At 39.7% G+C, this 144,179-nt stretch overlaps 2 protein-coding genes and 2 long non-coding RNA genes across 11 annotated transcripts; 3 read left to right on the top strand and 1 right to left on the bottom strand.

Moving 5' to 3' along the window:
• Positions 1 to 29,982: 29,982 nt before the first annotated feature.
• On the top strand, positions 29,983 to 32,032 carry LOC117417446 (uncharacterized). Its single transcript, XR_009330733.1, has 2 exons — positions 29,983 to 30,360; positions 31,330 to 32,032. It is a non-coding gene; the product is annotated as an uncharacterized LOC117417446 (long non-coding RNA).
• A 6,020-nt stretch (positions 32,033 to 38,052) lies between these two features.
• On the top strand, positions 38,053 to 94,743 carry LOC117417322 (cAMP-dependent protein kinase catalytic subunit beta). 2 transcript variants are annotated; one of them, XM_034029383.3, is made up of 10 exons: positions 38,053 to 38,633; positions 79,694 to 79,755; positions 80,720 to 80,848; positions 85,939 to 86,037; positions 86,798 to 86,880; positions 87,220 to 87,346; positions 89,095 to 89,190; positions 89,767 to 89,889; positions 91,749 to 91,913; positions 92,659 to 94,743. In XM_034029383.3, the coding sequence occupies exons 1-10, from the start codon at positions 38,588 to 38,590 to the stop codon at positions 92,782 to 92,784; spliced, it is 1,056 nt and encodes a 351-aa protein (XP_033885274.1). In that variant the 5' UTR covers positions 38,053 to 38,587; the 3' UTR covers positions 92,785 to 94,743. The 2 variants fall into 2 exon arrangements, with proteins under 2 accessions (XP_033885274.1, XP_033885272.1); XM_034029381.3 differs by lacking the exon at positions 38,053 to 38,633 and adding an exon at positions 74,614 to 74,809.
• An 11,205-nt stretch (positions 94,744 to 105,948) lies between these two features.
• On the top strand, positions 105,949 to 126,566 carry LOC117417411 (sterile alpha motif domain-containing protein 13-like). 4 transcript variants are annotated; one of them, XM_059034692.1, is made up of 5 exons: positions 105,949 to 106,064; positions 109,685 to 109,824; positions 114,642 to 114,684; positions 117,270 to 117,381; positions 122,281 to 126,566. In XM_059034692.1, the coding sequence occupies exons 3-5, from the start codon at positions 114,647 to 114,649 to the stop codon at positions 122,422 to 122,424; spliced, it is 294 nt and encodes a 97-aa protein (XP_058890675.1). In that variant the 5' UTR covers positions 105,949 to 106,064; positions 109,685 to 109,824; positions 114,642 to 114,646; the 3' UTR covers positions 122,425 to 126,566. The 4 variants fall into 4 exon arrangements, with proteins under 4 accessions (XP_058890675.1, XP_033885443.1, XP_033885445.1 ...); XM_034029552.3 differs by lacking the exon at positions 105,949 to 106,064 and adding an exon at positions 106,831 to 106,959; XM_034029554.2 differs by lacking the exon at positions 105,949 to 106,064 and adding an exon at positions 106,831 to 106,959 and having other exon boundaries at positions 109,660 to 109,824.
• A 1,845-nt stretch (positions 126,567 to 128,411) lies between these two features.
• LOC117417410 (uncharacterized) lies at positions 128,412 to 138,647 on the bottom strand. 4 transcript variants are annotated; one of them, XR_009330730.1, is made up of 5 exons: positions 138,275 to 138,647; positions 135,748 to 137,211; positions 133,270 to 133,365; positions 132,673 to 132,793; positions 128,412 to 129,220 (listed from the first exon to the last, which is right to left on the bottom strand). It is a non-coding gene; the product is annotated as an uncharacterized LOC117417410 (long non-coding RNA). The 4 variants fall into 4 exon arrangements; XR_009330729.1 differs by having other exon boundaries at positions 132,673 to 133,365; XR_009330731.1 differs by having other exon boundaries at positions 132,673 to 133,365; positions 135,912 to 137,211.
• Between the last annotated feature and the right edge of the window lie 5,532 nt (positions 138,648 to 144,179).

Genomic DNA, 144,179 nt, shown 5'->3' with positions numbered 1-144,179 from the left:
AATTAATTAGTAATTGAATCCCGGCACAACAGTATATATAGATGCACGTTTCTTTCACTGGGTTGTGTGTTCGGTGAGTGGAGAACGGGTGTGGAGAAGAGGTAAAAACGATTGCTAAAATAAGAATTGCTAAAACGTGCTGGCTTATAAATCAGCATGATACTTGTTATTGTTTATCGTTTTGTTTTGTTTTGTTTGTTTACCATTCGTTTTATTTAAACCTTTTATTTTGTTCACTATTAAACTGTGCAATTCACATTTCACCTCGCAATACTGTGTGTTTCTTCCGGGTCTGATGTCACCACTACAGCCTGCTTGTCACAATAAGTAAGACTCATTTTAAAATAAATGTGTTTATATACTAAAACGCACATATACCAGCAGACTGCATAAAATACATAAATAAAGAAAAACAACTTTTGAACAGAAATGGGTCTATATACAGGTATATTATGATTAAATAAAACTGTACAAACAAAATAAGTGACAGGACATTGAAAATAAATGTGTTTATGTAGTCTATAGACATAAAAAGCATGTAAAAGCTTACTATGCAAACGAAAAAAAAGACATAACTGTGTTCATACAGACATAACTGAAACACAGCAATATAAATAAATGAAGGAAATTGGGTTTGCAATCACAACAGCACATAATATCAAGGAAGGAAGTGTTCTCCTAAATCACATACCTGCATACAGTGCACTTCTTTTTCTCCACACGATTTGGGCACAGCTAAACCACTGCATGTGTCGGCTGGCACTGGGGTCGATGCCTTCTGCACACCTGCTTTTACTTCTGTATAAATAATTCTGTACCTTCACAGCGTAACCGATTTTACACTTTTCTGTACAAAATGATTCTTTGTCTAGCTACAATAGATTATACAGTAGGCTATGTACAGTATTATTATTATTATTATTATTATTATTATTATTATTATTATTTATTTCTTAGCAGACGCCCTTATCCAGGGCGACTTACAATCGTAAGCAAATACATTTCAAGTGTTACAATACAAGTAATACAATAAGAGCAAGAAATATAATAATTTTTGTTCAAGTGTGACAAACCACAATTCAATAATACAGCAGATAATAGTGATAGTTACATCAGGATATGATTAAATAGTGATAGTTACATCAGGATATGATTAAATACAAAATACTACAGGTTAAACACTTGGCAGATTACAGTAGTCTGAAGTACAGGATTAAATGCAGTAAAATAAGGGGCAGATAAGAGCAAAATAAAGCACATTTATTTATTCGGGCAGAGTTTAGTGAGTTGGTGACGGACAGGAGGGCGGTTTCAGTGGAGTGAGCAGAGCGGAAGCCAGATTGGAGAGGGTCAAGCAGAGAGTGGTTGGACAGGAAAGCAGAGAGCTGGCGGTGTACAGTCCGCTCGAGGGTTTTGGAGAGGAAGGGTAGGAGGGAGACAGCACGGTAGCTCTGGAGGGAGGTGGGGTCGAGGGTAGGATTTTTGAGGAGAGGAGTGATAGAGGCTTTTTTGAAGGCAGAGGGATAGATACCAGAAAGTAGAGAGGTGTTGAGGAGGGAGGAGATGAAGGGGAGTAGAGCAGGAGCAGCAGCTTGAAAGAGGTGAGTGGGGAGGGGGTCCAAGGCACACGTGGTGGGTTTGTGACCCTGGAGCAGGGAGGAGAGGTCAGAGTCTGAGAGGGGCAAGAAGGTGGAAAAGGAGGGCAAGTTAGTAGGGGATGTAGTGGGTGTAGGGGTTGGAGCAGGAGGGGGGTTTGCACAGGTAATAATAACTAGGAGTATAGTTACTCCTAGTTATTATTACCTGTGCATTTCTTGCAATTGGTGTCTGTGAGATCCACGTTGTAAAACACGTGAACAGCATTTCAATGTACAGAAATGCGTTGATCGCTGAAATGTGCCACCTGGTCTAAATGCCAGCTCCATACAGTTTCATTAATGTAGCCTGAGGGCTGCAGACTGATCTAATCAGTGATTGATTTTTAAAAATAAATGACGGTGTGTGGCGGAGTGTCCCGCCCCTATTTATTATTATTTGTATTTTTGTTTGCGGCGCGGGTAAAAGCGCCGCGTCTTTTATTATTATTTAAAAACCCCGTGAGGATGCATGGCTGATCAGCTACTGATTATTTAAATAGCTGACAGTCATGCATCCTTACCAAACGCGTGCAGACTCTGGCCGGGGGATAATAAGATAATTACCAACTAGTTCACTCGGCCAGAGTATATAAACCAGCAGCTCTCTGCACTCGGGGGTTGGGGTGTTGGAGTAGAGAGTACGGGGAGCGGAGAGAAGGAATAACATTTAAAAAACAATTACTTGTTTGTTTATTTATTCGTTTGGCCCTCGTGCCCTTTTGTTTGTATTTTGTTTAAATCTTTTGTTTGTTTATTATTAAATACGCTGAGTGCTTTTGCACTCGGTTTCACCCGCCCATCCACTGTTTTGGAGTCAGTTATTTCCTGGTCCGTGACGTCATCCACCACACCACTGCGAGCCAGACTGCTATATATGGTGTCCTGCGTGGGACAAAACAAACGCCTCCAATAGCCGGACCAGGAAAGAAAAGCTCGTTTTTTTGTTCGTTTTTTTTTTTCAAAGTGGTTTTTGTGTGTTTTTTTGGGGGGGGGGGGGGGGGGGGGGGGGAATATGGGAAGAAGCGGACGGAGGAAGCAGCAGCTACAGCAGCGTGGGGCCGGTCGCAGGTCCCACTGTAGCTCAACCATGCTGGACGTCTGCCCCACCTGCTTGAAAGGTGAGGAGTGGTGCTTCGCTGTTGGGGAGGTGGGTCACATAGCACCCGACCAACCCCCTCCATGGCAGGAGAAAGAGGAGCCAGAGCGTCCAGTGAGGGAGGACCTGCATCCTCCAAAGAGGACGAATGCACTCTCCTCTGAGGGAGTCTGGGACTGGCTGGTGGAGCCGGGGAGGGATTATGAGGAAGCCCTCCCTGCAGTGATCAACCTCCTGTGGGCAAGAGATGGGGAGCGCTGGGAGGCCTGGGAACAGCAACACCACCCAGCATCCCTCCCAGACATCGCAGCCATGGTGCTCAACTACCTGGCTGCGGATATGGGAGAGACCCTGCTGCTGCCATCTCCAGCATCAGAGGGAGAGGAGCCATCGCTACCGTCTCCAGCATCAGAGGGAGAGGAGCCATCGCTACCGTCTCCACCAGCAGAGGGAGAGGAGCCATCGCTACCGTCTCCAGCATCAGAGGGAGAGGAGCCATCGCTACCGTCTCCACCAGCAGAGGGAGAATGCCTGCTGGTTTCGTCTCCACCAGCAGAGGGAGAGGAGCCATCGCTACCGTCTCCACCAGCAGAGGGAGAGGAGCCATCGCTACCGTCTCCAGCATCAGAGGGAGAGGAGCCATCGCTACCGTCTCCACCAGCAGAGGGAGAATGCCTGCTGGTTTCGCCTCCACAGCCTGAGGAGGAGGAGCCCGAACGTCCTACGCCCGAGTGGGAGGAGCCCGAACGTCCTACGCCCGAGTGGGAGGAGCCCGAACGTCCTACGCCCGAGTGGGAGGAGCCCGAACGTCCTACGCCCGAGTGGGAGGAGCCCGAACGTCCTACGCCCGAGTGGGGGGAGCCCGAACGTCCTACGCCCGAGTGGGGGGAGCCCGAACGTCCTACGCCCGAGGGGGGGGAGCCCGAACGTCCTACGCCCAAGAGGGGGGAGTCGGTGCGTCCACAGCCCAAGAGGGAGGAGTCGGTGCGTCCACAGCCCAAGAGGGAGGAGTCGGTGCGTCCACAGCCCAAAGAGGGGGGAGTCGGTGCGTCCATAGCCCAAGAGGTGGAAGTCTGCGCTTCCACAGCCTTAGGACCCAAGCTGCAGTCCCAAGAGCCAGAAGGGGAGGAGTTACAGGCTCAACCCCCTGAATTTTTCTGGGGGGGAGAAGGGCAGGATGCTGGTGTTCCCCAGCAGCCTCTATTTATGCTGCTGAAGGGAGCACGGCACACACCAGCCCAGCCGCCACAGCAGAGGGAGCCAGCACCGCCACAGCCTCCCTCTGAGTGGCCAGCATCCGCCCCATCGCCTCTGCCTCCACCATCACCAGGAGCAGAGCAGCAGGAGCTGCTTCTGTCTCCACCATCACCAGGAGCAGAGCAGCAAGAGCTGCCTCTGCCTCCGCCACCTCCACCAGCAGAGGGTGAATGCCTGCTGGTTCCACATCCACCGTCGTGGGAGGACTGCTTGCCCCTCCCACCTCCACCAGCAGAGGGTGAATGCCTGCTGGTTCCGCTTCCACCGTCGTGGGAGGACTGCTTGCCCCTCCCACCTCCACCAGCAGAGGGTGAATGCCTGCTGGTTCTGCCTCAACCGTCGTGGGAGGACTGCTTGCCCCTCCCACCTCCACCAGCAGAGGGTGAATACCTGCTGGTTCCGCCTCAGCCGCCGTGGGAGGACTGCTTGCCACTCCCAGCTCCACCAGCAGAGGGTGAATACCTGCTGGTTCCGTCTCAGCCGCTGTGGGAGGACTGCTTTCCCCTCCCACCATCGCCATTGCCTGGGGATGGCTGTTCTGCATCGCCTGGGGCTGCCTTTTGTTCTCTACAGGACACAGGGTACGAGGGAGAAGTGGAGCTCCCGCTGCCGCCTCCATGGCCAGGGGCTCCCCTCCCGAGTTCGACTCCCGAGGGTCCACTGCGGCTGCCATCGCCTTCCGAGGGTCCGCTGCGGCTGCCGTCGCCTTCCGAGGGTCCGCTGCTGCTGCCGTTGCCTTCCGAGGGTCCGCTGCTGCTGCCGTTGCCTTCCGAGGGTCCGCTGCTGCTGCCGTCGCCTTCCGAGGGTCCGCTGCTGCTGCCGTCGCCTGGGGTCGCCAGGGATCCTGCTTCGCCTGGGGTCGTCGAGGGTCCGGCTTCGCCTAGGGTCGCCGGGGATCCTGCTTCGCCTGGGGTCTCCAGGGATCCTGCTTCGCCTGGGGTCGTCGAGGGTCCGGCTTCTCCTGGGGTCGCCAGGGATCCTGCTTCGCCTGGGGTCGCTACACGATGGCCGGAGCTCCATGAAAGGGAGCTGCCAGAAATGAAGAAAGGGGGGGAGGTCAGGAGACCAGCTCCCCCAGCCGCACTTTCGCGGCTGGAGATCATGTGGTCGGAGCCCCACGGAGGGGAACTGCCGGCCATGAAGAAGGGGGGAGAGGTCAGGAGACCAGCTCCCCCAGCCGCACTTTCGCGGCAGGATAGAGTGTGGCGGGAGCCCCGGAAGAGGGAGCTGCCGGCCACGAAGAATGGGGGGGTGCCAGAGATTCCACCATGGCCACCCCCCAGAAGTAACTTGCTTCCCCCTCTTCCGGGACTTTAAGACTGAGGGGGGAGGTGGCCGTTGGGGCCATGTGTGCTGCGCACAAGGGGGGGCATGTGTGGCGGAGTGTCCCGCCCCTATTTATTATTATTTGTATTTTTGTTTGTGGCGCGGGTAAAAGCGCCGCGTCTTTTATTATTATTTAAAAACCCCGTGAGGATGCATGGCTGATCAGCTACTGATTATTTAAATAGCTGACAGTCATGCATCCTTACCAAACGCGTGCAGACTCTGGCCGGGGGATAATAAGATAATTACCAACTAGTTAAATCCCTCGGCCAGAGTATATAAACCAGCAGCTCTCTGCACTCGGGGGTTGGGGTGTTGGAGTAGAGAGTACGGGGAGCGGAGAGAAGGAATAACATTTAAAAAACAATTGCTAATACGTGCTGGATTATCCAGCACGGCACTTACTTGTTTGTTTATTTATTCGTTTGGCCCTCGTGCCCTTTTGTTTGTATTTTGTTTAAATCTTTTGTTTGTTTATTATTAAATACGCTGAGTGCTTTTGCACTCGGTTTCACCCGCCCATCCACTGTTTTGGAGTCAGTTATTTCCTGGTCCGTGACGTCATCCACCACACCACTGCGAGCCAGACTGCCACACGGTGTCTAGGTAGGATTATTTATAACTTTTTTTATTTATTTAGTTTTGCGATCCTGCTTTTCAAACGCTATTGTCGAGTATTTAATACATACTGTGCCGAGAAAAAGTTTGTGAACCCCTTAGGATTTTCACATATTTCACATATTTCAAACCTAAAATGTTATTAGATCTTAATCTACAGTGCCGTGAAAAAGTATTTGCCCCTGTTAGAGGGTAGTAGGTGTAGTCTTTGGGAGGACCAGAAATGACGTCACGCACACAGGAAGCTTGTGGGCAAACCTTAGTGCCACCTGGCAACTGAGTAGTGGTTTATTGATTAATAAAAAAAAACAACAGGGCCAAAGCCACAGTCAGCACCCAGGCAGAGTAGCAGGTATTACAAACACAAAAACCCCCGGTAGTACCAACTATGGTAGAACTGGGTTAAAATAAAAAGAGTAAACAAACAAGTCCCACACAATAATAATGTAGTACTCCAAAAGATAGTAGCTGTCATTCTTCAAATGGCCACGTTAGTGGTGGTGGCGCTGTGTCTGCAGTTGGCTCCTTCACACACTAGCTGCGGCATACTCCAGCACTCACTGCCCTGAGTGGAAATGAGACTTCCGGGTACTTCCAAAACACACACTCGAGAAGAGAAGAAGAACGTAGTCGGGACGCAGGCAGACGCCTGTTCAGGGGTCTGGAATAGGAGCAGAGAAAAGTAGCAACACACACACACAACAGCACAGCTTACTCCTGTTGCTAACCGAGGACGGAGAGCCTGAATGCAGAAACAGCGCAGCCTAAATACTCCCCAACCCCACCTCTGCAGTCAGCTAATGCCCCCGCCTCAGCCAACCGGCGGACACAGCACAGCTGACTGCAGAAAGCGAGCCCGGTGACCGTGCGGTTCCGCGTCAGGGCAAAACGACCAACCACACCAGAACTCCCAGTATGATCATTTTCAGGTCGTTCGCCCCGACTTCGGGCTGCCCTATGCAACGCCACAAGAGGTCGGGAGGGCGGATTACAGTGGGACCCTATTACACCCCCGTCACAGCCCCCTGTCTGATTTTCTGCATTTTCGCATATTTTTTACACTGAATGTTATCAGATCTTCAACCAAAACCTAATTAGATAAAAAAGGGACCCTGAGTGAACAAATAACACAAAAATTTGATACATATCTCATTTATTTATTAAAGAAAGTTATGCAACACCCAATGCCCCCGTATGAAAAACTAATCACCCCCTTAGACTCAATAACAGGTTACACCACCTTTAGCAGCAATAACTGCAACCAAACGCTTCCTGTAGTTATTGATTAGTCTCTCACAGCGCCATGGAGGAATTTTGGCCCACTCCTCCATGCAGAACTGCTTCAACTCAGTGACATGTGTGGGTTTTCGAGCATGAACTGCTGAAAAATCGCCCAGGAAGTCACAAAGAACCCTAGAACAACATCCAGGGATCTACTGGCCTCTCTCACCTCGGCTAAGGTCAGTTTCATGACTCCACCATCGTTTCAGGTCCTACCACAACATCTCAATTGGGTTTAGGTCTGGACTTTGACTAGGCCATTCCAAAACTTCTTGTTCTTCAACCATTCTGATGTAGACTTGCTTGTGTGTTTCGGATCATTGTCTTACTGCATGACCCAGCTGTGCTGCAGCTTCAGCTCATGGACGGATGGCCTGACATTCTCCTGTAGAATTCTCTGATACAGAGCAGAATTCATGGTTCCTTTAATGATGGCAAGGCGTCCAGGTCCTGATGCAGCAAAGCATCCCCAAACCATGACACTACCACCACCATGCTTGACCGTTGGTATGAGGTTCTTACTGTGGAGTGCAGTGTTTGGTTTTCACCAGACATAACAGGGCTCATGTCAGCCAAAAAGTTCCACTTTTGATTCATCTGTCCATAGAATATTGGTCCAGAACTCTTGAGGATCATCCAGGTGCTTTTTGGCAAACTTGAGACGAGCATTCATGTTCTTAGTGAGCAATGGTTTCCGCCTTGCTACTCTGCCATGAATCCCATTTTGCCTAGTGTTTTTCTGATGGTGGAGTCATGAAACTGACCTTAGCCGAGGTGAGAGAGGCCAGTAGATCCCTGGATGTTGTTCTAGGGTTCTTTGTGACTTCCTGGGCGATTTTTCTGCCTTGCTCTTGGAGAGATTTTGGCAGGATGGCCACTCCTGGGAAGATTCACTACTGTCCCAAACTTTCTCCATTTGGACAATATGGCTCTGACTGTGGTTCGGTGGAGCCCCAGAGCCTTAGAAATCGCTTTGTAGCCCTTTCCAGACTGATAGGCATCAACAACTTTTTTCCGGAGGTCTTCGAGAATTTCTTTTGTTCGTGACATGATGTGCCTCTAGTACCTGTGTGCTGACAACTTCACTCTGATGGTAAGGGCCAAAGTTAGTCAGATTTATATTGGGCAGGGCTGGCCCAAATCAGGCCTGGTTGTTAACCAAAGTACTCAAACAGCTGACCCTAATTATCCCTTTACTTGGGTTGAGTTAACTAGGGGGGGGGGGGCAATAACTTTTTCACGCCTGAAGATTGCATGTTTGATTACCTTGCACACCAAACAAATGATAGAAGCACCAAACTTTGGTGTCATTTTTTCTCTTAGACTCCCTCTATATACTACTACAACCCACAAAAAATTCTGACCAAATACAATGTGAAAAATGTGCAAAAATGCAGAAAATCAGACAGGGGGCAAATACTTTTTCATGGCACTGTAAGTCCTAATAACAGATAAAGATAACCTGATTAAAAAAATGACACAAAAACATTTATCCACAAATGATTCAACATTCAATATCCATGTGTGAAAAAGTATGTGAACCTTTAGATTCAGTAACTGGTGGCACCCCCTTGAGCAGCAATGACTTCAACTAAGCGTTTCCTGTAACTGTTGGTCAGTCTCTCACATCGGTTTTGAGGAACTTTGGCCCATTCCTCCTTACAGAACTGCTTCAGCTCGCTGACATTTGAGGGCTTCCTTCCATGGACAGCTCGCTTCAGGTCCTGCCACAACATTTCAATGGGGTTTAGGTCCGGACTTTGACTAGGCCATTCTAAAACGCGGTATTTCTTCTTCTGCAGCCATTCTTTTGTAGATCTGCTTGTATGTTTAGGATCATTGTCTTGCTGCATGACCCACTTTCGGTTCAGCTTCAGCTCACGGACGGATGACCTGACATTCTCTTCTACAATCTTCTGATACAATGCAGAATTCATGGTTGTGTCAATGATGGCAAGCCGTCCAGGTCCTGAGTCAGCAAAGCAGCCCCAAACCATCACACTCCCACCACCATGCTTGACGGTTGGGATGAGGTTCCTCTGTTCGAATGCAGTATTTGGTTTTCACCAAACATAACATTTCTCATTGAGGCCAAAAAGTTCTACCTTTGACTCGTCTGTCCAGAGAACATTGTTCCAGAAGTCTTGTGGATCATCTATGTGCTCTTTGGCGAACTTCAGACGGGCAGCAATGTTCTTTTTTAGAGAGCAGTGGTTTCCTCCTGACTATCCTTCCATGAACACCGTTCTTGTTCAGTCTTTTTCTGATAGTTGAGTCATGAACACTAACATTAGCCAAGGCGAGAGTGGCCTGAAGATCCTTGGATGTTACTTGAATGTGACTTCCTTGATGATTTTCCGGTTTGTTCTTGGAGAGATTTTTGTAGGACGACCGCTCCGGGGTAGAGTGACTGTGGTCTTGAACTTTCTCCATTTGTAGACTGTCTGACAGTGGATGGATTGGTGGAGCCCCAAATCCTTAGAAATTGTTTTGTAGCCCTTTCTAGACTGATGAGCATCAATAACTGTTTTTCTGAGGTCCTCAGATTTCTTTTGATTGTGGCACGATGTGTTTCCACACACCCGTATGGTGAAAACCAAACTCGCCAAGTTTCTGATCTTTATATAGGATGGGGCCTCGCAAACTCACCCCTGAAGATCTACCTAATTATTTAAACACCTGATTATCCCCAAATTATCCCCCTTAATTGAGCTGATAAAACCAGGGGTTCACTTACTTTTTCACATACCCTGAATCTTAATTACTCATTGTTTGTCTAATTCATACATCATTTTGTTTCAAAAGACATGGAATTGGTTAATATAAAACCCTATTGGATATTTAAGAAAAGATTGGTTTTGATTCAAGAAGGCTATCATGGTAAAACTATGGAATTTCCATAATTATTGGGGTTCACAAACTTTTTCTCGGCACTGTATATTTAGTAAAAGTCAAGAACTGACAACTGCGTATCTTAATCTCTGCTCATTCCTTTATAGTCAGTGGCCCCTATGTTGTCATTTCGTTAAGACGCGCCTTATCTTCTGTGATAAGGCACGTCTTAATATGCTAATGATTTCCATAGCACGCATCTTAATAAGCACCATTCACGTTAGTAAATACCAACTTATTTATAGTTTTAAGACACGTGTTACAGGATTGTGTTAACATGCGTCTTATGGCTACTTTTAAGAACCTTTAGTAAATGAGGCCCTTTGTTTTGCAACCTTCTGAATTTCCATTAGCTCCTGCATCTGCCTTTTCTGTTCCCCTGCAGTCTTACAATTGAAGCACTACTGTTTTGTTTTTTCTCTCCAATATGATTTAAGTCTTATAGTACATATATCATTTTGTTTATAATGTGCTCTTGGTTAGACAGAAATATAACACAGAGGGGCTCCCAAGTTGCACATCCACTCTGCGTGGAGTACAGGATGCGCCCTATAACCTAGAGGTCGCTGGTTCGAGTCCTGGCTATTCCACTGCCAACCGTGGATCCCTTGGGGGGATTGCTCGGCCCATAAGAACTGTGCTTGGTTGTGCATTCGGGTGGTCGTGTTTGGGAATACACAGAGATGCTGGCTGAGAAGGCCAATGTAAACATAGGCCAGGCAAAAATGCCAGTGGTTGGAGCGAGCGACCAAAACAGGCAAGCACTGCTGAGGAAGCCAGCCTTATACAAACCATTTATTTAAAATATATGGTTACGTACCCGAGGGGACGTGTGTAGTGATAGGGGAACCTTGGCCACCCTAGTGTATAGTGCACAGTGAAGCATAGGATGGAGACCTGAGCTGACCGGCATAGCGGCAGTGGGGGCACTGGGTAAGCAGCACTTTTGTTTTGCAGTTTTATTACAGTGTTTTATTTTCCTTTTTAATTTCGCCTTTGGTTTTCATTATTATTTTTGAGCACCTGTGAGTTCGCCTGCATATATCTGTGTTGGTAACCTGCGGGCTAAAATAAATTAAGAAAATAAATAAAACTGGGCACCTGTGCTGTGTTTGCAAATACAATCTTCTGTCTCCTGTGTCAGTGAATAACCCCACCCTTCCACAGTTTTCCTTCAACACAGTGCTATTTGTTCATTATTCTTCTTTTAAATGCAGTTAAGAAAATATTCCTTAATGTAAGGCCGACCGAACAAACAATAAAAAGCTGAGCATTTCGAATGTTGCATGCGATGCTGCAGATTCACTTCGTTTAAAAGGAAAAAGTCAAATAATTACGCTGTAACTATCAGATTTTTTTTTACGAAAAAGAATACATACAAATATGTTGGTCAAAAAGTGCAATATGTGGGGAAATTACACCACAGCCACCACACTGGTATTGTACCTCTGAAACGGCCATCTCCTTTTTTCAGAATTGTTGAGAAAGTGTTTGCAGGAATGTTGAAATCTGCAGCTACATCTTTCGTTTTCTGTATGGATATGATACATGAGCACTATGGCAACTTGAAGTGCATCATAGGATCTGTAGTCCCAAAACAGCACTAAAATACATGACAGAGGCACTAATCTAGATGCAAGTTAATACAATTCCCAATATCCTCTACACACAGCTGTTTGAACTAGAGCGATTGTGTTTTATTCAAAATGTTCTTCCCTGGGAGGGCTCCAAAATAATTTGCACTAACAGGAAATTTGTGTTACGTGAATTTATGTCATAAGAAGTAATTCCAGCTCATTTGGATCAAATTCTGAGGAGGAATTTCCTGCCCTTTGTGGTTGATGGTACATAAACCACATGCGATGGAGAAAAGGGTACCAGGGTAGGTGACATGTGCAGGCAAAAGTGGCATAATTCCCCACATGGTGGGAAGGGCTTTGAAGGGGATGCAAATTCCCATTTTGATGACCAGTAAATTTGCAAGGTATTTTTGTAGTTTTCACATGCTTTTCCTATGGTTACAGCATGCCTTTATCCACTTGAGCTGGAATGACCCTGATGTGAAAACAGAATTAAATAATTTGTCCAAGTCCCTGTAATAACAAAATATGTTTACAAGCTAAGCAGTGATTTAGTACATACAGTATAATCAACCAAGCCTTTATAAGTCTAGAAACTGGAGTAATTACTTGCAGTAGTTGTCATTTTGCTAGCTTGTAAATTGTGATTAGTATATGCCTTATTTTTCCTGAACTTCTTTAGATAAAACATTTAAAAAAATTAATAAAAATCTATGCCAAACACAATTCTGGCAACAGATCTAAATCATGTAAACCTTTCCCAAATCTGAAACCTTCTTTCTTGTTTATTGAAGAACTAGTGGATTGCCAAACTTGGGGTCCTAGTTTTGAAGCAATTAAAAAATAGACTTGGCTACTACCTGATGATTTTAGCTGGAAGAGCACCTGCATATTTGGTTGCCAAGATTTGGTTGTACAGTACATGTTTGTCATAATATATGTACAGTGCCTTGCGAAAGTATTCGGCCCCCTTGAACTTTGCGACCTTTTGCCACATTTCAGGCTTCAAACATAAAGATATGAAACTGTAATTTTTTGTGAAGAATCAACAACAAGTGGGACACAATCATGAAGTGGAACGAAATTTATTGGATATTTCAAACTTTTTTAACAAATAAAAAACTGAAAAATTGGGCGTGCAAAATTATTCAGCCCCCTTAAGTTAATACTTTGTAGCGCCACCTTTTGCTGCGATTACAGCTGTAAGTCGCTTGGGGTATGTCTCTATCAGTTTTGCACATCGAGAGACTGAAATTTTTGCCCATTCCTCCTTGCAAAACAGCTCGAGCTCAGTGAGGTTGGATGGAGAGCATTTGTGAACAGCAGTTTTCAGTTCTTTCCACAGATTCTCGATTGGATTCAGGTCTGGACTTTGACTTGGCCATTCTAACACCTGGATATGTTTATTTGTGAACCATTCCATTGTAGATTTTGCTTTATGTTTTGGATCATTGTCTTGTTGGAAGACAAATCTCCATCCCAGTCTCAGGTCTTTTGCAGACTCCATCAGGTTTTCTTCCAGAATGGTCCTGTATTTGGCTCCATCCATCTTCCCATCAATTTTAACCATCTTCCCTGTCCCTGCTGAAGAAAAGCAGGCCCAAACCATGATGCTGCCACCACTATGTTTGACAGTGGGGATGGTGTGTTCAGGGTGATGAGCTGTGTTGCTTTTACGCCAAACATAAAGTTTTGCATTGTTGCCAAAAAGTTCGATTTTGGTTTCATCTGACCAGAGCACCTTCTTCCACATGTTTGGTGTGTCTCCCAGGTGGCTTGTGGCAAACTGTAAACGACACTTTTTATGGATATCTTTAAGAAATGGCTTTCTTCTTGCCACTCTTCCATAAAGGCCAGATTTGTGCAGTATACGACTGATTGTTGTCCTATGGACAGAGTCTCCCACCTCAGCTGTAGATCTCTGCAGTTCATCCAGAGTGATCATGGGCCTCTTGGCTGCATCTCTGATCAGTCTTCTCCTTGTATGAGCTGAAAGTTTAGAGGGACGGCCAGGCCAGGTCTTGGTAGATTTGCAGTGGTCTGATACTCCTTCCATTTCAATATTATCGCTTGCACAGTGCTCCTTGGGATGTTTAAAGCTTGGGAAATCTTTTTGTATCCAAATCCGGCTTTAAACTTCTCCACAACAGTATCTCGGACCTGCCTGGTGTGTTCCTTGTTCTTCATGATGCTCTCTGCGCTTTAAACGGACCTCTGAGACTATCACAGTGCAGGTGCATTTATACGGAGACTTGATTACACACAGGTGGATTCTATTTATCATCATTAGTCATTTAGGTCAACATTGGATCATTCAGAGATCCTCACTGAACTTCTGGAGAGAGTTTGCTGCACTGAAAGTAAAGGGGCTGAATAATTTTGCACGCCCAATTTTTCAGTTTTTTATTTGTTAAAAAAGTTTGAAATAAACCAATAAATTTCGTTCCACTTCATGATTGTGTCCCACTTGTTGTTGATTCTTCACAAAAAATTACAGTTTCATATCTTTATGTTTGAAGCCTGAAATGTGGCAAAAGGTCGCAAAGTTCAAGGGGGCCGAATACTTTCGCAAGGCACTGTATATATGTTTGTGACAGAGAGCAAATTAATTTCTAATCAACAATCTCCGTCCCGACCTGTGAGGGCGCGGTATAACAGGAACAGTGTGCCCTGTCGTACTGGGTGGTTTGGCAGTTCATTCCAGGGTCAGTCGGAAGCCAGCCATCCAGGAAGGGGACGGAGTCTCACAATGCCAGAAGTCATCATCCTAATGCAGTACGTGATTAGTGTCAGTCATAGATTGAACTAGCTATCGCAAAGGGCGTGACTAAAGGTATTTCAGGGGATATGACGATGCAATCTGTTCCTTTGTTATGGTTATCGTAAGGACTGGTAAAGGAAACGGAGTGGTGAAATGTATCCTAAGTGTTTAAGTGTTTTGTTTTTTTGTCAAAACTAACTGTCTGTGTTTGTCATTGTTAGACGGCTAACACAAACCGGGAGTGGTCACTACAGGCCAGCATCAAGCCTGGACTACACGGCACCACTGTCACTATTATTGTCTCGCACCACACCTGCACTCAGAGCACTCACTATCAGGTGAAGTGACCATGTCTGTGTTGTGTGTTATGGTTGTTGTATTATTTTGGGACTGAACCCAGTGGTTTATATCACTGTGTAGAGCCAGTACCATTATTTAACGGTTTCAAACCGTGAACAGCATTAAAATAACTGTTTGAACCGTGAACTTTGTGTCTGTCGTTGTTTGGAGCACTTGCATCACCTGTACACCTGCACACTGCAAACCACTCGTTCACAATGTTATACTGTGAAGTATTTAAAACTCAGAGCTAGTGTTTCATGCAAATCAATACTGTATTAAAAAAAAAAAAAAACATTCCTTTTTTAATTTCTATTTTGCTTCCTGAACAACATTAGAGATTGGAGGGGGTATTAAAACTACCTTTGGGGAATGAAAACAAACATGAGGTTAAAGTACACCAGGAAGAGTCATATTTTTGCATACAATTTAAAATGATTGTTACACACCGAAGCTTTAGTCATCTGTTTTATTATTACTCTTGTTGCCAGTAGAATCATTATTTTTCTTTTGTTTATTAAATAAATGATGTAAATGAAAAAACACTTTGTACATTGTTTATATAAATGACTGCAAACACATGCTTTAAAATGAACATGGTAAAATCTTTTAGATTTTCGCTTGTTATGTAAATTTAGGATATCCAGATATTTCAAATTGAACGCTATATATACAGTAAATGGCTGCATCCCTGTACCTTTGCAGTTGGTCACATGGTCTGATTAGAAAGAGTTCAGAGTAAGCTTGAACTGCAAAACAGGAAGGGATTAAGTACCAGGAAGAAGTGTGTCTTTTCATCTGCTGTGTTAAAATATCTGCATATTCCGAAACTTAAGTATAAAATTCAAACAGAAAACCAAAAGGTCTTGAGCAAATGAGAGGTCAGAAATGGATTTCAAATCCTTGGTTAGCACTCCTTTAATCCTTTGAGGCAAATTGTGAAACTCCTGACCTTTTTTGAAACAATTGAAAAGGCAAAACAATTCACCAAAACCAGTATCTAGGAATCATACTGCTTTATAAGAATTAAACCATCTCTTAAGGTTGGAGCTCAGTCTAGATGTAGCTTCCTGGCACCCCTTTTAACTTACAATGTTAGGTGATTGTGACCTACAGTGACTTATTATTTAGTCTCAATTGAATTTTACTTGAGACACACACAGCAATGTATAAACAGCATTATAGTGTCATGGACTATACAACGCTAGTTAAAACATTACAAGTTATACAATAATTACACACTTCCCCTCCTGTGGGGATTGAGTGATATTAGAATAACACCAGATTCTTCAAAGGAAAAGGAGTTTTTTCCCCTTGGGACTGAGGGAATCTGCAATATAAAAAATAAATGAGTGACACCTCCAGAGGCTGTCACACCACATGTATGGTTGTGATTTAGAGCAGCCACTTTCCAACCAACCAGAACAAAGCATCTAGCTGCAAAGACCAAGGTGATAGACCTTATAATATTATTATTTATTTCTTAGCCGACGCCCCTATCCAGGGCGACTTACAATTGTTACAAGATATCACACTATTTTTTACATACAATTACCCATTTACACAGTTGGATTTTTACAGGAGCAATCTAGGTAAAGTACTTTGCTCAACGGTACAGCAGCAGTGTCCCCCACCTGGGATTGAACCCACGACCCTCTGGTCAAGAGTCCAGAGCCCCCAACCACTACTCCACACTGCTGCCTAATAAGTGCTACCTGTATAAGGATCAATAGGCGTCTGTGAAATCTGTTCAAAAATAGTCATCCAACGCCTGCTATTAATTTAGTCCTCAGTATAATAAGTCCTAAAACTTGGACTTGCAAATACAGACATGCTCAAATTTGTTGGTACCCTTACAGCTCATTGAAATAATGCTTCATTCCTCCTGAAAAGTGATTAAATTAAAAGCTATTTTATCATGTATACTTGCATGCCTTTGGTATGTCATAGAATAAAGCAAAGAAGCTGTGAAAAGAGATGAATTATTGCTTATTCTACAAAGATATTCTAAAATGGCCTGGACACATTTGTTGGTAACCCTTAGAAAAGATAATAAATAATTGGATTATAGTGATATTTCAAACTAATTAGTTTCTTTAATTAGTATCACACATGTCTCCAATCTTGTAATCAGTCATTCAGCCTATTTAAATGGAGAAAAGTAGTCACTGTGCTGTTTGGTATCATTGTGTGCACCACACTGAACATGGACCAGAGAAAGCAAAAGAGAGAGTTGTCTGAGGAGATCAGAAAGAAAATAATAGACAAGCATGGTAAAGGTAAAGGCTACAAGACCATCTCCAAACAGCTTGATGTTCCTGTGACAACAGTTGCAAATATTATTAAGAAGTTTAAGGTCCATGGAACTGTAGCCAACCTCCCTGGGCGCGGCCGCAAGAGGAAAATCGACCCCAGAGTGAACAAAAGGATAGTGCGAATGGTAGAAAAAGAACCGAGGATAACAGCCAAAGAGATACAAGCTGAACTCCAAGGTGAAGGTACGTCAGTTTCTAATCGCACCATCCGTCGCTTTTTGAGCGAAAGTGGGCTCCATGGAAGAAGACCCAGAAGGACTCCACTTTTGACAGAAAAACATAAAAAAACCAGACTGGAATTTGCTAAAATGCATATTGACAAGCCACAATATTTCTGGGAGAATGTCCTTTGGACAGATGAGTCAAAACTGGAGCTTTTTGGCAAGTCACATCAGCTCTATGTTCACAGACGAAAAAATGAAGCTTTCAAAGAAAAGAACACCATACCTACAGTGAAACATGGAGGAGGCTCGGTTATGTTTTGGGGCTGCTTTGATGCGCCTGGCACAGGGTCCCTTGAATCTGTGCAGGGCACAATGAAATCTCAAGACTATCAAGGCATTCTGGAGCGAAACATACTGCCCAGTGTCAGAAATCTCTGTCTCAGTCACAGGTCATGGGTCCTCCAACAGGATAATGACCCAAAACACACAGCTAAAAGCACCCAAGAATGGATAAGAACAAAACATTGGACTATTCTGAAGTGGCCTTCTATGAGTCCTGATCTGAATCCTATCGAACATCTATGGAAAGAGCTGAAACTTGCAGTCTGGAGAAGGCACCCATCAAACCCGAGACAGCTGGAGCAGTTTGCTCAGGAAGAGTGGGCCAAACTACCTGTTAACAAGTGCAGAAGTCTTATTGAGAGCTACAGAAAACGTTTGATTGGAGTGATTGCCTCTAAAGGTTGTGCAACAAAATATTAGGTTAGCGGTCCCATCATTTTTGTCCATGCCATTTTCATTTGTTTTATTATTTACAACATTATGTTGAATAAAAAATCAAAAGCAAAGTCTGATTTCTATTAAATATGGAATAAACAATGGTGGATGCCAATTACTTTTGTCAGTTTCAAGTTATTTCAGAGAAAACTGTGCATTCTTCGTTTTTTGTGGAGGGGTACCAACAAATTTGAGCACGTCTGTAGTTCAGTGTGTGTGTGTTTTTTTTTTTGTTTTTTTTTTGCAATTGATTATTTCATGTTTAATCTGGATAGGTTCTTCTTTAAACGTTTCATTTTCAGTGCTGTGTCCATTATTAATACTGTTGTATTATAGTTTGAACATATTTTATTCACAGTGGAATTGGGATTCAATTGCTAATGCCTGTTTTCATATTGTGTTTACAGATCAGGAGTGGAAAATCATTTATGTCTGTTCTGCAGAAAGTGAAGAGTACGACCAGGTTTTAGACTCTGTTTGAGTTGGCCCTGTTCCTGCAGGGAGACACATGTTTGTGTTGCAGGTGAGGTAATAATACTGGCACACAAAATAACATTGGATTGGAAGTCAATTTATAATGATGACTACAAATTGTGGGTATCAAAAATGGATTTTGGCTTTATTAACCCTTTTATTATGGCACTCTCACATAATCAACAATATCCAGTTGTCACCAGGGGTCAAGATCCAGATATGGTACCTTTTTGTCTGACAGGCAAGAATTACACAGTTTTCAAATGATGAACAGTATAGAACAAAAAAGTTGCAAAATAAGAACTATATGTACATAACATGTACAATAAAAAAAACACTTCTGTTGCATTAATTGAATGACAAAAAGGTTCTGTAACACTATGTTTTAGGATGCGACATCTATGACTCATCAGAAAATTACAATTTTTTTTCACATCCCAAACGGCGTAATGTTAAAAAAAAATAGCGCTTGCCGCTGCAGTTCATCAGATTTGTTGGCCTGTCACTGGTGTTGTTCAAGCCTGATTATGGCAAGGCAAAGGTTGTCATGCAGCTACCGACACCAACAACAATAAGGCACGAAACCAACACGCAGATAAAGCCGTATCCACACTGGATACAAGCGACGCAACGAATAATTTAGAATTCACTGCAGTCAAATGGGAGTATCCACATCAGCATCAAGTGACACGAGTGACGTCGCTTTGAGAACATTCTGCGACGCTAAAATAGAACCTGTTTTTTCGTCACGCAACTGGAATGAAACTAACCAATCAGAAGCAAGGTTAACACCCTTGAAACACGTCAAACACACACCTGAAAACACGTCACGCCTTTAGTAGCACCGAGACATTTTCTTTCCGATAATGCAAGTTGAATAAAAATAGGTTTATTAATAAGCAAAAAGTAAACCAGATCATACATGCAGTCTACATAGCCAGCATTTAAATGAAAAATGTGCACTTTTGCTGGCTTTTAAAAATGACACTGTGGCAGGATGGTTTGCAGTGGTGAGGTGTGGTGACGTCACGGACCAGGAAGTAACAGAACCAAAACAGTGGATGGGCAGGTGAAGCTGAATGCTACTGCGCTCAGCGTATTTATTAAATCATAAAACAAAACAAAAGATTTAAACAAATAACAAAACACAAAACAAAAAGGCGCGTTGGCCAAACAAATAGAAACAAATAAACGTGCTGGTTTTAACCCAGCACGATACTTAGCAGTTGTTTTATTTTATTTTCCTCGCTCTCTCCGCTCCCCGTACTCTCCTCTGTACACTGACAGCTGCAGGTTCTTATACGCTGGCCGAGGGGTTAACTAGCTGTTAATTATCTTATTACCCCTCGGCCACAGTCTGCACGAGTTTAGTAAGGATGTGTGACTGTCAGCTAGTTAAATAATCAGTAGCTCATCAGCCACGCATCCTCACGAGGTTTTTAAAATATAAATAGCAAATAACAAAATCGACTTTCGTCGTAATAAACAAATCATAATAAATAAATAAACAAAGGGGTGGGACACTCCGTCACAGGCACAAAAAAGGTTCTGCACTTGAACATGTGACCTAATTTTAAAGTAAGCCTTTTTTTCGTTTGTTTGTTGTTTGCTTGTTTTTATGATAAATAATGTTTTGTTCACTAAATTATTCTGTGGCACAAATCAGTGACCAGAAGAAGGTCTTTACATATGCATAAAGTGACGTTTTGTGGAGATTCACCAAACAAACTAAAATATTAGAGGTCCTACTATTCTATATGTTGTACAACAAAGCACATTCCAACATTACCAAGCTCATACATAGTTTTGAAGATTATGAGCCATATTTATAAAGCATTTTCTGTCAAGTTCACCAGACTGTTTTAAAAGGAAAAACTAAATAAAAGTAAATAATAATAAGGTAAGAGGTGACCTGTGCATAATAACACAGATTATAATAATAATAATAATAATAATAATAATAATAATAATAATAATAATAATAATAATAATAATAATAATAAGATGGTGATTATGTAGTGCTGAACAACAACAATTATTATTTATGTATTATATACATGATGGCGAAAAGCCCTTATTGTTTGGCAGGACGATTTGAGGTGCCATCCTCCATTATTTGTTTTGGTTTTTAGAATACCTCGTGAGAATGCGTGACTGTCAGCTACTGATTATTTAACTAGCTGACAGTCACGCAGAATTAATAAACCTGTGCAAAATGTGACCGAGGGATAATAAGATAATAGCTAGTTAATCCCTCGGTCACCACTATAAAGACCTGCAGCTTTGAGTGGAGAACGGGAGTAGAAAGAGGAGACTTAAAAACAAAAATAACAATTAGAACATAAGAACATAAGAAAGTTTACAAACGAGAGGAGGCCATTCGGCCCATCTTGCTCGTTTGGTTGTTAGTAGCTTATTGATCCCAGAATCTCATCAAACAGCTTCTTGAAGGATCCCAGGGTGTCCACTTCAACATTACTGGGGAGTTGGTTCCAGACCCTCACAATTCTCTGTGTAAAAAAAGTGCCTCCTATTTTCTGTTCTGAATGCCTCTTTATCTAATCTTCATTTGTGACCCCTGGTCCTTGTTTCTTTTTTCAGGTCGAAAAAGTCCCCTGGGTCGACATTGTCAATACCTTTTAGAATTTTGAATGCTTGAATCAGATCACCGCGTATTCTTTCAAGACTGAATAGATTCAATTCTTTTAGCCTGTCTGCATACGACATGCCTTTTAAACCCGGGATAATTCTGGTTGCTCTTCTTTGCACTCCTTCTAGAGCAGCAATATCCTTTTTGTAACGAGGTGACCAGAACTGAACACAATATTCTAGATGAGGTCTTACTAATGCATTGTAAATTTTAACATTACTTCCCTTGATTTAAATTCAACACTTCTCACAATATATGCGAGCATCTTGTTGGCCTTTTTTATAGCTTCCCCACATTGTCTAGATGAAGACATTTCTGAGTCAACATAAACTCCTAGGTCTTTTTCATAGATTCCTTCTTCAATTTCAGTATCTCCCATATTATATTTGTAATGCACATTTTTATTGCCTGCGTGCAGTACCTTACACTTTTCTCTATTAAATGTCATTTGCCATGTGTCTGCCCAGTTCTGAATGCTGTCTAGATCATTTTGAATGACCTTTGCTGCTGCAACAGTGTTTGCCACTCCTCCTATTTTTGTGTCGTCTGCAAATTTAACACGTTTGCTTACTATACCAGAATCTAAATCATTAATTTACAGGTAACCGGGGTCTGAGGCAGATAGGTACGTTTCTACTTCAAGTAATTAAATTAACTACATTCAGTAACATTGTAAGGTGGTGTTTGAATTAGGTGAGGTAGTGTGTGATTAGTACCAGGTGAGTGTGGTTAAATTGAATAGAAGTTGATTTGCTATTTGATTTGGTTCCACACAGTTTAGTTTTCTTTCCACCCAGTTGTTATATTAATCAGGCAGGCTATTTCCGCGCTAGCACGAAGTGCCAGCAAACAGAAGAGCCTCAACAAAAGAGCCGGGAGTCTAGCTGTGGGAGTCCAGCGAGGGGAGGCCTGCGCCGAGACGCTGCTCGAATAGATCTGAGTCTAACAGCGCTCTGGAAGATGCCATCTACTAGTCAGGCCTGTACCCTCCACCCCACCGCTCCCACTGTACCTATTTGTCTCGCCTGTCCTGCTATGATTGTCTCTCACATCCCTGTTCTGTCCTCTCGCCCTCGTCCTCTGCCCTCTCTCCGCCGCTGCTCCTCCAACCCATCTAACCTCATCCATCTGCCTCTCCACCCCTCCCGCACACTCTCTGGTGCACTCTGGAACTGTCACTCTTCTGCTAACAAAGCTGATTTCATCTCTGCTTTTGCCTCCCACCTCTCTCTCGATTTCCTTGCTCTCACTGAAACCTGGCTGTCCCCTGATAACACTGTAACTCCTGCCGTCCTGTCCTCTCTCTACGTCCTGTCCCATACCCCACGTCTCACTGGACGGGGAGGTGGGACTGGTCTTCTCCTCTCTCCCTCCTTACTCTTTTCTGTCCCCTCCGACCTCTCCTCACTCTCTGTTAATACCTTTGAATTTCATGCCGTCCAACTAACCTCTCCCTGTCAACTCCTGCTAATTGTACTGTACTGTCCCCCTGGACCTCTCACTCACTTTCACAATGAACTTGACTATCTACTCTCCTCCCTCCCCTCTCTGTCTACCCCAACTGTCCTGTTAGGTGACTTCAATATCCATCTCTCCAACCCCAGCCACTCTGCCGGATTCCTCCCTCTCCTTCATTCCTTCGACCTTCTGTCTCTCTCCATCCCCTCCTACCTACAAAGCTGGCCGGCAACTGGACCTCACCTTCTCCAGGACCTGCTGCCCCTCCACCCTCTCTGTCACACCCCTGGACCTCTCTGATCACTATTTCATCTCTTTTTCTCTGTCTCTCCCCTCTCTCCCTGCTCCTCCTACCCCCACTGTCACATCTCGCCGTAACCTCTGCTCTCTCTCCCCCTCTGTCCTTGCCTCCACTGCTCTCTCTCAACTCCATCCTATCGACTCCTTCTCACAACTCTCTGTAGACTCTGCTACCTCCACCCTCTTCTCCTCCCTCACCTCCTCCCTCGACTCCCTCTGTCCCCTCACCTCCCGACCTGCTCGTCCCTCCCCTCCCCAACCCTGGCTCTCCTCTGCGCTCCTCTCAGCAAGAATCACACTGCGATCTGCTGAAAAGAAATGGAAGAGAACCAAACTCCCTGCTGCCCTAGACCTCTACCACACTCTCCTCTCCTCCTTCTCCTCTACTCTCTCCTCTGCTAAATGTACTTATTTCCAATCTATAATCCAAGCCTCCACTAACAACCCACGTAAACTATTCTCTACCTTCTCCTCCCTCCTAAACCCTCCCCCCTCCTCCTCCCTCCTCTATCTCCTCTGATGACTTTGCCTCTTCTCTTCTAAAATCTCATATATCCGCAAACTCTTTAACACCTCTCCCTCCCCCGCACCCCCTCCTGCTCCAACCCCTTCACCCACTGCATCCCCTACTAACTCACCCTCCTTCACCTTCTCTCCCCTCTCAGACTCTGACCTCTCCTCCCTGCTCCAGGGTCACAAACCCACCACATGTGCCCTGGACCCCCTCCCCACTCACCTCTTTCAAGCTGCTGCTCCTGCTCTACTTCCCTTCATCTCCTCCCTTCTCAACACCTCTCTCCTTTCTGGTCTCTTTCCCTCTGCCTTCAAACAAGCCTCTATCACTCCCCTCCTCAAAAAACCTACCCTCGACCCCACCTCCCTCCAGAGCTACCGTCCTGTCTCCCTCCTACCCTTCCTCTCCAAAACCCTTGAGCGGGCTGTACACCGCCAGCTCTCTGCTTTCCTGTCCAATCACTCTCTGCTCGACCCTCTCCAATCTGGCTTCCGTTCTGCTCACTCCACTGAAACCGCCCTCCTGTCTGTCACCAACTCACTAAACTCTGCCCGAGCTTCCTCTCTCTCCTCTGTCCTAATTCTCCTCGACCTCTCTGCTGCCTTTGACACTGTCGATCACTCTATTCTACTGTCCTCTCTCGCTGACCTAGGAATCTCTGGCACTGCTCTGGCCTGGTTCTCCTCCTACCTCTCCAACCGCACTTACCAGGTAACCTGGCGTGGAGCAACCTCCACTCCTCGCCCTCTCTCAACAAGAGTCCCCCAAGGGTCAGTCTTGGGTCCTCTCCTGTTCTCTCTCTACACCCGCTCCCTGGGCCCCCTCATCGCATCCTATGGTTTCTCATACCATTTCTTGCTGATGATGCTCAGATTGTCCTCTCCTTCCCCACCTCCGACTCCTCCATCCCCTCCCGTATCTCTACCTGTCTGTCTGCTATCTCCTCCTGGATGCACTCGCATCACCTCAAACTCAACCTCTGACCCCCTTTTCTTTCACTCCTCCTCCTCCCCCTCCTCTGATCTCTCTATCTCTGTTCCTCTGGAATCTACCACACTCTCTCCCTCTTCCTCAGCTATGAACCTCGGAGTCACCCTGGACCCCTGCCTCTCTTATTCCCAGCACATCTCCACTCTGGCACGCACTTGCCGATTCTTCCTGAGCAACATCCGAAGAATCTGACCCTTCCTCACCAACTATGCTACCCAGCTCCTGGTCCAGGCCCTGGTACTCTCCCGCCTAGACTACTGCAACTCCCTCCTGGCTGGCCTTCCTGCATCCGCCACCCGTCCGCTCCAGCTCATCCAGAACTCCACTGCTCGCCTGGTGTTCTCTCTGCCTCGCTTCTCCCACGCAACTCCACTGATCCGCTCACTCCACTGGCTCCCGATCACCGCTCGCATCCAGTTCAAGACTCTTGTACTAGCCTACAGATGCCTTGACCAGACTACACCCAGCTACCTCCAGATCCTCATCTCTCCCTATACCGCCACTTGACCTCTCCGCTCCTCCTGCTCTAGAAGACTGGCTCTACCTCCTTTATGCTCCCCTGCCTCCAGAGCCCGCTCCTTCTCCACCCTCGCCCCACAGTGGTGGAATGACCTTCCTACAGGTGTCAGGACTGCCCAGTCCCTGACCAACTTCCGGCGCCTCCTCAAGACTCACCTCTTCAGACAGCACCTGTAGAACTCCTCTTTTTTTCCCCCTGGACACTTATCACTCTTCCTTAAATGCGCTTTACTTGCTCTTATCTACCCACTATTTTTACTGCATTTAATCCTGTATAGAGTACTGTAATCTGTCAAGTGTTATTTAATATGTAGTATTTTGTATTTAATTATATCCTGATGTAACTGACAGTTATCTGCTCCGTTATTGAATCGTATGATGTCATACTGTACTTGCTAGAACCAAAGTCATTGTATTTATCTTGCTCTTTAATTGTATTATTACTTGTACTGTGATCCTTGAAATGTATTTTTGTTTACGACTGTAAGTCGCCCTGGATAAGGGCGTCTGCTAAGAAATAAAATAACAAATAAAGAAATAAAATAATAATTTAGATTCTGAATAGCAGAGGACCTAATACTGATCCCTGTGGTACACCACTGGTTACCTCGCTCAATTATTTTTTTTTATTTTAATTTAGTCGTTGCCAATTATTTTTTATTATTTTCTCCCAATTTAGAATGGCCAATTATTTTTCAGGCTCAGCTCACCGCTACCACCCCTGCGCTGACTCGGGAGGGGCGAAGACGAACACACGCTGTCCTCCGAAGCGTGTGCCATCAGCCAACCGCTTTTTTTCACACTGCGGACTCACCATGCAGCCACCCAAGAGCTACAGCGTCGGAGGACAACGCAGCTCTCGGGCAGCTTACAGTCAAGCCCACAAGCGCCCGGCCAGACTACAGGGGTCGTTGGTGCACGGTGAGTCGAGGACACCCTGGCTGACCTAACCCTCCCTCCCCCCGGGCGACGCCCCCACCCCCATCGGAGCTCCCATCCACAGTCAGCTGTGGAATAGCCTGGACTCGAACCAGTGACGTCCAGGCTATAGAGCGCATCCTGCACTCCACGCGGAGAGCCTTTACCGGATGTCCCACTCGGGAGCCCCACCTCGCTCCATTTTGAGGTTCCTCCTCTAATCAGTACTTTCTGTTTTCTACATGTTAACCACTCCCTAATCCATGTGCTTGCATTTTCTTGAATCCCTACTGCGTTCAGTTTGAGAATTAATCTTTTATGCTAGACTTTGTCAAAAGCTTTCTGGAAATCTAAATAAGCCATGTCGTATGCTTTGCAATTATCCATTGTCGATGTTGCATCCTCAAAAAAATCAAGCAGGTTAGTTAGACACGATCACCCTTTCCTAAAACCATGCCGACTGTCTCCCAGGATACTGTTACCATATAGGTAATTTCCATTTTGGATCTTATTATAGTTTCCATAAGTTTACATATAATAGAAGCCAGGCTTATTGGTCTGTAGTTACCTGGTTCGGTTTTGTCTCCCTTTTTGTGGATCTGTATTATGTTTGCAATTTTCCAGTCTGTCGGTACAACCCCTGTGTCAAGAGACTGTTGCATGTTCTTGGTTAGCGGTTTGTAAATAACTTCTTTCATTTTTTGAGTACTATTGGGAGGATCTCATCCGGCCCAGGGGATTTGTTTATTTTAAGGTTTGCCAATGGTTCTCTGACCTCTGTTTTAGTTATTCTGTCTTCGTTATTTGAAAAGACTAAATCAAGGCATGCCTCCCCTCTAGTCGGTGTCTTGACAAATTGCTTTAGGAAGCAGTCGTTTGTCATTTCCACCATTTCAATTTCGTCCATTGTGCTCCCCACTGGGTTTTCCCATTTTATATGGGGGAAGTTGACATCCTTCATTAGTACTTCTCCTTTGCTACACGCATTTCTAATGTCATTGTATAACAGATTAATTTGGTGGTCTATAGCATGCTCCTATTATTAAGCCCTTTGAATTTTTGTCCATTTATTCTGACCCATATTGATTCAGTGTTATTTTCTTCGTCCAGATTTAACACCTGGACTTCAAGACTATTGCTTATGTATAGCGCAACCTTGTTTTGATGTGGTCTCCCTTCTGTTTTTTAGTTTACTAGTTTAAATGCTTCTGAACCTCCTCAAGGATCCTTTCTCCAAGTAGATTGGTTTCCTTTTTGTTTAAGTGCAGTCCTTCCCATCTATATAGATAGTCCTTATTGTAGAATGTGCTCTAATGTTCAAGAAAGATGAAGCCTTCCTGTGTGCACCACGATTTCAGTCATGCATTTTGATTTTGTATTTCCAGCTGTTTGTATGGTCCTTTGCAAGGTGCTGGCAGTAACCCAGAAAATACCACAGTTTTGGGCTTGTCTTTTAATTTCCTTCCTAGCTCTCTGAATTTGTTTTGCAGGAATCTTGGCCAGTCTCTTCCAATATTGTTTGTACCGATGTGGAGAACTATTACCGGGTCATCTCCTGTTCGTTCTAGGAGCCTGTCCATGTTCTCAGTGATGTGCGTGACAGAGGCTCCTGGAAGGCAGCGCACTGTTGTAGTAAGGGGGTCCAAACTGCGAACTGAACCTGCTGTGTTTCTCAATATGTAGTCCCCAACAATCATGACCTCCCTTCTTTTTGCTGCCTGGCCAGCACTGTTTTTATAGGGTCCTGGATATTGTTCCTTTCGTTCTCTTGATGTTGATTTTGATCATCTAAATTTTGAAGTGGCTCAAATTTATTGGATGTTTTGATTTCTGGTGGTTGTGTTTGACGACGTTTCTTTTTTCCCCTGCTTCTGCCTACCTGAACCCAGCTGTTTTGACCCTCTTCCATCTCCCAGGTGGCTTTCAGTCTGCTAGGGGTGCTGACTTCCATGAATTGCATGAATTGTGGGTGTGCCAGCTCCTCAAGCTCCTGTTGCTGTCTCATTTCCTGCAGCTCCATTTCTAGCATACTTACTAGTTTAAGCAAGTCCTGGATCGTGCAGCACTTTACACACACTTGGTTGAGCTCTGCTGGGTTTTCTCAGATTTCCCACATCATGCAGGTGTCACAGATTACTGGCTTGAAGACCATGTTAATTTTTTTTTTTTTTGGAAGTTTAGTTTAGCTTCTGCAGCTGTCAACCTGCTTTCAAACTGCTTCTAACTGCTCTGTACTTCAAAACAAGCTGTCGCTGGAAGAACTGCCTCGCTTTGTGTTCTGTTGTGCTGTTGGCTCCGCCCCTCCCCCGTGTCTCAGAATGGCGGCGAATTTGAATCGGCTGCTCTGAGCTTCAGCTTGTTATCAGAAAAAGACACACAGCTATTAGACTTTAAGCTGCAGTGTTTTTTGATTAAAGCAATTAGATGTAATTTCTCTTTACTGCTTCTAACTGCTCTGTACTATTCCACGACTGTACTTCTCCCACGCTGTCGCTGGAAGAACTGCCTCGCTTTGCTACTTGTGCTGGAAGCACCAGCACGATACTTGTTGTTTCGTGTCTGTTCTGTTTGTCTCTTTATTTTGGTCAACACGCCGTTTTGTTTTGTGTTTTGTGAAAGTCTTTTGTTTGTTTAATAAAAAGCTGAGCGTCGTAGCGTCTCAGCTTCTCCCCGCAGTTGCCTTGTGTGTTTTGAATTAATTCCCTGGTCTGATGTCACCACCAGTCATCCTGGTCACAGATGCAAATTCCGATCTCTCCTGTATAATGAGCAATAATTTATGCTGTTCGTAAACTTACAGTGATATTTATGGTAGTTGTTCACGAAAGAGAGCTGTTTATTACATTGCACTCAAAAATTCTACGAAGGAAGGTTATGAACACTACAATAATATTAGTACATAGAGCCCATGGTCAGTAAATTAGGTCTAGGAAACAAAAGTGCTATCCTTCTTCCTCAATAAGATCTGGTACCTTTTTGTTTACAAATTAAACCCTGGTTGTCAAAAAACTTGATATGGGAACCTGACGGTAACAGAGTCACGGTGACCAACTTGAATTAGTTCTGGTCTCTGATGAGAACCGTTAGGAAACATTGCATGGACATTTAACTCTTTCAGTCCTGAATTTTTTGTCGAATTGAATAATAAACTCCTGTATTGAGTATACATGAGAACAGGACACATTTTTTTATTATTATTTTTTTTTTTTACATATATTTATACACTACCTCACCCTTGAGGTTCCAACGTGATTTTCGACGGCATATAACATACGGCACTAAGATAAGGAGGGTCCTGCCAGGACTGAAAGGGTCGGTTGTAGTTTTTGTCCTAATATTGCAACTTAAAAAACAAACCAGTGTGGCAAAAAGCAGAGAACTATGACAGAATTTATAAGTCGGGGTGATTTTTTGTCTATAACCTCTCCTGGATTACAGCATAGAAAATGCAATAACTTTCATTAGACCTTTCATTAGAAGTGAACAGATTAATATTTTGTCTTGTATCCCAACTTTGTCTTACCATTGTATTCCATGTGTAATTTCATTACTTAGCTAGCAGTCTGCATCCTGTTTCTCTGGCTCTCTCTGCTTCCCCCATTCATTTTCCAGTTTATTTTGTTATAAAACACATCAGTAAAATTCATGAGTAATCGTTTAAGAGAAAACGTTGTAGTTATTTAAATGTTCAGAACCTTTGAACTCTTTTTTCTCTGTCATTCTCTTTGGTTGATTCTGCTAAATTCATTATTGACCATAATTATTGGTGTGCTTGAAAAATAACCCCCAGGGGGTGCAGCTGCAATTTTAGTCTTCTCTGTAACTGGAATAAAATTACAGTTTCACGCCCCTAGTGGTCATTTCAAGTGCTGTTTTTGCAGCATTAATCCAGCAGCCTGCTTAATCTACATTTGTAATAGACTTCTGGTCCAAATGCTTGTCTGAATTGCTACTTTTTAGTATTACATGTGCTATATTTATATGTTATGTTTTAAAATGAGTTACGTTTTTGTTTTTTGGTTTTTTTTGTTTTTGTTTTTTTTTGGGGGGGGGGGGGCAGATATGAAACCTGGGGAGAGAGGTTTATTTGGCACAGTTAAAATTAATGTGATTTTTTTGTGTTTTTTTTGTGTCAGCCTACAATTCCAGTTAACCCAAAGAAAAAAGATGGATGATGGTTTAATATGATGTGTTAATGAAATGTTTTCACAGGCTAGCAAATAAAACAATATGAAAAAAAAGTATTTTGTTTATTCTATTTTTTTTTTCTGACTACTCTGTTAATATTAATTTACATTTCTGATGTAATTCTTCCAGGCAGATTTAGCACAACCAGGGCTCATTCCAGATTCAGATGCCGTGGGTGTGACTGTTGTGTTAATTACCTGCACGTACCGTGGTCAGGAATTCATTAGAGTGGGGTATTACGTTAACAATGAATACACAGATCCAGACCTCAGAGAAAACCCCACTGTGAAGCCAGATTTTGCCAGGGTATTTGTGTTTACATATTCCTTGTACAATACTCCATTGTCATTGGTGGGTTGTGTGTTTGATTCACCATAGATTATTTTGTTCTATGTGCCTTGCATTTAAAAAGAATAGTGTGAATATGTTTATTTTAATTTCCATAGCTTTTGTTCTGTTTTGATTGTACAATTCATGGGTGAACACAAGCAAACTCAAAAAAGTATATGTAGTAAAACATTATAGCAGCATATAAACATGCACTGGTACCCTGAAGGTGATGACAACTTTCAAGTTGATAATGTACCCATCCACCATGCCAGAATTGGGTGCATATGGTTTGACAGAGATTTTGGGCATCTTCCATGGCCGTTACAATCCCAGATCACGAGCCAGTTGAGCACATTTGGGATGAAATAGAACAAAGCATTCGTTATTACGATACACTGCCTACCTCTCTGCACCCATTGTCTGAAATAGTAATGACTGAATGGATTAAAATGATGTATTAGTATTATTTATTTCTTAGCAGACACCCTTATCCAGGGTGACTTACAATTGTTACAAGATATCACATTATTTTTACATACAATTACATTATTTTTAACAAATTATTTTTACATACAATTACCCATTTATACAGTTGGGTTTTTACTGGAGCAATCTAGGTAAAGTACCTTGCTCAAGGGTACAGCAGCAGTGTCCCCCACCTGGGATTGAACACACAACCCTCCGGTCAAGAGTCCAGAGCCCTAACCACTACTCCACACTTGTGTCATGGCTGTGGCCCTACCTGGTTTTACCTAAAGGGGCCTGGCATTGTCAATGACAATTAGTAATGGTAGTTGAGAGGTTCATAAGTTATAAGTGTAGCTTGCTACATAAATGGTTACCATAAACAATACAGTTGTAAACTGCAAATCTGATTTGCAGAATTTGCTGAACATACAAAAGTGATTTTTTTTTTTTTAATGAATGGCTATTTCTTTATTTCAGCTCCAGAGAAACATCCTGGCTTCAAATCCACGGGTTACAAGATTTCACATCAACTGGGATGATAGCACTAAGAAAATTGATGATTCAGAGAACACACATCCAAACATGCAGCCTGTTCTTGCTTCAAACAGTCTACCTTCAGCATCAAAAGGCCTAGCAGTCACTGGGAATTCATTCAGTCTTATGTCAGGCTCACTCATGAACTGCATGTGACTTCCCACATGAAAAGAAAACACAAATTAATTTGTGAACAAGTGTTGGTTACAGTGATAATTTGTCACCTTTCCAATATTTTCATACATGTTTATTGAGGCTTGTAAAAACTAAAGATAAAAATGTGTGGTTTTACAATTGTGGCTATTTGTTCCACTTTGAATGTTAAAACAGTGAAATATGCTTTTATCTTTAAATTGTAATCAGCAATGACTTTAGACAAAAAGGTGTACAAAAACATATGAAAATTAATCTGTTAACACTGGCTTCTCATAAAGATTCAGAGTAAGATTTTTAATGGTGTAAAGTAGTATTATAAAAATAAAAATGATAAATCAGGCCTGGGCAACGCTGGTGTGAATATGAGCCACTTGTGCCTTTTGCTTGATTATTTGTAGTTAAATATGTTTCCCTATTTTTATAATATTAAATTACAATATAACAAGGCATTCATTTTTTAAAAATAAAATATATTATTTATTTAACTGTTCCATGCAGTGCACTGAATTTTTTAGCCTTACAGCCTGTTGATTGTACATTTTTATATACCATAAATATTACAACTGATAGTGTGAAGGAGCTTGTTTGTCCAGGCCTGAAAAATACCTATCTGACATTTTAGAATATATATATATATATATATGTACAGTGGTTTGCAGAAGTATTCACCCCCTACCAATAATGTCACATTTTGTTGAATTACAAATAACGTATGCACAGTTTTTCAAACACACTTTTTTTATTCAAAGCTGTAGTGGTTAAACTGAACACTGTTATATGAGGAGGAGGTTAAATGTCAGCAAAACATGCAAAGAAAATGTACAAAATGAAATTTACTGGTTGCATAAGTATTCAGCCCCTTAAGTCAGTATTTGGTAGAAGCACCTTTTGCAGCAATTACTGCTATGAGTCTTTTTAGATAGGTCTTCACAGGAAAATTGCTCCAGTTCTGATAAGTTTGTTGCAATCTTCAGTCTCGCCATAAATTTCCGAATGGATTCAAGTCATGACTTTGACTGGGCCACTCAATAACATTAATTCTCTTTTTGTTCAACCACTCCAGTGTGGTTTTGGCTTTGTGCTTCAGGTCATTGTCCTGCTGAAATGTGAATTTCCTCCCCAGTTTCAGAGTCTTGGCTGACTCAAACAGGTTTTCCTCAAGGATTCGCCTCTACTTTGCACCATCCATTCTTCTCTCTATCCTGACAAGCTTCCCAGTCTCTGCTGAAGAGAAGCATCCCCATAACACGATGCTGCCACCACCATGCTTGACAGTTGGGGTAGTGTTGACTGGGTGATGTGCAGTGTTGGGCTTGCGCCAGACGTAACGCTTGGAATTTAGACCTAAAAGTTCAAATTTTTGTCTCGTCTGACATTTTCCACATGTCTGCAGTATCATCTACATGCTTTTTCGCAAACTACATACGTGCTTTAAGATGAGGCTTTTTGAGTAATGGCTTCTTTCTTGCCACCCATCCATACAGGCCAGCTTTGTGTAGGGACTGGCTTATTGTTGATGTGTGAATACTGACTCCCATCTCATACACAGAACTTTGCAGATCTCTCAAGGTCATTGTTGGCTTCAGAGTGACATCCCGAACCAGTTTCCTTCTTGCCCAGCTGCTCAGTTTGGGAGGGCGACCTGATCTGGGTAGTGTCTGGGTGGTATGATGTATTGTCCACTTTTTAATGATGGACTTCACTGTGCTGAGAGGGATAATCAGCACCTTTGAAATTTTCTTGTACTCTTCTCCTGCTCTGTGCCTCTCTACCACTTTATCCCTGACTTGTTTCGAAAGCTTCTTGGTCTTCATGGTTGCTGTGTTGGATCACTACGTGAATTGCAGCTTGAAAGTCTTTATATACCTGAGGGAAATTATCTACAAGTTAAACCACTTTGAGTACACACAGGCTGAAACCATTTCACTAATTTTGTGACCTTTCAAACAAATAATTTGCACCTGAGCTGATTTAGGGCTGCAGTAGCAAAGGGGTTGAATACTTATACGACTGAAATTAATCTGTTTTTCTCTGTAAATCTTACTTATTTATATTCTATATGCATTTTTTGACTTTATCAATGTGGAGTAGTTTGTGTAGAATCTACATGTAAAGTCTAATTTTAAAAGCGTTGTGGAGTACACTCAGGTGCCAACAAAATGTGAAAACTTTGCAGGGGGGTGAATACTTCTGCAATCTATCTATCTCTCTCTCTCTCTCTCTTTCTCTCTCTCTCTCTCTCTCTCTATATATATATATACAGTACTGTGCAAAAGTTTTAGGCAGGTGTGAAAAAATGCTGTAAAGTAAGAATGCTTTCAAAAATAGACATGTTAATAGATTATATTTATCAATTAACTAAATGCAAAGTGAGTGAACAGAAGAAAAATCTAAATCAAATCCATATTTGGTGTGACCACCCTTTGCCTTCAAAACAGCATCAATTCTTCTAGGGACACTTGCACAAAGTCAGGGATTTTGTAGGCATATAGTCAGGTGTATGATTAAACAATTATACCAAACAGGTGCTAATGATCATCAATTCAATATGTAGGTTGAAACACAATCATTAACTGAAACAGAAACAGCTGTGTAGGAGGAATAAAACTGGGTGAGGAACAGCCAAACTCAGCTAACAAGGTGAGATTGCTGAAGACAGTTTACTGTCAAAAGTCATACACCATGGCAAGACTGAGCACAGCAACAAGACACAAGGTAGTTATACTGCATCAGCAAGGTCTCTCCCAGGCAGAAATTTCAAGGCAGACAGGGGTTTCCAGATGTGCTGTCCAAGCTCTTTTGAAGAAGCACAAAGAAACGGGCAACGTTGAGGACCGTAGACGCAGTGGTCAGCCAAGGAAACTTACTGCAGCAGATGAAAGACACATCATGCTTACTTCCCTTCGCAATCGGAAGATGGCCAGCAGTGCCATCAGCTCAGAATTGGCAGAAAACAGTGGGACCCTGGTACACCCATTTACTGTCCGGAGAAGTCTGGTCAGAAGTGGCCTTCATGGAAGACTTGCGGTCAAAAAGCCATACCTCCGACGTGGAAAGAAGGCCAAGCGACTCAACTATGCACGAAAACACAGGAACTGGGGTGCAGAAAAATGGCAGCAGGTGCTCTGGACTGATGAGTCAAAATTTGAAATATTTGGCTGTATCAGAAGGCAGTTTGTTCGCCGAAGGGCTGGAGAGCGGTACACGAATGAGTGTCTGCAGGCAACAGTGAAGCATGGTGGAGGTTCCTTGCAAGTTTGGGGCTGCATTTCTGCAAATGGAGTTGGGGAGTTGGTCAGAATTAATGGTCTCCTCAATGCTGAGAAGTACAGGCAGATACTTATCCATCATGCAATACCATCAGGGAGGCATCTGATTGGCCCCAAATTTATTCTGCAGCATGACAACGACCCCAAACATACAGCGAAAGTCATTAAGAACTATCTTCAGCGTAAAGAAGAACAAGGATCCTGGAAGTGATGGTATGGCCCCCACAGAGCCCTGATCTCAACATCATCGAGTCTGTCTGGGATTACATGAAGAGAGAGAAGCAACTGAGGCTGCCTAAATCCACAGAAGAACTGTGGTTAGTTCTCCAAGATGTTTGGGCCAACCTACCTGCCGAGTTCCTTCAAAAACTGTGTGCAAGTGTACCTAGAAGAATTGATGCTGTTTTGAAGTTAAAGGGTGGTCACACCAAATATTGATTTGATGTAGATTTTTCTTCTGTTCACTCACTTTGCATTTTGTTAATTGATAAATATAAACTATTAACATGTCTATTTTTGAAAGCATTCTTACTTTACAGCATTTTTCCACACCTGCCTAAAACTTTTGCACAGTACTGTATATATATATATATATATATATATATATATATATATATATATATAGCTGGCTCTTTGAGCTAATATATATATATATATATATATATATATATATATATATATATATATGGCTCATGCATTTTGGGCACAGTAATAGTAATACTCTTATTATATTATACAAACTCCATGAACAAAGGCTCTTTGTTGAATGTGTTTATATTGTGTTATTGAACCAAGATTAAAACAAAGCTAATAGATTCCTTAAACTGTGCAGGACTAAATCAATGGAGTTCTGACAAAGATATGAAAATAGGACATTCTGAAAAGACATTCAATTGCAAAAGCTGATGCATGAATTTAAGAATCTCATAGTGTGAAGAGGCTACTTACCTGGTGACTCAAAACAACATACTAGAAAGTGGGTACTGTACCTGAAATGAAAAGGAGGGGAACCTAATTATGTTTACCGTAGTAAAAACAAATAACTTGAATGGATAATAAAATGGAAAACCAAGGACTTACTAATAAAGACTGTTTATTGTTAAAATGGTTGTTAAAAGGGTATCCAGAAAGTACTGTACATGGTTTGTATCATATTGTGATGGTAAACTGAAGGCATTGAGAAAAATCATGAGACGTTGATCTGGATCCAACAGGATATGGCTATATGGTGCTGAATATTCCTGACCTGAACACACTAGTAGTATAGTGCTAGTATAGTACAAGGTGTAATATCTACAGGGGTTACTATTGTGTAACTGGGCTGTCCTTCACATGGCTGATTACTGTACCTTGTTATGCAAATTAAACCTCTGATAAGAACAGAACTCACCTGCACATGTCTCCTGTAAAATGGTATATTTATAGTTTGTGCCATAAGTCACGTAAAATTAAAAAAAAAAACCATAATGTAAATAGTGTATTTGAAGATAGTTTTACTCCAGTTTTAAGAAACGTTTGCAGTACTGTGAAATGTAACAGTAAATGACTGCGCTGATACAGTGTAGAATATGCATTCCTATGTGGAATCAAGTTTTTCTGGACTGGAACAGATGTCTAACGGGTAAATTCATTGTGACACAGAATGACTGGTGTTAAAAGTGTTTGAAACGAAACACTGGATAAGAATACATGCAGGAGCATCTTATTGAATCGTTACATTGTCGCTGCAGTGGTCTTCAGTGGTATTCCCTTAACATATTTTTAACATAATACTGCATTTCCCTTGAAGTAGGTTTTATAATTTAAACAAAGGAGCATTTTCACCAGCTGCTTAATGGGGAATCTAACCGATTGTGGCAAGCAGGGTAGAGAGAAGCTTGTCCCTCTCCAGGTGAAAATCCCCCAAAACAAACTAGAGAACAAACAATCCTGTCAGCTTTGTGATTATAGGCCACCGCACACTAAACCAACACGATAAGACATTGACACGATTTTGTCATGTCGGTGTCGCGTCGGTTTTGTGTGCGGCTGAAACCGACACCGACGTGACATGATACCGATGGATTTTATCAGGTCGGTCTAGTGTGCGGTGGCCTTAACATGTACCTGGTCTGGATAAAACACAGGTGGATTTTATTAAAGGGTTTTACAGTACAAGGGAATGCTTCAGAGCTGTTTGTGGTTATCTTGGGAAAATATGTGATTGATGAAATACAGGGGAATTCTATGCCGTACAACAACTTGCAACTAACACAATTTTAAATCAGGATGTTATAATTGTCTGACATTGGTTCATCCATGAACTGACAGACATTTTCACATTATATCTACTTTTTTTATTTTTTATAATAAAATACCACTGGAAGTTAGCACATTATACTTCTTTTCCCGCAAGCGTTTCTGATTATGTTTTGTCTTCCAATTTAACGGTTAACAGCAGCGCTTGCTTGTCATTTGACTACGCAAACCTTGGTCTTGGCCTTAACTCGCAACGTGAAATCTTATCTAGTGAAACCGTTTACTTTGGCAAATGGACGGACCCACAGAAATATCTATTGTGGTAATCGCAGTTTAGATACCTCGTATTTTATGGTCGGTACACTGACTATATGTGGCTCATGACTCCTAATTGCATGTATTGTATTTCTATATTGCTGTCGAATGTGGAAATACATGATTATTATTTAGCATACTATTTTTTTTTTCTATGGAACTGTAAAGTATCTAGAAAAAGCAGTAGCATATCTTGCTTTTAAAATCTATATTGTGATTCAAAAAAATAAAAATTATACTAGGGCTCAGTAGGCATGCACGTGGTGTAAATTCGGTCTACTGCACTTTTTTAAGCACAGCAACTTGGCATTACAGCTCTACAAAATATTTTATTTAGGCTGTAATTTATCTCTACCGTGCTTAATAAAAACGTATTTTAGCGTTATTAGTAATTGTTCTACTGCCTGCTATTCCTGCCGACTGATTGTTGTAATACGTTTTGGCTTGATTAAGATATAATTTAAATACAAAAAAATAAAAAAAAGCCTTTATATACATATTGTACGTCTATTTCCTGATTCTACCAGAAGAAATATTTCCTCAGTTATGCGTGTATTGTTATTCTCGTTAACTAATATAACATGATACAACACAATACAAAATAAAATGTTTTAAGGGAGGATTCAGCAGTATCTTCTTCGATTGGTCAGTAACTGTCCTTTGTAATCACAGAAGGCCATGCTTTTGGTTTTGCACACCCGCAATGTGCTTCTATTGAAAGTATTCATCATGCTGTCATAGGAAGTCACAGGTAGAAAAAGCAGTGCAAGAAAAGATAAAACACAGGCCCACGAAACTTGTTTTCGGAGCGCTTTTATATTGCGTTTCAAAGTTTTGGTGGTTTACCCATCTCGAGCAAATTTCAAACCTTACCAAAAAACAAATTATGTTAACTCGCCACGGCGGCCAAGTGTCGCTGTAGTTCCTCTCATTGATCTCGCGTCACTTCCGGTGTGTAAGAGTATTTTTTTTTATGTGGCTGAGAATCAACACTGGAGATTGAGGGGAGAAAGAGTGTATGTCTGTGTTAGAAAGATAGAGACGAGAGATCCCCGACAATAACAACACAAGCAAGAAGATTAAGAAGAAGAAAGGGCGGACACATCAAGATTTTTTTTTTTTTAAATATAGAAAAGCGAGGGACAGGAAAGCGACGGGGAACCCTCCACCTCCAGCAGTATCGCCATCTCTGCACTCCGAGCCACTGCTGTGTCTTCCTTACGATGGGAAACGCTGCTACCGCCAAGAAAGGCAACGAGCTGGAGAGCGGTGAGTGAGAGCGGAGAGCATGGGCAGGGTAGTGGGGGGAGGGCTTGGCTCATTCATTACAGATGGAGTGAGTACCACACAGACCCCCAGTGTAGGGGCCATATGAAGGGCTGGGCGAGGGGGTGTGTATATCCAGAAACGGGGGTAAATAGTAGGAGCCCAGGTTGAAGCGGAGTGCTGGAGTCAGGGAAGGGGGTATGCAATATTATTGTAATAATAATGATAATTATAAATCATGCCTTGGTATGTTGTGTGTTGCTTTAAAAATTACCTCTGTGGTGTATTTTGAATGTTGTACACATACTACAGTTCCGCTGTCCTACAAGAGTACTAGGAAAAGCAAGGGGATTAAAGGGAGACCAGGGAGGCCTGTTTGTGTCTTCCCCCCCCCATATTGGTTTTCTAAAATGCGTCCAATCGTCTAAAAGATGCTTCAGTACTACACCACAACCACAACGACAATTTGTATCGTGTGTCATATTCATGTTCACGTTGAAAACCCGTTTGACCTTATTATTCTGTGATAATATATGTATATAGTTTAGCGAGTCTGATGAAAGGCCTGTTGTGACTTCACACACTCCTGGCTGTACTGTGCATAAGTGACTGTATATGCTGTGATGTACGACTAGTACTGGTAAAGCTGTTTGCAACTCGTTAGTGTAAAATGGTTTGGTGTTGTAAATGTCTGTACGATTTGTGTTTCGTTGGCTGTCATGTTTTTAGTTTTAATGAACAGTTAGTTATTTTCTTGGGATGATCCAACCCAAGAAGTGTGTGTTAATATTTTATTGTTAAGTAATATTTTCGACAAGGCAGCAGTTATTTCTTGTATACAATAGGTGAATTCATTATTTGACAGTATGTCTGATCTGTTTTGAAAGCTGTTCTGGCAGAACTTGATTAGTTAAGGATACCATTAACCTGCAACCTTAGCTTTTAGGGGTAAACAAAATTGTGTGCATGTAATTTCAAAGCAGTATTATAGTATTAGTATCACTATAAACCGGAAGCCAGAGCAATGTTTAGTGCAATGAATTAGACTTCCATTTAGCACGTGTGCAAATTTTAAAAGCTGCAGCCCTCAGTCTAACTAGCAACTCCTGGTGAACATGGTTTCAAATAAGGCATTGAATATTTTATCCCAGGTGGAATTTGTTAGTAAAAATGTTGTCCTTGCACATGAGAGAAAAACTGTTTATGGACATGGTATTTAAACGTATTACAAACAATTTAATTACAAATATATTTAATCCAATACTCAAAGGAATAATATGATCTCTTATAACAAATCAAAATTTGTGTATAGTATATAAAACGTAAAGTTTTATAAAACTTTTAACTTAGTAAATATCACATACATAAAGCAAAACTTTAAAATGTAGTCAAATATTGATTAATATTATTTAAATTTGAAGGCAGGCTTGTCAATTATCATTTTAAAAGACCTGAATAAACCAGAAAGTGCATTTGGCATCCCAATTAATATATTTTTTGGAAAATTCTTGGAGATTATTATTGTACATTATCTCTTCTGATAGCTGTGAGGTCTATTTTTAAGCATTTTTTTCTTGTAAATAAAAGCATTCAAATAACCAAGTACAGCAAAATACAGAATTATATTATTTTATAAGAAGTTTTGGTCTGTAACCCTTTTAATTTATATTGCTGAGAAATGACTAATGGACAAAGTCGTAAAAAATCTTTGGTTTTTAATGTTTGTAAATCAAGGCTGAGGTGGCAGTGAAATAATGTAAGTTTTTAAAGAGCTTTAAACAATTACAATAGATTATGACAAAAGTTCAATATAAAACTTTTTTAAATATTAGTTTGAATTTGCACAATTTACGACCATGTGGTCTCTATCTGGGAAACACAACAGAATGGTATCTGTATTAGAAATTTATCTCAGAAAGCTTTTATTTGTCTTATGAATTTAGACCCTCCTAATGTCAACATTGTCTAGGGTTAAAAAATATATATATTATTGAAGTTTGTTTATTCCAAGACTAGGCCAAAAAAAAGTCAGTGTTTGTCAAACGGCAGCAGTTTTTCCAAGAACAATAAAAAGTTTGAAAAATGTAGCTTTAATGACCACATGCTCCTTCTCATTGATATTCCAATATTATGGTGGGATGAATAGGCTTCACAAGAGTCTGACAAGTGGAAATAGTCAGTTGTTGCATTTGCTTTCTGTGTTGGTTTGGGCAGACCTTCACACTGACCTGCAGTCTTGTAATAGTCAGATGAGTACTGTATCTGGAACAAGCTGGTAAAAGGACACTTTGGACTGACTAGTAACAGTTAGCTTTCAGAAGATTGTTGGACACTCAGAATTTGGCACCCATACAGCTATGGCCCAAAGTTTTGCAATACCCAATAGAATTAACTAGGCTAATTTTGCTTCATTAAAGTCGAATAATATCTGCTGAATAATGTTACGTTAACATATTGAATTACATACCGCTTTGCAGTTTTCCATATACTGACAATGAAAAATGTAACATTTTGAAGTTGTTGTATAGGTCGCAATGGCATAAAAGTTGCTCCCCCCTTTTTGAGACTTCAATTTTAGGAAAACACCTTTTTGTGTTTAAAATACTTTTTTTAGAATTGATTTTTTTTCTACACGTTCACACCAATAAAGAAAGATACACATTTTGAAATAACCCTTGTTTGCAACATTTTATTCCATTAATAATTTTAGTATTTTATTGTTTTTGTTTTTAGTTAAACTGTTAGAAACTATTCTGTACTCCATTCAAACAAAATGTTTTCTCCATCGGGCCATAAACACTTTCCTCCGCTATCAGCTAGTTTTTCTTTAGCCATTTTAAGTTTGCTTTTGTTTCGTCTCCAGTCACGTACTGTTTTTTCAGCATTGTGACTACCATGTATTTCTGTAAATTCAACAACGAGCAATTTCAAACCTGTTGAGTAGAATTTTTTTTTTTTGTCTGACTGTCCTACTTTATCCAGTCTCAAAGTCACTTGCATTATTATAAGATTGCAGTTACAACAAATAGAAGACTTGATAGGTTTACTGGGCTTTCTAACCAAAAGCTGTTTGCTACGGATCCCAGGGGTGGTTTCAGTCTGTTCACAAATCAATGGCTTGGGAATAAGGAAATTCATAGAGAATGACAGCTATTGTGTTAACAGTGAAGTGGTGTAGCTGTGACCAGTGTTCCCTCTAAGGCTAAAATGCATGCATTTTTCTCAGTAACTGGCAACAACCTTCGCACTCAGTTTACTAACTTTCGCAAGTTATCATAAATATCAACCTCAATCTAGACTCCAGCCTCTTGAGGTAAACCTATTATTTTGAGACCATTGTTACAAAGCATTAACATAATCATATTTGTATCTGTCTTGCAGCTGATTCTCTGATTTCCCTCTGTAAAAATGCATGTCACATTAGTATAGAGCTTGCTCGGGCACCAGCGAACGTACTGGTACAAGGTGGGTAAAGCAGGCATTTGGCGATTCTGCCTATAGAGAGTGCTGCTCGGTGCTGCTCATGAACTTTACAGTTTTTAACTCGTGTGATGGAATACTAAAATCAGTGAAGCACAATCTTCCTGCATTATTTAGAAGTATAAATACTCCGGTAAACATAAATAAAAATCACAATACTCACACTTTGATGGTTTTTGTTGTTTTATTTCCCTTTTAGAAATAATCTCAAGTGTTTTGAAACTGGTAAAAATGTAATCAGCACATTAGTCAGAAATACACATTTAAGTGTAACGTTATTGAAGAGAGTGTATTGTTTTTTGTGAGTTTATTCATCATGTGACTTCACACCATGTCTCTGCTGAAACTCAACATGGCGGCTGCACCAACGAAGAAACAAAAGCAATGTTTCAGTAAGACAGAGCTAAAAGAAATCTGATTATCTGTATGAGGATGGTGCGATAGTATTCTTAAAGGTTTGCTGTAATTCCCGTGATCATGTACGAGTCAATACCATTAAATATCATAATGAACTGTCATATTCTGAACTGTTGTAATGTGATTCTTAGGTTTTCCTGCTTATTTTAATGCCAGCAATGAGCCAACACTGAAAGAACATTCTAAGAGGAGTTTAAATGAACATTATAACAGCAAGAGAACATTCAAAGAGGAGTTTAAATGTCTAAGACACACAAATGGCAAAATCATAGACGAAGAAAAAATGATTACTTTTCACAGGTTTTTACAAAGGAGGATTAGGAGGGACTAGGGGCTCTTAAAATAAACAAATCCCCTGGGCTGGATGAGATCCTCCCAATAGTACTCAAAGAAATGAAAGAAGTTATTTACAAACCGCTAACTAAGATCATGCAACAGTCTCTTGACACAGGGGTTGTACCAACAGACTGGAAAATAGCAAACGTAATACCGATCCACAAAAAGGGAGACAAAACTGAACCAGGTAACTACAGACCAATAAGCTGTTTAACCAGAAGCAGATATACGCGTTTATCATATTATCAACAACACCAACGTGTGTTGTAAAAATAAAGCAACGATTGTTTTGAAAACTGTCCAAAATATTTACTTGGTGGCTAAGAATGAAAAATGTCAAGATAAAAATGCCATTTTTTATATGGAAATTGTCAAAATAAAAGGGGAAGCTGGAAGAATTTACCAGTCAGGACAACGGCATTTAAATACTACTACTATTAAACTGTATTTGTTGGTAATGTGGTTTCTTCTAGCAGTTTTCAAACTGGGGTACACGTACCCCTGGGGGTACTCGAGAAAAATTCTGAAATGGCGGACAACGCATTTTATTTAATACCACTTGCCAATCTATTGCAAACTTTTGTCATGTAATCAACTTTTAATCGTTAACACCAGACTGCTATGCTGTAACAGAGTGTTCAGTGCACACATGGCTAATTTACATATTAAATATGTACATTTTTAATAAGCCCTGTTGTTTAAATGTAATATAAACAGTTGGGCGGTTACTGCAGTCTGTGTAGGATACAAAAAAAGACATTTTAAAAAACTAAAAGCCTAGTCTTTAACTCATTTTATTTCCTGTGTGCGTTCATCCCTGCAAGTCGATATTTATTCTTTTCAATGACCCGATTAAAGTTTATTGTAACTTAAGTACTACATTTCAAAATACAGAATGTATGGCCAATCAGAAACCAAAGTATTGTCATGCGGTCTAGTTTGACAAGCCGTTACGTCTGGTGTGAGAGTAGTAAGAGTTTTTAGCTTTCAATCCAGTGAAAAAATGTGGATTGTTTGCTCAATACTAGTACATTACTAGAAAAGGCGATCAAGATGAAATACCATCAACGATCAAAAACGCCAAAAATGTCTTGCGACTGAAGCTCTCTCCAATTTCCCTGCCATCATCAGTGATTTGTGTGGTAACAAGCAGGGACATCCATCACACTGATACTAGATAAGCGTTTTATTATTCTTTTTTTAATTAGCATCAGTAACCGTATGTTTTAGTCACCAATAATTCAAAAATGCCAGTAATATGTTTTCGTATTGAGGTCAGCTGTAGAGATGCGTAGATAGTGAACTTTTCTTTGCCTTCTTTTCTATAACTTTATCATCACTATAAATACATTATTGCGGTAAACTTGTGTGCGCAAATTAAAAAAACAAAACTGTTAGCCAATACTGTAAGATGTCGCAGAAGAAAATCCACTCATTTTTTCAGCAAGAGTGAAATAGATCAAACAGAACAACAAGTTGTAGAAGATGAAGACTTGGATTCGGAACAGCAGACAAAAAAGAACAAACAAAGTTCACAAGCGTCAGATAACAGAAAAAGAAAACAAGCAGCAAAGTTTCAGCTTTATTGCAAAATTCTGTTTCCATGGGTTGTGTATAATATTCTAACAATTTTTTTTTTCTTTTTATTGTAAAAAGACATACATGGTATAAGTACTTCATAATGCATTCTGTGTCTGTATGTAGCTTTTCAGGGCAAATAAATCTGGTTCTTGAATTTTAATGTTCTAAAACTTTACAGCTGTAAATTACCAATTTATTTAAACTGTAGAGCATTATTAAAATGGTTTAATTAAATAATTGTTTGGTCAATACAGTGATTTAAGGTATAAAATAAAAACAGGATTCATAACACCCTTGAAGACTTGAGCTGTGTGCCAGTAGTGACTACTGAATATCTGGAGTGACTAATGTTTTTAGAAAGGATTAGTCACTAGTGACTACAAAAATCTAGAACCCAGGGGAAACCCTGAATCGGTATGTACGACTATGAAGAGGTATGTGAAAAATACAGCGAACAAGGGGTGGGGCAGGGCTGGAGATTTTAAACCTGTTTTACTGTGAAAAAAAAATAAATTTAAATGGCGCGTCTAAAATAAACTGCGCATGTTAACATAAATTGGACCTGACGCGCTGAATAAATGGACCGCTAAGGGTTAACCACTGTCCACACATATCAACAGTAAATATCTTTTTCATATTAACTTTATATTTACAAACTATTCCATCAGAGATGTATTCTCCTTAAATTATGCCCCAGGAGATTATTATTATTTTTTTTTTTGCCTATTGGCAACTTTCTTGTAGGTTCCTTGGATCGGCAATGGTGGTGTAATTATTTTCCATGACTGCAGAAGTGCATGTTGGCTCCTTAGTAATCACTAAAAAGACATTGAAAAGGATATAGGCATCCTCACCGTCACTCCAGAATCGAAAGAGTTAATTTAGTAGTCTGTAAAATATATTATGTGCTTCATTTTCGTCTGTGTTTTTACCACTGTAATTGGGGGTTTTCCTATATCGCTAATCCTTAAATTAGAATGCCTAGGTCGTTATGTACGAAAACCTTCTAAATTAGAGACCCTATGCAATTGTACTGCACTCTGGTGGGTTTGGAACAAAAAACTTAATTTGACATTCCCTTAAAGTTATGGCCTCACTCCTATCTTGCCTATACATTGGGTGGCATTTGCATAGAAAAGATTATCTTGGAAGTGTCCCGCTACTCTAAGACCACCTGTAACAGAAAACCATTCAACTTTTAGTTTTCTTCCTGTGTTCAGCAGACTGAAAACTTGGCAACCACATCCGAGTTGGAAGCATTTGAAATCTGTATTTTTATTTAACGTTTTGCTTTATCTTATGCAGAGTATGCTGTTACTATTTCTGGTCATAACCGTACAGTGTGGGTATTTTCTGGTAAACCAGTTTGTAAAGATTTTTTTACACAAAATTATCTGTAACTTTACACCCTTTTAAGAATCAATGATTGTTTCTAAAATTGAAAACCAAGTAGGCCTAACTTCAGAACACAGTAAAGCAGAGGTGTCTGATGTAGCGAATTTTAGTAGATACTGCAACCTTCTTCACTTACCTCTACCACAAAAGAGTTGCAGAATGACTGTATATTCAACTGGTGTATAGTGAGGGGCTGATGCAAGGAAACAGATTCACACAATTTACTGTAACTACAGTGTAGAAGATAATGTCTCTTCTTTTATGTAATATACTTTTAAGTCGTGTCTTTAAAAATGTGTTTCTTACAACCAGTTGCATTTCAGACTCTTATTGTTCAGAGTTCTTCATAAAAAAAAAAAAGAAAGTTGATGGAAATTCTACTATTTTGAATGGGAAGTAGTATAGTATTCGTGGTCCTTTGTGCTTCTTAAAGCTGCATCTTTTGAAGAAATACACAAATATGCTGCCCCAATGTTATGAACCATGTCTGGAATGCCAGACAGGCTTTAGTTAAGAGTTCTCGTAAGTTCTTGCATTGATATTCTGGTAACGTTTAAGCATATCCTTAAGGCCTTGTCATTTTCCTTTATCTCTGTGCCAAACTGGTGTCTTTCCAAACGGTTAACAAGTCATTATTTACCCCCTGTTTTTTTGGATTTTCAGGCCCAGCTACAGTGCAGTACTTCAAACTGTAACTCTTACACTTTGTTTTACTGACCTTACATTACTATAGTGTAGCACAAAGGCTGTGTTTAAAACTTGAACACCACAACTTTTTAGTATTACTGTCAGTTATTCTACTGAGTTTGATGGATATTTATAATACATGGTTCTGTGGTTATAGCCTGCATAGCAATATATTTTCTTAAGTATTTTCATTGTTCTTTGGGAAACGCCTAACATACTGGTGCTTGACACCTGTATTGTTGATTTTTCTTCCAGGTATATTGGAAAAGGTGCTTCTTAACTTCTCCAAATCCTCATCAAAATCAGCATCTACTTCCCTTCGTTTACTTTTGTTTGGCATCCCTACTATGCATATTTTCCGGTAGTACGATATATCGTGATTATGAATATTCATGATAATCCTACCATGGACATTTTTTAATTATCCAATAATCGTAGAAAACGAGTCACATGACTCACTCAACATGGCTGAAGCACTTGTGTACTTTACCACCCAGTGGAGTTCAAAGACGTCGGTGAATGTCAGTCGTAGCAACAACAAACAAGGTAACTTTAATAACAACATAGGGCTCCAATATTTTGTATTATTATTTTTTTTTAATAATTTCGCCATTATAACACCACCCTCACTTATTGCCACAATTGTACCTGGAACAGATATTTCTCCCATTATACTTTTATTTGTCCCAGCGCATCAAGGGAGTCGACCAAGGAATTGGTGCGCCTTCTCCCTAAGAGACCACCTCCACCATGTAAACCTGCAGCTCAGTGGTATCCAAAGCCCCAGTTTCAGAGCTAACCGGTAGAACGGGGTGCTCCCACCTCAGGTGGTATCGCAAGGAGGCAGCCCGCAACCACGTTCCACAGAGACAAGTGTCCTTTCAAGTGCCATGTGCCTAGGCAGCAGGTGCAGGCTGCGACTCGGGCAAAGCAGCAGCCCTAGGACATTGCTGCCACAAGCCCAGGGCTCATTCTTCAGAACCCATCTGGTGCCGAAACGGGATGACGGCCTCAGACCGATCCTCGATCTCAGGCAGGTGAACCTGTATCTGAGTCGGAAACGGTTCAAGATGGTGACTCAGTCCATCGGGCTGTGCCACTGGTTCACCACGGTGGACCTGAAGGACGCCTATTCCACATCCCAGTAAAACCAGCGCACAGGAAATACCTGTGGCTTGCCTTTCAGGGAACAGTGTACCAGTTCTGTGTTCGGCCTCTCTCTAGCCCCACGTGTGTTTTTTTACAAAATGCATGGAGGCTTGTGGCAAAGTGGTAATTAGTAGCAGGTGTATAGCAGGTGTGGTGCGGATGCAATAATCTCAAGAACAAACGGACAACAAAGTACGGATGAAATGGTTGATTTAATGATTTATTAATCCAATGGTCTGATGACCAGCCAACAAATTATAATTAACTGTCCATACACAACAACGTGTATTGCACAGTAGTCAAAAGGGTTGCAGTCCCGTAAATAATAAGCACAGTACTAACACACATAATTAGACACACACAAGATCACAAGTCCAAAGTGAGTTCTCTCAGTGCTTGTGGTGAAGTACAATATAATACGTGCTATACTTGTCAACAAGTGCTGATAACAATGTTAATCGTGACTGTAGTGCAGTGTTGATCCTGTTTTGTGCTGGCCCCTGGCGACAGCTCCTGATTCGTGTTTAGCCGTCTAGTGCTATATAACAAAAACACAGACGGTTACTAAACAGACACGAACAAACAAACAAAACACTCAGAAATATTTTCCCGTATGCTTTCTCTGCGTCTCACATGGTCCTTCCAGTCTCTCAATAAAAACCAAGAGAAGGAAAAGATTTACAATTCTCCAGCCCCTTTATGTAATCATGCATGACCCCTTGGTAAACGATTGCAGCTGACTCTATTGCCTGCAGCTGCTACCTCGTTTACCTTCCGGGTCAATACATTCCTGCAACGGAGTCTTGCCTTCTTCCAGGCTGACTTCCGACCCAGGAAATGAACTGTCAGGCCAACCAGGCCAACCCATCCAAAGCCTTTCCCTTTTGCTACTTAGTTCTCTCGCAGGCCGGGAGGGAGATTTACAACCAGAACTCATTATATTTGTCACAAGGCTATACTAGCCCCATTGAGAAGCAGAGGTATCAGAGTATTCAACTATCTGGACGACTGGCTTATTTGCGCAGAGTCTCCAGCAAGGGTGCACAAACACACAGAGCTTGTCACCAACCATCTGCATCGGCTGGGCTTGAAGGTAAACCATGCAAAGAACCAGCTAGCAGATAGTGTCTTATCTTGGGTTGTGTCTGGATTCAGGACGCATGTTGGCAACTCTGTCGGACGACAGAGTGCTGAGAGTAACCTCCTGCTTAGAGCTGTTTCAGCTCGGCAGGGCACTACCAGTAGTAGTCTTCCAGAGGCTTCAGGGCTTGATGGCAGCAGCATCAAACACCCTCCCACTGGGTCTTTTGCATATGCGCCCTCTGCAGGTTTGCTTCAACTGCATGGCTTGTCAACCGGGTTTGAACTGCAACCTCCTATTGACAGTGTCACGACACTGTCTACAGGCACTCCGTTGGCGGAGACAGCCGGCCCATCTACGCCTGGGCAGCGTCACAAGGAGAGAGGTCATCACCACATATGTGTTCCAGGATGCATCTATCCAGGAGATATGTAGTGCAGCGGTGTGGGCTTCCTCCCATACGTTTGCCAGGTTCTATTGGCTGAATGTTATGGACCCGCAGAATCCTGGATTTGGCACAAGAGTACTCCGGGCGACTTCCCAGTCCACCCTCACGACAGAACATTAGAGGTGAGTCCTTTCTAATGTTTCAGTTTCTGGAAGATTGTTGTAGCACAAGTGGATTGCTTAGCTTGTAGCTCAGTATTGTATACCATGTCCTTGCGACAGATTGGGTATACTCATATAACGTTAAGGTGGGTCCGAACTAATGTTTTTATTCCAGCTACATTGGTATTTGATTCAGACACAAGGCTGCTTCGGTTTGTATTTCTCTTGTATTTCTCTGTATTTTTTTTTATGTGTGCTCCATGTTCTTGCCACAGCTTGGGTATACTAACCCAGTTTGTAATGGTTAATATTCCCTACTTGAAAGGGAATGTTGGGCTATTGTCATAACCGTGGTTCCCTGAATATTATGCTCGCAGGGGCAGAGCAGCACTGCGTCACCCTGCTCTGACGAGTGTCTTTGGTATAAAGTTTTCAGGTTTTGGTGTCTTAAAGGGGAACACCCGTTTTGTAATGGTTAATATTCCTATTTCAGGGAACCAGGGTTATGATAATAACCCAACATTTTCTCCACCTTCATTCTGCCCCTAACACTTGCCCAATACTTTATTGCCTGTGCAAGCAAGTTTTCGTTTTTATTCCCCCGCATATAATTATACAGTGCTCCCTCGCTATAACACGGATCTCTGGGGACACACAATATGAGCGTTGTAACCGAAGAGCTTAATAAACGGGGGAGGGGGTGGGGGGCGCTGCGGGACACATCTGACTGAAATACAAAATAAAACAACTCCCTCTCTATAATGTACATATAGTGAAGCAAAAAATGTAACTTTCCGTGAATTAACCATGCATAAAGCACCATGTAATCAACGCTATATTTGTTTACAACTAAAAATGTAACATTCCCACTCGTGGATCATTTTAATTAGCTTTTTTTAAACTATAAATAGCCTGGCTAAACAGCAGTCGGAAGTTTAGTTCGAAGCGACAGACAAGCAAATTAAGTGTGAGAAGGAGAGCAGGTCGGGTGAGGGGAAGAGGGAATGGGCTCACCACAGGTTCGGCTGCCGGAGCGGGGCTGAAGCGAAGCTGAAGCATCTCATCTCCCGGAGAAAGTCGCAACTCCTCTTGCAGCAAAAAAAGTAAATACATTAGGAAAGATAACCATGTAATAGGCCTAATATTCATTTATAAAACGAATGCTGTTAAAGTGCCAGCGCAGCTTTTCTTCAGTTCTACAGGCTACCTCGGGTAAGGTCGATAAAGGTATTGAAATGTATTTTCCTAAATGATATATGAAATAATAACGACAAAAAAATAAATAAAACATATGTGGAAACTTTATATGGAACGTCATATGCCCATACTCCTCTATAGTTTCAGTATTCACAGGTTGTATAAAATATGTTACTCCTCTATAGTTTCAGTATTCACAGGTTGTATAAAATATGTTTTTTCACTTGTATTTCTTAGTAGAGAATCACAATTTTAAAGTTTGAACAGTTTAAAAAAAATTATAAACCTAGAAATTAATTTTAGTGGATATTTTTCCCTTTTTTAAAATAAATTGGAACGTTCCGCTTTTTAATTTTACTTTTGGGGTGGTGGTTTTATTTACAGACTATTTAAAAAAGAACTAAGAACAGTTAGATGCAGTTTTTTACTATGGTATGTGCCTTACATAAAGCAAATAGTTTTAAATGTATTGAAAGAAAGTCAGATGCTTTATGTTTTGTATTTTTAGGTTGTTTCTAAGTACATTTAAATAACGTGTAAATAAAGCATAAGAAGGAAAAATAAGCTTGCAGTCCCATTTGGACAGACTTAAATCAAGGTCTACATTTTCTTTAAATATTGATAATGGTAAAACTGTATAAGGAAAATGTAGCTTCCTTTGTTGCAGACCATATCCCAAAGAGAACAAAAGACATAACACAAGTTAAATTTATTTTTATTCACTGTAAAAAGTAGTTACAAAATAACTGCTACTATCGTGATAATCGGTGTATCATGTGTTCACAACTATTTGTGTCGTGGAAATGTACTATCATTTCATCCCTACTCTGCAGCAGAGCTAGCAGATGACACTCATAAGCTCCCGCGACTGCAGGTAGATCAGATGGATGTTTATTTCAGAGAATGTCAGAGTGGCAAGAAGGCTTCAGCTTGTGTTCTAGCCGATAGTACTTACGTAAGTAAACTGAAAAGGTCTGTTTCTTTAAGTCGACTATCTAGAAGTTAAAAATGTAGTGAACAATAACTCTGGATTCCTATTTTAGTATCAAGTGGAACATGATTGTGGGACACTGAAGCTTTAAAGTGAACTACAGCAGTAAGATAGCCAGCACGTGGAAGTTTATTATAATGTGATGAATACGTACATACGTACATATACTTTTGTTGTTTGTTTGTTTTACATTGTGGCAAACCCCTTTTGCCATGTAACTTGTCTATTTTCTCATATTACATTTCTAGTTATAAGTAGTGTGCTTTTCATACATGAGTAAAAATATACATGGTGAAAATCAGAAAGGTAAATTAAGCAGAGGGAGAGCACATCTCTATAGTATTTTCAACATGGTTCTTGTCCACCGCAGACGTCGCACTAGCTTTTCTGTTAATGCGTTCCTGAAACTCACATGCCCAAAATTTTGCGTCTCATCCATCAGCTGTTAACACAAAGGCTAATAAACTCCAAGGATGTGGATTTTGGTACATTTTTATAAACGTTTTATGAACTATGCTATATCGTAGTTTAAACAATCTGTCTGTATATAGATATATATATATATATGAATACAGACACACTTTTCTTTGTGCTAGTATAACAGTAGACCGTTCTCATGACGAGACAGGATTCAAAGCAGTGTTTGATGCCTTCATCTATGTATGTTTTCATCTTTTTCTGCATTCCAATAACCGCAACAGCATCACTGTGTCTGTGTCTTAAGTGAAGATTCTTGAAAATCTGTACATCCGCGTGTATATCCATTTTTTTTGCCCAGCAGCTTCTTCACACAGGCATCGTACATCTTGTCGTCTCGATAAACTAGCCACGGGTACTTCATCTCCCATTCAGAATTATAAGAACGTGTTTTTCTTTTGCGTTTTTCTGCATTACTACTGCTTGCAACTGCTTTGGTCACTGTAGTACAGTAGTCTATGGCTAAGAGAACCCCCCTCGGGAAGCAAGCAATTGCTCGGTGACTTGTATCAGATTCAGGTTTTTTTTTTAACAATTTCCAACTTCTTGTAGCAAGAGAAGCAGCGGTGCATTTCACTCTTTCGTTTACATGCCATTTTGTAGCAATGAGGTGGACTCGTGGAAATCAAAATACAAAACGAGTCAGTGATGACAGTGGTTCTGGAAAGATTTATTAAACCAATCATTGTGCCTCAAGACACTCTCACGATGACAAGTTGCTTTTGAAAAGACTGAATAAACCATTTTAATTTTAGTTTGATGATAATGAGTTATCAGGTTACAGAACGGTACTGTATCGTTTGAACGAATCACTATAGGTGTCAAGAGCGTGTTCTTTTAAGCGAAGTTCCTGTTCCTTTAGCCGAAGAATTTACAATGGGAAAAATCAGTTTCACCCAAAGTATGTTTCCTTCGGCGAGGTGTTCCGCAGAGACTACTGTACTTGTACAGTCAAAAGATGCTAACTGCTCAACAACAAAAAAACTTGAGATTGACAACTGTTTCGCCATATTGTCACAGACACTGGTCTGGCGCCAGAAACGTCAAAGTAAATATCCTTCTTAATATTGCTGCGTAAGCCAAATGTGAGGCTTATTGCTGCCACCTACAGGACTGGAGTGTACTTTAATCAAGGCTGTTATATTCCAGTTTTTGGGGTTTTTTTTGTATGTATTTTAAGTATTTTACTGTCATTTTGCTGCAGTGTAATAGATTAGATTACCAGGAATATGCATGTCTGCGTCCCTTTCCCATTCTGTGCCTCTCGTGAATGCAAGACAATATTTTTTCAGTCCAATGGATTTATTTTGCGTCTAGGATGCAAAATTTTACGTTAATGCAACCCCTGTTATCCGTCCCTTCACTGAACACAGTGTTCTCTCTGGCAAGCAGCAAAAGAAGCTTTCCACCAACTGCTGTTTTGGTTTCACAGTGTTGCCAGATGTGCTTTTTACCTAATTTCCCATTAACTGGGCACTATTCCCACAACTAGGAGCACTATCAGCGTGCTCTGTTTAAGCATGACTTGGGGGTATGTGGTGTGGTGGTAGTACTGTAAGCCCACTGACGTCCTAGTGGTGTACTTTTTGTCCTGGAATTTAAGACAGAAAACAAATCTGCTAAAAGACATGCAATATGTGTAAATTTTTTTTTTTTTTTTTGGTCTAGGCTTTCAAACACAGTGCCTTTACAGGTTATATAGTATTATGGGGCAGTTTTTTTAACAATCCACGAGCAAATTTAAGCTTGTTTACATATTATTACCTAGTAGGATCACAAATCTGAAAGGATGTCACTGACTACATTTTTGTTTTTATTTTAAATTCTGTTTGTTAGTATTCTGAGATGCCAATACATAAACAAGTGCATTTTATGTTTAAGAACATGAAGAATTATACCCATTGTGTATGTAAAGGGGTACTCTGCCCTCTTCTCATGTTGTTCCATTTTATGAAGTATAAGCAACCTCTGACAGTGATCCATTCTCGGAGAAGGTGGTCATGATTTGATCCAATTAGATAACTGACACAGTATTACTGTTGGAGAGCTTGTTTGATTTGTAGCTGCTTAAAGATGGCTAAAACACAAAACAGTGCTATAAAGTATGAGTTAGTCAAACTTTTTTTTTTTTTTTTATGTAGTACAATTGGTAAGTCTGGAGGATCTGCCATCACTTCAAACCCTTTGTTTGAAGTATATGAACACATTTGGAGCCCAAAAAACATGCTTTTAGTGTACTTGAGAATTAGTGGTGTAGATACAAATGTAATGGTAAGGCCAGTGAGTTTAAAACATACTGTACAGTAGTAGCACAGGTTTAACATCACATTCTCAATCTGCAAACGGTTCTAAATGTCCTCGGGTACATATTTTGTGCAGAAAATCCAGAACTGGCTAAGGGGATTAAATACCTGTTTTACTGGTTTTATAATTAGATGATTGGATGTTAGTGGTGATAAAGCATTGGAATTGGTTTCTTTAGAGGCCTTTCCATTTTATGTTATTGTATTATATGGAAAAAAAAAAAAAAAAAAAACACATTGAGATGAGGTTTCAATTCTGCTACATTCTTCAATGCATTTTCCTCCCTGAAGTGCAGGTGCTGGTGGGTGGGCCAGACCTTAAATATATTAACAGATCATGTCAGTATGTTAAAATGGCCCCCATACACAGCAATGACCAAATATAGTGAAATGGTAATGTGGTGGACACCTGTACTTTGTGTATTTTGAATGGTTTCCATATAGCTACAGCCTTTATCTTGTGCAGTCAAGGTCTGGCCGGTACCCTATTTGTCATTCTGGAAAGACATGTCATTGGAAGATCGTCAGAGGATAAATGGAATTAGAAGCTTTAAAAGGTTTGACGCAATCAGCCCTGGGTCCTGTATTAATTGTCAGTGAACACTCCCACATATGCCGATTTGTTGCTTGGTGTTGGTCATTCATTCTATCCAAATCATGAGTATAAAGCTTGTCTGAAGCAGCTTCACTCATGAATACTCTGGGGCTGTAGCCTTTGCATTACAACAATACTGACCGACATCTTTTTGGTTGAGTATCAATAGACTATATCTTAGGAACCCCTTGCCTATTATTATGAAATGCAATGTAGTATGTCATTTATTTATTTTCATTTACCAGGTACTACCAGTGATGTATGTAACTAGTGCAGACTTATATTTGCAGTGTTTTAAAACCCTCAAGTGTATTACTGGGGCAGTTGTTTTTTTACTTTCCATTGCAGTTATTCCAGCTGGTCATCACATCATGAGATGGTGCAGTGTATTAATGGCTATTAATCACACCAGCTTAACAATGGGAAGGAAAAAAAAACAGATGCAGGTAGCTTTTCAATAATTAATTATGATTATCAGATTTGAAGTGCAAGACCCACTTTTCTTGTTGGTGACTAAAAAGCCACATCAGAGTGTTGCGAGGTATTCGTTGTATCACATGCTCTGCAAAGCTGTCCTGAGGTACTTTGTGTTCTCTATTCCTGACAGCAATTGTTGTCAACAGTTTTAGTTTCTATTTTTTTCGTTTTACTTGCAAGCTGTTTTTTGTAAAAAAAAATTTATTTTTTTTTGTTTAATAAAATATTAGCTGACTGAGATACATGCTGTAATGAGTTTGCCTGAGCTTTGTTGACACATGAAGATTTAAAAAGTATTGTCTCCACTTTGTTGGCACATGCCTAGTAATATGTGGCCTACAGTTGTTTGTTTATCTTGGATAGGATTGGCACCCACAGGGTAGCAAGATAAATGTTACACGGCCCAAAATATTGCTCCTGTTGCATTGAGTGGAAACAGCTGTACACTGCAGGCTTAACCTGTCATGATCCACTTACATGATCCCAGAGTTAAACTTTCTGGTGGTGGGTTTCTAGAACACATTTTTCCATTCTCCAGTATTGTGGCCAGTGTTTGTAGGAAGGTGGGCGTTTTTATGTAGAGGGAGTTGGGGACAGTTGCCTAGAAACTAATTCAGTTGGGTTGTACAGTCGAACCCATTTACAACGTACACACTTATATAAAGAACCAGTATCATGGAACGAAATAATCATATTAAATCCTGTTTAAATTCTCCTTTTAGTACGTACTCTGATAGTGCATACTTCCTGTTATTAAACATGCACCATGATGGCACGCAGTGGTCTGTGCTGCGCATATTATGTACTCATAGGCCTACTTCTTGCTGTTTGAACTTGACCTTGCTCTCTATTACTGTAATTTATGCAGTATTATCATGACCAGTGCTAAACGATGATCAATTTCACTTAAGGACAAACTTCAAAATCTTAAAGGGGTGGAAGTAGTCAGAATTACGTTAAACAGCTCAAGTTTAAAAAGCAGCAGTCGCTGAGGCAGTCGTCTAATGTCTTGTCCACATTGGAGCAAAAAAATCAACAACCAAGTTAAAAACTTTACCTGAACCCTTGCCCATCAGTGTTAGAGCTTCCAGATTGCCGTAATGTAACAGAGTTAGTTTAACCCAGCTGTTGTTGGAAAAAACACTTCACTGGATGACTGTATCCCAGAAACCACTGTAATGTATACACGTTCTTCTTTCTTTTTTTCCCCCCTCGTAAATGTTGTTGTTTATTTTCATTGAACATGGCAGCAGAACGGAGGAGCTACGAGAAAGTGCCTAAGTAATCAAAAGGGGAATAATTCGTATGGGGGAAAAAATGCCCACGCAATAGTAAATAAATTTGATGGGCATTTGCACAAAGGGAAAATCTGGGGTGGATAAGACGTTCTTTAAATTTAATTAAAAGTCCAAATAAGGACCTTTAACTTGCTAATATGTGATGTGAGCTAAGGTAATTTAAAGTGTTTTGGACACATTTTAAGTTTTGCGTACTACAGTACATTCGCATATCTGATTGTACCAATAGAATATGACAAGAATAAATCCTCCTGTGTTAATTCGGGCTTGTCTTTTCTTTATTCTTGTCTCATGTAACCAGGGGGATTATGGCAGTGTAGTACCGCAAAGCACTAGGGGATATCGGAGAATACTGTGTAACCAGACTCGAACACGGTTCACATCCAGATTACAGCTGAACCAGTTTATATATATATATATATATATATATTTTATATCAAGTTCGAGGCTACCTCCTGAGTAGGTTTCAAACTCGGTTGTTGAACTCAGTTATGAACCGTGTTTAGTGTGGATGCAAATTGATTCAATTTCTGTTAAACAGGTTTTGAACCCTTAACTTGGTTCTGAAACGCTATTGTGGCCAGGGCCTAAAAAAACTTCTTAAAATAGCATACAGGCAATGATTACTGCTCTACTGTACCAGAACTGACAGTTTGTATGGTAATGTTTATTGACTTTTGTATTATTATTATTATTATTATTATTATTATTTCTATAATGTATTATTACTGTACTGTTTTTTATTAATTTGTTTATTTTACTAATTACAGTACAGTATTATTCAGTACATTACATGTTATATACAGTGGTAATGAATGTTACATACTGTATGGTAATGTACAATACTAGTTACATTGTTTTATATTGTTTCTACTGTAATAAACCTTTATACTCCATACATTGTATGTACATTAAATCAATTAGTACTGTACTAGGTTTTGATTTGTATGCTGGTTGTGTGATATGTGCATGTATCTGGTTATTACATACCTTACATACTGTTTTTACGGTCCCAAGGCAGTACGTTGTATCAAGAGTTTCACTGTATTTAAGAGCAAGTATAAGTCTACAAGCATAAATCTGCATTGATGAGGGAACTCAAGTTAATATATATATATACATCTCTCTCTCTCTCTCTCTCTCTCTCTCTCTCTCTCTCTCTCTCTCTCTCTCTCTCTCTCTCTCTCTCTTATATATTTATATATTTATATATATATATATATATATATATATATATATATATATATATATATATACACTGAGTGTACAAAACATTAGGAAAACCTGCTCTTTCCATGAAATAGACTGAATCCAGGTGAAAGCTATGATCCCTTATTGATGTAACCTGTTAAATCCACTTCAATAAGTGTAAATTAAGACTTGATACAATTGAGACATGGATTGTGTATGTGTGCCATTCAGAGGGTAAATGGGCAAGACAAAAGATTTACAGTAAGTGCCTTTGAATGGGGTATGGTAGTAGGTGCCAGGCGCGCCGGTTTGAGTGTGTCAAGAACTGCAACGCTGCTGGGTTTTTCACGTTCAGCAATTTCCCGTGTGTATCAAGGATGGTCCACCACCCAAAGGACATCCAGCCAACGGCAGGCCAGTGGTCGAAAACGACTCATTGATGAAAGAGGCCAAAGGAGGCTGACCGAATTGTCCAGAGCAACAGATGGGCTACAGTTAGTCAACTGATAGTACAACATTGGTGCCGAAAGACCCATAAAAGAATGCACAACTCGTCGTACCTTGACACGAATGGGGTATGGCAGCCGACAACCTAACAGAGTTCCACTTCTTTCAGTAAAACACAAGAAACTGCGGTTGCAGTGGGCTAAGGAACGAAAACACTGGACACTGGAGGATTGTCTGGTCTGATGAATCCTGGTTCCTGCTGTTTCACGCTGATGGGAGGACTAGGGTATGGAGAAAACCACATGAGTACATGCATCCATCATGCCGCGTGTCAACATTGCAGGCTGGTGGTGGTGGTGTGATGGTGTGGGGTGTGTTTTCATGGCACACATTGGGCCCCTTGATAAAAGTGGAGCAACGTTTGAATGCCACAGGATATCTGAACATCATTGCCAATCAGGTGCATCCCTTCATGGCAGCAGTGTATCCATCTGCTAATGGATTTTTTCAGCAGGATAATGCCCCATGCCACAAGGCTAGGATTGTCCAGGAATGGTTCCACGAACATGACAATGAATTCAGCTTACTGCAGTGGCCTGCCCAGTCACCAGATCTCAATCCAATTGAGCATCTGTGGGATGAGATGGAACGAGCTATTCGGAGTAGAGCTCCACTACCGGCCAACTTGACACAACTGTGGGAAGCATTGGAGTCAACATGGGCCAGCATCCCTGTGGAACGCTTTCGACGCCTTGTAGAGTTCATGCCCCGACGAATTGAGGCTGTTCTGAGGGCAAAAGGGGGTGCAACTCAATATTAGGAAGGTGTTCCTAATGGTCTGTACACTCAGTGTGTGTGTGTGTGTGTGTGTGTGTAACCCTGGCCATATTGTTGGTTTTTGTTTTTTTTGTTTGCAACTGCACACAACCATTACCGGTGTATCTTAATTTTTTTCAACTGTGTTTTTTTTTGGTTTTTTTTTTAATAATTTAGTTGTCGCCAATTATTTTTACCCCGGTTTTCACCCCAATTTAGCATGCCCAATTATTATCTGTATCCCCGGCTCACCGCTCGCAACCCCCCCGCCGACTCAGGAAACGGAGGCTGAAACACGCGTCCTCCGAAACGTGCTCCTTCCAAGCCGTCATTTTTCGCACTGCAGATCCACAGCAATGCTACCAGACCTATAGTGCCGGAGGACAACACATATGAGTATGATATGAGTACATTTGTGTCGGAGTGTGAAGTGTGAATAGTACAGGAGATAACGACCTGTGAGGGCGCCAAGCAGCGAGAACAGAGTTCTTTGGACGGGCTGGTCTGGCAGTTCTTTCCCAGGGTCGGGAAGTCGGCCAGTCTGGATGAAGGTGAGACTCCGTTGCAAGAACGCATTGACCCGGAAGGGAAACGACATGGCAGCCACAGATTGGAGAGGCAGTACACACTGTTGTGTATTGCCAGGGAATTATTGTTTTGGTCACCAGACCTGGATAAAAGAAAAATAAAGTATTTTTCAAACCGGATTATAAATCTCTGTGTGTTTCATTACTGCACTACATCGCCCCTTCACCTGCATCCACTCAGCCACTTTGCCACAGTCGTTAATGGGGAATTTTACATAATGATAGTACAATACGTACTGGATTTAAAAGTATGTGCTGTATTACAGTCCATGTGTCGTCTATTTTGGCAAGTGATATTTTTAGAAGCATATCTTTCTGAATTAAAATACTACTTCTGCTGAAAATATAGTACTGTACCAACAAAACCAACTACAGTACATCTAAATGGAAGCCTACTTATTTTAAAACGCAGTCCTTTCAGCTATGTATTTTCTGACATTGTTTCTTTTTTGTGTTCCCTTAAAATGGACAAGCGTTTGTCTTTTATTGCTGTGTTATTCCCCAACTCGTGCAAATTTAAATGAAAGAGTCAATGAAAATGAAACGAACAGGAGGACTGTCTTCAGATAATTAAACATTCGAGACAGATTGCTATAAATATCCTGCCTTTTCCCTGCTGAATCAAATCTTCCATGAACAATCTACCATCTTCATGAGCCATCTCCTATGATATATCAGATATAAGAAAGAAATAAGAAATAAAACAGCAACAGTGCCAAAGAAAAATATGCGCTACAATCGACGTCTCCCTGTACAATTCCTTGAACCCAAGTCGTATTTTTTCTTTCTGTACGAAATGTGTATGTGTTAGGGAGGTGCTTTTGTTAAATTTTTAAAGTGCGTCTGGATTCTAGGTCCATGCTGTCCACTCTGTTGGAGGAGAGAGTGCAGAGAATAGCCGGTTGTATGGAGCTTTTTCAGCTCAACAAAAAGCTCACAGTAGTGATGTTTCAAAGGCTTCTGGGCTTGATGGCAGCAGCTTCCCAGGCCCTTACTTTGGGTCTTCTGCACATGCATTCTCTCCAAGCCTGGTTCAACAGCAGGGATTTTTAGCCCGCATTGAACCCAGGCCACCTGTTGACAGTGTCTCGGCAGCATTACCAGAAGGGAGGTGATCACCACGTATGCGTCCAGCCTAGGCTGGGGCGGCATGTGGAATGGCAGGAGTATGGAAACCCCCCTGGCAGGGTCTCCATATAAATATTTTGGAACTGCAAGCAGTGTTCCTAGCCTTGCAATCTTTTTTTTACAGGAGGTTCAATGGAGACACGTGCTTGTCTGGACGGAACACTACCGTGGTGGTTTACATAAACCAGCAGGGCGGCCTCAGGTCCCCCAGTCTCTACCACGTTGCCCGCAAGCTGTTGCTTTGGGCGCACCGTCACCTCCTCTCACTGCGAGCAGTACATCTGCCAGGGTTGATGAATTGGGAAGCGGACCTCCTTTCAGGGGGAGTCCCCTGAAAGGAGGGAGTCTCCCTGAATGGAGGCTTCACCCAGATGTGGTGAGCCTCATTTGGCAGTGATTCGGGAGAGCACAGGTGGACCTTTTTGCCTCCCTAGAATCAACATATTGTCCCCTCTGGTTCTACATAACAGGAGCCGGAGACCCGCTGGCAGTAGATACCTTGGCGCACCAGTGGCCGAGACAGCTTCTGTATGCATTTCTGCCACTCGCCATGTTTCCGCTGTGCCTGGAGAAGATCAGGCAGGACTGGGCCAGGTGCTATTAGTGGCCTATTATTGTCCCAGGAGACCTGTGGTTTTCAACCCTGATGCAGCTCCTGAGCGGCCAGCCATGGAGTTTGCCAAAACGCAGCGACCTGCTCAGTCAGTCGCGCAAGACGTTGTGGCATCCAAACCCATCGAGCGTGCAGCTCTGGGTCTGGCCCCTGAACGGCAACATTAGAGCCATCTTGGGTTGTCTATTAGGGCCATTGACACCTTACAGAATGCCAGAGCGGCGTTCACGCATTCCCAGTATGGGTACAACTGAGGCGTGTTTCAAACGTGGTGTCTGCCTAAGGGTTTTGACCCCACGACCTGTCCCATGGCAGTTATATTGCAATTTTTACAAGACCTATTTGATGAGGGGAAATCCCCCTCTACATTAATGGTTTATTTGGCAGCCATTTTGGTTTGTCATATTAAGATTGATTCAGTCTTCGCAGGAGCTCATTTCCTGGCGGGGCAGTTTCTAAAGGGAGCTCGGCAGCTTACAGCATAAACCTAGAGGTGAGTTCAACCTCAATTTTTTAGTCCTAGTTACTTGTACTGGGGTTCCTCATGGTAATGCGCAAGGTGGCCATTGACTTAGCCTTGTAGCATTCCAGTTGATTTGCAATATTGCTTTGCAACAGCTTTGTGTACTTGATAGAGAACGTTAGGTTATTATCATAACCCTGTTTCCCTGAAATAGAAATGTAACTATTAACCTTCAAGGTCGCTGCGTTCATTATTGCAGCAAGTCCTGAAGGAAAAAGGATGACGATATCGGTGTCAGCAATCCTTTTATGCCTTCAGGGGTGGGCCGACTGCGTCACTGGCACTGTGATATTGCTGTTCAGGTTAGACGGTATTAGAGGATTAATACCCATGAGGTAATGGTTATATTTCTATTTCGGGGAACCAGGGTTATGATAGTAACCTAACTTTTTAGTTATTGGATCTTCTGTTTTTAAAAAAAAAAAAAAAATAATAATAATAATTACTAATGTTTGTTCTTTATTTTGAAAAAGAAAACATCAATGCATCGATTTATTGTTGATAAATGTCTGTATATTAATCGAATAAGAAGTTAGGCTGCTGATTACACCACTAGCTATTTGGCATCCTTTGTTTTGTAGTTAATTCACTGGGGTAAAATAAGGCCTCACAAATGTATTCTTTACTCCTGGGGTAAATATTTTTTTTACTTTAATGTGTTACATATTGTAACATCTTGCTGTAAAATAAAGGCACACACACACAGAGCTTTTGCCCCTTGCCATGCCCCTCTGCCCCTGCCCCTGCTGCTGTGCTGTGTCTGCCTGCGTTCTGAGCAATATAATGGCTTTTATTACTTTTTGAAAAGGAACAAATTTCTGAACGAACAGTTTATATATATAATTGAGAAATATGAAATTTGTTAAGGACTAAAACTAGGGTGAGCACCTTTTCAAAATGCAAAAATGGGACACCTACCGCTTTTTTTTTTTTTTTTCTTCTTTTAGCATAGCATTAGGGATGGGGTGTTGTATATTTACACATTTTATATTGTAATATTTAAAAACTCCTTTACATTCTACGATTTTTTTTTTTGTGTTGCTTTCACCATAGCAGATCAGTGTCAGGCTGTTGGGGAACGTGATGTGTGAGTGTAACAAGTCACATGATAGTGGGACTATAGTTTATGTATTAGATTGCCTGTACAATATGTCGGTCATTCTGGGGCTGCATAAGGCATCGCAAAATGGTGAGGCAGGGGCGGGGTTTTGCTGAAAACAGCTATGTTATGGTTTGACTGTGGCGTAAATGGTAAGATTGCACTGTGTCTAGGAACCTGGGCTAAATGACTCTGGGATGAAATTTGGCCCGGATTCCTAGACTTGACCTTTACGTTTAGGGTCTGTCCCATTCAATTAGAGACGGGTGGTCACTCTAACTAAAACCCTGTTTTTTATATTTAAATATTAATAACATAATGAAGGCGTCGTCCTGTATAAAGAAATTAATAACTAATGTTTGTATATTACTGTGACAGGATTGACCGAGGTTTGAGACTCAGAGACAGTATAAAGTTCAAAAATAAAGTTTTAATAAACAAAAATACAAAATAAATAGGCACAAGGGCCAAACAAAAAGGTTTAAACATAAAATAAACACAAAGCAAAAAGCAAAACTTACAAAATAAAGTTTCCAGGCTGGGCGTTGCCTTCACTGGAACCAAAAACTTACAAAGACACAGCACAAACAAAACACTCCTCTTCTGGAACTCTCTTTCTCCTACTCTCTCTTAGCCAGGGCCTCTCCCCTGGCTTTTATTCCCTGTGGCTGGAGCCCAATTAATCAATAATTGCTAATTAGTCAATTAGGGCTCCAGCCACATTCTCACATGTTTTCCTGGCAGGGAGGAATTTTAACCCCCTCCCTGCCAGTCCCAACCATGATCATAAAGACGGGGCAGTACCCCGTCACATATCCCCCCCCTTGTGCCAAGCACAACATGGCCTAAATGGCCACCTCCCCCCTCAGTCTCAGTCCCAGAAGAGGGGGAAGCACAGTGTCCATGGGGGTGGCCATGGTGGGACGTCCGGCACCACCCAATTCTTCGTGGCCAGCAGCTCCCTCTTCCGGGGCTCCGGCCACACACCATCTTGCCGCGAAAGTGCAGCTGGGGGAGCTGGTCTCCTGACCTCCCTCCCCCTCTTCATGGCCAGCAACTCCCCTCCGTGGGGCTCCGGCCATAGTGTAGCGACCCCAGGCGAAGCAGGATCCCTGGCAAACCCAGGCGAAGCAGGATTCCCGAAGACCTCAAGCGACGGCAGCAGCAGCGGACCCTCGGGAGGTGACGGCAGCAGCAGCGGACCCTCGGGAGGCGGAGACGTGAACGGCGGCCCGGCTCCCTCTGCTGGCGGAGGCGGGAACGGCGGCCCGGCTCCCTCTGCTGGCGGAGACGGGAACGGCGGCCCGGCTCCCTCTGCTGGCGGAGACGGGAACGGCGGCCCGGCTCCCTCTGCTGGCGGAGACGGGAACGGCGGCCCGGCTCCCTCTGCTGGCGGAGACGGGAACGGCGGCCCGGCTCCCTCTGCTGGCGGAGACGGGAACGGCGGCCCGGCTCCCTCTGCTGGCGGAGACGGGAACGGCGGCCCGGCTCCCTCTGCTGGCGGAGACGGGAACGGCGGCCCGGCTCCCTCTGCTGGCGGAGACGGGAACGGCGGCCCGGCTCCCTCTGCTGGCGGAGACGGGAACGGCGGCCCGGCTCCCTCTGCTGGCGGAGACGGGAACGGCGGCCCGGCTCCCTCTGCTGGCGGAGACGGGAACGGCAACTCGGCTCCCTCTGCTGGCGGAGGCGGGAACGGCGGCTCGTCTCCCTCTGCTGGCGGAGGCGGGAACGGCGGCTCGTCTCCCTCTGCTGGCGGAGGCGGGAACGGCGGCCCCTCTCCCTCTAGTGGCGGAGGCGGAAACGGCAACTCGTCTCCCTCTGCTGGCGGAGGCGGAAACAGCAACTCGTCTCCCTCTAGTGGCGGAGGCGGAAACAGCAACTCGTCTCCCTCTAGTGGCGGAGGCGGAAACAGCAGCTCTTCTCCCTCTGCTGGCGGTGGCGGGAGAAACAGCTCCGGTTGTTCCCCATCTGCTGGCGGTGGAGGGATAGACAGCTCCGACTGTTCCCCCTCTGCTGGCGGTGGAGGGATAGACAGCTCCGACTGTTCCCCCTCTGCTGGCGGTGGAGGTGGGAACAGCCTGTATTCTTCCCCTGTGGGTCCCTTCAGCCCTGGGCCTGTGGGCTTCCCCTTCTCGGGCCGTGGACGCACCGACTCCTCCCGCTCGGGCCGTGGACGCACCGACTCGGCTCCTCCCCTTCTGGCTCTCGGGACGGCGGCTCCTCCCCTTCTGGCTCTCGGGACGGCGGCTCCTCCCCTTCTGGCTCTCGGGACGGCGGCTCCTCCCCTTCTGGCTCTCGGGACGGCGGCTCCTCCCCTTCTGGCTCTCGGGACGGCGGCTCCTCCCCTTCTGGCTCTCGGGACGGCGGCTCCTCCCCTTCTGGCTCTCGGGACGGCGGCTCCTCCCCTTCTGGCTCTCGGGACGGCGGCTCCTCCCCTTCTGGCTCTCGGGACGACGGCTCCTCCCCTTCTGGCTCTCGGGACGGCGGCTCACCCCTCTCTGGCTCTTGGGACAACAGCTCACCCCTCTCTGGCTCTCGGGACGACGGCTCCTCCCCTTCTGGCTCTCGGGACGGCGGCTCCTCCCCTTCTGGCTCTCGGGACGGCGGCTCACCCCTCTCACCCCTCATTCAATTACCATCATATTGGGGTGTGTGGCCTAAGATATTGAGGTAGTAATGTTAAATATTATGTCATCATAAATATGCACTAGAACCACAAAAATTTAACAAGCTAGCAGGTTTTCGTCATAGGTTTAGGCTGAATATGTGTGAGGCCGTTGGTTCAGATGATTTTGAAATCTGAAACTGAAATGCATTCTATTTTAGATTTGAAGACATCCCTTACTGTTTAGACCAGTACTCCCTTGGTGGTATCAATGTTTTTCCTGATAAAAGATTTTATACATTTGAAAGAGCACTTCATTTCAGTGCAGCGTAGGGATGCAACAACTGTTTGACAGCTAGTTGATTTGAAGGGGCAGTCAATTTGCAAAATCAATAGTCAACTACTTGGCTTGTTTTTTGTATACATTTATAAAGCTGTGCTACAGAGCTGTGTTGCACTGACCTCGTGCTCCAGTTTCCTTTTTCCACTGCTGTCTTGGTACAAATTAGCACAATCTAGTGTGATGTAAACTAATGAAATTCACTGTTGGTGCACAAATACACCTTTACCTTCTTTTAGTCCTCTGCTACTGTAATTATAAACAAACTCCAAAAAGAAAAATCCTCATTCAAACCCTCCTATTTCACTCTTCAGTCCAAAGCTTAGCTTATAATATAAATGTGATCATCCTTGTTTTTGTTAATTGAGCTAAAAATTGTACAGATAAGCAACAGAGTCTCCTTGCATGTATTGGGGATTCCTTCAGGAAGCCGAGCCTGGACAATGTGTACATATTGGAGCCCTTACATGGTCAGCATGTACATCCCTGTCGTAAAAAACTACAAACATTTTATTCAACGACATCTTTGTGAGCCGAGGGAAAGAAAAACATGATTGTCTACAAAAACTAAAGCTGAAGTTTGGTTTTTTTTTTCTTGAATTGGTAGAAGAGCATAATAAAAAAAAAGTATAATAGCAACACAAATGCCATGAAAAACTACTTAAATGAAAGCATCCTACTAAACTGCAAATGCATACCACAAATTCAAGTACATGCGATTGGGCAACGCTGTGTCTCTGAATTTACCAAGAAATGTCACAGCGAGAAAAACACATGAGGGTGACTGTGGCAGGCTAGCTGCAGTGATGACGTCAGACCAGAAAGAATCACTCGCAGAGGCAGAAGTGATTAGTGAAACTGAGCTGCAATGGCTGCGCTCAATGCATTTAATAAACAAACAAAAAGGTTTTAAACAGAAAACAGGACACGGCACTTGAGGCCAAAATAAATAGACAAACAAAACGGATTAACACTAAACAAAACAGTGAAATGACAGAAAAACGAAACACAGTGAGTCAAACAACTATCAATTATTTATTTTATTTTACTTTACTTTCTCCTCTCCACACCCGTTCTCCACTCACCGAACACACAACCCCTAGTGAGTAAAACGTGCATCTATATATATACCGTTGTGCCGGGATTCAATTACTAATTAATTATTCACTTGAATCCCCGCACGTGAATTAATTATGTGCAACCTCGTGCTCGCATATTAATTACTTTAAATGCACGTGAAGTGATGTGCAATCCTCGTGCTTAAATACAATTATACATTTTATGTAACTCGTGCTGCACACACCCATTTATATCCCGTGCAGCCATATCTCTACACCAACATTAACACACCACACGCAACATACAACATAGAAATGCACACAGGGGCGGGGCACATTGCCACATTGCCACAGTGACACACAAATGTTTGTCAGCTTTTCTGATACAGGATGTTTGTTTTACATAACTAGTATAGCGCACATCTTTTAGGACAAATTAAGGTAAAAATGCATGGTCACATTCAAGAATTGCCTGTGGTAGTTCCACTAAAAAGTGAAGTGGCAAAAACAAATTCTTTATCCCTTTGCTCAGTCAGAACTAGCAGGCAAACCTCCACATGAGGAATTTCTGAACACAACTGCAAATTTGTATACAGTAGTCACTTCTTACTACATCAGAGAAGACTATTATTTGGATGAGTAGTTCTCCAGTGTCATGCAGACTCCTTGAATCTCATCTGTTTGATCACTGGTCCAGAGAATATTTCACCTGCTGTTAAACATAAAACGTTGCTTGACATTTTAATAGGGAAATAGCATATTGTAGTTTTCCATATACTTAATGAAAATGTGACATTTGGAAATCTAACATGTTGAAATACCTGTACTACTATTATGGCTTCCAGTAGACTTTTGAGATTATTTTGCAGTTTCTTTGATTTTATCTGATATTAAGATCTAAATTACGTTCACATAATTTTTTTAAAAATGTAATATGTCTCAATCCTAAAATTTTAGATGATGCAAAGCAGAGCAACTTTTGGCCATAGCTGTACAGGTGCAGACGGTCTTTGTGTGAAACAAGGCAAGGTTGTTCAGTGGACCAGAATCTGACTGAGTTAGTATGCGTTGGATCACAATTAAAAAACAAACCAGAGATAAGTGATGCAGACTCTTCAGCTACTCAGTATTAGTTTATTAGTTTAAACGATCATTGGTAGTAAACGAACCTGAGAAGTTTAACATAGCATTAGTCAACATACAGGGATAGTTAGAGAGAGAAAGGTTGACTGTAAAATATAATTAATAGACTGCAAGTGTCTTTTTTATGGTTGCAAGTTAATAGGTTTTCTAATGATAGACAAACTATTACCTAAAATGGTATGAATTTTATTTCACTGCACACTCCTATGCATGGTGTTCCCAGTGCTGCTTGCTGTATGTTTATAAAATGTTGCAATGGAAAAAAAGATACTTGGATTTGTCTTTTATCTGGTGCTGTGCCAAGTTTCCTGAATGAGCACTGTGTTGCCCTTGGATGCAAGTTAAAAAAAAAAATAGAAAATTACAGATGGCAGAAAGAATTGTGTGAAGAAAGGGACTTGAACCACCCCGCACTTTGTGGACAGTAGATCAACTCTAAAATTCCTTCAGTTTGACTACTGATAAAATAATCCCTGTCTATCTTTGTTCTAGTGTTATTACTGAGGCGGAATTGTTTCTCTTTCCCAGATTGTGCAAATAAACAATTGAATTAAAAGGGGTCAGGTTCAGTACAAATATTACTTTGGATATGCAGTTACTGACCTTAATCTGTTTTGGTCCGCATTCTAATGTAAAACAAAACCATCCATGTTATGTTTTGGCAGCAAAATGAATTGCTTTTCTATGACTTAAACTATTATTATTATTATTATTATTATTATTATTATTATTATTATTATTAGTAGTAGTTTATTTGGCAATTTAAAAAAAGTAATTCAGCTGAGTATTTATATAAGTATTACTGTAAATAAAGTAAATTGGCTCAGTAAAGTAGTTTTAATGTAGTGTAATTATCTCAAGTGCTTTTTAAATTGCAACTATACTGTGAAACACACAAATAAACTGTGTTGGTATCTGTTATTAGAGGAAAGATTACACCAAAGCCTCAGGTCAAGTCCCCCACTATTGAATAAGTTGGAATTGTTTTGATGCTGAGGGGAATTGTAAGATCAGTATCTGGGGCAGCTTTTAGTTAAAGTAGAGTCAGGAGATTTGTACTGTATGTACTACGATCATATTCCTGGGGACGTTCTTTCTGGGAAGAATGATTTTCTGTGGAGATTCCTGTGTTGCTGTCATTTAAACTATGTGGCAGTCGAGCTAAGTCTTGTGAAGTATTTCCTCTCTGAACATACTGTAGAGCGGATGTCTCACTGAGTTTATAACCTGGACTCTCCCACACACTCTGTACCCCAGGCTGACCTCTTCTATCTCACCTGGGTGGCCCCTGTGTAAACAGAGCCTTCCAAGCATACTGTAGTACTATTGCACTGTGTACTGGGGGACGCTGCACTTTTAAATTTCAACGGCATTTAATTATCAGTGTGCTGTTTTTCAGTCGCAATCATAGCAGTGAATTTATGTCATTTTATTTTAGAGCCTGTTTATTATGTAGATACAGTACAGTAGGCTGTTTTGGTTGAAGAGAGATTCTGTTAAAATGTTCAATTTGTGAATCCAAGCAACGCTGGAGTGTGGCCAATCTGTATCCTACAACTGAGGAATGTTGTAAAGGATTTTTTTTTAGTAACAGAGTCTGGGAATTACTATGATGACATGGTTTTCCTCCATCCCTGAATAGTACAAATGTTTTCAAGCCTGCTGAAAGCTGACCAGTCTGTGCAAATGTGTAACAGAAGTCTGTGTTATATGGAGATGAAAGGTACAATGTATCAAGTACTGTACAGGGGCAACTCAAGTAAAAAAGGAGAACACTGTAGTTTGTATTTCAATATTCGATTTTTCTGTAAATTCATGCATTTTGCAACTTAAAAAAACTATACTCTAGCTGGCATTTACATTTTTTTCTTTATATTTTAATTTTTAATGGAGTGTGTATCTAGCTATCTAGCTAGCTAGCTATCTAGCTATCTATCTATCTATCTAATTTGCCATTGCAGACCTAGCACTTATGTTTTGGGGTGGGATGAATTGTTTGGTAATAATGTTTAATAGTTATTATAATAATGCAGGCTACTATTGGCTTGCTTTAAAAGAATCCACTAAAAGGGGTTTGCGGTCTGCAGCAGATCCTATGTACTGTAGTGATGAAGAAAGGGGAAACATGAAGCACATGCAGGGTGCTGTATTTCAAAAGCTACTTAACTGTCAGCTAAGTTGTAGATAATTTGAGAAGTAGAGCTGGCTGGGGTTTCCTTCTGTCATTGCCTGTCTTGTATGCAGCCTGTCTGCTCTGTTGGAAAGTCAAACCCTTGCATCAACAAAGACTGAAGCTCTGCCTAGGAGTTATTACATGTCCTCAAGCATTCATAAATCATTTTTCTTTTAAATGTTTAGAGTACAGTGCTACAATAGGATGATTCTGTAGTACAATCTGCTTGGTCTGTGGCTGCAAAATATAAACATACACTGAGAAAACATGCTTTGCAAATAACAAGGTGTGCAGAGAACAATAGAGTTTCTAAGTTAACTGAGAAAACACATCAGATATTTTTGATTAAGCAAGTGTTTTTTTGTTTTTTTGTTTTTTTTACTTCCATGGACTTAAGGGATTTACTCCATGTTACTAAGCATTTAAATTAACCCATTGATTGGAAATAGAGAAAATGCACCACTTGGGGTGCTAGGATGCAAGCTAAATGCTGCTGCTGCTGCTGCTAGTAAAAATGAAGGGAAATGGTATTTAACCTGGACGATTTACACCAGGTTCCATCATGTGAATTTTGGGTCTCGTGTTATAAACATTTTTACAATTTGATGATGGTATGGGAATTCATTCATTCATTCATTAATTCATTCATTCATTCATTCTTTCCAGCACTGCAGATGGAATATACTTGTGTAGACCAGTGGTTAAAGTCCAGGGCTTGTAACCAGAAGGTCACCGGTTCAAATCCCACCTCTGCCACTAGCTGACTCACTGTGTGACCCTGAGCAAGTCACTTAACCTCATTGTGCTCCATCCTGTGGATGAGATGTTAAATCAATTTCCTATTGTAAGTGGCTCTGCATATAATGCACAGTTCACAGCCTACCACTGGAAAGCGCTTTGTGATGATGGTCCACATTGAAAGGCGCTATATAAAAATAAAGATATTATTATTATTATTATTATTATTATTATTATTACCTAACCAAAATGCCTGCATGATCATACTATATATAGGGCAGCAGTGTGGAGTAGTGGTTAGGGCTCTGGACTCTTGACCGGAGGGTCATGGGTTCAATCCCGAGTGGGGGACACTGCTGTTGTACCCTTGAGCAAGGTACTTTACCTAGATTGCTCCAGTAAAAACCCAACTGTATAAATGGGTAATTGTATGTAAAAATAATGTGATATCTGTATAATGTATAATGTGATATCTTGTAACAATTGTAAGTCGCCCTGGATAAGGGCGTCTGCTAAGAAATAAATAATAATAATAATAATAATAATATATTTCCAGTGATTTAAAAGCACAACTATTTAAAATGAACTTTTGAAAACAGTTTTTAATGCAGCTGCAACTAACTGAATTGCAAAACACAGCGTATATTTTGCAAAGTCACAGAAATACAAACTACTAAATTTATCTTAGCTTTTACAATATTCTGGTCAAATGCTGCAAGAAAAAAATGGTTTTGTATAAAATGAAGCTTGTATTTTGCTTAATACTAAGCATGCATGGCCCCTGCATGGCTATGCATAAAGCAGGTTTTATCTTGGTTTAACCTTCTCAGATAACAGCAACATTGATACATATCAAAAACAGAATGTTTTAATTTAAGAAATGAACAGTATTTTATTATTATTATTATTATTTATTTCTTGGCAGACACCCTTATCCAGGGCGACTTACAATTGTTACAAGATATCACATTATACATTATTTCACATTATACAGATATCACATTATTTTTACATACAATTACCCATTTATACAGTTGGGTTTTTACTGGAGCAATCTAGGTACAGTACCTTGCTCAAGGGTACAGCAGCAGTGTCCCCCACTGGGGATTGAACCCACAACCCTCCGGTCAAGAGTCCAGAGCCCTAACCATTACTCCACACTGCTGCCCCACACTATTTTGCCAAAGAAAATTGTTTTGCTTTTATAGCCCCAATTGTTTTAATTTTAATTTTCTTTTTAAACCTAAACGATAACTTTATTTATTTGTCAGACACAGTAGTTTGTGGGGATTGGTGTGAGTAGTTCTACAATGAAAATGTGTGTTTGGATGATACTCGCTAACAGTGTTGGAGGTGAAACATCATTCAGGAAATGGTAGAAGTTTTATAATTTTGTAAGCTTCCCACATTTCAACTAATACATGTCATAGCATATATGAATTACTTTTGGTGCTAGTACTAGTAGCCTCTTATTAGCGGTTACCAAGATAAATGCCCGGGATCCTGTGCATGAGTGAAACTGCTCAGAATAGACGATTAAGAAAATATTCTGACCACGCTGACCTGTTATGTCCGCAGCTTCAGCTGGGTGTGTTTATTCGTCCTGTTCCCGAGGAGACGGCTGAGTGACACTGACACTGACACTAATGTGCAGAGGCACATTACTCGCAATGTGCCTCTGCATGAGCTGACTCTGGCAAGGCCCCCCTCTGGAGCAAGCCACTTTTGAGACCGCTGCAGTTAGGATGGCTGCTTTTACACTACAAAAAAAAAAAAACCTCCCTAATAGCAAAGCCACCTCAGAGCTGACTTAAGTGGCTACTGTAAACGGTCCCCCTTAGGAGAGGGAGAGAGAGAGAATTAAAGCATTAAAGCTGAAATGTAATGACATATTGTGCTGTAATGGACCTGCACACTGATTTTCAGCCTACAGAACACTGAAAGGCCCCACTACAAAAAACCAAACAATTGCAGCTTTACATGCAGTGGAACCCTGACGTTTCTAATATGTATTTCACATTTTCTGACCAAAACCACACACAAGGCGGAAGTGTGGGTGGATCTGTTTAGATTACAATGTTGTGCACTTCAGCTTTGCGAAGTGGCAGACTCAGTATTGCTCAACATCATTAGCATGCAAGTGTTCACTGGTTATTTTTGTATCTTTACAACTGACACAAAAGGCATTTTCAACCGTATGAAAACACACTGGAGACCTAATTTCTTAATGTGGATTTCTTGCCAAGGGCAAAAATATGCTGCCCTCTAAGGAAAATAAACATTCCTTGTTAACTGAGCTTTATTTTTGTAGTGTTTTAGTTGTCTCTCCCACTGCCCCCAAGTTATGTTCACTCTGAGATGGGAGCGTAGACTAGTAAAAGCAAATGCGAACTCTAACACAGTAGTGAGCAGAGCATAGAAATTATATGATTTCACAAAAACTATAACAAACCAGGGGGGTTAAACTGTACTGTATTAGCATAAACAAGCAAATGTAAGAAGGGACTTGCATTTGTACATTTGAGGATTATTTAATTCAATCATAATTTTTTCAAGTAATATCAATGGTGTAGGTTAACAGCAGATTAGTACATGATCCCGCAAATATGCACAAAATCACAAGCAAGTACAAAGGCATATCAAACGGTGTATATATAGAGTGAGCATTTCACTTCAAATCCTGTGTGCCAAACCTGTTATTTTGTCACATGTTCACTAAAAAAATTAGCTGAGGTGACTTGTGGTCACTACCAGCCTTAGCTGGATTCAGACTGCTGGCCTAGGGGGAAACTGCTTCATATCCCATTGCCAGTTCACTCAGCTTTCTACTAGTTCCTTGCTACAGCTGTCACTTTCTCCCCCTATTGAGCTTTTTTCTGGAATAATTATGTATGTATGCATGCATGGGGCAGCAGTGTGGAGTCGTGGTTAGGGCTCTGGACTCTTGACAGGAGGGTCGTGGGTTCAATCCCAGGTGGGGGACACTGCTGCTGTACCTTTGAGCAAGGTACTTTACCTAGATTGCTCCAGTAAAAAAACAACTGTATAAATGGGAAATTGTATGTAAAAATAATGTGTAAAAAATAATGTAATTGTATGTAAAAATAATGTGATATCTTGTAACAATTGTAAGTCGCCCTGGATAAGGGCGTCTGCTAAGAAATAAATAATAATAATAATAATAATAATAATAATAATAATAATAATAATAATAATGGTCAGTAAGACTTTAAAACTTAGTTATTTCTGATGTGTCTGCAGTAGCAGATCTGACTTAAGAACTTTACAGTAGTTAGTGGCCGAAAATGCATTATAACAAAATACCAGTTAATATAGAATGTTAATTTAGAATTTTTTTTTAAACCAGAAAATGGATTATGTTTATCTTACAGGAAGCAAACCCAGCTCTGTGTGATAAGCTAAGTTACTGGAAACAGGAAGTTTGTGTTACACTCTTGTGTGCTGGGTTTCCTTTTAGATTTCAGTACTCCTATACATTGCTTTAAAGCTGTGAATGCTCTGGCATGGCGCAGGCGAAGGAGCAGCAGTGTAGTCAGTGCACTGGGAGCAGCTCTGCACTGCAGAAACTGGATGGTTTAGCCAGTCGGTTCTTTAATAAATACCGCTATGGGACACAGGAACAGAAGGCATTGGAGAGTGAAGGTCCCCACATCTCTGAATACACTGTCAATTGGGACCATTGGAGTAAGTGCTAGATAAGCTGAGTTGATAATGCAGGTTACAGTTTATTTGGAGTTTGTAAAATGCAAAAGACTGGTATTGCAGGATTTTTCTCTCTATTTCAATAAGGGTAAACTTGAAAAGCATGCAGTGTTTGAGTAACTGAAGGTAACTGCTTTCAGATGATAAAAATAAATAAATAAATAAACATGCAACACTGTCAGAACTATTACTTACTATTATCTAGAAACTACTTGAATTTCTATGTTATCTTTTGTGGTGTTTTATTTGTTTTAATTACTCAATTCAACTGAAAACGTGGATTTGTTGAAGAATATGCTACTTGTTCATAGCCGAAACTTTTACAAGACGTGTTGCAAATGCAGAAACTGATTTATCTAGAGAGAAATGAAAACTGATAGTGTTTGAACTTAACCAGTAACATTTTGTGTTGTGACTTAGCTATAGAGTAAGATTTCACATGTTGAAATGCTAATATTGTCCTTTAAAAATATTTAAAGCTGACAGAGTTGGAACAGCAAACAATACCAAAGTGAAAATGTATTTGTTTTCATCGGGGTCGGTCACGTTATTGAGAGAAAGTTATTGCTACATTATTGGCCATGGGACACCTGTAGCATGCATTTCTGTCATGATCGAGCTTAAGATAATGAACTCAAGTTAGGTTGAGCAGCTAGTTTCACGGAATAAGGGAAGGTAATATAACCAAAAAGATTTTTAATTATCTTATGATTTCAGGCACGTGCCTTTTAAAGTAAAATGACACTGGCTGCGAAAGAAACATGCTTGTTATTTTGAAATACCACTGCTTCGTTTATTAACAGTAACATAAGTGCCTGTTTAATAACAGTAACATCATTGTATTTAGGATTGGTGTTGAACCAGTTTATGGCCCAGCAGGAACATTAACCTGCTAACTTTTTAATGATTCTATTATTTTTTGTTATTTTAAAGAAGGCTGATTCTCTCTTGCCTTTGTTTAATGGCTATAATTGAATTATTTGAGAATAAAAACAAACTAAACTAACAGGTACCTAGCCTATATTTAACTAATACATTTTTGGAGTATTTGGGTAACTGCCCAGTGGCTTCTGTTTCAGTCACCCCGTTCTAAGCTGCTAACGTCAGTTATTGTAATACACAGCGGACTGTGGGTCAAATCAGTATTCGTGTAGGGTGCGTTTTCTATTGTGGGTTTCTATCAATGTGGCCTTTCTGACATCCTCCTGAATGCTTCCATTTTTTATTTCATTTGAAAGCAAAAGCATAACCATTTAAAAGCAAAAGCATAAACAAACATAGAATCATTGTGTATACCTGTGGCAGGATGACAGAGGTTTGAGGCTCAGAGACAGTGGAAGGGGCAAAATAATGATCTTTATTAAACAAAAATAATCAAATAAATAGGCACAAGGGCCCAAACAAAAGGCTTAAACAAAATACAGAAATGTAGGCTGGGCATTCGCCTTCACTACAGTTTCTTTCTCAAAACTAAACAGCACAGCACACCAACAAACAAACTCACCCCAAAAAACCCTCCCCCAAAGGCTTTCACCTGCCCTTTTATAGTCTGTGGCTGGAGCCCAATTAACTAATAATTAACAATTAAACACTTAAGGCTCCAGCCACATTCTCACATGTATTTTACAGGGAGGAATTTAACCCCCTCCCTGCCAATCCAAAACAAACAAGAATTCTAAGAAAAACAGTAAAAATAACAATAATAAACACATTATAGGGCCGAGCTGGCACCCCATCACAATACCTTACAACATTTAAGTTTACTGTTGCTGTATAATGTTACTGTGTAATGATATTTGTCTAATTCTGGTGGCTCACTGATTTTTATATTCTAGAATAATCAGGTTAAATATATTATCCAAGTGCAAGACAACAGTAAATGTGTTTCAGGAAATTCCCTGTTGCACTTCATTATATCTTGACTTAATAAAGGTTTGTGTTGGGTGTACAATAAGTTAGTGGCCCAGCCACAGAACCACAGTTTTTAGTTTTTAAAACCAGGCTTCTCTGTTTTTAAACATGCATTCTATTATCAAATCCAGTGGCAGAAAAATCTGTAGTATATTCACAAGTTTGCAGCTGCACTAGTCCCATGGTATCTGTTTTTCTCCTGAATATCAACTTGGTGGTATGTAGCTAATAAGATAACACATTTGTCACAAATCAACACAGAAGTACTGTATACCATTACCAGAATTTGTATTTGTTCCTTGATACGTAGTATTCAAATTGCAATTAATATTATATTGTGTAGGTATTTAATGTAAAATTAGAGTACAAGAAACTGATGTTTATATTGGGATTTATGATGAAATGTACTTGTAATAATAGAAAAAAATGAATGTAATTGAACTTCCTTTTGGTGTATAACTTAAAATATATATAAAAAAAAAAAACATAGGTGTCGTACTGTACTGGTGACATGCTTGATTTAATAAGGGTCTTGCTGTGCTTTTTGTTTTCCACTTCCTATGATTGCACAATATCTACAATAACTTGACACAACAGTGCTGGATTATCAAAATGCAGTATTGTCAAGTCTATTATTTCTTAGCAGACTATCAGAAACTGTAGCAGAAATCTAAACCAGCTTAACAGTCATGTGAATACACCATTAGAAGCCATTAGGGCCAGTGCAACTCATTATTTAGTGAGTCCAATTTTTGATAAAATAGTAGTAAAACAAATCTTCCTCCCTCTCCTCAATATTCTACAATATTTTGTTCTCTTCAGGCTGCAGTGGTCATGATATTTAGGCTACTCTTTCCACATTAAATTCCACCATTGCGTGCAAGGCCATAGCCAGCTATGAGGGACAGGCCTTGGTTAAAATCATAGTAATAATTCTTTATTTAGGCCCTTTTATACATTGCTGCTTTGCTGCAAAATAAAATGCATTTCATCCCTTGTTGTGTGCATACATTAATTCCCACGTCCTGCTGATATCTAATATATAGCCTCTGTGCTCTTCAAAATCTTTACTGTCTGTTTACTTGTCTAGTGATTAATGTGCTTAGTAGACTACTGTCTATTTCAATTTAAATATCGCTATTTCAAATATATCTAGATTCTGTTTTTTTTCTATGAAGAATGCACTTGCCTTTAAATATGTTTTATGCTGACTCTATTTTTATTACAAAGTGAAACAAGCCGATTTAACTAAGATGTCTTTCTACCCCAGCGAAGAATGAAGGCGGCGGAATAAAATGAATTGCTCTGCATTTTAAGTAGTGCTCTTTTATAATGCAAACACATAGTTAATCGTCACAATCATTATTAATTTTATTTGACGAGTTTATAGCGAGGGTGAAGTCTTTGTTTTATGAAACAGTTAGTATTGTAGCTACAACCTCCAAGCAGTGACGGTAAAGCAATCATCACTGTGGTTTTAGGAATATATATGTAGAAAAATAGCTGAGATTTATTATGTTTATATTTTTTCCATGATTAACTTAAGAAACTGAGATATGGTTTTAATGATGCTAATTACAACATTAAAGGCAGGCAAAACGCTCAGAAATAAAACCCGAAAACCAGAAACACTAAATATCCATTCTGGTGTATTTAGAAACATTTGGGGGCTGGGGCTGTGCATGGGCAAGTGCCTCATGATTTTTCATGACTCACTACGGCCCTGGCATTGCTTCATTATGTTTCTGTTTGGGGGACACAACCAGTCGTCATCAATCTGTTCAATTCAAGTTATCAGCAGGGTGGGCAATAAGAGGTCTTCGGTTTATTCCTCTCTGTCAATTGAACTGGTAACATGTGTTCTCTTTGTGTAACTAAACCACTTTTTGTGTGTTTTTATGTGCTTGTTGTTAAATACATAAACCTTCTTTTTTTTCTCTCTCTCTCTCCCTCTCTCTCGCTCTCTCTCTCATCATCCCATCCATGTGGGTGAATGTTCCCGTGAACCCTTGGTGATCTATAGAGACTTTTGGTATGCTCATCCTTTCATAAGAAGTCCAAAGTCACATAAAAGAAAAGTAAACCAAATTAGTTAAAAAACCAAAAAAAATAAATAAATGATAAAATCTTTGAGCAACTTTTTAAGTATTTGTTTGTTTGTTTAAATATAAACGGTTTTGTTTTTCTTCCATTTATTGTTACACCCTGCTGCTTTATTATTTAATAAAAGTACCATAATACTGTACAGTAGGATATCCATAGCCTGCACAGCTTTTTTTTTTTTTTAATTGCAACCCGGGCTTTGTTTTTAAAGTTACATTTTTTTTTTAAACTTTTTTTTTTTTTTTTTAAATGTATACCTTGACATGACTCTGTGACTATGGGCAGCTCCACTCTGCAGTGTTTTTTCATGTAGCTATAGTGTGTTTTTGCTTGTAGTAATACTGTGCTTTTTTTTCAAACCATAGCTTTCTCTAACAGTATTACTCTAAATGTGATGCACAACATTTCTGTTCTAGACCTAAATGCTACTGCTTTAGAAGTAGCTTCATCAGCCACTAAAACATACAGAACTCTTGACATCACCTTTAAGACTGCTTGCTTGGGTGTTGCTGTGGGGTTTTCTTTGATTTAAATTCCTCAAACTACTGTAGTGTGTTTTTTATGATGGTGGATTTACATTTTGCAATAGTTAATGTACGTGGGAGCTTAGACACGGTCCACATGTTTCATTTTCATGACTAAATTGGGTTTAGATATTTGTTTTCTTCTAAAAAGCATTCATTTGACACATTGTTAAACTCCCTCTTGCATTAAAATATGTTTTCTGTGTTGCCTATCAACCCAGGTGCAGAATGTATACACTAGCAAGATTTGTATAAACTGAAAAAATAATAATGATGATTTAAAATGGGTCAACTTATGCTGATTGTGTTTTTGTTTTTCCTTTTTCAGTGAAAGAGTTCTTAGCCAAAGCCAAAGAAGATTTCTTAAGAAAATGGGAATGTCCACCACAGGTACATTTTGGTACATGTTTTTTGACAGTGAACATAGCACAGAAGATTCAAGTCACAAAAAAAATGTAATTGGTGAATACCTTCCTTAATGTTTTAATAACCCAAGCTCTGTCTGTTCACAAACAAATCACCTTGTTTATACAATTGAAAAATATTGCATCAGTGCTTTGGATGATTACTAAAGCCATGCGCTGTACACTGAAGTCACTTAATACTTAGAATTACAACTGAGTTCAAACCTGCAAAAGATACTAGACTCCTTTCAGAAAAAAACATATCACAATAGAAATGAAACTTTTAAAGATCCAGTATTTATAAGACAATCTATAGCAGGCTTATTTTATCAGTAGCTGAAACAGCTGGGTATTACTGAATTTTGTACACTTGTCAACAACAAAAACTGTAGAGAGATAATCTGGTTGTTTTCCTCATTTTAGTCAGTTTTGTTTAATTTGAAATGAGGTCCGCCGTATTGTAGTTAAAATAATATGCCAATGTTGTTGCTGTACTTCTGATGTTAGCGCTCAGAATCATAACAAATGCAAACTAAGATGCCTTTCTCCATTGCATTGGTTCATGAGAAAAACATCAATATATTTGATCAGCATTGACATTCTCCAGCAGCTCTTTGCATCTACCTGCTGAGCTTAAAAGAGAGAAAATACTTATTACCCCCTCCTTAAACTGTACAACGAAAAGTCACTCCTCAGCATTCATCCCCAGAATCACTGCTGATTTTAACACATGTAAACTATTCAGTGTGGGCCCCCTTAGTCCAGCCAGTGAGCAAAATTATAACTAGTTGAATCACTGAAGTGTGTATAAAGCTAATGTAATGTGTGCAAAAATCTAAAGAGAATTCTGTTTTATTTTAATTCTTATTTTAAATCATATATGTTGATATACGTCTAACAACGTGGTGTAGCCTAGATGGCAGATTAGTTAATAAACTTTTTATTTTCAGAGTACCACCGGTCTAGATGACTTTGAGAGGCAAAAAACCCTTGGCACAGGCTCATTCGGAAGAGTTATGTTGGTAAAACATAAAGGAACAGAGCAGTACTATGCCATGAAGATACTGGATAAGCAGAAGGTGGGTATATTTTCCACCCCCTCACATCTGTAATTTGCTTTTCTTGTTAAACCAATTTGGGGAGTTTTCCCACGGACCTTAATTCAGATCTGAACACCCCCTGACAATTAGTTCTGGGTCTTTCTCCATAGCTGGTGCTGCTCAGGCATTGAGCACATAACTGAGAGGCTTCAGGTGGTCCTGTCTCTGTTGCATTTTGGAGACCTGTATTCTTTATTTTAGTAACTGTGGAAGAAAATGCACATTTATTCAGTGCAGATAAAGGATATTGTTTAACACTGTAATTTTCTCCAGTCGTTTACCACATATGGGCCTGTGCGTTCGTGTACCTTTCTGTCCGTATGTGTTAAATATTCTCACAAAGCATGAAACGCGGGAGTGCAGAAATAAAGGAGATATATTACATTATACCTAAAAGCCCCGGGAGCAGTCACATTGACGGCCACACAGAAAACAATTGTATTGTGATTATACAGAACAGTATTCTACTTTATTATTTTTATTTACCAGTCCACAATGTGTTTAGCTGTAATTAGATTAGTCTCTACTCTCTGCCTGAGTGAATGACTGACAGTCTATTGTTTTTCAATCCGCCTTTTGAAAGGCTGACACCTGCTTGCCAGCTGCGCTGCTTTGGTCAGCCAATTAGCATCTGAACTAGTGAAAATAAATACCAGACCGTGGAGTTTTATTATATATAACAAAATATGAATTTGATGTTTGGATCAGATGGCACGGAAGTATTCCGTGAAAGCTGGTTCCCGACGGTTGCCTGTTCAGGTGTTTTACAATGTATTGGGTACTTTACAAAGAATGCACGGAGCAGAATTTACCAAGGAGAGAATATATTTTACAGTTAGCACAGGAACTTCGCAAGAAGCATTTGCAACAGAGAGAAACTGCCAAGCGTGTACCCACAGCTGAAGCTGGCAACCCCGCTGAGAGCCGCAAATGCAGGTTGGCAAGTGTAATAAAAATAAAACTTTGAACAGCTGTGCCCTGTGCAGAAAGGCGGCATGGAGAAGCGCATTATCTTACTCAAGGTAAAGGAATACCATTTTGTCGAAAAACAAAGCAAGAAAAAAAGAAATTGGACTTTTTCTTGTGCTGTGCGGTTCTGTAAATGTTCGTGTGTGTGTGTGTATATACACACACATATATATACACTACCCATATATATATATATATATATATACACTACCGGTCAAAAGTTTTAGAACACCCCCATTTTTCCAGTTTTTATTTAAATTTAAGCAGTTCAAGTCCAGTGAATAACCTGAAATGGTACAAAGGTAAGCGGTAAACTGCCAGAGGTTAAAAAAAAAAGTTTAGGTTACCAAAAAGTGAAAAATAATGTACATTTCAGAGTTATACAAAAAGGCCTTTTTCAGGGAACAAGTAATGGGTTAACAACTTACAGCTGTTCTGCAGCAATGGAAGTAAATTAAGCCTTGAAAGTTGATGCTAACAATTCCTACAGGTGTCCCAACTTTTGTTGATTACTTACAAACCCACAGGTCGAGTGGCAGTAAGAAAGCCATTGCTAAGATGGCAAAATAAGAAAAAGAGGCTTGCCTGGGCCATGAAGCACCGCCAGTGGACTACTGAAGACTGGAAGAAGGTCTTATGGACCGATGAATCAAAATTTGAAATCTTTGGTTCATCACGCAGGGTTTTTGTACGCAGTCGAGTAGGCGAAAGGATGGTTCCTTGGTGTGTGACACCAACTGTCAAACATGGAGGAGGAAGCGTGATGGTCTGGGGCTCTTTTGCTGGATCCAGAGTTGGCGACTTGCACAGAGTGAGTAGCACCCTGAACCAAAACTGCTACCACAGCATTTTGCAGCGCCATGCAATACCCTCTGGTATACGCCTAGTTGGTCAGGGGTTCATCCTACAGCAAGATAATGACCCAAAACATACCTCCAGGCTATGTCAGAACTACCTTAGAAGAAAAGAACAAGACGGTAGGCTTCAAATCATGGAATGGCTAGCACAGTCTCCAGACTTAAACCCCATCGAGCTGGTTTGGGATGAACTGGACAGAAGGGTGAAAGCAAAGCAACCTACAAGTGCAACACATTTGTGGGAACTTCTGCAACAGTGTTAGGAAGAACTTTCCGAACAATATTTGACTTCCATTGTAGAAAGAATGCCACGAGCGTGTTCGGCTGTTAAATCTGCAAAAGGTGGCTACTTTGAGTCAAAAATTTAGATTAAATTTTGTTAAAGAAAATGATTCCATGATTTCTTTTTTATCTCCAATTGTTTATTTGTTCTATGCTTTAATTTTAGAGTACATTGAGACATTAAACTGCGTAAATTTCAATAAAAACTGGAAAAATGGAGGTGTTCTTTTGACCGGTAGTGTGTGTGTATATATATACAGACATGCTCAAATTTGTTGGTACCCTTACAGCTCATTGAAATAATGCTTCATTCCTCCTGAAAAGTGATGAAATTAAAAGCTATTTTATCATGTATACTTGCATGCCTTTGGTATGTCATAGAATAAAGCAAAGAAGCTGTGAAAAGAGATGAATTATTGCTTATTCTACAAAGATATTCTAAAATGGCCTGGACACATTTGTTGGTACCCCTTAGAAAAGATAATAAATAATTGGATCATAGTGATATTTCAAACTAATTAGTTTCTTTAATTAGTATCACACATGTCTCCAATCTTGTAATCAGTCATTCAGCCTATTTAAATGGAGAAAAGTAGTCACTGTGCTGTTTGGTATCATTGTGTGCACCACACTGAACATGGACTAGAGAAAGCAAAGGAGAGAGTTGTCTGAGGAGATCAGAAAGAAAATAATAGACAAGCATGGTAAAGGTAAAGGCTACAAGACCATCTCCAAGCAGCTTTATGTTCCTGTGACAACAGTTGCAAATATTAAGAAGTTTAAGGTCCATGGAACTGTAGCCAACCTCCCTGGGCAAGAATGTTCTTTGGACAGGTGAGTCAAAACTGGAGCTTTTTGGCAAGTCACATCAGCTCTATGTTCACAGACAAAAAAATGAAGCTTTCAAAGAAAAGAACACCATATCTACAGTGAAACATGGAGGAGGCTCGGTTATGTTTTGGGGCTGCTTTGCTGCGCCTGGCACAAGGTGCCTTGAATCTGTGCAGGGCACAATGAAATCTCAAGACTATCAAGGCATTCTGGAGCGAAACGTACTGCCCAGTGTCAGAAAGCTCTGTCTCAGTCGCAGGTCATGGGTCCTCCAACAGGATAATGACCCAAAACACACAGCTAAAAGCACCCAAGAATGGATAAGAACAAAACATTGGACTATTCTGAAGTGGCCTTCTATGAGTCCTGATCTGAATCCTAACATCTATGGAAAGAGCTGAAACTTGCAGTCTGGAGAAGGCACCCATCAAACCTGAGACAGCTGGAGCAGTTTGCTCAGGAAGAGTGGGCCAAACTACCTGTTAACAGGTGCAGAAGTCTCATTGAGAGCTACAGAAAACGTTTGATTGCAGTGATTGCCTCTAAAGGTTGTGCAACAAAATATTAGGTTAGTGGTCCCATCATTTTTGTCCATGCCATTTTCATTTGTTTTCTTATTTACAATATTATGTTGAATAAAAAATCAAAAGCAAAGTCTGATTTCTATTAAATATGGAATAAACAATGGTGGATGCCAATTACTTTTGTCAGTTTCAAGTTATTTCAGAGAAAATTGTGCATTCTTCGTTTTTTGAGGAGGGGTACCAACAGATTTGAGCACGTCTGTGTATATGTGTGTGTGTGTGTGTGTGTGTGTGTATATATATATATATATATATATATATATATATTACACAGTATAAAAACAGATGATCAGTACAGCTGCTTTTGGCACATCCACACGCAACCCAAGCTACTGTGCCAAATAGAGTCAGTGTTTAAAATCAGTGTTTTAGATTTAGATGCGAATCGGATCGGGGGAGACAGATGCAGGTACGTCACTCAACACGCTTTCCAATACTGGCCCAACTTGCAAGGGAAATGTTATGTATAGTGATTGACGTTTTTTGTTTTTGTTTTGTTTTGTGATTATATATTCTGTATGTGAAATGTAATAATTGTGCATTGCTCCCTTTTCCAGTGTTTATTTGGGTTAAATCTGACAGTTTTTACTTGCTTTTTCAGCAACAAAAAACAGCTTAAGTAAACCTCAGTAATGCTATTACTTGAACATGTGTATGTTGCCTGGGGAAGGGATTAAAATAATACAAAAAATGCAATGTAAGTGCTATGTCTTTCAAGTACTACTTAGTAAAAGTCTTTTGGAGAAAACTTTCTATTTCAAGTGTTTTTTGAACTGCTGTGACTTTAAGCAGCATGAGGTGATGGAACACAGTATAAACAGTTTCCAATAAGAGCACTAAGTATAGTGAGTCTGTGGAATACAGCACATGCCATTTTAGAAACCATAGTGCGTTTCTATGCAAATGTATTTGTTACTGTTAAATGTTAAGTTTTAGAAAGGTGCCCTTATGCAAATGTTCTATTTTGAAAGTGAAGCTCTAACTAGTGGATTAGGTGGAAGTGAGGAGTTTCATATTTGCTGTTTGGTTGATGTTACTGTAAGATGGCTGAAGGTAGTAGAACGAGAACCAGAAAATCCACTTTATGGTTACTTACTAAGAGAAGTTACCCAAATGTTCCATGTTTTCTGAATATTAAAACAGTGAAGGTACGTGATTTATCAGTCACTTTAATAAACAACATGGATTTTAATTCCTAAACTGTTATAAAACTATGACTATATTCACGTTCCAATACTTGCCAATATGCTTTGCAAAGGAATATTATTAAAACAATGCTCTTTTGAAATGCATATTTACAATATGATTCACCACCCTGTTTGTTTCCTTTTAGTGTTTTGTTGTTAATTAATTTGTATATCATTTACAGAGCTTGTTTAACAAGCAAATCTATTTTGAGATACCTGGTATAACCCAACTTCAATAACCCTGTTGCACAAGGACCTGTATGGCTTCAGCCTTATTTGAAGTAACATGTTTATACTGATATGCTCATACAATATTCCAAAGTGAGGTGAACTGTCATTTTTTGTCGTTTGCTTTGTAGGTTGTCAAACTGAAGCAGATAGAGCACACGTTAAATGAGAAGAGAATATTACAGGCTGTGTGCTTCCCATTTCTTGTAAGGTTGGAGTATGCCTTTAAGGTAACATGTTTCTTTGATTATTAAAAATGGTTTAATACTTTTACAGTACGTACAATTTGTATTCATATTTTCATGCTTGTTCAGTATTCTTTTAGGTGACAATTTTGATCATTCCTTTTTATTTTATTTTATTTTATTTTTTTATTCCGTTTACTGAATCACATTATGGTATTGGTGAAGGAGTTTTCCTCATTGCCTACCAACGACATGACAAAAGCACCTTCTTTGTATCCCCTCCCCTCGAACCTGCTGAGAAAGTTGCTAAGTGCTTGGTGATAGTAGTATTATTACAGCTTTGTTGCGCAACAGAAGCTGCATCACAATTAAAAAATAAAAAAAATAAAGTTATAAAATAACATGTGTAAAATGTGTCCTTGGGGCAAGTCTGACAATAGTGATGCCTGTGGCTGTTGTAGGTCCTTGTCTGTATAACTGGGAATTTACATAGGCCTGTGCACGCCTTCAGATCTCTCCTTCTGTTTTAGTTAGCCACCATATGGACTCTGAGACACTGCAATGAAAGTTATCTCTGATCATGGATAATATAAGCCTATTAGGTGGCTGTAGCTACTTGTCCATCTAGTGGAGAGTAGTGGTATGAGTAGAATACACAGCTGGGGCATTAAACCTTTTTATTAAATTAGTCTTATGAAGCAGATGCAGCAATTAAACAAGGTTGAGCTGAATAAAACTGTACACACAGTCCCAACTGTTTCAGACAAAATTATTAATATCAGATTTATTTTTTATTTTACTTTAGGACAACTCTAATTTATATATGGTGATGGAGTATGTTCCAGGGGGAGAAATGTTTTCACATCTTAGAAGAATTGGAAGGTTTAGGTAAGTTTGCAGCTACTTAATCATGGATATTGTAGTTGGATTTAGTATGATTTATTTTTTTCATTTCCTTTTACAAACAGATTGAGTGGTTTTCAAATCATCTTTGGTGATACCAAAGTATTCTGAATCCTAGTAGTTTTTATGTGGAAGCTCTTTTGTACTTTGCAAATAAACAAAGTTAATCTTTGCATACTGATGGATTAGATTAGACTGTCTCTTGCCATTCTGTTTCTTTTTTTGTTGTTGCTGGTTTTGAAAAGTATTAATATATGTACAGTATAAGTAAAGGGAGACTAAACCTTGTACTAACTTGTTTTTGTTTTGTTCTCCCTTCAAAAGTGAACCCCACGCACGATTTTATGCAGCTCAGATAGTACTGACATTTGAGTACCTCCATTCACTAGACCTCATCTACAGAGATCTGAAACCTGAAAATCTTTTAATCGATCAACATGGGTACATCCAGGTATGGAACTAACAATTCTTTATACCCGAGTGATCCTTAGAAAATGAGGCAAACCAGTTAGATGAACTGAGAATCTCAAACCATGTAAATATAATAAACCCCCATTATACAGTGCCTTGCATAAGTATTCACCCCCCTTGGACTTTTCCACATTTTGTAGTGTTACAACCTGGAATTAAAATGGATTTAATTGGGATTTTTACCATTTGATTTACACAACATACTTAACACTTTGAAGGTGCAAAATATTTTTTATTTTGACACAAAAGTTAATTAAACAAAAAAAAAGACATTTGTTGGTTGCATAAGTATTCACCCCCTTGAGTCAGTACTTGGTAGAAGCACCTTTGGCAGCAATTACAGCTGTGAATCTTTTGGGGTAACTCTACCAGCTTTGCACATCTGGATCCTGCAATTTTTGCCCATTCTTCTTGGCAAAATTGCTCAAGCTCTGTCAAGTTGGATGGGTCCGTTCGTGAACAGCAATTTTCAAGTCTTGCCACAGATTCTCAATCAGATTGAGGTCTGGGCTTTGACTGGGCCATTCTAAGACATTCAGGTTCTTGTTTTTAAACCACTCCAGTGTAGCTTTGGCTGTGTGTTTAGGGTCATTGTCCTGCTGGAAGGTGAACCTCCGCCCCAGTCCCAGGTCTCTTGCAGACTGAAACATGTTTTCCTCTAGAATTTCCCTGTATTTGGCTCCATCCATCTTGCCCTCAATCCTGACCAGTTTCCCAGTCCCTGCCGATGAAAAGCATCCCCATAACATGATGCTGCCACCACCATGCTTCATCGTGGGCTTAGTGTTCTCAGGGTGATGAGCAGTGTTGACTTTGCGCCACACATCGTGTTTTGCGCTAAGGCCAAAAAGTTCAAATTTGGTCTCATCAGACCAGAGAAAATTTTTCCAAATGTTTGCTGTGTCTCCCACATGCCTTTTGGCAAAATCCAAACGGGATTTGATATGTTTTTTTTTTTTCAGCAATGGCTTTCTTCTCGCCACTCTTCCATAAAGCCCAGCTTTGTGGAGCGTCCGGGTTATAGTTGTCCCATGGACGGTTTCTCCCATCTCAGCTATGGATCTCTCCAGCTCCTTCAGAGTTACCATTGGCCTCTTGGTTGCTTGTCTGACTAATGCCCTCCTTACCTGGTCACTGAGTTTTGGTGGACGGCCTTCTCTAGGCAGAGTCGCGGTTGTGCCATATTCTTTCCATTTTTTAATAATGGATTTAACGGTGCTCCGGGGGATGTTCAAAGTTTGGGATATTTTTTTATAACCCAACCCTGATTGGTGATTCTCCAGAACTTTATCCCGGACTTGCTTTGACAGCTCCTTGGTGTTCATGATGCTGTTTGTTTAGCTATGCTCTCTAACAAACTCTGGGGCCTTCCAGAAACAGGTGTGTTTAATCTGAGACCATTCAACTATGTGACTTCTGAAGGCAATTGGTTGCACCAGAGCTTATTTGGGGGTGTCACAGCAAAGGGGGTGAATACTTATGCAATCAAGACTTTTCAGTTTTTTATTTGTAAATAATTTTGAAAAATATGTAGATTTTTTGTAAAAGACCTGTAAAAGACCTGTAAAAAAACAGTATAGGCGAAGTGGTTTGTGGCAGAGGCAACTTCTTCTAAAGGCAGCCACAAATATGTATTATTTTAGTAACCAGTTATCTACATTTAAAGGTGTAATATGAGGTACTGTTTAAACGTTATGATTTCATTTAATCTCATACTTTTGGGTTTAGGTCACAGACTTTGGTTTTGCCAAAAGAGTAAAAGGCAGAACTTGGACGTTGTGTGGAACTCCAGAATATCTGGCTCCAGAGATTATCCTCAGCAAGGTAAAGCACTGACAGATTTACACTGGTGTTACAAAGTGTATATCATGCTTGTGTGTGTGTGTGTGTGTGTGTGTGTGTGTTTTAATGTACTGCTCTACCAGTACAGACACATTTAGAGGGTCCTTGTAATCGTAGTTTATGGTATTATAGCCAAATGCAGTCCAAAGCATCAATAGGAAGCTAGTGTATGATAAATGTTTTTTGCAAAATCAGTGTAGTGTGACAGGAGGGGGGCAATCCGCACATAAGGATCTTCTTCTTTTTTGATTGGGCACGCTAAAATTGAATTAATTAATAGTACAGGATTAATGCTGTGTTTACCTTGTGGGATTTGTGTGTTTAACATCTGTCCTAAAGGATCACCTAAGAGATTTAGCTAGAAACTACTACTAAATTCTAATTTAAAAAATAAAATTATAAAAAGGTTGCTGACTGGTTTCACAGGCCCTGATTAGACCCTATCTTGTAATACTAAATGTTACCTCAGATCTGTCAAACATGACATTTTATAGTTTTCCATCATTAAATAAATACTGAAATACTGAGATGGTTAATGTACTTTTTGTTTGCATTTAGGGCTACAATAAAGCTGTGGACTGGTGGGCACTGGGTGTTCTAATCTACGAAATGGCAGCGGGCTATCCTCCATTCTTTGCTGACCAGCCTATTCAAATATATGAAAAAATTGTCTCTGGAAAGGTAGGTCAAATCTACAGTGCTGTGAAAAAGTATTTCCCCCCTGTCTGATTTTCTGCATTTTTGCATATTTTTGACACTGAATGTTATCAGATCTTCAACCAAAACCTAATATTAGATAAAAGGGACCCTGAGTGAACAAATAACACAAACATTTGATACATATTTCATTTATTTATTAAAGAAAGTTCTGCAACACCCAATGCCCCTGTCTGAAAAAGTAATCGCCCCCTTAGACTCAGTAACTGGATACGCCACCTTTACCAGCAATAACTGCAACCAAACGCTTTTAGTCTCTCACAGCGCCGTGGAGGAATTTTGGCCCACTCCTCCATGCAGAACTGCTTCAACTCAGTGTTTGTGGGTTTTCGAGCATGAACTGCTAGTTTCAGGTCCTGCCACAACATCTCAATGGGGTTTAGGTCTGGACTTTGACTAGGCCATTCCAAAACTTTAAATTTCTTGTTCTTCAACCATTCTGATGTAGACTTGCATGTGTGTTTCGGATCATTATCTTGCTGCATGATCCAGCTGCGCTTCAGCTTCAGCTCACGGACGGATGGCCTAACATTCTCCTGTAGAATTCTCTGATACAGAGCAGAATTCATGGTTCCTTCAATGATGGCAAGGCGTCCAGGTCCTGATGCAGCAAAGCATCCCCAAACCATGACACTGCCACCACCATGCTTGACCGTTGGTATGAGGTTCTTACTGTGGAATGCAGTGTTTGGTTTTCGCCAGACATAACGGGGCCCATGTCGGCCAAAAAGTTCCACTTTTGACTCATCTGTCCATAGAACATTGTTCCAGAACTCTTGAGGATCATCCAGGTGGTTTTTGGCAAACTTGAGACGAGCATTCATGTTCTTAATGAGCAATGGTTTCCGCCTTGCTACTCTGCCATGAATCCCATTTTTGCCCAGTGTCTTTCTGATGGTGGAGTCACGAACACTGACCTTAGCCGAGGCAAGAGAGGCCTGCAGATCCCTGGATGTTGTTCTAGGGTTCTTTGTGACTTCCTGGACGATTTTACGCCTTGCTCTTGGCAGGCCGGCCACTCCTGGGAAGATTCACTACTGTCCCAAACTTTCTCCATTTGGACAATATGGCTCTGACTGTGGTTTGGTGGAGCCCCAGAACCTTAGAAATGGCTTTGTAACCCTTTCCATACTGATAGGCATCAACAACTTTTTTCCGGAACTTTCTTCAGGACAGCACTGCAAAAACAATTCCAATTAGTGTAAACTAAATTAGAAAACACCTGAAACACTCCTATCTGGACCACTGGGATACAAACACCAAAACACAAAACAAACCTAGAGTGCTATTAGGACCTGAAATAGAAATGACACCTTGGCAGAATACCCGGTAACTGTCAGAAACACAAAGCAGAGGCAGGTACTGACCAAATACCGGCTCAGTGACCACAACCTGGCCATTGAAAAAGTCAGACAGAGGCAAAGCTGGCTGGCCGGAGAGAACAGGCGCTGTGGTCACTGTGAGACAGGAGAGGTCGAGACAGAGATTCACTTCCTAACACACTGTGAAAAATATAAAAAGATAAGGGACATTTTCTTCCCCAAATTCGGCGATTTAGTCCCAGAATTCCCCAAAATGGGTGATACCCAGAAGCTGTCAATCCTGCTGGGGGGAGACAAACATGAGAGAGAGAGAGAGAGATAATATACACAGAAATAAGGGAGACATATATCCCAAGATTCACTAGTCTCATGCCAAATTTCATACTCCTTACTGACACTAATAAAATAGGGATCCATGCCAATAAAGCTCATTTGAATTTGAGGGAGAGAGAACGAAAACATGGAGTGCAGAGTTTAAAATGGTCACTCTTTGGATTTTAGGTACGATTCCCCTCACACTTCAGTTCAGACTTGAAAGACCTTCTGAGGAATTTACTTCAGGTAGACCTGACCAAACGGTATGGCAATCTGAAGAATGGTGTAAATGACATTAAGAACCACAAATGGTTTGCAACTACAGATTGGATTGCCATCTACGAGAGAAAGGTAAGTCCAGTTTATATTTGTAAAGAAGTACGATCATTTAGAAAATAAAATGAAACTGATATTAGATTAGACTTTTTATTGTTTTGTATTGTGGAATGTATTTGCTAAAGCATTACTTGTTGATTGTTTCTCATTTTTAATTAAATGTATAATGGGAAAAAAATGTGTGTTTGAGTGATTTTTCATTATTATTAAAACATATATGACATTTTTACCTTTTGCAAGGTAATACATAGTTTTAAGCTTGGACTCTTAAACACATTGCACCTTGCAAAAAAGGGCGTTTGAATTAATGGTGCCCAAACATTTTTCTGTTGACCAATTATACGGGAGTCAAATATTTCTCTTCTGTGTCAATTTAAATTACATATATTTTAATTTATTTTGAATTGATCAGCATTTTAGTAAGCCAGGCATGTGTGAAACAAAATCCGTAATAGGATAGGGTTGTTTGCGATAACATTAGAAGCCCCTCGCCCATTATAGGTTCTTAATAGTACATGGTTATTTGCCTGGAGACACTACATAATCCTCTATGGCCAGATTCAAGCTGCCCAAATGTATTCTTTGTTCTGTTTTCAGAATCTTGTCTGATTTGATTGACTTAAATATTTCAGCTACACCAAATTGTAGGTAAACTGTACCCAGAGTGAGAGCCTGGAAGTACTGAACTGGAACCAAAAGTGTTTGTTTCTGATAGCAAATTGAAACTGCCTTTTCTCAGTCTGTCTTGTTTTGCCTGCAGGTGGAAGCCCCTTTCATACCAAAGTGCAGAGGCCCTGGAGATACAAGCAACTTCGATGACTATGAAGAAGAGGACATCCGCGTGTCTGTTACAGAAAAATGCGCAAAAGAGTTTTCCGATTTTTAGAATGTGAGAGTGAGGTTGCATCAGGGCTAGTATATTGGGATCTTTGCACTCTGCTAAGAGATGGGGTGGAGCTGAGACCATCATATTTGTTAAAACAATTACCTAGTTCCTTCATTCCACAAGGCTGAATGAGGTTCTTAATGCCATAGTCCTTGTGTGCAGTTAGCACTAACCCTCATACACAGGCACATTTAAGGAGACACTCCCTGTGCTGCGACACAAAATGCTAGACCACTTTCTTAACTTTCTTTTTGTTTATTTTGAGTTCCGAAGCAGTTGTCTTTGTCTTTTAATGTTGTTTTCCCCCCTCTTGTTTTTTTTTTGTTTTTTTTTAAGCAAAGTGGTATTTTACAGAAGAAAAAAACATCTTTTATGTCAATGTTTAATGATTGAGTGATTGTATCAGGAGGTGTTGCACTTGGTGTGATATAGGTTGAAATGAAAGATAGGTGTTGCTTCTAGTGTTTGCCAGCCAACAGTTTTTGTCTGTTACATGTCTGAGACTTTAAAAGTTATTAAAGAAAAATCTTCAGCTAGCTCAGACTAGAATCTAGACAACATTCTTGGCATCTTTCGGAAGTAGTACTATATCTTCGTGTGTATCTATATATCAATCAAACAAGAATAAAGCATTGTGGTTATCCAAGCATGACCAAAATTAGAATGAATTTGATGGCCGACACAGGGTAGACAAAGCCCTGTGCCTTGAGAATTCCTGTATAATCAATCCCTATCAATTTTTCATTCTTCATCAGGACAGTATCCATGCCTTAATACAGCTAGATACTGCAGAGTGCGGCAAACCTACAGATACAGCAGAACATCGTCAAAGTAGAGAGATCTTTGTACCATTTGTAGCAGTGTTTTACCAGTATGTCAGGTCATAGATCATTTTGTTTCAACTCCTGTAATACATTTATTGAAATAATGTTGGTACATTTTTAAATGAGGCACAAGATAAAAGGAAAGTTTCAGGTACTAAGAGACAATTTGGACCCCTTTTTAAAATTTGGTAGACTTCTGCGTCACTGTATAGCTCCGCTGCAAGCTGTGTTAAAACAAAAAAAAACTGTACTTGGAGTGAAGTGCCATACTGAAATGGTCCATTGCTAGCTGCAACGTGTGCAAAAAGGGTTACTGACAATTGTTTCTGTGGCACAGTGTTGGTAAAACTGGACTGGGCACGTGCATTAACAAAAGTCACTCCATTTTGAGTTTTTAATGCTTAAGTTGTGTTTTGCAAATTTCTCAAATGAGATGTGTAAAACTACCATATTTGTATGTATTAGAAAGTAAGATTTTTTTTTTTTTGCTTGATTTTAAGTTATATTCACACACCAACTAAGACGATTACAAATGCTGATGTGTGCAAGCTTCAGCACTTTCTATCCTGTTTAATTCTGTGTTTTTTGAGACTCATAAGTTACATCTTTTTGCCTTTGTTTTCTTATACATATTTGTTTTTATTTATACACAATGGGCTGTCAAATAATAAATTATTATTTTTTGAACAGTTAAGAATGGCATAGTTCTTACTGTCTTCAAGAAAGTACATTTCAAGCCCATAGACATGAAATAATACCTTTTAAACATTAAAACAGATTAGTGTCGGTGTATAGCCATTGTACATGTTGGAGTGTCGTGACTAATAATACACTGATCACTTCCTTCTGAGCTATATGACACGCCTCAAAAACAATTATTTGTCATCATTTTACATTACCAGTATGGGCTCTACTATCAATTCTATATGTGTTTAGTTTGTTGGATATTTTGCACAACAATGTCATTAGAAGGCTGACACTGATCGTAGTTTTTGTCCACCCATATTTACTTGTATGTGCAAGGGAAGTAAAAAATACTTTGCTGTAGCAGATTTTATGTAACAAAAGATATATACGTCACGTTAATAAATTACAAAAAAAATAAAAATAAATCCTTTGTATGAAAATGTTAAAATCTTTTGTATTTCATTTAGACTTGAGGATATGCTGTTGTATGCTAGCTGTATGCGATAAATTCTACAGTAACTTTGTTGTCATTTATGGACATAAAGGATTTTAATAAACGCTGGAGATCACATTTCCCATCTGTTTTAGAATTTTAGATGTTCTTAAAAAAGGGTTATTGTTATTATCATGTCTTAAGTTATCAGAAATCTGGCAATAACCAGTTAGCTATTGCTACTCTATCTCAGCCTGTCAAACTTAATATATTTTTCTTGGCTTCAAAAAGAGAAATGCGCTAATAGCTTAAATTGTTCTAAACATCATTTGGTTACCTATAAAGGCTTTAACATTTGGGCAATAACTAAGAAATTATTTTTTTATTGTTCCTTGGTAATACCAGTATGTTTAAGTTAGCGAAACAAAACAACATTTCATTTTTTTACTTGTTAGTGCTTTGTAACAATTGCTAATAATGTGTTTTGACCACTTACAAATCAACTAAAAGTATTTTTCCTCTCTCAGTTCATAGCACCTTACAATGCTTCAAAAGATGACGTTCTGTTTCCTTCAAAAAAAAAAAAAAATTAAGAAATTGGAACCCTTCGAACTTGCAGGCTTATCTGGGATAAAACCAAGTTTCCTTTTCCTTCTGTTGTCGAGTCTCTTCTGAATTCTGAAATGGTCATTGATTTCTATCAATAAAGAAAAGTTCCTGTGCCATTTGCTGCAGTTATGAGATGTGGCATCCCACATTTCAAAGCGGTGTAATAGTCACAAGTATTGATGTCAGTTCTGAGTACAAGTATAATATCACAGCCAGAACCAGAATCTGCTGTTTTACATGAGTAGATTAAAAACAAATAGTAATATATATGATATAAATATCTTTGTGTGTTGTTTAGGGCTCATTTTAAATGATGTCCAAGGCAATTGAGAGATTGTCAGTGTTTATATCACAAAAATCAAGGTGCACTTTATTGTTAATTTATTTAAATCATGCTTTTATTGTATTATGTAAATATTATAAAGGGTTTGTTGCCATTTTGTAGGGATATGGACATATTTTTTTGTTTTTGTTAGCCAAGAGGGAATGAATTTAACCACAGTGTCACCTAATCCTGCTTGGGTGTTGGCTGAGTTCTGGCCTAGAACATGATGTGCCTCCTCTTGGTCCTCCAAAGCCACTACATGCAACACAAAAAGGTGCGTTCAACTAGGAGAACATTTGCAAACAGATTTCAACTTTTTCTGTTGGTGGTCTGTTTGCCTCAAACGTTTGCTAACTGAGGTGAACACTCTGAAGAGGTAGTTTGCGTAAAACAATAATAGCGACAGGCTGGGAGAACATTTCTTTGACTCTGGGGGATGGACAAGTTTTGTCAATGACAAAAAAAGAATCAGAAAGATAATATGTGACTTATAAAATATTGGTATTTCTGAATTGATGAAATATGTATGTATTTATTATTATGATGATGATGATGATGATGATGATGATGATGATGATGATGATGATAAGGGTCTGTTTACTTAGAAAAAAATATGAATTCCAATTTTAAAATAGCTAATCCGGCTGTTTTGCTTTCAGATTTTAGGATGTGTTGCATATTTGAAATGCTCGTGGAATGTTCAGTAAACCGTTCAGCTAACACAGTTCGTTGCAAAAGGTTTGCCTAGTTGAACGCACCTCTGGTAATCATTGTAGGTCCATCCAGGTACATACCAGGCTAAAATCTGCTTCTTAAATTGTATTTGTAACATGTATTTATAAACTTATTTTGTATTTTATGTTAATGATGTATAAAATGCACAAGATGGAATACACAAACATATTTAGCACATTTCAGTTAAGTTTACTGATTTGCCTAAGAAGCCATACAAAGTTGAAAAGTATAATGTGTATATATGTATGTGGCGTGTGTTTGTACAGCAGTCCAGATAAGCTGCATACTGGGTGTTTTTCGCATTGAAAAAATATGAATTGCGTTCGCTATGCTATCAAGCTTCTTGTACTTCGTTGGTTCTCGACATCACAGTAGCTAGAAAATGGATCATAGAAGTGCCGGGACAGCAAATTATTGTCTGGCTGGAAATTGCCAGAAATAAGTAGTGACCAATAAGTCAAAATTTTCAATAAATAAAAAATAAACATTTAAAAACGTACGGTTGAATCTGCTCACTTGCAATGCGTTTGTGAATAAGCGACTGGATTCTTGATCCTTAGGATTTCTTTGGCCGCCTCAACCTAACCTACTAATTTACCAACCACATTTCAGGGAGGTAAATCTATACAATAAATACAATATTCTGTGTTTGGAGAGTCGTGATGCTTTATATTGCTATAGCAAGGCAATTAATATGGAATACAATATTATTGTTTCTTTATTTGCATTAGTGCAGTATCGGTAGAATTTAAAATATGTATTTTTTAACACTTGTTTTTACAATTTTTAGGAGCATGTCTGTCGACTTAGAACACAAGAGACAGAGAGGAATATTTACAGAAAACAACTTTGAAAAGTAGTGGGAGGAGACTCTGAACGCAGTTGCTAATTACATCAAGAGTAGCAACTTCCCGAACTATAATATTAAGGCAGGACTGAATGGCTGCGAAAAAGACGTTCAATTTTTTTCAGGTGGAAAATAAGGAAAGCCCAGTGTCTACATGTAGAACGATTGTGAATGAAGTTGTTGTTCAAAGTAGCATTACAGTTAAAATGTAAGGCTGTAGTTGTTGCATACCCCATAAGTTAACATTAAAGTATGTACAGTATTTATTGAAAGATCTCACAACTTCAAGGTAATGTTGCGTTTTACTCACCCAACATACATTTTACTCAGTGTCTAAATTGGAGAGTAAATTATTCAATGACCCAAGACCTTATCTGGAACGCTGTGTGTATGTGTATGGATGAATGTGAGTATGTTTGTTCGTTTATTGACATTGACTGAAATATCAATTACATGTCAGTACTGCAAATAGAAAGTAAGATAAGTCTCACAAATCTTAAAATAGAGCAGTTTAGTCATTTCTGCAAAAGGCACACTTGGGATTGCACCAGGATGGAGTTTTTGTAATGTAATCATGTCAAAAAAGGCTCAACCTCTGCAAGTGCCAAGTAATTGTTCGAATTGTGGTAAAAAGCAGCAGACAGTTTCTGATGTTCAGGGCAGCTATATTTAAATTCTTAAGTTGAGTTTTAGATACTAGGAGTTCAGATTTGCTAGTGTTCAGCTGAAGAAAATTGGCAAACATACAGGCCTCGATGTCTTGAATGCAAGCCAAGAGCCGGACCATGGCAGAGGGGCTTCCAGGGTCGAGTTTTAAGTAGAGCTGGGTATCGTCAGCATTGGAGTGAAACATGAGCACATACCAGCACATCTCCACTCTGGCACGCACTTGCCGATTCTTCCTGAGCAACATCCGAAGAATCCGACCCTTCCTCACCAACTATGCTACCCAGCTCCTGGTCCAGGCCCTGGTACTCTCCCGCCTAGACTACTGCAACTCCCTCCTGGCTGGCCTCCCTGCATCCGCCACCCGTCCGCTCCAGCTCATCCAGAACTCTGCTGCCCGCCTGGTGTTCTCTCTGCCTCGCTTCGCCCACGCTACTCCACTACTCCGCTCGCTCCACTGGCTCCCGATCACCGCTCGCATCCAGTTCAAGACTCTTGTACTAGCCTACAGATGCCTTGACCAGACTGCATACAGCTACCTCCAGACCCTCATCTCTCCCTACACCCCCACTCGACCTCTCCGCTCCGCCTGCACTAGAAGCACTACTAGCTGTACCTCCGCTACGCTCCCCTGCCTCCAGAGCCCTCTCCTTCTCCACCCTTGCTCCGCAGTGGTGGAATGACCTTCCTACAGATGTCAGGACTGCCCAGTCCCTGACCACATTCCGGCGCCTCCTTAAGACTCGCCTCTTCAAACAGCACCTGTAGAACTCCTCTGTTTGTATCCTGGGACACTATCACCCTTCATGTAAATGTGCTTTATTTTGCTCTTATCTGCCCCCTATTTTACTGCATTTAATCCTGTACTTCAGAATACTGTAATCCGCCAAGTGTTTAACCTGTAGTACTTTGTATTTAATCACATCCTGATGTAACTACCACTATTTAATCATATCCTGATGTCACTATCACTATTATCTGCTGTATTATTGAATTGTGGTTTGTCACACTTGTACTTTGCTTGAACAAAAGTTATTGTATTTCTTGCTCTTATTGTATTACTTGTATTGTAACACTTGAAATGTATTTGCTTACGATTGTAAGTCGCCCTGGATAAGGGCATCTGCTAAGAAATAAATAATAATAATAATAATAAATGAGGCTGTGTTGGCGGATGAGGTGACCCAAGGGAAGCATGTAGATATTGAAGAGAAGGGGCCCGAGAACAGATCCTTGGGGGACACCACAAGTGACTGGGTTTGCAACGCCACTGCGTCCAGCATAAAAAACAGATTGCATTCATCCGAATAGGTAAGAGGACATCCAGGGGAGACAGGTTTCAGAGATTCCAGCATACTTCTGAAGGCGGTCAAGAAGAATGCCATGATCTATGGTGTCAAAAGCGCTGTTAGGTCAAGGAGGACAAGCACAGAGGGAGCACCAGCATCAGCATTGAGCGGGAGATCATTCACAATCCTGAGTAGAGCAGTTTCAGTACGTGATGCGGCCAGAAACCAGACTAGAGATTCAAGCAGATTGTTATCCATGAGATGTTTCATCAGCTGGTCGAGGGAGGGTTTTTTGAGTACCGTCATAACTCGGGCAGTAGGAACCAGTTTAAGGGCAGTAGGAACCGAGCCAGAGTCCAGGGACAGGTTGAGAGTGTGCATAATGGAAGGAGCAAGATCAGAGGCACAGAGACGGACAAGGTTAGTCGTCCAGGGGGCATGTGGCAGTAGTTGATTTCAACAGTAAGCCGGAAACATCAGCAATGGAGAGGACAGGAGGGGCAACCGTAGGAGCGTCAAGGTGGTCAAGTAGTAAACTGGGTTTGTGGTGGGAGAGCATAGAATAGATGTTGTCAATTTTGTTCTGAAAGAAAGGAGGATGAACGGGAGATGGATCTGTCGGTGGCTGGATGTAGGATTTGGTCAATGGTCTTAGAGAACATTGGGTTTACCGTGTCCCATAGTTATGATTTCAGAGTACTTCACCCTGGCCGTGGCGAGCGCATGCCTGTAGCTCGCGAGATGGTCAGTCCAGATCTCTCTGTGAACCGTTAGTCCAGACGACCTCCACTTGCACTCAAGCTTGTGGCAGGCAGACTTAGGCAGACTTAAGCATTCAAAGTTCGAGGGTGTACCATGGGCAGTTTTGATCTTTTCTTTATGGTTCCGGTTGTAAGCGGGGCAAGGGTGAGTAAGTGTGGCATTGTAGAGGGTCACCACATCATCAACTGAGGACGGGAGAGTACCAGTTAGAGGGGATGCAGAGGCACATTCTGAGAGTTTCAGAGGATTCAACAGATTCTTGGGATGGAAGGAGATAACAGCATCAGTAGCAGAGGAAGGAGCAAGGAGATTAATATTAGCAGTGATTAAGAAATGGTCAAGGAGAGAGATATCTGAGACGGAGAGATTGGAGATATCAAGGTCCCTGGTGAAGAGCAGATCCAGGGTGCGTCCTTTGGTGTGAGTGGGGACGTTGACAGATTGAGAGAGTCCAAAACAGTCCAGAAGCGTGTTGAAGTCGGTCACTAGGGGGGAGGAAGGCAAGTCAACATGAATGTTGAAGTCACATAGAAGTAGGATTGTGTCAGTAGAAGTGCAGACAAGGGAGAGAAATTCTGAAAACTCGGCAATAAAAGCAGAGTTGCTCTTAGGTGGACGGTAGATAACAACAAGGGTGAGGGACATGGGAGAGGGAACCTTGAAGGCAAGATGCTCAAATGAAGAAAAGGCAGGCAAAGAAAGAACTGAGGAAGTGAGCACAGAATTTGCAATAACAGCAGTGCCCCCGCCTCGGCCAGTGAGGCGAGGTTTGTCAGAGGGAAGAAGATTCAGCGAGTGCATGTCGTTTACAGAGTGCCAGGTTTTAGCTAGACAGAGAAGATCAAGATTGTTATCAAGTTTGTAGCAGGCAGTGTAGGGGGAGAAGGAGTTAGTAAGGGTATATGGAACAGGTAGTTACCAGTGTTCATTCTAGGAGTGGAGAACGAGTGAGCATGCTTTGTCCCTGGGATCCAGACGTTAGGTGTCATAGTAGGAATGAGGCCTCTAGTAGCCATTGGGTACTCCACCTGTCCTCGCTCGGACTGCCACAGCTCAGACTGCCCTTAGAGATGTGACCTTCGACAGCTGGCTTTGTAAGACACTGATTGCCAATGTATACTATCCTGTAAGCCTGGAGCCCTATACTTAACACATGTTTCTAATCAGCCTCCCAATTCAACACAGCCCAGCACACAAAGTAAATCTTAATTACTATTTTTAAGTACAGTATAGGGATGTCATTCTTGCCTCCTGGGAGCAGATTTATTTACTTTTCAGTAGTATTCAAGTCTTGCACATGTTGTCCATACTGTTTATCCAGATCATTTATTAGTAGGTTGCCTAACAAGGCTAAAGATTTTGTTTTTGTTTTTTTGAACTGCCATCAGGCATTGTGGATTAGGCCGCCTTATTGAGGCAGATGATGTATTTTTCCTCCAACATCATTGAAAAATCTGGATAAGTGCACAATCCTGGGGAATTTCATTTTAATAATCACCAAGTATGCATTGAAGACCTTAAATAAACGGCTGCAGTACCCATTTTGGAAGCAAATGGACGCATTGGAACAGTATTGAATATCAGTTGCATATGTACAAGGCTTGTTTTCTAAATAACTTTTTTGGTTTTTAAAATCAAGTTCATCAGGTATACTAAACCCCCAATTGTGTATCTAACCCCCATCTCCCTTGCTAAGCTCCTGCACTGCATGCCATTTCTTTTTAACAGCTATACCACTATCAATAGGTTATTATGCAATAAAAATGCATTGCAACAGTTTATATAACATTTGAACTATAAATGCAGAAGCAACACAGACCAACAGGAAGTAGAATTTGGGTTTTACAGGACCATTAAGCTTCTGAAGAGTGAAACAAAATGAATCAATTATCCTTTCTTAAAAGCAGTGACGGAAGACAAGGTGCATTCCAGGAGTTATTTCTTCACATCAGGAGGTGAGAAGTACACTTAGATGTGTCAAACTGCTATTCTAAGTGAGTGTGCTTGTTTCCTGTTGCAGGTCAGATGCTTGTGTAAGCAACAGAATCACCTTGGCAAGTTGAACATAACACAGGATGCACACGTAAATTTACATTGTATGCGGCTGATTTACTGTAACCCTTGTTATTATCATTGCTAGGTGGAAAGTTACAGAACAAGTATACAATCCCCTGCATTTGTTTAAATAATTTAGCTCACACACAATTCTGTACAGTGAATGCTATTATATTTAGCTTTTTCATGTCTAGAACTGAAATGTTTTGGTTAATTGGCATGATTTTGAGAAACTAACGAAGAAGGTTTTGGTTAAACAAAAGTGTGAATTACAGATACTAAATTACATTAATGATTCTTTTAAATATTTTGCATCCAGTTTATTTATAAGCATAAACTGAACTCCGCAGAGAGTACTTGAGTTCTAGAAGGTCCATAAAGTCCAATTGTATTTGTGTTTAACTTATTGTAATGCCCATTGACAAGCTGAACATATTGTATCCTTCTTAAGAGGTTACTTAGGGATTGAAGGATCTGCTATACAGCAGTTAAAACCAGAGGAGATGCCGAGACATTTTTGAAAGAGGACTGTTAGTAAAGAAAAGAACAGATCAACCAAAAGATTACTCCATAGATGTGAAATAGTCACATTGTTTACATCACTAGCCCCCTGCACTGACAATTTGATCTGGTGGCACTGTGAAAGTTTTTGTCCTCAGTTATTTAAGATTGGGCAAAGGCTGTATTCTGCTTTCAATCAGGAGAAAAAATATGACTCCACATCCATTAACCAAAGCTCAGTACCCTGCTCCTATCTTCCAGTCTTGTTAAAAGACCAAATGAATATAACAAATGCCATCGCCTTGGTTTTATTTATGGTGTGACAATAAGATCATAAACCTACACCTCCCCAAAAATCCACTGTATGTTTGTCTTAGATCTGTGTTTTACATTTAGCACCAATCATGTTATTACATTTGTATCTACACCAAACAGAAGCAAGCAAACTGTGAGCGCTGTATAGTTTTTTTTTTATGGTGTGAACTCCATACTACATATCAGTAGGTGCTGTAAACAACATCAAATGTCATTTCTAATGCTATACTATATAGAATAAATTACAACTTTAGTGTGCCAGCAAATGCCATTGCTAAAGGAAGCAGATTCAACTTCTTCACAGAAAATGTGTTAAAAATAAAGTGCCCTAGATCAAGTACTTGCAGTTCAAACTGTAACCAGGTTGTACTGTACATCACATCGAGGCTAACATTGTTATTAAGAATCTTTTGCAGAGCTTGCGTTTCATGCAAACACCGGGGGGGGGGGGGGGGGGTTGCTCTGCTGGTGCACATGGTGTATTAAAATAATGTCACATGCTGTAGAGCTTTATCTTGCAAGAAATAAAATTTCTCAATGACAGCCTGGTCGAGACCCTTCTCACATATCACAATTGACATTACAATATAAAACAATTAAATGCAGTTATAATGTTCATTCAGAATTTAAAATAATTGTCTGAGTTATGATTTGGGTGCCCTATTGTACTATGTACACATTTGGTTATATATTTTCTCATAATCCAAAAAGTGATAAACCGTGCTTTACATAGGCTCCATTAGTACAGGGATATCTATAATAAACTTGACACTCTGGTACGTAATAGAGGATATTCATGAATATCAAGACTGGAATCTTTGATCTAGACAGTTCAATTTTGTATCTCCAGGAATTAATAGTGGGGGAAACAAAGATTAAATATAACCTTTAATGAACCCACTACTGTATGTGCTAACTGTTGTAAATCCGTTACTTGGCCTTCACATTTGTAGCTGGGTTTGGATTAATCTGTATATTTTTTTTCTCCAGTTTCAGGGTACACCACATTGCTAATATTGTTCAGGACTTCCATTAATAATCAGCATTTTTATCTCAGAAGTAAAATGAATGTCATTGGGAGATAATGAGGCGTCTGGAAGTGGAATGTATTAGAACCAGCGTACTGACCTGAAGATACCTCAGCAGGACCACTCTCAAAACACAGCATTACCAAACATGGATAACAATGGATTAAAAAACACATTACACAAGGTCCTACGATATTAGCACACTGACGCAGATGTGGTACAATGGCGTATTCCTGGATTGCCAGTCTGTATTGGCTCATATGACTGCCCCTCTTGGTCAAAATGTGAACCAAAAACTGGTGCAATCTTTCAAATACCATTTCAGCAACCCCTGTGCTACCATTACCTATACTGTATGTCCCATGTTCTGTAATAAAATACACAGCAATAAAACAATGAGGTGGCTACCATTTACACATACACTTCCAAGCTCTACGATGGCTATCTAAATTTTATAAACAGTATGTATGGAGCGAATCAGCTTTTCTTTTTAGTTTCTTGTGGATCAATTACTGCAACTTGAATACAACGTTCAGGTAACCAAGATCAATCTGCTGAAAATAAATAAAAGGGGTGTTATTCACGTAATTATTGAGTTTATTCAATTGTTTTCATGTTATCAATCTTGGATTCACTAAACGTATGGGCTGTTGTTAAAAAAATTAACAGCAGTTTCAAGCTGTTTCATGAATAACAAACTTAAAACTCTGTCAAGTTTTTTTTGGTCACACAAGGCATTTATTAGCCCTCTATTGCACATTGTAACTTATAGGTAACAAATCTATGTTGCTTAATACACGTACAAATGCTTCTATATATATATATATATATATATATATATAGATAGTAATAAATTGCCCCCACTCGGGTTCGTTGCCCCTTTAAAAATTGACCCAGACACAGAAATTGGGGTTCAGCGCTTCCGCGCACTTTTAATAATACAAACAGAAATCAAAATACAAAACAAACACCTAGCTCTTTACGAGCACTAACTAGACATAACAGGAACCTAAATTATAAATCAGGACAGCTAAGCTGTTTACCCGGAACACAAAACAAAATCTTCAAAACAAAACAAACCACACAGGTTTACACTACCTTTCTTCTTCCTACACTTGTACACACAACCAAGCAGGCTCTCCACACAGCAGCTCAGAACAGACTGGCTGCTTCATTTAAATACCCTGCACCTGGTTCTAATTTAACAATAATTACCAGGTGCAGGGGATAATTAACAATTAACACAAATGTGCATTCGCACATGTTTTCTTCCATGCAGGGAGGATTAACCCCCTCCCTGCTGTGTTACAATATATATATATATGTGTGTGTGTGTGTGTGTGTGTGTGTGTGTGTGTGTGTGTGTGTGTGTGTGTGTGTGTGTGTGTGTGTGTGTGTATTGTGTGCAATACATGGTATGGTATTTTCATAATACATGCAATAGAGGATTAACAGTATACCGCTCTGTTGGTTACATTTGGAGAAACGGGAATTGTAAAACTCAAGATCTTTGTTTCTTTGTTCTCCTACGTAACTATGTCAACATTTACATAAAATGTAAAAACTCAAGTGTCCCTTGGCATTTTGATTATGTTTTGCCAGTTTAGAAATACGCACTTTGAACCAAATTGCTCTTGGATCCTGAAACTGAGATGTATCTTTTTTCACATTGAAACATATTAATTTTGGTAACACTGTTTTGAGTTATTATTCAATTTAGTTGTAATTGTGAGCTGGTTCTTTTACAGACTGCAGGTATGCAGGAGACAGTCCAGGGTGGCAAATTAAAACCATTATAGAGCCCAAACCCAGAAATATCATGTTGACCTTGACTGTGATATACAGGACATGGTGCAGTTAGCTGTTAGTTAGTTGCCTGTTAATAAAACATTTAGTAGGTGCTCAGCTAATTACCTGCATCAATGACTATAACTGCCACCACAAAATCGTGAATTGCTGTGCGCCAGAAGACAGCTACTGATTAAATGATTATAAAAATTTAGTTGTAATAAAAATAAATCATGTATTACCATTTACCTTTATCGACTATAAAAAAGTGAGCAGTGTTTTCAGTTTTATGAAACTCTTTTAGTTTGTTGTTAGTTTTTTTTTTTCATGTCATCTACACTTTAATAACGTACTGTCTGTTTGCAAAACCTGACAGGGAGGTTCAATGGCACCTTGCCCTGACTGGGCGAGGAATGGTGAGTGGTACAATACAGGTTGTGCATTTAAGTATCTTGCATTTTCACTGATAAGGAAATACTAGAGTAAATAACTATTAAATTATATATTGATATTTGTTGTATTGCAGGGTTATGAAAACTTTTGATCAGGAGAAAAAATACGACTCCACATCCATAATCCAAAGCTGTACCATATTCCTATCTTTCAATATTACAAGTCATCTATGGTGTGATAACAAAATCATACCTCCCCCCGCCACCCCCCCCCCCCAAAAAAAGAAGTGTGATACATTATACAGTGTGCTCTGTATGAGAGCTGTGATTTAATTTACATTTAGAACCAATTTACATGTATCCCAAACTGAAGCAAGCAAATTGAGAGCACTGTATAATTTATATAAACATCATCTCAATACTAATCAATTTTTGTAATATATCCATACTGCATATCACTGGGTCCTGTATACTAAAGTTAACCAGAGGTGAGTGAAACTTATCACAAAACATACCTGATCTGTTTACTTTACAAGGAATTTCACGTGAATGGAAAAAAAACTACAGGTTTAAAGTGTTTGTTGAGAAGATGATAGGGCGGTGTTTTGCCAGGTAAAACGTGTTTCAGAAAAGAAAAGCTACTGCCTAGAAGACAAATATGCAATTGTATTCAATAAGATATTTCTGCCTCTGAAAGCATAGAAAAACAACAATGTAGCCTACATACTCAAGGCGCGGTTATGGTTTTTGTTTTAGTTTCGTCAAACGCCTGATTGTAGCAAAACTACAACCTCCAGAATCCTTTTTGTCAAGTAGCTTATTGTCGATTGGCTACTGCGAGCGATCTGGTAGGGAACTCTGCACGTGAGTCTAGTTCTGGGAGGAAGCTATTCCCAGAATCTACACAAATCAGAAAAAGGTAAGTGTACATTTTTGTTTTAAAAAACAAAAAGAAAAACTGTTTAATTTGGGTTTTTAATAAGTCACTTGCGTGTAGAAAATAGACGTGTTACTACAGACGTTTTGTAAATTCATATGTAAAGCAATGTACAGTGTCACATGATGGACTTGCCCATGCTTATATATTTGCAATAAAATAATAAGACGATGACAGTATGACATTATACATTAAGATCTTTTCATATTGTGGCGCAAGTACTTTTACAGTTACTTACTACCAAAAATGATTTTTTTTTAAATATGTATATTTGTTTAATAATACAGAAAAGAAAAATTAACATGTAAACATTTGTATTGTTAAAAAAAAACATTTTAAACAGTGTACAACTGTTTCTTTCTCTTGTTTAGCGTGTTGCAGATTCCAAAAATACACATTTTCTACTACGCCAGAAAATTGCTGTTATGGAGTTTTTTTTTCTTTTTTTTTTTCTTGTGTATTGTTCGTGGGTGACACAGTAAAGTAAACCTATGCTGGCTTCGATTATAGCCTATGTTGTGGCGTAAATTTATATTGATATTCCAAATGAATGCACTCATGTTTTTGTTCTTTTTTTCTCTTGAAGACATTATGTTTTATTTTTAATGATCAAAAACAGAACGTTTAATTGCAAAAACGCATGATCTTCTGAAGCACATACCACAATGTTCATATATTCACAATGAAGCGTAGTTTTGTAAAACTTTGTGTTTTTAATGTCGAGTGACGAGCAGACAGTACTGTCTGTAGTACCCTGGTATCCAATAAAACGGCTGTAAAAATGAAAGAAACCACAGGGTCCGAATCAGTTGATCAATCAGATTAAGTTTCAAGAACCATTTCCAACATTCAACACGACTTTAAATGTACTGCGATTTTCTAAAGTTTGTCAGAGAAAACGATGTGAATTCGGACAAACTACACCTTCGTCTATCAGTAACTATAACTGTCTACAATTGGCGGGTAAGTCAGTGGTTTTTACGACGTTTGTTTTGGACTTATTGTGCCGGTAAATTCGATGCATAATAATACTGACACAAAAGAAATGCCGTTTTGCAGACGTTTATTAATGTGCCCTGAAATGTCAAAGCACACCGTATAAAGCGAGCAGTACAATGTAATACGAAATTCTGTGGCAGGAAAACACTGACGTTTCTTTTATATGAGCTTATGCAATGAAGGAATGTTCTCATTGCCCAGACATGAATTTAGCATAGCACAGTCTGTGATAACCTAGTTATCCTCAGCTTTAAATGAATTACATAACTGTACAGTATGAATGTGTAAAGCGTAACTAATGACATATTTATATTTAACTTACGACTGAAAACGACTAAAACATGTAAACATAACGGATGTTGTATTCCCAGCTGCCCAATACATATAGTGTTATTTACTGTGTTAACCTTGTTTGGCATGATGCTACATGTCAGCTTGTCATGTTGAAAGCTGCATAGATGGATGACAGATAATAGAAGGGGGTTCGGGCGAATTCCAGTGAAAAGATGCTAAATAGCATGTAATAAAATATGTTCTTCAGAATGAAAATTCGGTGTTCTAACACTGTACGTACATGATTAAGAACGTTTGTCTTAAGGAAGTAATTAAAAAAGACTTAATTGCCCCATCCCATTAGTATTGATCCTGGTGAGTCTAGCAATGGTGGCAATGATTTATTTTTAAAGGATGCTTTTAAAATATGCTCTCTATGTAATGCACATGTGTCTTTCTGAATTGAGTCCTGATTTCTGCACATTTGGTTATTGTGAGTGTCTTGAATGGTGGTTGCCATGGAAAAAGAAGACTGTAACCATCTAATTCAATCCTGTTTCCTATAGTGCTTGAATACTGATGAATAACACTGATTAACCAATACCACAGTACTGACCAAACATTATAAAACCATATTGTTAAAACCACTGGAAACCAGGATTTTATTTTGCCTTGCACTGTACAATATAAGGAATTGTACTGCAATGTCAATAAGCAAAACAACTACTTTATACCAGAAGAGAACATTGTGTCACCCGAGAAATTAAATAATATCTACACATTTTATTTTTATAATCAGGGTTAATATTGTGTTTATTAAGCAGTGATGTTCAGTTTTACACACGTCGCTGGGGCCCGTGTGCGCGCTGGGGAGGTGCCAGGGGCCGTTTGTTGAGCCGCTGGGACCCCGCACAGGGTCGCTGGGCCCCGTGTTGTTTCTAAACACTAGCCACTCTTAATTGGAAACTGATTTTACATACAATAGCAATAGTGAAATTAAGTCCACTAAACAAAGCAGGGTGGGGGTATTAAGATCCACCACTGTATTATACCAGCTCCCAGGTCTGCTTAGTAATAAGGCAGAACACACTGAATACTGTGGAAGACTAAACAGACAACAGGGAGTACTTCTGCAAATATAAACATGACAGTGGTACACATGAGCAGATCGGGGACACTGAATAGTTCCTTTATTGATCAATTGCAGTTTAATGCTGAGTTGCAAATACCCAGTATACAGGCTGCTGAGAGAGATCTATTGAGCTTTCTAGCACTCATGTTCATACTGTAGAGCTCTGCTGAGTGTAAAAACCCTTGGGCGATGTCAGTTTCAAACTGATGAAGACAACCAGGCAATATACTTACTGTATGTTAGGATTTAATGCCAGCATTTTTTTCTTCATAAAACAGAATGCTATTGGTGCTTTGTTTCAAGGTGATTGATGGCATCTGGAATGTGGGGGGATACCTGAGGAGCTCTCAGAACTATCCTTCTAGTGCAAAGCACAGGCAGCGATGAAGCCCTGAGACTGAACGCATCAAATGAGAAATTGTCTACAGACGTCAAGGAAACTGGTAAGGAAACAAACCTTCAGCTGAAAAAAACAAACACATTGTTGTTAGAATTATAATATAGTGGTAGCTAGATTAATGGGTAGAAAGCCACTGTTTTTCTTTTTGTGTGTGTGTGTTTTATATATTTATTGTATTTATTTATACTCTCCCAATTAAAGTAGTTAATTTAAAAAGCTGTTTTGTGATTGGAAATGCAGCACAATTGGTCTTGTAAATAGCACCTCTGTAATGCACATGGCACCCCTCGATAGAGATTATTATTATTTATTTCTTAGCAGACACCCTTATCCAGGGCAACTTACAATTGTTACAAGATATCATGTTATTTTTACATACAATTCCCCATTTATACAGTTGGGTTTTTTAATGGAGCAATCTAGGTAAAGTACCTTCCTCAAGGGTACAACAGCAGTGTCCCCCACCTGCTGGCCTGATTGTAGGGGTATCCCAGCATGCACTAATCAATAATGTTTCACAAGGCACGGGGTCAGGAATTATGACACGTAATTCTGTTGCTCCAAAATTATTACTGTTTTTCTCAAATTTTTCCTTTGCTTGTCTTTGAGCTTGCCTGAAGATAAGTGCTGGGACTGGCACCTCATTCCATTCAAATCATGTGACAATGTAACCTTTCTACTCTGTTAACCACACCTACTCTCTGTGCCTATAGAGAGATACAGTGTGTGGGGTTAGCAGAATTGAAAGGTCCCATTTTACAAGGTCAAGGATTGTCCCCTCATTCATTTCAATGGACTATGTGATGTCATAGCTTTAGCAGTATCCTTTAACCCTTTGCAGTCCATTTATTAAGTGCGTGTCAGGCGCGCCAGGTCCAATTTATTTTCACACGCGCAGTTAATTTTAGACGCGCTGTTTAAAAGTATTTTTTTTTCACAGTCAAACGGGTTTAAAAGGCCCTGCATATCAACAAAGCACTCACTAGGCATCTCCAGCCCCACCCCACCCTTTTGTTCGCTATCGCTTTCACATATGCTAAGAAATAAATAATAATAATAATAATAATAGTCGTACATACCGAACAATCATCTCCTGATCACTCGTTTTATCACCAAACTCCTCAATAATGCAGTCCAAGTAATTATTTTATTACTATAACATCTCAAAAAAGCTCTGCAAATGTCCTTGATAGTCTCTGTGCGCTGATACAGTACCATTCAGCTTGTTTCCTTATGACCGCCCATATGGGATGCCAATGGCAAGTATGACTATTCATGAGATATGCCTTTTTTTTATCGGCTTGTCTCGATATTGACACTTGCATTGGCTGAAGAAATAATAACAAGAAAATGCCGTTCAGCCTGTCAAGGTTCATGTCTTGTAAGCACACCATTCTCCCCTACTGGGTGGGATCTAATTTAAAAGCACAGAATTTGTTCTTAAATGTTCCCAGTGTTTTAAATCCTCCTACATCACTTGGTAGGCTATTCCGTGCATTTATAACTGTAAAAAAGTCTTCCTACCTTCTGTTCAAAAGTTATGTTACTCGGCTTTGCCTCGTGACTCACAATGCACTCGATATCGCAATATCACACAGCACCACACACCCTGTTGTGCTGAATTTCTTAATTGTCAAATGATTTGAATGAAATGAGGAAGGCTGTGTTAAGTCCTGGCATTTAGGATTCTTCAGACAAGCTCGAAGCCAGATAAAGGAAGATTTAGAGAAAAGTGACATGACATTGAAGCTACTTATTCTTTATCATTATACATAACAGTTGACGGTAATTAAAAACAAACAACCAAAAAAAAAGTATCTACCTCTAATACAGGTGGTTAATCACACCCTGTCAATATCTACCGTGTTTGATCTGCAAAGCATAGTGTCTTCAGGACAGATTTAATCAGATCATATTCCTTTAAAAAATAGTTTACCATTTTTATGTCATCAGTTTTGAGTGTTAGGTACATGTACAACTGGATTCTGTAGGCTTACAAGGGGAGAATGTTAAATGATATATGCAGTGTAACAGGCTTATTGAAGTGGCTGCATTTGTACACACTAGGAATGAGCTGTGTTTTACAGCTACGCAGTCATTTTTATGGTCTATTGCAACGGTTTAAGCATACATACATACCTCAGTCTGTTTGTCAGTTTCTTTTGTACCTAAAATCCCATTCTTGTTATCATAAAAGCTAGATTTGTAGGGTGTTTCATCTTTAAAAGAAACCATTTTATCTTTTTAAATGTGAAGAACATGCTCCTTAATTGTGGTAGTTACATAATCACAGTGTTGGAAATTCTTGAATATCTGAACACCTCTATTACCAAAACTGTACCCTGGTAAAATGCTGTGTGCCACTAACAGCCCTAGTTCAAGTGTTTACTGTACTTTACAACATACATTTAAATATACAGCAGTTGTATTGAAATTATTTATCAGTTTTCTACCTGAGGAAATATCATATCAATTTTACACACACCACCTGGTCCCAGTTAAGTGATAATAGAGAGAACAAGAGGTGTTTTTGAAAATAAATGTTTCAGTTTTCTCTGCCATTTTTGCACTGGCGTCACTTATTAAATATCGTACCTAACAGCCTGGATGAGTTGTCCTATACTTATACTGCAGTACGAAGATGCCCTCTAAGCTTTAATGTATGTAACAGTGCCTAAAAAACAGCACTAATACCATCGACCAGTGGTATTCAGAATTCACCTTGCCTTGGGCTTGTGACTCTTACTGTAACAATGGTCAGTTACATATACAGTAGCAGGTGATGCCTGCTGATTCAGTTATTAATTACACAGTGTAAAACCTGATGAAATATATATATATATGTTTGCATTGACATAATATTGAATAGATGCGGTTTATGATAGTGACTTCCATGTTGGTCTTTTCCTCGATTTTAATCCTGTAACTACCCCAGCTGAGCATTAACTACCAGTAAAGGGCTTTGTGTGGTTCATTAACACTTAAGTAGTGCTGCCTTTATGTTTCAATGATGGATCTTGATTCAGATGCATAGTCAGGTGTAGTTTTTAAAAGGGATTAACACAGAGTCATTTACCTGCTTACCCATTTAATGTATTACCCCTCTGATTTAATTTGTTTGTATTCTTAAATATATCTCCAGGCCTAAACAGCAGTACCTGTGTATTTCCATTTCTGTGGGTTCTCTCATTCTTAAAATTGCCATTCTCATTCAGTTTTGTTTTAATTTAATGTGACAAGGATTTTCCCCCGGAGCCTAGAGCTTATGTATTTGCATATAGCTGTGAAGACTGTACGACAAAGAAAATGAACAGTGGGGGCAAGAGGATTGTAGGAGGACAGTGGTGGGAGTTATGACAATATCTTTTTTTTTTGTTAACCAAATGTCCTCAAGCAGATCTACAAATCTCACAGGCAGTAACATTGATGCTATTGCTGGTAATAGCGCTAGAGAGACAATTTATGCCTCAGAAAGAAGTTTACTCCATAGGAGTTATTTAGACTATTCTTATGCATGCTATATATTATTTAAAAACCTATGCATTTTCACAAGAACAGGACATATTAGTCACAGAAGCATAGCAGATTGTGTATAGAAAAGCTGTCTGATAATTAACTTAGAAAGTTTTTGTTGTGGATAATGTCATTATCTGTATAACCTCTAGATTTACATAATTTACTAAAAGCTCCAAAACAGTAACCGTTTGTTTTATTTTTGGTTTAACTGGTATTTTCTCCTTATAGGGCTTAAAAAATAGGGCTTAAAAAATAAAACATAGCAATAAATGTTTAGAGATGAAAAGCTGTATATGTATCAAGATACACACAGTACAAATGCCAGCATCCTGTGTAGTGTATTGTGTTTTTTGTAATGAGGCAGAGTGAACACAATACGGCTCTCAAGTAAAGTGTAACCTGGAACAGCACCTACAGATCATGAAGGAAATGGAGAAAAAGCGACCTATTGCTTAGAGAAAAGATATATGATATATATTTTTCTCATGAAGACATAACAAGGTTTTTCATAGACATGCTGTCTCTTTAAAAAGTCAGCCATGGAAACTGAAGGCAGTTGGTGCAGGCAATGTGTGGTTTGTGATGTCAATTTGGCAGCAATCCAAGCTGATTTTTTTGTTTTTGTTTTTATTGTAAAATTCTGCCTCCTTTTTGAATTCCTGTAGCGCTGTACTGTATGTCTCGAGCAAAATATTGTAACTTCTCTGTGTTCCCACTAAAGAGACAGAATATCCTGGTTTAAATCCATCTAGGTAGGTTTTTACTATCACATTGTACAAAGGAAGAAAGCACCAACACGTGAATGCAATGCAGGGCCTATAGCAGGCTTTCTCAGTAATTACAATGTAGGCTTTTACAATTGACAGTCACAAATAGCACAGAAGAGACTGTGTCATATTATGTGTTGCAGTTTAAAACAAACAAACAAACAAAGAAAATACCAAATCATTTGCTGAAGCATCAGAGAAGTTAACAATGTAACTAATAAAAAGCACAGCACAGTTTTAACTTATTGTGAGGAATCTCTGCTTGCATCCCATCTGCTCTGCAGTACCTAGTCATCAGCGGTCTTCTTTTATAAAATGTGTAGTATTTGTGAACATTTGTTAGCATGTTTAGTTACAGTATAGGAAATTGAACAAAACTGTATCATAGGCTTTCTTACTTCTCAGCATTGGAATGGCTCAATCAAGATGTTCAGGTTTTTGTTTAATAACTTTTGTTTTCCCCCCAAACAGCCTAGCAGTACATGTTTTGAGGTGTTTTACTGTTTGAAATAGTTACAAGTTGTTCGAAAATGAAATCCCTGTACATCCTTAATGTCTCATGTTCTGTTTTTGTTAGCTGGAATGGATAATAAGGAGAATGGTTCAATGGACACCAAAAAGTAAGTAAATGAAATGTAGATGTTGGTTAATTGTATCATAACATGGATGTGTCTTAATTTAATATTTCAGTTGTGTTAATAGTGATATGATTATTAGGGTTATAGTGATACAGTGCTTGCTATTGTATTATATCACATACTGTAATTTATATGAATAACATTGTACAGAATGCTTCAAAACAATAACCTTATTTAGTTATTGTGCTTATTAAAAAATAGAAATGAATTTCAGATTAAAAGCTTTAATGTGTGACTCTTTTATTTCTAATGTTTAACATTAAAATAAGGTGAATTGTGCCTGGGGAGAAAAATGTGTTATTTTCTGTAACCATAAGGAAGCATGTTGGTTTTCACATTTCTGCCAAAACAGAGTAACAGTATGTGTGAAAATCAAATTGGTTGTCTCAAATTATTATAACAGTTCACCTTCAGTGCTTGAATAACATTGACCTCAAGGTCAAACAGTTTTCCAATTTCCCAATTCTAAATCATCACAAAAAAACATCCAGAGAAGAAATCTGTAAAGGATGGGTATATGAAACAGCAAGCCATAAAAACCCACACAGGACACACACATACATGCACATAAATACAACTGAAACAAAGCAATCACAGTCCGGTACAGCATACAATCACTTTACTCTTGAACACAGGCCAACCTGACAGGGTGCCACTAGGCCAGAATGAACTGTAGTTGTCCGTCTCTTGGAGTGACTGTTTAGGAAAGGTTTGGAAGGGGACAGAGCGCAACCCAATCACAAAACAACCTTCTTTAACCTCTTTGGCACCTACAAGGGTTGGACGGCAAAGTAGAAAAACCTGCCGTAACACTGTCAGTCGGGCTGCCGGCCTGACAAGTCACCAAGGCTTTAAAATTGTTCTGAAGAATGGTCATTCCTCAAGGATTTGTGCAGCACTGAAGCTTATAGGGAGAGTCGTCAGTTGCCTGTTCTTCCAGGAACTTCAGTAAATGTTGCAGTGTTTTATACAGAAGCACAAGGCATCTATCTGAGGGTGTCAGCTCTGTCTTACCTGCTATGACTGAAACAGACTTGTAACAGGGAGGTGCGGCTTCTGTATTATAGAATACCTACTTATGTCCCAGAGTGACTGTCCTGGTAAAAGCACAGCCGCATGGTGTGCAGGGTGAGTTATACAGCACAGGTTTGCGTCCTGGCTGTGCAAAGTCACCGGTTGTCGCTAGGTATTCCAAAGGGAGCATTGGCTCTGGTGCTCCCGTGGGTTAGGGAAGCAAAAATGTCAGGGACTGCTTCTCCTTGTTGCGCTACAGTGAACCCTGCTGGCCAGGCGCCAGTGAGTTCAAAAGTGGACACCTGCAGGGCTGGCCTTTGTCCCCCACAGGTCAGTAGCTAACTGACATCTGCTCTCAAGTTCCTGGGGGTAAAAGAGGAAGCTGGCTCGGTCGTGGGATTGGAAGATGTCTACTGAACCTTCAGTTCTCTTGAGCTGTGTGGGGAATTTCTGTGGTGTGGGGAACACATGATTGGACATTCCAAATTGGGGAGAAAATCGGGGGTCAAATAATTGGGCAGACAAATTAAAAAAAAAAAAAAAGAAATTACATACTTAATGTATCAGCATTATGATGGACAGCTCCTGTCTTGAAACAATGCGATACACTTTGCCAACACTTAGTTAATGCTACACAAAATTAAAAGTTTTGCAGAAAAGTATACTGTGCATCAATTTAAAACATAGCCAGTATATTTCACAACATAATAGATGGAATTTAGAACCACTATTCAGAGATGTCTTGAATTACCAATACCATAATGTATCTGTTCCCAGCCACTTGTGGAGTATTCTGGGATGTCAGGTCTAATTGGCCAGTTAGCAAAGGAGAATTCCACTGCGACTTACTGTTGTGCATCAAACAAAAGCATCAGGACATTTCTAGCATTTGAAAGGTTTCATTATAGCTTGCTTTGTGATTTGAAATTAGCCTTTCAGTTGTTTTAGGTTTGAGAATACAATACGTACTAATTCGAACCAAGGCCTTCAAAAGTGAAATGCATGAGAAGCTAGAGTTTTTTTTATTATTATTATTTGTTCGTATGCCCAATTATTTTACCCCTGATTTTATCCCCAATTTACAATGTCCAATTATTTTTTCCCCTCCAGAAGGTTCAGTGGTCGTCCTCCAATCCCATGACCAAGCCAGCTTCTTTTTCACCCATTAACTCAAGAGCGGATATCGGTGAGCTACCTACCTCTGGAGGACAAAGGCCAGCCATGCAAGTGTCTGATCTGAGCTCAATGGGCGCCTGGCCAGCAGGGTTCGCTGTAGCGCGATGAGGAGATGCAGTCCCTGACAGTTTTGCCTCCTAACCCACGGGAGCACCAGAGCCAATGCAACTCTCCCTTCAGAATTCCCAGTGAAGACCAGCGACTTCGCACAGCCAGACGCGAACCTGCGCTGTATGACTCACAATGCACACCAGGTGGCTGTGCTTTTACCAGCTGAGTCACTCAGGGACCCCCAGAGGTTAGAGAATGTATCCACTGCACCACACAGCTTACTGCACTCCCAGTTTTAACCCGCTGCTGTCTGTATTGTGTTTCAGCCCTGTTGAGAACGGACAGCTCCCTGACCCTGCGCACTGGGTAGTGTCAGATGTTGTTAATTATTTTAAAGCAGTGGGATTCGATGAGCAAGCCTGTGCATTTCAGGACCAGGTAATTTCTTTTTGTCAGCTTTACTTTGAATTGCTCGCTAGTCTCGCTAGAATCGATGGGAGGCTGGGTAATGAAAGTGTAACAGCTTCAATATGACCTGGACCCAAAAAGAAAATGACTATGAGCATAACTGCATATTTTACAAGCCTGCATTAAAATGGGAATGTAACACAATTTTTGTTCCTGGGTAGTAAGTGTTATTTCCTAATTGCTTATGCCTCAAAAGTATAGAAAATGGCTATTATTACCCACAAACTTTGCTTTTGTGACCAGGTCAGTGATATTTTGAAATTTACCTTTCCAATGAGAAAACGGGCGAATTTGTGTCTTTTCGTTCACATAAAGTCAGAAAAAAACAACACATGAATCCAAATTAACATGTATTTATACTAAAGTAATACAAAAATGACTACAAAAGATTTAGAAGTGAGTAGTTTTTCGAGATTTACGATTATATCGTTATACTGCCCTTGGTAGCGGCGTTCAAAGTCCAGTATATCCTGGTGGAAGCGCTCGCCTTGCTCCTCCGAGTACGCTCCCATGTTCTCCTTGAATTTATCAAGATGAGCATCAAGGATATGGACTTTGAGGAACATCCTACAGCCCATTGTGCCGTAGTTCTTCACCAGAGTCTCAACCAGCTCCACATAGTTTTCGGCCTTGTGATTGCCCAGGAAGCCCCGAACCACTGCGACAAAGCTGTTCCAAGCCGCTTTCTCCTTACTAGTGAGCTTCTTGGGGAATTCATTGCACTCCAGGATCTTCTTTATCTGTGGTCCGACGAAGACACCGGCTTTGACCTTTGCCTCAGACAGCTTAGGGAAGAAGTCTTGAAGGTACTTGAAGGCTGCCGACTCCTTATCTAGAGCTCTGACAAATTGTTTCATAAGGCCCAATTTGATGTGCAGTGGTGGCATCAGCACCTTCCGGGGGTCCACCAGTGGCTCCCACTTGATGTTGTTCCTCTCCACAGAGAACTCGGTCCGCTGTGGCCAGTCCCGCCTGTGGTAGTGCGCCTTGGTGTCCCTGCTGTCCCAAAGGCAAAGATAGCAGGGAAACTTGGTAAAACCGCCTTGGAGACCCATCAGGAATGCCACCATTGCAGCCTCTTGATGCCATCTCAGAAAAATGCAGATATGTATCCACTTAGGCAGCTGGAACTAAACTGAACTGGTGGGCTTAAGGCCCCTGTATTTATACTACCATTTATATTACTGGAAAGTTCTAGAAAGTTCTAGAAGTTACTCCAAGTTTACTCAGCACTGAATCTATCTGGAATGTTCTGGAAAATAGGTAAATTTCAAAATATCACTGTCCTGGTCACAAAAGCAAAGTTTGTGGGGAATAATAGCCATTTTCTATACTTTTGAGGCATAAGCAATTAGGAAATAACACTTACTACCCAGGAACCAAAAAAAAAAAAAATTTGTTACACGGTGTTATGTATTGTACTCTGCAGAGGGTGGTGATAATGAGAAGTACAGTAATAGCAGCACGTTTTCCACTGTAAATGCATGCATGCAGGCAGGTATAGGAAAATATAAGTATTAAGCATGTAAATAAATGCAGAAAGAGTGTAGTGTGAGGCAGTTGTTACCCACTCTCACCCCTTACGGCACAAAAACAACTAGCCAAACATTTGTCGACTTAACTTAGTTTTACCTTGTATTTTGATTGGAAGTTCTAGGTAAAATAAAGAACAAAATGCAACCAACCCCTACTTTACGGTAAGTGTTCTGGTTTGTACGTTTGTTTGAAAGTCAGAATGAAATGTGACATTTGACAGTTTTCAGTGCAAAGTTTTTATTGGCTTTGAAAAAAATCAGTCCATGTTTTTTTTTTTTAACAGAACTTTATTTGTTGTGTTTAGAGAATATGGTGGTAGATCCATCTTCTTTATATCACCGATTAAAATTAAAATATATATTCACAGTATAGAAATTACAAAACACCAGGAAATTGGTATGAATAGACACAGCAGCCACCATGTTTTATCCCAAAAGCAATACAATGCTGTGTATTATCTAGAGATGCAACAATGAATCAATCAATAAGTGCGTTTACATGAGCATAAGAACTCCGATATTTTTCGGAAAACTATGTTTTCCAAAAACTAATTCCGATATCAAAAGTCATGTAAACACAGTTTTTGGAAAATGTATCGGAATATTCCGAAAGTCAGTTTTAGGAAAACAGCACCTAGAAATTTCCAATTAAATTCTGAAAACTAACAAAATGTATATCATGTAAACACACTTTTCAGAAAACTTCCGATAGCGTACTGCACATGTGCAAACTTTGACCTTCATTCCTGCACGTGGTTTTAGAAAACAGAAAATAATAATCTGTAGTCAGTATGCATGCATCCATTTGTCTAGTTGGGGATAAAGTAATACATTAGTTAAAGTCCGTATGTATTTGTTAATAGCCCATACTGAAGCAGCAAATGTTTTCCAGCTTTAAAATGTCGTGATAATTTAAAATAATGTCTGCAAAAGAAACTGGTAATACAGAACAGGATGAGCTGTTGCAAAGGCTGATTGCACATTGTGGGGAATCTGAATAGAGGTATAGGATAGTAATCTTTGAATTTAAGACCTGCCACTTCAATAAAGCACTTGAGTTATTGGATTGGTCTCCATTCTATCACAGAAATGTCCGGTCTTCAAATCGTACTTAGGCTGCTACAGTACTTTGCATGCGGAAATATCCTGCGTTTTCCGAAAACTTCAATCCATGTATACAGTTGAATTCTAATTAGATTTTCTATCGTTAATCATGTAAACACAGAAAAGTGTCATTTTAAGAAAATCATTTTTCTGATTCAGTTTTCCGAAAATATTAGTTTTCGGAAAACGCTTTGTCATGTAAACGTACTGATTGATCGCCATGTTTTTATTTGCCATTGCTAGCTACCCAGTGATATATGCTTTCCTTGTGCATTGCTAGACCCTAACCTCTTCCATTTGTATTGTTTGTGATTAGGAATGGCAGAATCTAATTATTTTTTTTAATGTCTTCTTGCTTTTTAATAATACAGAATATATTATATCACAGTGTTCAATTGGTTGCTTATTTCACCTAGTAATTTGCAGTTGAGTAAAAGTCATTTATAACACTTGGCCAATTTTTTATATTACAAAATGGTTTACATAAGTATATATTTGTGTAGGCAAAATGAAGGTTTTAGAATGTACTGTTTGTTACATAGAAATCAGATCACTTTAATTAGATTTCCAAATTCATTTTCAAAGTGATATCAGATTACCATTTTCTGGCATGTTTTAGCATAGATACTATAGTCCCTTTACCTAAAAATATCATGTCAAACCGAGCTCAACCTTGCATGCTTTTCAGGGTTCCCCTTGAGTAATCTCTGACTCCTGAAGCTAATCTCACAAAATTCAAAGCATGGACCGTATTTTTCTGTACATCATTATGTCTGCTTGCCTGACATGAGTCCTAGGCGAGAAGTTTGGAGTTCCGGTCTTTTTGGTACATTAATGTTGCTGCTGAATGTAAAATTGTTCACCCCCAAGTTATTCCAAATTAAAAAGTACATTTTCTGGGCTTCTTAAAATCTATCATATCTAAGTTTATTCTTGGTATGACCTGTTTTACAACTTATTTGATTTTTCTTCCTCAGTAATACTGCTTTGACATGTTCACACTATCAGAACTCTTTGAGAAACATGATCTTTTTTTTTTTTGTAATTGTCATAATGAATGGTTTCTAATGTTTTGAAGTTTCTTGTCTGTACTAACAGGGTCGGATGTAAGAGCCGCAACTTTAATACATTTGAAAATCCCTGGTGCAGTAGTTGTCAAGATGCTTAAATACAAATAATTTACATTTTTAGAAAACATCACACAAAAGTGAAGTTTCTATGCATCACATTCAGAATCGCCTCTTAACCCAACACAAATTTGTCTGTGTCCGATTCACCTGCTTTGCTGTTCAGATGCCTTCGACAGACCTAGTTAACCTGAGTGTTTTCCCTTTAGTAATTCAATTTTTTGACCTTGCAACCTCTTCTCAAAATCTTCAGTACCCTGTGGTGGAACAGTATTCACTTGGCTTCCTGAGGACACCCCAGCAATGCATTTCTATATGCATAGGCAGTGCATCAGAATCTAGGCAGTGGCAGCCTACTTTTGCAAAAGTGCTGGTCTTTGGGAATGGTACTGACACCTGATTGGCTGAGCTATGGATACTCTGGAAGCCCTCGTTTTGAATTTGATAAAAAACGACATATGACCATTTATAGTGAGATGCTGTTGGGAGGCATTAATGAAAAGAAACATGATACACGAGAGGCCTAAGATTCTAAGTTTGAAATAGGTGTCTTTTTCTTTTTAGTTTCAGGAGTTTAACCTTAGTTTTTCAGCAGATTTGCAAATGTCAGAAAAAATGCACCATCTGTTTCTTCACATTTGGCCTTGTATAGCATCAAACTCAGGACTGATTTTTTTCTTCTCTCTCTTAGTATAGATGTAATAGTGTAGAATTCTTGGCCCAAGGCCCCCCTTGGCATTCTGATTGAGGATCCCCACCCCATGAGTCCATAGAAACATGACATTATGTTCACATTACCATCACCCCCTCTAGTTTTATGATGGCACATACTGTTAGCATGGGCATTAAAAATTAACCACATGTCAAAGTATTTAGTGTCACATTTGAAATAGGTCTAATCCTGGCACCTAACAGCAGTGTTCATTAAATGAATCTCCGGCCTGGGGGAAAATTCATTTCTTATTTGTTAGGCCTGTTTAGGAGACTTCTGTATGTTCTGCAGCCCCATCAAATAATCCTGGATTTGATCAAGAAGCTAAAGTTTGAATTTATGAAACAAAGAAACCACAAAAAAAAAGTTAATTATTATTTTTTTCTTCCAGGAGATAGATGGCAAATCTCTGCTGCTCATGACAAGAAACGATGTCTTGACTGGACTCTCAATCAAGCTCGGACCAGCGCTGAAGATGTATGAATACCACGTGAAGCCGCTACAAACACAGCACCTGAAGAAAAACACCTGGTAGCGCTCCCGTGTACAGCGCTGATTACAAGCAGCATTGTATCCCAGGATACCGTCACCATGGGAAAGACAATCAGTGGTGAAGACAACCAGGTAGACTTTTTGAATTTTAACACAAGCGTGAGTCTTGAACTGCATCTTATTTAATTTTACTTGAATTACAAAACAGCTGATGTTCATGGTATTTCTCCCTACATTGTTATTCAGGATACTGGAGGGGAATGAATAAGGTAAATAACCACTGTTGGTTCTATGTTAATGTATATTAAAGAATTGCGCATTAATGTTTTTTTTATCTACAAAAAAAGGTGGTTTTGATGTCAAATGGAGGGGGGGAAATATATGTGCATTATGGGAGGTTTTTTTTTTTTTTTTACCAAAGTAGGTCAAGTTGGTTTTTCAGCTGGCCACAAAATGTTATGTAATGAAAAGCCTACACATTTTTAAAGTAATTGGATTGTTTATGTAGCATACAAGCAATGTTCACATTCTGTATATCCAAAAAACGGTGTCAGGCTGTACCTTGCAGGGGGTTGAAATAATGTGTTCAGTAACCCTTTTTGGGGTTCATTAATTCAAATCAGACTTGTATATTAGGTATTTTTTCAAATTGTTTTAAAAAAAAGTTTATATGAAATGAAAAAAAATGTGCTGCCAACCTGCTTTAATAATTAATCGCTGGGAATTTTCATGTGTAATTTGATATTTTTGTGTGTAATGGAAATTAATTGTAAAAACATTGTACATAGCCTAATTTAAGGGATAAAAAATACAGGGAGTGGAGCTTCTTTCCACCGAAGTGGTTTAATATTCTGTAATATTGTGTTTACTGAAAGTGGTGCTTTCTTTGCCTACCAGAATACATCATTCATTCAAAGCGGTGTCAGTTTTCATAACCTGTTTTCCCTTAGACCTGAGGGGCCCTGCTTTAACAGAGGCCTGGGGTTTGAGTTGTTTTAATACTGCAGGTAACTAAATGGTGCTGATTCGGACTAACATCAGATTTCTTACTTACATGCAAGCCTTATCAGGGCTTGAAATCCTTTGTCTGTCAGTGTGCACTTTTGTCATCATAGGTGATATACTGAACCCTGAAAGGCTTATTTTATAGCAAATGATATTTATAGTCAGTTGTTACCACACCGGATGGTCTTTTCTGAATGAGATGTCTGTCATATTCAAGAAGCAGGGAAGGTGTACTGTGAATTTAACTGTTGTTCCTCTTTTCTCCCTTGTAAACCCAGTGTAGTGTGGAATAGCTGCTGAAATACTGTGCTGTACCAATTACAGCGTCACCTGTGCTCTTCAACTTTGGCACCCTTACCAAATGATTGTCAGTGGCAATGTAATGGCTGTACGAAGGGGCATTGGTAGCACAATGTATGAGCCATTGGTAAAACAGTTCCACTGTGGTAACATTGTCATATGTAACATACCAATGCTCTGAACCAATACGTAATCCACTGCAGTACCATATCTGTACCAGTGTCCTGCGGTATCAGGATCACTGTACCATTTATTCCACAGTGCTGCCATTGCTTATAGTGGTCTGCTCACTAAAGAGGCCAGCCTAATACACTTGTATTATATTGGCAGCTCAAAGGGATTTATTGGAATTATCAGCACATCAGGTATTGGGGCTGCTGTGCTGACAGTTATAAGGCATTACAAACCTTACAATATAAGATTGGCTGTAATGGTTCTGGGATTTGCAGTTATTTTGTTACAGAACCTTTTTCTCTGTATATATAACTGCACAGATGGCAGTGGGATTGATATAAAGCTGTATACTGTATACAGGCACTGCATTGCCTCTGCAGATTACCTTTAGGATGTGGTGTCTGCAGTCTGCCTGCCCAGCATTCACTATAGACAGGTTCTCATTATTATTCAAGACAAGAAGGGGGTTTGCAGTTCAAATGGAAACACAGGAGCGTTCCTTTGGGTTGATATGTTAATTGCTCGGGCCAACACCTTCTAAAGCGAGAGCCCAAGCCTTTGTAGTTGCTTTGTAGTACTGAGATGCCTGACAGCTGTATTAAAGCGGAGTGCAGTACCTTCAAGTTTTCCTTTGATGTTTCTTTAAAGTGTTTAACATTTAATTTATCTGAATTGTTCTGATAATCATCAACCAGAAATAATAATAAAAACATAATAATAAAGTGCTCAGTCACACTAACAAGGGAAAATAGCAGGGCTAATTGAGAAACCCCTTGTTTTTTTAAACTGGTGTATGTAAATAAATCAAAATGTTAATGTGTATGCTAAGTGTGTATTTTGTGATGGTGATGAGTTTTATTCCCATGTGTAGTATGCAAATAAGTTTTATTACATAGCCTCAGTTGTGTTAATGTTACATACGGTGAAGTGATATGTTTTACTGCATTTTTTTTTTTTGTGTGTGTGTGTGATGTAAAGTACGGAGTACAACCTTCAGAACTGCATAAATCTACTTGCCCGACACCCAGTGCTTACAAAACTGGTAAACTGTTTGAGGTAAAATGTGGTTTTAACTGCAGACTCTGGTGAGACTTTCAGTATCACTGGCAGGATTACTCCCTTAATAGGTATTGCCAACAGATGGCAGGTGTAACATGAGGCTGATAGTTCAGAGAGCAGATATAACATGAGGCTGATAGTTCAGAGAGCAGGCACCTGATCATTTTAAAATCAAGTCTGCCCAAGGTAGTTCTAAAGCAAAAGCAGGCCTGGGTGCATGGTAATGGATTAGTCCAGCCCTGATCAAGTTGTGTAAGAGACTGTTAAGAAAAAAAATAAAAATACCTGTGTCAGGGAACCAAAGACAAGCCACTGATAACCTTTTTTTCCGGATTCCATGTGGCTGCTTTATCGAGCATATAATAAACTAGCAGAGTAAACGTCAATCTGCAACTTGATCGTTGATACAACAATAAATGTGTAAATGTGTGTAGTTATCTCCAGTTGTGCAAAATTTTGCAACGTGTCTGGTGTAGTGCAATAAAAATAGTTTCATGTGTCGGTGGCTGTGATGAAAATTAGACAAATGTGTACTTTGCCCTAACTTCACTTTTCAGAAAATGTCTTTGAATCCTTCAGAGCCTGGACAGTGGCTTCCTCCTGATGATGCCTGCAATATTACCTGAAGGGTTGTCCAGAGGTAAGAGAACCTGAAATGAAAGAAATCCAGAGAGACACTTGTAATTTATTGTTAATTCTCCCTGCATAATCTGCCCCAAATGAATGTAAGAAATACCAGTACTACATGGTATTTCAAACTGATGTATTTCTTGCTTGCATTAGTCAGTGTTTCACGGGGACAGGTTAATGGTTACACTCTGGTGTCCTAGATGTGCACCGATGTTAGACATGATTCTGAGAGCTCTACTTACGGTCACATGAGTGCTTTAAACTTCTGAATTTCAAAGCCACCAGTATGTGAAGACCAAAACAGAAATCCAAATAAGAAGAATGAAGGGTCTCTAAGTTTGCTCTCCAGATATCAGTGCTGCTGTTGCTCATTCTGATCAGTGGGCATGTCGCTGGTTAATACTGCTGCCTTAAAATGAAAGCATCCTACTTTCCCATTCAGTTGACTCATCGTTGGATTGGGGCATTTGAGTACAGTAAGTTCAGTACATTCACTTCAAATCGCATGCACAGTAATGGTATCTAGACCAGTGGATACACAGCTTTTTAAAATACAGATAAGACAGTCACATATTTAGTTGCAGTATTATGACATGAGCAATACTCTGCTGTAATAAGGTTACTTTCCACTACTGGGGAAAAAAAGCTTTTACTTAAAGCATTCTCATCTTTAATAAAATATGATTCATCTTTAAGTGCAGTCTGTATGATATATACACGTCGAAATACAGATTTGAATCACACTTTTAATTATGTTAGATTCAATTAGAATAGGTAATAATTATCATTATAAGATTTGTGTACCCCTGGAGTATAATTCTACTCTATGCAGTATATTATATCTGTTAACAAATGACACATGTTGTGTAGTACCCCTCTATATAGTTACTGATTTATAGTTGAACCTTGTCTCACCTCACCCTTATGGTCAATCCCCATTTTTGACATGTCTATAGTAAAATAATGCTTGTTTGGCAAATAAAAACAGAATTTGTTTAATAGATGAATAGACATTAAACACCTGGGTTGTTATCACAATGTATGTTAAGTATTTTATTTTAAGTTTGCATCAAATTGAAATGGATAATCAAAGTATATATATAAATATATATATATATATGCTCCCTCCCTATTACGCGGGTCTCGGGGGAGACACAATATGAGCGTTCTAACCGAAGAGCTTTATAAACGGGGGAGGGGGTGGGGGCGCCGCGGGACACAACACACATCTGACAAATACAAAATAAAATCACTCTATAATGCATATATAGTGAAGCAAGAATGTAACTTTCCGTGAATTAACCATGCATAAAGCACCACATAATCAAAATATACCCAGAGAAAGCCACAGCTCCTCTCGCAGCAAAAAAGTAAGTACACTAGGAAAGACAACAACATAATAGGCCTAATATTTAGTTATAAAACGAATGCTGAATAAGATGTCTGTGTTATGAAGTGCCAGCGCAGCTTTTCTTCAGATAATGTATCAAAAGGAAGACAGAAACGGAAGTTGGACTGAGAAGTTATTTACTGTATAAATACTGCATGAATCACTAGTATAGGGAATTGGGGGATATACTGGAGGAGTGTTATAATTGAGAGCCTTATAGCAAGGGAGCACTATGTATGTGTATATATATATATAATTTAAACTTATGGTTTGGCCCACTCAAGCTAATACATACTAAACCAAGATGTAGTCATTAATACCTACATATAAGTGTTTTGAAAAGCTATATTTCCTAAAACAACAGTACATTCTGTAAACATTAACTACAATTCCGAAAACAAATTAAAATATGCCTGCTTATACTGCTTTACAAACATCTAGGCTTATCGTTTATTTTATTTTTAATATTTATACCCATTTTCTTATATAAAACACAAATAAATTAACTAGAAATGTTCAAATAAAAAATGAACAAATCAAAGGTCCTTATGATTTAAAGCATGCACTTACATGATATACATTATAAAACGTTCTCACACCTTACTGTTCCTTTTGTGTGCAGATTGATGCTACAGCATTTCTTTTTAACTATAATACTTATATTTGAATGTCAGGTCTTTATTCAGCTGGGACAGCAATCACACTCATTCCACTATCCTATTGTTTCCTGCAGCTTGAATAAACTAACATCTAGCAGACTTAACACCACATTTAAGAACACTTGTCCAAAAACTGTATTCTAAAAATGGGGATAGCAGGCTGTCAATAGAATGTTCCCAGTGTTTATTAATGTTTGAAATGGCACTGGGCGATATTTCAGGTTATTTGATTGATGCTTTTTTGGTATTTTATGTCTTGTAAAAATCATGACTATTATAAAGAAAATTTAAGAGATCCATATGTTTTCATTTGAGTCCTGAAAGTAGTAGCGAGAAGCAGACTGTCTCTTCATTTTATGCTGCTATTGAAACATGTTTAATTTGACAGCAATGTGGATTGGATTGGTCTTGCCATTGAGTTGAAAATAGTCCAGTCCCACAATGCTGAGTAACATACCTTATCTATCTTTAAATAAGGCTTTGCTAATAGTGAGACTTGTTCAAGGCAGTGAATACTGTAACTTTCATTGGTATCAGATTTAAAAAATGCGCCACATGGTGAGACAGATAGCAGACATCCACATTAACTGAGTGGTGAGTTTGTACATGACCCACCTCCGGGACTCTGTTCAGAACAAGGACCTGAGTGTTACAGAGGGTCTTCTGGACTGAAGGGGAGCATTCACCCCGGTCGTACGGGCATGCAAACTTTTCTAGAATAGCGTCCTTTACAGTTTTGCTGAAAAAAATAGAATGGTTTTGTTTTTGTCATATAAATAAATACATGTTATATGGACACAATAAACAAAGCACTTACTTCAGTGTTTTTAATTCAGTTTAAACATTTTTTAAAAACATTTTTGTATGTAAAAACAAACCAGTACTGTTAAAGAACTAACATGGAAATGTTCATATGTGGCTAATTGAGTTTCCACTGTCCTTAAAAAGCCACTAAAAACAGATTATAAAAACTTGAAACATATTCATTACAGACGTTATTCATTTTTGTTTATACATTGGATTCTAAAAGGATTCCTTTAAAAAAGGATTACTTTAATATTCAAAATTTAATTCATTAACCTTGGCTACTGAAAAAAGAAATTATTTTGCTAAATGACTGCTATTTGCAAAATATTCCATTTTAATTCTAAAACAAACACAGAAATGCCTAAGAACTTCATTGATACTGACACTATTGTCTAAAAAGAAGTAGTAATACATACATTTGCTCCTTGTGATGCATTCATTTACAAGGCCACATATTATTTTCAAGCTCACAAAATGATCCTGGTACACAATAAATAATATTTAGTTAATTAAAGCTGTACTTTCTAAAGATTCCGGTGACCCCTTGGGCTAATTTGATGGCAGCAGTCACCGAGTTGTGGTACAACCTTCTTATCTTAAGTAAGTCATCTGTGCAAGTGTAGATTACCATACTGCATCGAAGGTGACATTGCTCAGTTTGTTGTAGTGCCATTTTGCGTACACCATCGTGCAGAAGCAGCGGTCCCGTACTTCAGGTAGAGTGGTAAACCGGTCTTTGACAAAGCCTTCAAACCCGCTCTGGGTGCTTTTCAGAACTTTCATGTATTTTATTCCACCATGGACCACAGGGGGCTCTGTGGGCCCCAAGAACAACATTGAGTTTCAGTCTTCTAGTAGAATTGTAAGTTAAATTACATGAACTCAAAACCACACGTTTAGTCCCATTGCTGGCTGGTTAATCCAGATTTCACTGCTTTCTCACAGGATATTTAACTACAATTTATTGACCACAAAATCTAAAAGAAATTTATTATGTAGCGCTTCTGTATGAATGGGATGTCAATTGCATACTGCACTAACAAGTAACTACAATGTGATAGGTGTAACAGAAACTTGGTTGTCTGAGAGTGATGGAGACGAATATAATATTAGTGGGTATACACTGTACAGGAAAGACAGGCAGGACAGAAGAGGCAGAGGGGTAGCGCTATACATAAGAAATAGTCTTGAAACCCAGGTGTTAAATCTGGACGAAGAAAACAACACTGAATCAATATGGGTCAGAATAATGGACAAAAATTCAAAGGGCATAATAATAGGAGCATGCTATAAACTGCCAAATTCAGACGCAGAGCAAAATAATCTGTTATACAATGACATTAGAAATGTGTGTAGCAAAGGAGAAGCCATACTAATGGGGGATTTCAACGTCCCCCTTATAAAATGGGAAAACCCAGTGGGGAGCACGATGGACGAAATTGAAATGGTGGAAATGACAAATGATTGCTTCCTAACGCAATTTGTCAAGGCACTGACTAGAGGGGAGACATGCCTTGATTTAGTCTTTTCAAATAACAGACAGAATAACTAAAACAGGTCGGAGGTCAGAGAACCATTGGCAAACTTGGACCACAACATTGTCTCATTTTACGTGATTTTTAAAACCCAAAAAGTAATGACTAAAGGTAAGGTTTACAATTTTAGAAAAGCAAACTATGAAGGTATGAAACAGAGACTAACAGAAGTAGATTGGAGTAAAATAGAGAAAACATCCACAGAAAAAGGCTATTTTTAAAAAATGTAGTACTAGAGGCACAAAACAATTACATCCCAAAAGTAGACAAATCTAAATGGTCAAAATGGTTTAAACAGATCAATTACAAAAATAAATTCAGCGAGAAAAGGCACTTTACAGTGTTTAAAAGGGACCAAAAACAAAGCACACAGAAAGAGTACTTAAAACTGCAAACGCAAGTCAAAAAGGAAGTTAGAAAGGCAAGAGAGAGATAGAAATGACCATTGCTAAGGGGGCTAAAACCAATTCCAAAATGTTTTTCCAATATAACAGCAAGAGAACATTTAAAGAGGAGGTTAAATGTCTAAGCGATACAAATGGCAAAATCATAGACAAAGAAAAAAATAGCAAATAGATTAAATGATTACTTTTCACAAGTTTTTACAATGGAAGATACGAACAACATGCCCCACATGTCGACCTGTTCCCATCCAGTTTTAAATAACTTTAACATAACAGAGGCAGAAGTGTTAAAGGGACTAGGTGCTCTTAAAATAAACAAATCCCCTGGGCCGGATGAGATCCTCCCAGTAGTACTCAAAGAAATGAAAGAAGTTATTTACAAATAGCTAACCAAGATCATGCAACAGTCTCTTGACACGGGTTGTACCGACAGACTGGAGAATTGCAAACGTAATACCGATCCACAAAAAGGGAGACAAAACTGAAGCAGGTAACTACAGACCAATAAGCCTGACTTCTATTATATGTAGACTTATGTAAACTATAATAAGATCCAAAATGGAAAATTACTATATGGTAACAGTATCCTGGGAGACAGTCAGCATGGTTTTAGGAAAGGGAGATTGTGTCTAACTACTGCTTGATTTTTTTTGAGGATGCAACATCGACAATGGATAATTGCAAAGCATATGCGATGGTTTATTTAGATTTCCAGAAAGCTTTTGACAAAGTCCCGCAAAAAAGATTAATCCTCAAACTGAACGCAGTAGGGATTCAAGGAAATGCATGCACGTGGATTAGGGAGTGGTTAACATGAGCACTGATTAGAGGAGAAACCTCAAAATGGAGTGAGGTAACCAGTGGTGTACCACAGGGATCAGTATTAGGTCCTCTGCTATTCCTAATCTACATTAATGATTTAGATTCTGGTATAGTAAGCAAACTTGTTAAATTTGCAGATGACACAAAAATAGGAGGAGTGGCAAACACTGTTGCAGCAGCAAAGGTCATTCAAAATGATCTCGACAGCATTCAGAACTGGGCAGACACATGGCAAATGACATTTAATCGAGAAAAGTAAGGTACTGCAAACAGGCGAATAAAAATGTGCATTATAAATGTCATATGGGAGATACTGAAATTGAAGAAGGAATCTATGAAAAAGAACTAGGAGTTTATGTTGACCAAGAAATGTTTTCATCTAGAAGCTATAAAAAAAGGCCAACAAAATGTTCGGATATATAGTGAAAAGAATTGAATTTAAATCAAGGGAAGTAATGTTAAAACTTAACAATGCATTAGTAAGACCTCATCTAGAATATTGTGTTCAGTTCTGGTCACCTCATTACAAAAAGGATATTGCTGCTCTAGAAAGAGTGCAAAGAAGAGCGACCAGAATTATCCCGGGTTTAAAAGGCATGACATATGCAGACAGGCTAAAAGAATTGAATCTATTCAGTCTTGAACAAAGACGACTAGGCGGTGGTCTGATTCAAGCATTACAAATTATAAGGTATTGACAATGTCGACCCAGGGGACTTTTTCGACCTGAAAAAGGAAACCAGGACCAGGGGTCACAAATGGAGATTAGATAAAGGGGCATTCAGAACAGAAAATAGGAGGCACTTTTTTACACTCCCCAGTAATGTTGTTGAAGCTGACACCCTGGGATCCTTCAATAAGCTGCTTGTTGAGATTCTGGGATCAATAAGCTACTAACAACCAAACGAGCAAGATGGGCTGAATGGCCTCCTCTCGTCTGTAAACTTTCTTATGTTCTTATTGCATGGCATTGCATCCCTGACTGACAGGTGTCCTGTAATATATAAAAGCTGCATCTCCCTGTAGCAACGATCATGCATCTCTCCAAAACAAACACCTTTTCAAAACAGTACGGCTCTGGCTGGCCAACCCCAACCCCTGTATGTCAACACAATGGTCCCATTTGGTTGGCGAGTTAAATCAATCTCTCTACAACAGATAGTCTATGTTTTTCATGTATTCTTATTCATTTAGTTTGTATTTGTTCTCTGTGATAAAGGATATATAACATTCAGTGCAGTGGTTTCTTCTACAGTCTAGCTATAGTGCTTATATAAGGTATGGGTGTTAATTGCTTGTAGAATCTAAATAGGTTTTTCTGTTTACTGCATTTCCACCAAGAAGAGATGAACTAGAGGCACTAGTTTTGTTGCTCTTTATCCACCTTGTGAAGTTTAACCGTTTGAAGCTCACTGTTTTAGTTCTGCTCAGCCTCACAAAAACCCTTGTATGGGAAAATCAGATCCATAGACTGAACACCAGGTGAATACTACATATGGCACTTACCTTCTCCAAACGTGTCCATTGTGCCTTGTCGATGTTAACCTTCACACGTGTAACATGTTTGAAAGAGGACAAGAAGTAGTCACACACGTCCCCAGAGAATTCTTCCAAAGTCTGGATCTGCCTAAAAAGAGCTCAGTGAAAATAGTAGTATGGGAAGGGCTTTGGAAGGGCTTGGAATGCAATAGAAGCAGCAGGTTCTAAATGACTTGGTATAGTTAGATAGGCAGAGTGAGGTAATAGTGTATTATTTTTTGTTTATCCACGGGGATATGATACAACTTAAAGATACTATCATAGCAGAATTACAGAATACATGAATTGAGAAATGCAAGTGCAATGGGACCAAAGGGCCAGCGATTTAATTACAGTGCTGCCTGCAAACCCAGAACACATTTATGATTCTGAAGAGACTAATTAATGTAAGCTAAGCATTTTCAGCTGACCCCAGCTTACATTCCAGTTATGATCACAAGCCCAATACAATTTATACAAGTTTTGCTAAGGCGTGGACAGAGTTTTTGATGGTGTCAGTAAGAATGATGAGTTATAACCGTCAAGGTAGTCTTTCCATGTTTTCAAAGACAGTTCAACGTCCACCTGAATTTCTTTAATGTAATGGTGTTTCCCCTCTCGTCTGATATGCAGAAGCTTCACTGTGTCCTTTCCATAGCTGGTACGGACGAACTCCACATGCTGCAGAAAACAAATAAATAATATTAGAAAAATGTGGAATTAAACAACCAAGCACAGACATGCAGGTCACAGCCTGGACCAATGTGTGTGTGTGTATATATATATATATATATATATATATATATATATATATATATATATATTATATATATATCCCCTCCTATTTCCCTTACTCTTTTCCAATCAATATTGATCCACCCTGTTAACACACACCTTCTGCCCAAAACTTCTATAACGTCTTGTAGCAGGGCGGTAGTAAGTCCTGCTGTTTTAAATGTATTTGTTTATTTTAGAACAGGGTTTCCCCCTCTGCCCCTGTATTATTTTGTATTTGTTCATTATGATTTAGTTATTATATTATTTATGAGTTAATGTTCTGTTATTATTTCTGTATTTAGTTATTGTATTTAGATGACGGCGAGAGTCGTGCGCCGTAGGTTTTTGTTATTGCTCGTCCTCTGCCAGGAATAATTTAATAAACTCGTGCAGAAGGTGGCCATCTCCCGAATTAATTAAGTGATTAATTCTAATCGGGACCTGCATAAAAGCCTGCAGCTCCCTGCACTCGGTGTGGGTGTATGAGGAGCGAGAGTGGAGAGAGAGAGAGAGAGAGAAAACAAAACTTAAACTTTAAGTAACACAGGAACAGTGACAGCAGTTGCCCAGCCTGACCTGTGTTGTATTATTTTGTGTTCGTGATTTATTTAAAATATTTATTTTGCTCTGAGCAGTTTTTTTCTGTTTGAACTTTTTATTTATTTTTGTATATAAATAAACGGCGCCCAGTTGCGTCTTTCTTTTTGAAACTGCAGTACGTGGTGGCAGTATTTTTCCCGTCCCTGCATCTGTCTTGATGTCACCGCCCAGCCATCCTGTCTATAAAATATGTCACACTTATACATTTATAACTAAGATAACCTAATGCACTCATTCTATAGCTGAAAAGGCTTTTTGTTCTTTGCAGTGATCTCCTTTCACACTATGCTGTACGCATAGGCTTGTTTTCCTTCTCTCTGTACATCTTGGTTAAACACTTGATAACTTTGGCTGCCTGCCCAGACATCAAGGTGCGGAAAACTGCATATGTTTAGCTTTTGCAGAGAGAGAAGTGGAAACCGCAAGGTCCTACTTATCATGTTACATCTGCTTTTAGCTGTATCAAAATATGAAGCAACAAAACTTATTCAAATATAAACTTTATAGTCAAAATGAAAACTTGAAGAAGAACAAGAAAAGCAAGCCATTTAAAATGTGTGATCAAAGTTAGAGAGACTGGGTGTGCAACAACACAAGAAGATTGGAATTACCATTGAAACTGTCATGACAATACCAAAGTGAATATTCTGGTCCAATACAAACTGAATGTTTAAAAAAAATCCTTGCAAATCACCAGGGAATAGAAAGAGTAGTAGAAAAAAAGAAATTCTAAAAGTATGTAACCTAAAAATAAATGTTTGTTACAATAACTAAAAAGCTGACTAAATAATGGAAAAGAAATTGTGAGTAACGTCTGATAAGTTCAAAAGTTTTCAGAGTTTTCTTTCTTACGGGAATTAAGTCTAAAACCGGCAAAGTGCCAAACTTCTTTGAAATTTAGAAACAAGCTTTTTGGAATGCAAAAACAAACACTGGTAAACTAAATCTAAAAAAAATGAATAGATATTTTAACCATTTAAGAAAAGATGCAACAAATATTTTTGAAGACATTGAGAAAGACATTTAGTTGTAATGTTTGTCATTGAATATACAAAGTCGCTAAGCTTCAATATACTCTAAATCACAGGTCCATTTTCTGTTGTATTAACATAGAAAATGAAACAATAACCTTCCTTTGACAATACACCCCCTGCCTAACAGCCAGGGGGCGTGGTTTCCCAACACGCAAACCACGCAATTGCGTGGGGCCCCGCGGGGCTAGGGGGCCCCCTGTTGTCTAGTAGCAGTGTTACATTACAGCCTGAATTGCAACAAAATCCTTATTTTCTCAGATAAAGTAAAATAATATACACATTTGATTTCATAGACCACACACACCCTGTCTGCACGTCTATCTATTTACAAAAGGTAATTTAATTCAGCGCGCGTCATGACACATTTGAGCTATCGCCATGGCATCATCATTCCGATAGTAGCCAGGTGAATCTCCCAGTTAGACTCAGAGTGCCTCTGACAAACATGAGGAGTTGTACCAATCAATATAGCTCCAAAAGGCAAATGTAGCATTTTCTTTGGTTTTCTTCTCCACAGAAGTCTGATACTTCATTACAAAACTGGTGAATTCATCTAAGGCAGATAGTTTGTTAAAGGCGGAAGATATAAATGATGGTATCATGCTGTTAAACATCTGGATATATGCATGTTCCTCCATTGTTAATAACGAACCAAAGAATGCCTCAAGAGTTTGTGTGCTCTCATGCTGCGATTATAGTGATGGCCACTCAATAATGCATTGATTGATCCCTGAGCAACCACCGCAGACTCCATCAGTATATCTCGAAGCCCTCCATCACCAAATCTTTTACCAAATACACAGAGGAATGTCATACAGGTGTGAAATTGTCCAAGACGTACCACCAAACGTCTTGTTAAAATTTCCTCCTTCCAACGGATCTGCTGGGCCTTGAAGTATATTGCTTGATAGAAAACCAGGACAATGTGATCCAAATCAAGTTGATCAGCGATCTCTAAACTTCGATTTAGAATGGTATTTACATTAGCCATCTCTGTAGGACTTTGAGACAATATTCTTCTGCTGAACTAAACTACAGAATCCTGTCCACTCTGGCAATGTGCACAAATCACCAGCCGCAAACTTCATAACAACATATGCCATCTCTATTTGAAGCATTGATGAAACTTTTGATTTGTAGTAGTCATTTGTTAATGGAATGTTCTGATCTAGACACAGGTTTCCAGGTCCCTTCTTCTGCTGAAGGTATGGTTCCATGGGAACAGCAAGTGGAAGTTTGAGGGAGCTAATTCCCTTCTGCAGAGGTTGTCTATCAGTTGTCTGTGCAGACCCCTGGGTGTTATTTTGCAGCATGATTCGATTGGTGTGGTGCGTTGTGCCACGACCTGATAGATTTTCCTCACCAAAGTCAATAGTGTCCCAAACTAGAATGGTTGGAGTACTCTCTGTGAATCCTGGAGGGATTTTCTCTGCACCCTCAGAAAGCTGCAACTCAGCAAGGCTTGTATCATACCTGATAACCGTGTCACATGATGCACAATGCCCTAATTTGCCGACTACAGATAACAACTGGGAGGATCCATTGAGATGACGAGTTGTCAGCCCAAGGGACTTTGGTGTCTGCTTTCGACCTTTAGAAGTGAGGTACACAATATCTTGGCCGAGAGACACCAGCTTCACAGTCACATCATTGGGTACATCAACATAATTTGCCAGCGTGGGTTCATTTGTTGCTCCTACCATCCAAGCAAGAATGTTGTACAGTTAAATGGGAATAGCTGCCTTTGCAGAATCCACTGTAAAATCATGTAGGTGGCCATGGAGCACTGATGCCAGGAGTATTCTCCAGGGCACTTCTCACCATTAGGGCAGCATTGAAAAGAGTCCTGGTTACATCAGCATCAGGAGTAGAGCTAATTGATGCTGGAGCTCCTTGACTGGGCTGGAAGACAGGTGTATCAACATCAGCATCCTCCTCACTGGATGTTGTTTCTGTTTCTGTGCTCATCTCTGATGTTGTACAGAATCTGCTGCCGAGTAGAGCACAGCTAGACACTGTTTCACTGAAGACCAGTTCACTAACATTCCGGGAATATGGTGTGTGGAAAGTAAGCTGAGGATAATCCTGTTGAAGTCAATACTTTAGCTGGTAGCTGCTGCAAGTCAAGAAAAAATGACATGGATTAGTGATTACTATAATGGCTGATTAAATCTTGAAACTGGCATTCATAAATATATGCGCATTCTCCTGTTTTTGCTGTTGTAATGTGCTGTTTGTTCCAAAATAAAAAATTGATGACAGAAAAAAAAGATATACTTGCATAAAGAAAATGTCAATTTAATGTAAACAACAGCACAGTTTTAAAAAATTCCTTCAATAATAGTGATGATACAGAACACATGGCTAAAGAAAAGGGGCTAAACTGAGTTCTTCACTAAGTCCCCTCGACTCTACTGTATCTAAGTAGTACCCAGGGCCAGGCTCCTTTTGATTGGACAGCCGATCTCATAGGACAAACATCCAGATAACAATAATTCAATCAATTATATATTTAATAAGAGAAATATACCACTTAAACAAACAGAAAAGGGGGGGGGGGGGGGGGGGGGGGGGGGAGAAGAGACAATGTAAATAACAGATTCTTCACTTAAGACAACAATACAATATAGAAGAGAATAAAAAGTAAACAGCCCAATTACACACTTTCCCAATAAAATCAGAACACAGTGTAAAACAAAGTAAAAAAAAACACACTATTCAACAAATCAAAACAATCAAAAGAAATCCCATATAACATAACACCACAAACACAATATATAAGTCAACAAATGTGCAAAAAAAACCCCCAAAATATTAGCAGCACAGGGCAAAATGGTTGAGGTAGATTAGATTAATGAACAAGTTCACAATTTATAAATAGACTATACATGAAAATAACAGCGCCGTAAAGAAGAACTATGAGGCAGACACACAAAGCTCATAATCCACTACCCCCAGACAGGACATAGGGTTTAAAATCCACACACAAAACACAATGAATACAATGACTGAAGTATAATTTACCGATTTCAATTCACTAAAATAGATATGTCATAAAATCAATTAACCCATAAATAATAAATAGTGGCCCAACGCGAGGGAAAAACAGAGAGCCAATATATTACAAAAGTCAGTTTAACCATATACTTTCTCAACTATAAAATTTGGTTTGCTCTCACCACAAACAGCAGTCATAAACGGATCACGACTCTTCCGCTGGTCAATTCATTCGTGGGTAGAACAATTCGTTTTCCAATCAAACTGCAATAAACGCTATGAACAAAACTAACTAAACAAGCAAAAAAAAAAAAAAGCGCTCTCTCTTTCCCTGGCGTTCACAAACACAATTTCATTACGGTCAAGGGCACACACGATTACCATCCAGCAGCCGGCTTTTAAAGCAGCACATTAAGACAGCCCATTTATCCAATGGACTGCAGGCAGGACATACTGCTCTCGTTGATTTTAATGAAGTAGTCATGGTAACAGGACCAACAGGAAGAATCGCGAACTGGTTGGATAAGAGCAAAACGACTCATGCAAAAAAGAGAGAGACCAAAGTCAAACACTGCTGTAATCCAGTACAACAAAAAAACATTAAATCACACGTGTATTCATTTAACTACGATTCCCAATAGTGATAGTTTAATACTATTAATAACAAGTAAGCTCTGTTTACACCTGTATCCAATAACACTCACAACGTTGTAACTTATGAATCTGATCCCCGCCTCTTTGTGACAGACTGATCTTTTCTATACCAAAACATTTCAAAGAAGATACTGAACCATGGTTAGCTGTAATATAGTGCCAGGCAATGGCATAATCCATATTTCTATTACGAATGGCTGCTTTATGTTCATGTATTCATATTTTAGAGCTCTTTTTGTCTGGCCATTATATACTAGACCACATGGGCATTTAAGCATATAGACAACATGTGTTGTATTACAATTAATAAAACCTCTTATTTTATATTTAGTACCGGTATGGGGGTGATGGAAAGCTTTTGTGTCCATAGTATTGGCACAGTTTACGCAATGGCCACAATGAAAATTACCATCTGGTTTGCTAGGGAGCCAATTTTTCTTTACAGATGTTAAGTTGTTTGTCACTTTCCAAGATTTGCCAGTTTTTAAGAATTATGTTTTTAATTGCACTCGCTTGTGGATTATATTCAGTTGAGAAACAAATATGATGAATACTGTCTGTTCTATCCTTATTGTCCTTAAAGTATTTCTATCCGTCTGTTTTGCTCTTACATATGCTTGTAGCAGGGCAGTAGAAAGCCCTGTACATTTATTTGTTATTTATTTTTTTATTATTATTATTTGTTTATTTAGCAGACACCTTTATCCAAGGCGACTTACAGAGACTAGGGTGTGTGAACTATGCATCAGCTGCAGAGTCACGTACAATTACGTCTCCCCCGAAAGACGGAGCACAAGGAGGTTAAGTAATTTGCTCAGGGTCACACAATGAGTCAGTGGTTGAGGGGACCACACAGCCTCCTCTATTTTTAGAATGGGGTCTCCCCCTCTGCCCCTGTGTTATTTTATGTTTGTTTTATGATTTATTTATGTATATATGTATGACGGCGTAGCCGCATCATTTGTTATTGTTTTGTTTTTGTTTCAACATGTTCTGGCAGAGGCGAGGTTGGTCAATCGTCCTCTGCCAGGAGTAATTAAAAACCTCATGCAGAAGGTGGCCATCTCAGGGATGCCACACCCGCTCCTCTCAGGGTTGCCACACCCGCTCCGCTCAGGGATGCCACGCCCGCTACGCTCAGGGATGCCACGTTCGCATCGCCTGGGGTTGCCTGCTGCTCCGCATCGCCTGGGGCTGCCTGTTGCTCCGCATCGCCTGGGGCTGCCTGCTGCTCTGCATCGCCTGGGTCGGCCTGCTGCTCCGCATTGCATGGGGTTGCTGAAGGTCCCGCTTCGCCTGGGGTGACCGGTGACCGGTGACCCGGAAGAGGGAGCTGCTAGCCATGAAGAAGTGGGGAGTGGTGGACATTCCACCATGGCCACCCCCAGAAACACCTTGCTTCCCCCTCTTCCGGGACTTTGAGACTGAGGGGGGAGGTGGCCGTTGGGGCCAAGTGTGCGTTGTACAAGGGGGGGGGGGGGGGGGTTGGGGGGGGATATGTAGCAGGGCGGTAGAAAGCCCTGTACATTTATTTGTTATTTAATTTTAGGACGGGGTCTCCCCCTCCGCCCCTGTGTTATTTTATGTTTGTTGTATGATTTATTTATATATATATATATATATATATATATATATATATATATATATATATATATATATATATATGCCGGCGTAGCGCCATCATTTGTTATCGTTTTGTTTTTGTTTCAGTGTGTTCTGGCAGAGGCGAGGTTGGTCACTCGTCCTCTGCCAGGAGTAATTAAAAAACCTTGTGCAGAAGGTGGCCATCTCCCCAATTAAGTGATTAATTTTTTGCTAAATCAGGAGATGGTCACCTGCATATAAACCTGCAGCGTTCTCGGTTCCAGGTGGGTGTGTACAGAGGAGAGTACAGGAGAGTGAGAGGAGAGAGTAAAACAAAACTAAGACATATAGGATCAGTGAAGGCGATTGCCCAGCCTGAACTGTATTGTTTGTATTTTGTGTTAGTGATTATTTTGTTTAAATCTTTTATTTTGCTCGGTGAGCAAAGTGTTTTTGTTTAAATATTTCATTTATTTTTGTTGTTTGGATTTAAATAAACAGCACACCACGCGTCTTTTTCACTGCAGTACTGCCAGTCTTTGTTTTTGTTCCTGCTGCTCACCTGACCTCAACGCCATTCCTGTCACAATGCTCTTTCAATATCATTTAATCTATAGCCTCTCGGTATGAACTTCTCTCTCATCTGTATAGATTTATTTTCAAACTCTTGTGCTGTACTACAATTGCGTCGTAAGCGTAGGAATTGGCCAACAGGTATGTTGCGTATCAAAGACTGCGGGTGATTACTGTTAGCCTGCAACAGTGTATTTCTTTCTTGAGGTTTACAGTATATTGTAGTTGCAGGTGTATTGTTTTCTCCTCTAAAAACTGTCAAGTCTAGGAAATGTATATTTGTATAGCTGTGTACCTCAGTAAATTTTAGATGAGCATCAGTAGAGTTAATGTAATCTATACAAAATTCAAGATCTTGTTCAGTTCCATTCCATATTAGTAGAATATCATCAATATACCTGCGCCACAAAGAAATATGAGACTAATAGTGATTATGTACCGAGTTATAGATATAGTTTTCTTCCCAATGACCCATAAATAAATTAGCATAATTGGGTGCAAAGGCTGCACCCATGGCTGTGCCCTGTACTTATAAATAAGAACCCCCAGCATTTAAAATAATTCATTTTTAAAGCCATCTCTGTTAACTATAGCAAAAATTCTGAGGGAGGGAAAAGACCTTCTGGATGAGAATCTAAGTATCTAAAATGTGCACACAACGATTTGACGATGACTGCCAAATTGAATACTTTTGGGAAAATATACCAGAGCCGTCGTGAGGGAGAATGAGCGGACAGCATCTAATAATCTAATAATAATAATAATAATAATAATAATAATAATAATAATCTTTATTTATAGAGCGCCTTTCATACCACAAGGTTCAAGGCGCTGCACAAAAAACAAAAAAAGAAGGTAACAGAACACAAAGATTAAAATCAAAGTTAATAAAACGGCATAAATTGATGAATAAATTAAACAGGTTAAAAAAAAACCATCATATATCGCAAAAAGAGAAAAATAACTAAAAACAACAATATATAAAATCAAAAAGCTAAATTATAAAAATAGGTCTTAAGCCTAGATTTAAAAGTAGCTACTGTAGGTGAACCTCTGACATGGTCGGGGAGAGAGTTCCACAGCTGCGGAGCACGAACACAAAAAGCAACCTCTCCTTTCCTCTTGAACCTCACCCTCGGAATACAGAGGAGGCCACTGTTAGTCGACCTCAATGCACGCCGAGGCTGATAAAGAGACAACAACTCTGAGAGGTAATCTGGTGCCATTCCATTTAGTGCTTTAAATGTAAGCAATAGAATTTTAAAATCAATTCGATATTTCACTGGAAGCCAGTGCAGAGAAGCAAGTACAGGAGTTATATGTGCTCTCCTTTTGGTTTTGGTAAGGACCCTTGCAGCTGCATTTTGCACAAGCTGCAGCCTTAATAAAGCTTGGCTAGTAAGTCCAGAAAAAAGAGCATTACAGTAGTCCAGCCTACATGAAATAAAAGCATGGATTACTTTTTCAGCATCAGATATAGACAGAAATGATCTAATTTTGGCAGTGTTTCTTAGATGATAAAAAAGTACTTTTGTAATCATTTTAATATGCGACTCGAAACTTAAAGTAGAATCAAAAATAACACCCAAATTTCTCACTTCAGACTTCAAATTAGGAGTTAAGTCCCCCAAATGTATTTTTGATAAATCAATTTGTTGCTGAGAGCCTACTATCAACACTTTTGTCTTATCAGAGTTTAATTGCAGGAAATTTAAGGACATCCAAGTTTTGATATCAGTGATACACTCAAGTAAGGCTGATGTTGTGCTAATGTCACCAGGTTTCACAGAGATGTATAACTGTGTATCATCAGCATAGCAGTGGAAATTTACAGCATGTTTATGAATAATCTGGCCTAGAGGTAACATGTATAAAGAGAATAATATTGGACCAAGAATCGAACCCTGAGGGACACCACAGGTAATATTTGCTAAGCCCGACACAGACTCCCCCAGTGAAACAAAGAACTGTCTGTTTGTAAGGTAGGATCTAAACCAGTTTAGTACTTTACCATCTAGGCCCACCCATCCCTTAAGACGATCAATTAAGATGGAATGATCCACAGTATCAAACGCAGCACTAAGGTCCAAAAGAACAAGAATGGATATAGCATTTGAATCTGCACTCATTAATAAGTCATTTGTTACTCTTACCAGGGCAGTTTCTGTACTGTTTGAACGAAACCCAGACTGAAACTTTTCAAACATATTAATCAGGAAGCCATTAAGTTGTTTAAGCACTACCTTTTCAAGAACTTTTGCTAGAAAAGGGAGATTTGAAATGGGTCTGAAGTTACTCAGAAGTGAACTGTCTAAGTTGGGTTTTTTAAGTAGGGGCTTAACCAGGGCAATTTTGAAAGAAGACAGAACTATTCAATTTTCCAGCGAACTATTCATAATGGCAAGAATATCATTACACAAGTAACTAAGGACATCCTTCAGAAACCTTGCTGGAATGGGATCTAACATACAAGTTGTGGATTTCATGTGCATGACAATCATGTTTAGTTCCTGTGCAATAATACAAGAAAATGATTCCATCACTGTTTTCCCCAGTCTATCTGAAATAATTAAATTAGAACCGTAAGATGGAATTTGTTCCCTAATAGTCTTTATTTTATTTTCAAAGTAGTTGAGAAATTCTTCACACTTGGACGAGGACACTTCTATGTTGCAGATGGGTGAGAATGAATGATTTATCAATTTATCTATTGTTGAGAAAAGCACCCTGGAGTTATTTTTATTTTCCTCAATCAATTTGGAGAAATATGCACATCTTGCAGATTTTATAGCTTCATTGTACCTCGATAGATAATCTTTCATAATATCAAAATAGATATGTAATTTTGTAGCCCTCCATTTTCGTTCCATCTTACGACAGTCTCTTTTTATTTGACGGATAGTATTGTTAATCCAGGGAGCATTATGCTTAAGTGGAACTAATCTAGTCTTGACTGGAGCAACTGTATGAAGAGTTGGTGGTTAAATCTGTCAACTAGTAATTCAGTAGACAAAGACTGCAAAGGAAGTGATGAAGCTGAACTTATTATTTCAGAAAACCTTTGTACAGTTGAAGAATTAATGACACGGCTTTTAATAGTGTGGGCCCCACTCTTTCTGGGTACCGATACAATGGCTTCAAATAAAATACAAGAGTGATCAGAGATATTAGGATCAATTATGGATGAGATATTAACAACTAGACCCCGAGAGATGACAAGATCTAAGGTATGGCCATGATTATGGGTGGGCCCTGAAACATGCTGAATAAAATCAA

Source organism: Acipenser ruthenus, chromosome 12, assembly GCF_902713425.1.
Source record: "Acipenser ruthenus chromosome 12, fAciRut3.2 maternal haplotype, whole genome shotgun sequence".
Taxonomy (NCBI): domain Eukaryota; kingdom Metazoa; phylum Chordata; class Actinopteri; order Acipenseriformes; family Acipenseridae; genus Acipenser; species Acipenser ruthenus.
This window is presented reverse-complemented; position numbering and strand designations above follow the sequence as displayed.

Bases quoted from the DNA above. Each gene is read 5' to 3' on its own strand.
- LOC117417411 (XM_059034692.1), top strand. From the start codon at position 114,647: ATGGATAATAAGGAGAATGGTTCAATGGACACCAAAAA. The intron at 114,685-117,269 runs GTAAGTAAATGA...ATTGTGTTTCAG, and splicing joins GGTTCAATGGACACCAAAAA to CCCTGTTGAGAACGGACAGC. The intron at 117,382-122,280 runs GTAATTTCTTTT...TTTTTCTTCCAG, and splicing joins CCTGTGCATTTCAGGACCAG to GAGATAGATGGCAAATCTCT.
- LOC117417322 (XM_034029381.3), top strand. From the start codon at position 74,629: ATGGCGCAGGCGAAGGAGCAGCAGTGTAGTCAGTGCACTGGGAGCAGC. The intron at 87,347-89,094 runs GTATGGAACTAA...TTTTGGGTTTAG, and splicing joins ATCAACATGGGTACATCCAG to GTCACAGACTTTGGTTTTGC. The intron at 89,191-89,766 runs GTAAAGCACTGA...GTTTGCATTTAG, and splicing joins CAGAGATTATCCTCAGCAAG to GGCTACAATAAAGCTGTGGA.